The sequence below is a fragment of the Odocoileus virginianus genome, chromosome 29 (assembly GCF_023699985.2).
Source record: "Odocoileus virginianus isolate 20LAN1187 ecotype Illinois chromosome 29, Ovbor_1.2, whole genome shotgun sequence".
In the NCBI taxonomy this organism is placed as follows: Eukaryota; Metazoa; Chordata; class Mammalia; order Artiodactyla; family Cervidae; genus Odocoileus; species Odocoileus virginianus.
Window position 1 is genome coordinate 25,102,067 of NC_069702.1, and position 144,179 is coordinate 25,246,245.

The 144,179-nt window shown below is 42.1% G+C and overlaps 3 protein-coding genes, 1 long non-coding RNA gene and 2 other non-coding genes across 12 annotated transcripts; 4 read left to right on the forward strand and 2 right to left on the reverse strand.

The window, feature by feature from the left end:
* Window positions 1-2,401: 2,401 nt before the first annotated feature.
* NAAA (N-acylethanolamine acid amidase) lies at window positions 2,402-35,817 on the forward strand. 3 transcript variants are annotated; one of them, XM_020904148.2, is made up of 11 exons: window positions 2,402-3,003; window positions 3,572-3,736; window positions 6,670-6,796; window positions 11,740-11,830; window positions 13,422-13,498; window positions 17,515-17,687; window positions 17,843-17,905; window positions 19,103-19,169; window positions 20,501-20,529; window positions 24,087-24,195; window positions 25,025-27,474. In XM_020904148.2, the coding sequence occupies exons 1-10, from the start codon at window positions 2,504-2,506 to the stop codon at window positions 24,160-24,162; spliced, it is 1,368 nt and encodes a 455-aa protein (XP_020759807.2). In that variant the 5' UTR covers window positions 2,402-2,503; the 3' UTR covers window positions 24,163-24,195; window positions 25,025-27,474. The 3 variants fall into 3 exon arrangements, with proteins under 3 accessions (XP_020759807.2, XP_020759808.2, XP_020759809.2); XM_020904149.2 differs by lacking the exon at window positions 25,025-27,474 and adding an exon at window positions 35,741-35,817 and having other exon boundaries at window positions 2,489-3,003; XM_020904150.2 differs by lacking the exon at window positions 25,025-27,474 and adding an exon at window positions 29,011-29,298 and having other exon boundaries at window positions 2,489-3,003.
* PPEF2 (protein phosphatase with EF-hand domain 2) lies at window positions 35,738-80,382 on the forward strand. 3 transcript variants are annotated; one of them, XM_070458283.1, is made up of 18 exons: window positions 35,738-35,819; window positions 36,155-36,594; window positions 46,018-46,151; window positions 51,709-51,836; window positions 51,982-52,039; window positions 52,940-53,115; window positions 54,436-54,550; window positions 55,781-55,827; window positions 56,698-56,864; window positions 57,415-57,451; window positions 57,532-57,681; window positions 66,432-66,818; window positions 68,024-68,209; window positions 70,051-70,193; window positions 71,985-72,091; window positions 73,062-73,225; window positions 73,959-74,046; window positions 76,192-80,382. In XM_070458283.1, the coding sequence occupies exons 3-18, from the start codon at window positions 46,097-46,099 to the stop codon at window positions 76,443-76,445; spliced, it is 2,262 nt and encodes a 753-aa protein (XP_070314384.1). In that variant the 5' UTR covers window positions 35,738-35,819; window positions 36,155-36,594; window positions 46,018-46,096; the 3' UTR covers window positions 76,446-80,382. The 3 variants fall into 3 exon arrangements, with proteins under 3 accessions (XP_070314384.1, XP_020759806.2, XP_070314383.1); XM_020904147.2 differs by lacking the exon at window positions 36,155-36,594 and having other exon boundaries at window positions 35,749-35,819; XM_070458282.1 differs by having other exon boundaries at window positions 35,804-36,594.
* Window positions 36,845-36,917, forward strand: TRNAG-CCC (transfer RNA glycine (anticodon CCC)). Its single transcript has one exon. It is a non-coding gene; the product is annotated as a tRNA-Gly (tRNA).
* LOC139032044 (uncharacterized) lies at window positions 55,631-117,240 on the reverse strand. 3 transcript variants are annotated; one of them, XR_011484589.1, is made up of 4 exons: window positions 116,755-117,240; window positions 114,317-114,436; window positions 66,326-71,435; window positions 55,631-66,034 (listed from the first exon to the last, which is right to left on the reverse strand). It is a non-coding gene; the product is annotated as an uncharacterized lncRNA (long non-coding RNA). The 3 variants fall into 3 exon arrangements; XR_011484590.1 differs by having other exon boundaries at window positions 66,326-66,436; window positions 116,755-117,211; XR_011484591.1 differs by lacking the exon at window positions 66,326-71,435 and having other exon boundaries at window positions 116,755-117,126.
* On the forward strand, window positions 99,604-107,656 carry LOC139032043 (endotoxic shock protective protein U9-ORF-like). Its single transcript, XM_070458281.1, has 6 exons — window positions 99,604-99,679; window positions 101,525-101,592; window positions 103,391-103,441; window positions 104,888-104,935; window positions 105,662-105,697; window positions 107,328-107,656. Exons 2-6 carry the CDS (start codon window positions 101,539-101,541, stop codon window positions 107,475-107,477), a joined length of 339 nt encoding a protein of 112 aa, XP_070314382.1. The 5' UTR covers window positions 99,604-99,679; window positions 101,525-101,538; the 3' UTR covers window positions 107,478-107,656.
* On the reverse strand, window positions 115,937-116,100 carry LOC139032069 (U1 spliceosomal RNA). Its single transcript, XR_011484619.1, has one exon. It is a non-coding gene; the product is annotated as a U1 spliceosomal RNA (small nuclear RNA).
* Window positions 117,241-144,179: the final 26,939 nt, after the last annotated feature.

Consider the following 144,179-nt stretch of genomic DNA (forward strand, 5'->3'; position numbering starts at 1 on the left):
ACCTACCAAACAGAAATAGAGAACAGATATGTGGTCACCAAGGGGGGGCAGGGGGAGGAATGGATCAGAGGGTTGGGGTTAGCAGATGCAAAGTGCTATTTTATATAGAATGGATAAACAGTGAGGTCCTGCTGTTAGCACAGGGAGCTATATTCAATATCCTGTGATAAACCACCATGGAAAAGAATATATACAACGGAGTCACTTTGGTGTAGAGCAGAAATTAACACAGCACTATAAAAATCAGGAGTAGTGAGGGTGTACTCTAGTTGGGAGAGGGGTGGCTGAAAAAAAGCAAACCTTACTGAAAAAAGAAACTTTCCAAATTCTCCCTACACACTTCACAAACAGTGCTAACCATTAAGGAATGTTTCTGTCTTATTAAGTCTAGTGATTTTTCCTAGACTAACATGTTTTGTCTCCCTTACTGGGAACACAAAAAGGTAAAGATGTTTCAAGTCACTGATTATGAGGTGGACGTTGGATTCTGACGGTCTGGCTTTGAGGCTAGTTCACCAGCGATGAGACCTCAGGCAAATTACAAAACATTTCTTATCAGGAAAAAGGGGGTTGAGTCAGTAGAACCTATCTTCTGGCTTGTTTTTTTCTCCCCCAATTTATTTTTTACTGAAGGGTAATTACTTTCCTAAAAGATGATGCTATCAAAGTGCTGCACTCAATATGCCAGCAAATTTGGAAAACTCAATAGTGGCCACAGGACTGGAAAAGGCCAGTTGTCATTCCAATCCCAAAGAAAGGCAATGCCAAACAATGTTCAAACTACTGCACAATTGCACTCATCTCATATGATAGCAAAGTAATGCTCAAAATTCTCCAACTCAGGTTTCAACAGTACGTGAACCAAGAACTTCCAGATGTTCAAGCTGGATTTAGAAAAGGCAGGGGAACCAGAGATCAAATTGTCAACATCTGCTGGATCATCAAAAAAGCAAGAGATTTCCAGAAAAACATCTATTTCTGCTTTATTGACTATGCCAAAGCCTTTGACTGTGTGGATCACAACAAACTGGAAAATTCTGAAAGAGATGGGAATGCCAGATCACCTGACCTGCCTCCTGAGAAATCTGTATGCAGGTCAAGAAGCAATGTTAGAACTAGACATGGAACAACAGACTGGTTCCAAGTCAGGGAAGGAGTACGTCAAGGCTTTATATTATCACCCTACTTATTTAACTTATATGCAGAGTACATCATGAAAAATGCCAGGCTGGATGAAGCACAAGCTGGAATCAAGATTGCTGGGAGAAATATCAATAACCTCAGATATGCAGATGACACCACCCTTATGGCAGAAAGTGAAGAGGAACTGAAGAGCCTCTTGATGAAAGTGAGAGGAGAGTGAAAAAGCTGGCTTAAAACTCAACATTCATAAAACTAAGATCATGGCATCTGGTCCCATCATTTCATGGCAAATAGATGGGGAAACAATGGAAACAGTGGCAGACTTTATTTTTCTGGGCTCCAAAATCACTGCAGACGGTGACTGCAGCCATGAAATTAAAAAACGCTTACTCCTTGGAAGAAAAGCACGCCCAACCTAGACAGCATATTAAAAAGCAGAGGCATTACTTTGCCAACAAAAGTCCGCCTAGTCAGAGCTATGGTTTTTCCAGTAGTCATGTATGGATGTGAGAGTTGGACTATAAAGAAAGCTGAGCGTTGAAGAATTGATGCTTTTGAACTGTGGTGTTGGAGAAGACTCCTGAGAGTTCCTTGGACTGCAAGGAGATCCAACCAGTTCATCCTAAAGGAGATCAGTCCTGAGTATTCATTGGAAGGACTGATGCTGAAGCGAAACTCCAACACTTTGGCACTTGATTCAAATAACTGACTCATTGGGAAAGACCCTGACGCTGGGAAAGATAGAAGGTAGGAGGAGAAGGGGATGACAGAGGATGAGATGGTTGGATGGCATCACCTACTCTATGGACATGAGTTTGAGCATACTCCGGGAGTCGGTGATGGACAGGGAAGCCTGGCGTGCTGCAGTCACCGGATCGCAAAAAGTAGGACACGGCTGAGCTACTGAACTGAGCTGAATTGCTTTACAATGCTGTGGTGGTCTCTGCCGTACATCAACGTCAGTCAGTCATAACTATGTGTATCCCATCCCTCTTGAACGTCCCTCTGCCTCCGTCACCCCCCACCCCCACCCTATTCCATCCCTTGTAGATTGTGATACAGTGTTCTGGCTTGTTTTGATGGTTAGATGAGACAGAAAGGGCAAAAGCACTTGGCACATAGATGTTAGCTAAGTTTTTAGCTTTTTAAAAAAGCAACTGAGAAGTGGGACTGTTGAACTGAAAAAGCTCTCCTTCCCCTTATAAAATCCATATAAACCTTTAAAGAATTTAAAAGCAAGTAAGGTGGGGGTAGGAGGACTCTTCCTACCCCAATAGGACTGTCCCGCTTCAACGCTGAAATCATTTTCTTAAATACCCTCTACGCCGCCGGTTACACGCCCTCTGCCCACCTGGGTGGGATGGGGCGGGGAGCGGCAGCGAGAAGCCGGCGGCCGCATTTAGCGTCCCGGGACCTGGAACCCGGCCGCACACTTGGAGCGGGGATGGGGGCGTGGTCTGGAGGCATCCGGGCGGGAGCCCACAGGCTAGGCTGGGGAGGCGGCTCTACTCGCAGTTCCGGATCCCAGCGATCAGGCGGGCCGAGCGGCGCGCAAGCTCCCCCTCCAGCCCCAGGCTCCGCCTCCTCCTGCTTCCCCAGAGCGCCTCCGGGGCTCAGCTGCTGGCCGCAGGGTCCCAACTGTGGCCGCCCGAGCAATGAGAGCCGCCGGCCAGAGTGCGCGCCGCTGGCGCTGCTGCTGCTGCTGCTGCTGGCCGGAGCCGGGGTGTCGGCCGCCGCCGCGCCCCCTGCCCCGCCGCTCTTCAACGTGAGCCTGGACGCGGCCCCCCAGTTGCGCTGGCTGCCGGTGCTGCAGCATTACGACCGGGACTTCTTGCGCTCCGCCATGGCCCACATCATCGGGTGAGCGCGGACGAGGGGGCGCGGGCGCGGGAGGGAGTGTGGCAAAGTCCAAACACGTGCTGCCCAAACAACTCTCCAGTCCCCGGGCATCTGGACTGGCATTGGCCACTGCTCCGGGCCGGCCGCGTCGGGCTTGGGGGTGACCCGGCGCAGCTGGTTTGACTTTAAAGTCCGGTGTCACCAATGGCACGCCCGTCCACCGGCCGTTGTGGATCAAGGTGGCGAGCGGATTGTGTCACCCGGGCCGTCGCCCCGGCTGCTCAGCTACAGAGTAGGGAACGCACCCCCACGCACTCCTAGCAGGCCTCGAGGGACCCCAGGCTCACCCCTTTGGGAACCACTCTCCGTCGCCCTCCTTCCCGCTCTTGAATGTTCTTTTCTCTCCTGGACTCTGCGTTCGGGTGATGCTGGCTGGATCTGGATTGTCAGCTCTCTGGGTAAGGGAGGCATCTAGAACTCACCCCGAGGACGAAAGCTTTAGGTTACCCCCTCTCCCCAGCACCCCAGTGTACACGCATAGTACCGACCTCCGAGCAGATCAGACACCCTCGTGGTTTTTCCTTTCTAGAGATTTTGTCCCCCAGTGGGTCCTCGCATTGATCAGAAAAGTTGCCCGGGAGCTGGAACTCTTCCTGCCGCAGCCCTTCACCGACGAGATACGCGGCATGTGCGACGCCCTGGACTTCAACCTGGTCGACTGCATTCTTCTCAACCTGGCCTATGAGTTCAGCGCGTGAGTGCGCAGCGCTAGCGCGGATTAACTTGGAATTTAGCGGGGATTCCGGCGACATTTCAGTGGGAGGAGATGTGTTTTCAGTGTGATAAAAAGAGGGTGGTGACCGGGCTCCCCAGAGGCCTGCAGTGCTTCCTCTTTGCTTCTCTGGGTGAGTCTGAGCAGCAGATTATGAGCTTCAAGAAGAAAAGCCCCTTCTCTGACCTCAACACTGAACTGTTGTTCTTGGATCTGAAGCCCCCTTTTTTCCCTTCTTCAATCCGGGTAGCCTCCCACTTTCAAAACTCTGCTAACACGTAGTCTCCCAGGAAAGTTTTGAAACAATCCCCCACTTAAGTTAACCCAGTGACTGTCCAACCTCATCATCATTGCTAGTGATTATGATTCCTCTTTCAAATCAGCCCATTTCTTCCGGGGATGGGAGCACCGGCTACACTGTTCTGGCTAGTATAGCTAGCCAGTATTTGATACCTGCAGTGGGCATGATCGGCCGTGGTGCACATAGGGAAAGGCAATGAAGAGTGTGTGGGTGATCCCAGGCAGAGTCAGGGGGAGCCTCAAGTCTGTGGGCCCAGTAACAGGTCTCGGAAGTAAGATTTAACTTGATTTCTGTCTTCAGGACTTACTGTTTTGCCACCAGACCAGCTTCATCTAGTAACATCTTTTAGATACTTATAACTTCTGCTTGCAAAAGATATTAAAAGAAAACATTTTTTTTCCCTTTGGATAATGAAACTTTACTGCTTCTTGGCATCTCCTGGAATACCTAGGCAGGATAGGTTAAGAAGCACCGTAACTGCCATCCTCTTCAGGGAAATGTTTTAAGACACAAATAGATGCAAATATGTTAAAGTGCTTTTTCAATTGACCCAAGTTAATTTTGTCATTCTTTGTCTCCTACCCCTATCTTTTTGCTATTCTGACATGTGACTTTCTCAATGAAAAAAATCAGTTATTTTCATTTTCCTCTTCTTTTGCTGGAGTCACTGTGTTCAAACCAACTAAAGCAAAAGTTCTAGTAAAAAGATTCTGACTTTTGGATTTGATGTTAAGGTATATACTGAATTGCCTGACAAGGAAAAGCATCTTGCAGTGCTAATGCAGATTCCACCAGCATTAACAAAGGAAATGTTTTGTCCTCATTTCTGGTATAAGATTTTTTGAATAAGATTAAGCAAAACTGTGGTTGTCGTTGTTCAGTCACTAAGTCATGACTCTGTGACTTCATGGACTGTAGCACGCCAGGCTCCTTTGTCCTCCACTATCTTCTGGAGTTTGCTCAGACTTAAGTAAGACTAGCTACCCTTGTGGAGAAGGAAATGGCAACCCACTCCAGTATTCTTGCCTAGAGAATCCCATGGACAGAGGAGCCTGGTGGGCTGCTGTCTATGGGGTCGCACCGAGTTGGACGCGACTGAAGTGACTTAGCAGCAGCAGCTACCCTTTATCGAGCCTAGTAGGTACGAGGCCCTGGAGATGGTATTACATTTTGTCATGTGGAAATCGAGCCTCAAAGGGGACAATTTGCTGAGTCGGGTGCATGTTGAGTCGTCAGAGCTGCTGGTAAAATTACGTGTCCCCGGTGCACTGTGGCGCATCTCCCAGAGCAGAGCCCAGCTCCCTAGATGTCACCTGTGCTTGGGGGCCTCTCATGAAAAAACATTTGGCAGGACACAGAAGAATTGTTGCCTCCCCAATTTTGAAAAATCACCTTTGACAGAACGTCTACAGACTTTATCTACTTCCGGTGTTCTGTCAGTTCCCTTCTTGCCATGAACTCTTTGAAGATCAGAAACCTCGATAGCGGTGGTGATGGTGGTTTAGTTGCTCAGTTGTGTCCGACTCTTTGCGACCCCATGGACTGTAGCCGACCAGGCTCCTCCATCCATGGGATTCTCTCGGCAAGAACACTGGAGTGAGTAGCCATCCCCTTCTCCAGGGGATCTTCCCAACCCAGGGATCAAACCTGCGTCTCTTTTGTCTCCTTCTTGGCTCCACCGCCAAGAGGGTGCCACCAGAAACCTTGGAAAAAATTAAGACCTGACCAAGCTTCCTTTTGTAAACAACAAAAAAGTAAAATTTGTTTTCTCTTAGTTATAAAAGTGCTATGTAATCATTGAAAATTAATAAAGAAAAGAATAAAGAAAATTAACTACAATCTTGTTACTCAGAAATGACCCTCCATCCTTCAGGATATTTCCTCTCAGTTTGTGTGTGTATCTTTCCCCTGCCCTAGAATTGAACATAATATATTTAAAAATTTTTTTATGTAACATTACATATTCTCAGGGAATATGGACATTTAGACATCTTAACAAACCTCTTAAAAAAAAAACAACAACAAACCTCTTCCTCTTTTCCTCAAAATATATCCCTCTGGCTGGTAGTTCTTAAAAGATTCTTTTCTCTTGTTAGCTATCTGCAGGGAGCCCTAAGAAGGACTGGAAAAGTGCCAACCCCCTAAATTGTTCACCCCTTTCTCAAGAAGAGAAAGTGAAACAATTTGTGAGGCAGAATAGTTTGGTGCCATTGTACTCTTTCTGAGAAATTTGGAAGAGAGATGAGCTTCAACCAGCTTTGAATAGCATGTTAAATAGATACATGCTTCCAAGCAGAGGAGCAGGCAAAGTTCAGTGATCTCGCTGAGCCCAGAATAGGTCCATTTCAGATTTAGATTTAGGATGAAATTCTCATTCAGTATGTTTTCAATGTCATGTGTGCTGAGAGCAAAGGTCTAGTAACACTGAAGAAGCACTGGAGCTGTGTCCAGCTGTCTTTTTCATCTTGAATTATGAATCCATAGGATTACATAGCACATGTGTTCTTTATAAAAGGAAAAAAAAAAAACACTTTAAAGACTTATTTTTAAAATGAAAAGCTCATTTCCTTTTTCTTGTTTTTGTTGCTCATGTTGAACTTTTCCCTTTTCCCAGATTCTGCACCAGTATTGTGGCTCAGGACTCCAAAGGCCACATTTACCATGGCCGGAATCTGGATTATCCTTTTGGAAGTCTCTTACGCAACTTGACTGTGGATGTACAGTTCATAAAGAGTGGGCAGGTATAGTCCGTACAGTGTAAGATTCAGAAATCAGAGACTTGCTAACCAGTTGGCCATCACTTAGATGGTCTGCAGCTTAAGTGTGTTATCAATTTAAGATACAAAAAATATCAACCTCCTGGAAAAACAAAACTATGGAGAGATTTACATCAAGTATGCCTGTAGAAATGAGAGTCATGTATTATTATTGAGCACCTGCTTACACAGCTCAATCACTTTTCCCTAGGGAAATCTCTATGGAGGTGTGATCAATCCTCTACTTGGTGTGTTTTTTTTTTTTTTTTTTTGTTTGCTGGACCATTCAGCATGCAGAATCTTAGTTCCCTAAACAGGGATTGAACCTGCACCCCCAGCACTGGAAGGCAAAATTTTAACCACTGGATGGCCAGGGAAGTCCCAATCATCTACTTCTGATACTAAGTCAGCTCTTTGCTTTTCCATGTTCTGGCTGCTGCTAGAATAGGGAGGGGCTGGATAGCACAATGGCTAGGAATACCTACTTTGGGGATCTAACAGGGCTGGGTTTGAATCTTACTTCTGTCACTTCCTTTGTGAACTTGAGAAATTACTTATACCCATTTTGCAGATTACAGCTCAGAGAGGTTAATGACTACTTTATGGAGATAATTATAAAGGTTAAATGAAGTGATCTATGCAAAGCACAAGGTAGATGCTGGATAAATAGTGGCCAAATAATAAATAGTTCTTTACAACTATAATTGACCCATACAACTCTCTTATTTTTCATATTTAAGAAATTATACTTAAATCTTTTTTTTCATCCTAGTTTCTTTAAAAGTACAACCAAATGTGTACTGTTGTCACATTTCTGTGTAAAAATCTAGGGATATAGTAGTAATCAGTGTTTGCTGAAATACCCAAAGCATATCATTGCCATGAAACAGAGCAGACCATCCAAAAGTCAGACCTTGGCTTTGCAGGGGGAACATTGTTTAAGGATTTTATTTCATTTGTTCTTTGCATTTAGAGGTTGAGTCACAAATACTAGAAGCTCATTTACTAAAAACTCATTTGCTTTTACAAACAAAAATTGTCGTAAACATTCAAACAGTACAGAAATTTAAGGTGCAAGTTTCTCCTTTTCCCAATTTCATTCCTTCACTTCAGCACTATTACCAATTTGATTTGTAACTGAAGGTTTACTTCAAAAATAGTTTTAAGTGGTAGCAATGATGGAATATCCATGAAAATACATTCTGAAAGGACATCTGCCAAAATGTTAGTAATTATTACTGAATGAGGGGACACTAATTATTTTCATTTACTACTTTATGCTTTTCTCCATTATTCTACAGTAAGAAAAAATTCTTAAAAATTGACATAAATGCAATAAAAATAATTTCAACCGCTCCCTCTAGACTCACCCTAACCAACAGTTGTTTAATTTGTTTCTGTTACTCCTAGAGCTCCCATGGCAAACAGTCTGTTATTGGTTTGGCTTTTCTCAGTGCTCAGGCTATTATCATCAAATTTAACTGTTTACACTTGCGTATTGTCTTTCTGATGAGGGCTCATGACCAATAAATTGTTTTGCTAAATTAAGAACAGGTTATCTGGTTATCCTGGGACTTCCCTGGTGGTCTAGTGGCTGAGACTCCATGCTCCCAATGCAGGGGGCCAGGTTCCATCTCTGGTCAGGAAACTATATCCTGCATGCTGCAACTGAAAAAAAAAAAAAAAAGATGACACAACTAAAGATCCTGCATGCTGCAACAAAGACCTGGCACAGCCAAATAAATAAATATAAAAAAATAAAAGAACAGATTGTCTGCCCAATAACAAGTTATCCACTGAATAATTAAGCTCTTAAATCCCTTATGACTATACAGTGGAAGTGAGAAATAGATTTAAGGGACTAGATCTGATAGAGAGCCTGATGAACTATGGATGGAGGTTCATGACATTGTACAGGAGGCAGGAATCAAGACCATCCCCAAGAAAAAGAAATGCAAAAAAGCAAAATGGCTGTCTGAGGAGGCCTCACAAATAGCTGTGAAAAGAAGAGAAGTGAAAAGCAAAGGAAAAAAGGAAAGATATACCCATTTGAATGCAGAGTTCCAAAGAATAGCAAGGAGAGATAAGAAAGCCTTCCTCAGTGATCAATGCAAAGAAATAGAGGAAAACAATAGAATGGAAAAGACTAGAGATCTCTTCAAGAAAATTAGAGATACCAAGGGAACATTTCATGCAAAGATAGGCTCAATAAAGGACAGAAATGGTATGGACCTAACAGAAGAAGAAGATATTAAGAAGAGGTGCCAAGAATACACAGAAGAACTGTACAAAAAAGATCTTCACGACCCAGATAATCACGATGGTGTGATCACTCACACTCACCTAGAGCCAGACATCCTGGAATGTGAAGTCAAGTGGGCCTTAGGAAGCATCACTAAGAACAAAGCTAGTGGAGGTGATGGAATTCCAGTTGAGCTATTTCAAATCCTGAAAGATGATGCTGTGAAAGTGCTGCACTCAATATGTCAGCAAATTTGGAAAACTCAACAGTGGCCACAGGACTGGAAAAGGTCACTTTTCATTCCAGTCACAAAGAAAGGCAATGCCAAAGAATGCTCAACCTACTGCACAATTACACTCATCTCACACGCTAGTAAAATGCTCAAAATTCTCCAAGCCAGGCTTCAGCAATACTTGAACTTCCAGATGTTTGTGATGGACAGGGAAGCCTGGCATACTGGGGTTCATGGGGTCGCAAAGAGTCAGACACGACTGAGCGACTGAACTGAACTGAACTAAATTAAGCTTATTCTTATCTAGTAGTCATAGTTTTAAAAGTATTTTCAGATACAGGACTTCCTTTGATCTGCATAGCAGCCCTGTGAAACAGACTCAAATCAATACTTCCATTCTTATCTGCCAGATGAAAGGGCCGGGCCTTAGACAGTGACTTTCTCCAAGCAACAGGAGATGAGGACCAAACCCAGGCCTTCAACCTTCAAGCAGTTTTCTCTGCAAAACTCAGTTTGTAAATTAGTCTCCTGCCCCAGCAAAGAGTTTATACAAAATGACCTGTCACAGACAATTGAAAGCATTCATGCATGTTCAGTCACTAAGTCATCGCTGACTCTTTGCAACCCCATGGACTGCAGCCTGCCAGGCTACCCTGTCTACAGGATTTCCCAGGCAGGAATATTAGAGTGGTTGCCATTTCTTCCTCCAAGGGATCTTCCGGACCCAGGGATTGAAACTGCATCTCCTGCATTGGCAGGTGGTTTCTTCACCACTGAGCCACCTGGGAAGTCCAGTTGAAAGCATAGAAATTTAGAAATAAAAGCAATTTTTCAGAGCTACAAGATACCATATCTTTACAAATTCTATCTTATAGTTATAATTACGTATTCTAAAATATCTGGGAAACTGCAAGTGATTTTTATTTTTATAACTTTAATTTTCTGAACTCTTCAAAAGTGACAAAAGTGAGTGTCAGTGTATCATGAGAATGAAGTGACCATATGATTACTTTTTTCTTCCTATAGTTACATTTTGCAAGGGCTTTAATAATGAGTAGACTTCTTTCCATTTTACCTCCATGAATGGAAATGGGGAGAATTCATGGAAGGCCCTCAGTGTGTCTTGGGTAAGAGGTCATTTAGAAAACTGAGGCCATTGCATTTTCTCTTGTAATTTAGCCACTTTAAATTATTTTACAATTGAACAAGGTGGAAATATATGGCTAAATGAAAGTTACTGGCATAAAATTCAGCTTTTTAGGAAAAAAATGAAGCTATGCCCATTCATTTCTCAAAATACAAAAATATTAGTTCACCTTTATTTAACCATATGAGCTAGGCACTCTTCTAAGTACTTCTTTGAAAATTGAAATCCAGGACTTCCCTGGTGGTCCAGTGGTTAAGACTCTCTGCTTTCAGTGCAAGGAGTGTGAGTTCGATTCCTGGTCTGGGAACTAAGATCCCATATGTTGCATGATGTGGCCCCCCCACAAAGAAAAATGAAATCTGGTGTCTGAAATAGCTGGTAGAGTGTCTTTTTTTTCCTCAGGGATATAGTAATGTCTTGCAGTTATTGGAGTTCATTTCTTTAATTTAAAGTAAGAGCAAAGCAAAAAAAAAAAAAAAAAAGAATAAATAATGTGGGAGTAATCCCTGTAACTCCATGGAATAATCAGGGGATTAAGTGAAAGATGTATGTAAAAAAATTTTTTCATAATTAAACTTTAAATTTGATTATTAGTAAACAGTCTCACTTGTTTCCCTTTACTTTGTGGAGTTTATAAGAGCATGATATTAATTTCTTATAATTAAATCAACACAAGTTTTTAAATGGAAGCCCATTTGCTACTTCTAGTATGGAGCTTTTTTTTCTGTATGGAGCAGTTTGATGAAGCTTATTGACCCCTTCTTAAAATAATGTTTTATAAATACATAAAATAAAACGTACCACATTGTGAAGAAAACCAGTTATGTTGAAATACAGTTATTTCTATATTATACTTTTCTTAATACATTAGCTAGTAAAATTTAACAATGGGTCTAATAACTCCACCATAAATGCAGAATAGTGATAAGTATGAATGGTATTTCAAGATATGTATGTATGATACCATTATGTATGTGAAATACCTGCAATTTCTCCTGGTGATGACCATAGGCACTCTATAACTACATGAGTTCTTGCATTTATTCATTACAGAGGGAGTAAAATTTCCGTTAGAAGTTAGTGAAAATAAAGATGTATCTTTTTTTTTTCCTCATCCAAGGTCACAGATCCACTGACTTCTGTCCCTGGGCCCTCAAAGTTAAATCTAGAAGGCTATTTCAGAGTATTAGGTTGGAACTTAAAAAAAGAAAAAAAAAAAAGAAATCCATGAAATCTGGGGGAAAAACAGGTATTTCAAAGTACTTTTGGTTGGAGTAATGAGATGATGTCTTATCTCTTGATTTCAGATTGCCTACACAGGAACCACCTTTGTTGGCTATGTAGGATTATGGACGGGTCAGAGTCCACACAAGTTTACAGTTTCTGGTGACGAAAGAGGTACTCAGAACAAACTCCCAAGCATTTTCAGCTCTATCCCTGTTCAGTTTTATCCCAGAACATCATTCACTCAGCCAACAGAGACGTGGAACACCGTCCGTGCTCCGTACTTCCATTTTAGTGGGGGAAGGCGGGCAGTGTGCGTGTGAGCAGTGAACAGGATTTCAGCTACTGATAAGTGCTCCCAAGAAAGTAACACAGGAAGATGTGGTAGAGAATGAAGTCGGGCATGGAGCAAGTACTACAGGGATAGGGTCAGGGAAGGCTTGACCTTCCTGTAGAGCAATGTAGACCCCAGGTCTACAGAAGCTGGGGGAGGAATCCCAGAAACAGAGGACTGTGATGTGGCTACAGGATGGAGTAAGGGGGAATATATTAGAGATGGAGAAGGAGGCTGAAGCCAGGGGCAGGGTTGTGAGGAGGAGTTTGGGTTTTAAGCAAAATGGAAGCCCTAGGAAGATTCTAGGGCTTCCCTGGTAGCTCAGTTGATAAATAATCCACCTGCAATGCAGGAGACCCTGATTCAATCCCTGGGTTGGGGAGATCCCCTGGAGAAGGGAAGGGCTACCCACTCCAGTAGTCCATGGGGTCGCAAAGAGTCAGACACCACTGAGCAACTTTCACAGGAAGATTTTAGGCCGGGGTGAACAGATCTGTTTTGCTTTTACATTCTTAACTTTCATTTGGTTGCTCTATAGAGGCTAGATCATGTTGGGTTAAGATGGAAACAAGACTGTCTGGAAACGGTTGCAGTCATCAGAGGATATAATGATGGCATTATACAAGCAACATCTGTAAAGCACTTTACCATTTTCTGTGAAAAATTTTCTCTAAGTTGTCTCATTAGACCCTCCTGTTAGTTAGCCAGTCCTGTTAATTAGGCTGGGCTGATATTATTAACTGAATCTATTATGCAAAACAGGAAACTGAAGTTACAAGGTGAAAGGACAGCTAGTAGATGGGAGAGATGGTTCTCAATTTGATCTCCTGGGTCCTTGCCTCATTGCGCTATTATACAGCCCACCGCCATGGCCCAAGGTTCAGGGGACACCACTCACTTACCCAACATGTGGGAAACCGGGAGAAAACTCGGCTCTGTCCTTGGCCTCTGTCCTCAGGAATTTGCAACTGAATAAAGGAGAAAGACATGTACCAGGAGTCTCTTTATTTCCGTTATTCTTACTTTTTTATATAAGCCTGACAAGTAAGATGCTGGTTGAGGATGTATCCGTGTCCATAATAGTTCTTTATCCTCTTATATTTCTTCATCATTTCCTTAAGTGTCAGCTATGAATGAGACTAATTCTCAACCAGTGGTACCCAAACCACAGCATGACAGTTACTGAAGTTTTACAGAGAATGAACAAAAGGGGCTTTGCTTTCATCACTTTGTGGCTCAGATTGTTTAACTGATCATTATGGTATGAACAGGCTAAAAACACAAAAAACAAACCTCTTTTAAACCTTAACCTAATGAAAACTAGTTCTATGATTAGCTTGCTAAGATTGAGTTAAAATGCCTGAACAATAAAATGTGCCTCTGGGGCAGCAATTCTAGTGTGTGTCAACATTATCATTCCTTCCTTGGCAGATAAAGGCTGGTGGTGGGAGAATATGATCGCGGCCCTTTTTCGGAGACACTCACCGGTCAGCTGGCTTCTCCGCACTGTAAGTATTTTTACTTGTCGAGCTCACTTCACCCTAAGGGCTTCCCTGGTGGTTCAGTGGTAAAGAATCCTGCCTGCCAATGCAGGAGATGCGAGATCCATTCCTGGGTTGGGAAGATCCCCTGGAGAAGGAAATGGCAACACACTCCAGTATTCTTGCCTGGAGAATCCCATGGACGGAGGAGCTTAGAGGGCTACAGTCCATGAGGTTGCAAGAGCTGGACACAACTGAGCAATTGAGCACATAGTGCACACAAAACATGAAGAGGCTGTACTTCAAGGTGTCTGGCTAGAGTTTGGTCAAGAAGGAGAATCTTTGTCATAGGCTCCAGTTTTCCACAATAGCTGATTGCAATAAGAGACCAAGCTTTTCTAAGGATATAGATGTACCCTTCTCTTAGAATCTCCAACTGCAAATGCATTCATCTCCATCAGCAAGGATCTTAATGAGCAAAACAGATGTATTAGAAGATAACTCTATGCACAACAAAAGGAACATCCGGCTTTACGTTACCTATTAGTCAGCAGAGTTCCAAGCCACGTATAAATTGTGGTCTGACCACAGAAAGCACATTTTTCTGGAGCACACCTCTGGTGAAAGGAGCTGGCCTTGCCTCCCTTTTGGGTCTTTTGTTGTCCTGGTATAAGTAATCAAGACTCCCTAGGCTTGAAATTTTCCTAAACTTTTTACTTGAATATTCCCTAAATATGTTGATAAACACTGCACCCTTCACATATTTTTAAGATAATCTCTAAAATATTTCATCAGAAGATTAAAAAGCTGCAAAAATCCACTGTATTGGACATGTTGACATTTATAAATAAAACTATAATTTAAATCTTTCCAGGGGAATCTAAATACCAAGAGTGTGTTTTTTTTTTTCCATTTTATAATTTACATACAATGAAATGCAGAAATATTAAGGGTTTTGTTCAGTGTGTTCTGGCAATTTTACACACTCATTTATCCATCTTTGTAACCACAAAACATACACAAAATATAGACCCTAACAACTAAAATGAAATGTACAATGTAAGAGTTGTGAGTTAAGTTTTATTTGCAGCAGAATGAGGAGTATAGCCAGGGAGTCATCATTTCAGATAGCTCTGAGAAACTGCTCCAAAGAGATGGGGGAAGGTCAGTATAATATATGATTTCAGTGAAGGGGGAGCGGACTGTCAAGCACTTCTTTTGGCAGAGGCTTGCCGCTAGTCATAAGGAGCAGATGTCATCGTTGATGATATTAATGCTTTTCTAGATATGAGGAAATGAAAGAATTGGGCTCATAAAATCTTCTCCTGAAAGTAACTATTCGAAGGCCCTGTTCTGCCGGTTTTTTCCAGAACACAAAATGCCTCATTCCTGATCTCTCCACCTTGAACTCCTTTCAGAGTGTGTTGAAGGTCAGCGACTGCAGTGGCTAGTGACCTGATCTTTGTGGAGGCACACAGTGGGTGACAGTTTTTAGTTGGCAGATGTTTCCAAATGTCCCTGGAAATTTTCCCTAGTGCTCCTTCCTAGTCAACTTCCAACCTTCTCTGACTCTCCACCTCCTTGCCAGGCACCACTCTGACTTCTATCAGTATAAGAAGTTTTGCCTGTTCTAGAATTCGTATACCCAAAATCATAGTATATAGACTGTTTTTCTTTCACTCAGCATGTTTTTCAAACTCATCCTTATTGATATCACTAGTTCTTTCCTTTTTATTATCGAAGAAGATTCAGTTGTACAAGTGTGCCACAATTTATCCATTTTATTGTTAATAAATGGACATTGGGTCATTTCCAGTTTGGGGCTGTTGAGTTGTTTTGTTCTGAACTCAGCAAAATTATATGTGAGGCAATAGGAGGTGATATTGTGATAGAATACATGATGGAATATGTTTTGGTTTATGTTACCTATAGCATCCCACAAGTGCTAGTGAAGAATTCATTGCCTCTAACAGAATTCTGTAAGAACAAAGCCAAAGGAAATCAGTAAGAAAAATCCTGAAAGTTGCTGGACTTTCCTGGTGGTCCAGTGCTTATGAATAAGGCTGTGTATAAATTCTAGTGCCAGTCTTTTTGTAAACTTATATCCAGTTTAGTTGGTTACATAAGTACTTAAGAGTGAAATTGTTGGGTCATAAGGTAGATGTATATTTAACTGAGGTAATGCTGTGTAATTCATACACCATACTATTCATCCATTTAAAAATATACAACTGACTAGTTTTTAGTATAATTCACAGTTATGCAACCATCACTACAGTTTTAGAACATCTTCATTCCCCTGCAGTGGGTGCAGAGAAACCTGCACCCGTTAGCAGTCACTGTCTACTTCCTCTGTTCCCTGAAATAGATACTGTTCCTGTCTTCCCCTCAGTATGTCACTAGGGTGAATAATAGCAGTCACCACTGCCTTCAGGATTTCTTTTTTTCCTTCTTTCTTTTGACTGCACCCTGTGGTGTGTGGGATCTTAGTTCCCTAACCAGGGATCGAACCCATGGCCTCTGAATTGGAAGCATGAAGTCATAAGCACTGGACCACCAGGAAAGTCCAGCTACTTTCAGGATTTCTTACTGATGTTCTTTGGCTTTGTTCTCGCAAAATTCTGTTAGAGGCAATGAATTCTTCGCTAGCACTTGGGGGATGCTATAGGTAACATAATCCAAAAAATATTCCATCACATATTCCATCACAATATCACCTCCTATTGTCTCACATATAATTTTGCTGAGTTCAGAACAAACCAGCTCAAGTCTCACTACCCCAGCCTGACAGCAAGTGACTAATGGTTTATGATGCTGAATGATGGCACCTTTGCAGACACCAGTGTTTTGAATCGTTCTTTTGTTTGCCTTCTCCCTACCCTTGACACTGGGCTTTGGCACTATTCAGGAGGGTGAGATGGCTGTACTTTCTAAAAGTGATGAAATAGCGTTGGTGAAGGTGCAGGTGGGAGGGACTGGCCCTGTAGCCAGGACTCTCTCCAGCAAGATCAGCTTGAGGAGGGAGTACGCATGGAAGCAGAAGATTTGGAAAGTGATCCCCTTAACCATCCGTGCTGTGGACCTGAGGAAGTGTTCAGGAAGTCCAGTTCAGCTTGCCACTCTAACACAACCCGCTGTCTTTCCTCTCCAGCCCTTTGCTAATCTGTTCCATTGAGCTGCGGCTCTTCCCCACCCCCACTCCCAACCCACACAATCACTGCTTTCTCTGGTCTGACTTCTGTTTGTCTCTCTGACCTCAGCTCATGTGACACCTCCCTTGGAGGTCTCCTCAATGTCCTGGGTAAGGACCAGTCCCCTGCTGTGACTTCCGCAGCATCTGCTTCTCTGGTGTTGACACTCATTATGTTGTGTCACTATTGCCTGTTGACTTTACTTTCATCTATGGAAGTTTTGGGGAAAATAAGGACCATCATATTGACAGCTCTGTTGCCACACAGCACAGTGCCTGGCACATAGGATAGGTATTCAAGAAATGCCAGCTGAGCGAACAAATCAGTGAAGAGCATGGGGAGACCTTTGCCAGGGTGATCTGCCTTGAAATCATACAGCCTTTGTTTTGGTGAGCAGGGTCTCTCACCCAAGTGAAGTGAAAGTCGCTCAGTCGTGTCTGACTCTTTGCAGCCCCATGGACTGTACAGTTGATGGAATTCTCCAGGCCAGAATACTGGAGTGGGTAGCCTTTCCCTTCTCCAGGGGATCTTCCCATCCCAGGGATTGAACCCAGGTCTCCTGCATTGCTGGCAGATTCTTTACCAGCTGAGCCACAAGGGAAGCCTTCTCACCACAAAAGAACATGTCAAAGTTCTCTTCTTTTGTGAGAAAAATCCTCCTGCTGTTGCCTTTCCACTGGAGCCTCCTTCATCTCAGGAGCCCTGATGACAAGGGAATGAGGGCAGAGCAGTTCAAGATTATAGCCATGGGTTCATAGAGCAGGAGTATGTGTTTTGGACCAATTGTCCATCACCTGGTGTGGGTAAGTGACAACTATGATGATGCTAATGCAGGTTTGTCTTTCTGTTCAGACTCTGAGTGAATCAGAAAACTTTGAAGCAGCTATTTACAAACTGGCCAAGACTCCACTTATTGCGAATGTTTATTACATTGTTGGCGGCATATCCCCCAAGGAGGGAGTGGTCATCACGAGGAACAGAGGTGGCCCTGCAGACATATGGTCTCTAGATCCTTTAAATGGAGCGTGAGTAGAATTAAAGGCTCTGGTCATTTTGTATCAATAATCTTTTTTTTTTTAATTGATGAGCCTAGAGATATTCTTTATTTTTATATATGCTTTTTTCTTTAGCTGTGTCCCAAATGACCTTGGGTAAGACAAGATGATGTGCTTTGTTGCAGGTGGTTCCGAGTTGAGACAAATTATGACCACTGGAAGCCAGTGCCTAAAGGAGATGACCGAAGGTAGGCTCTGCACGCTGCCTGGTTTGCAGTGTTTTCTTGTGGTCAGGAGAACGTGCCCCTCCTGCTCCAGGAAGTGGAAAGGGCTACAGGTGCTGTCCCCTCTCAGAAGATGTACTTGGGCCCCTGGCCAGGACCTCGGCCAGGATGGGAGAGAGCATGTATGTGGCAGAGAGCATGACAGGAAGCTGGTTGGGAGTTGGGAGGACAAGCTTGATTCTGGCCTTGGGGTCAGGAATCCTAGATTTCCCCACTAGCTCTGCTGATGACTCACTGGGTGTCCTCTTGAGCCTCTGTTGACCCATCTTCCCCCCACCCTTTTTATTTTTTATTTAAAACTTTTTATTTTGCATTGGGGTATAACTGATTAACAATGTTGTGATAGCTTTAGGTGAACAGCGAAGGGACTCAGCTGTATGTATACATGTATCCATTCTCTCCTAAGCTCACTCCTATCCAGGCTGCCACATAACATTAAGCAGAGTTCCTTATGCTATACAAGTAGGTCTTTGCTGGCTACCCATTTTAAACATAGCAGTGTGTACATGTCTGTCCCAAACTCCTGAACTATCCCTTCCTCCCCGGCAACCATAAGTTTGTTCTCTAAGTCTGTGAGTCTCTCTCTGTTGTTGACTCATCTTTAAAAGGAAATGATGGAACAAGATTCATGGTTTTCTATGTAAGACTATTTTTGGAAGGAAAATATTTCCTATACTTAAACTGAGAAATTCCCTGGGGGTCCAGTGGTTAGAACTTGGCACTGAAAGCCTGATCTGAAATCCTGTGTGGGAGCCTGGATTTGATCCCCCTGTTTGGGAAACTAAGATTCTGCACATGGCCAAAAAAGCAAACATACAAACAACAACAATAAATAAATAAAACTGGGTGGTTTAATTCCCCTTCTAATTTTGAAAAACTCTTTCATGGTAATTCAGTATGTCCCCAAAGAGCAAGTAGTCATATACTTTTCCTTGATTTTACTGGCCCGTGTGTTGGATGACAGCTGGTCACAGGGCCAGGCTGTTGAATGACTGTACATGGTCTTCTGAGGCAAGGCAGCACGCATGCGTGGGGCCAGCGTCTGTTTAGAGGAAAGCGAGACACTGAGGCTGGCCTTGGTATTGAGCCTCCCCAAGTGAGAGCTGGAGGGACTCAGGGTTTCCTGAAGTGCCAAGTGACCTTTGATCCTTGTCCTTACAGAACACCCGCCATCAAAGCCCTCAATGCCACAGGCCAGGCAAACCTCAGCCTGGAGACGCTCTTCCAGGTAACTTATGTCAGAGTGTCCAGTTTTTACCCAGGATGTTTGGTGTCTTTCTCAATCATGATTAAAAAAAAAATTCCCTGAAATCAAACATTGTTAAAGTTTTACCTGGTTGAAAACATGTAAAAGCAAAGCCAGATGACATTTTCTGAACTTGTAACCATGGAGATTAAAGTGGCCATCTTAACCTTTCTGCATGTTAAAAAAAAAAGGCATAGTTGTAACCTATGTTCATTTGTTTAAAAAAAAAAAGAGGTTTCAAAATTATCACCCCAAGATAAACCAAAGTTATTTTTTTCCTGTAGATATTCTGCATGTATTTCTCCTACCTTTTAATTGTCATTTATTTATTGGTAGTATTATTTTATTGAAGTATACTGGTGTGCTGTGGTTCATGGGGTCGAAAAGAGTCAGACACGACTGAGCGACTGAACTGAACTGAACTGAAATACTTGCTATAGAATACTATATAAACTTCAGGATACAACATAGTATTCTTGCCTGGAGAATACCCATGGAGAGAGGTGCCTGGTAGGCTACACTCCATGGGGTCGCAAAGAATCGGACACTCCAGAGCAACTCAGCACAGCACAACACAGCATACAACATAGTGTTTTTAAAGGTTATATTCTATTTCTAGTCATTATAACATATTGGCTATATTTCCTGTGGTTTATAATATGTCCTTGAATCTTATTGTATATGTTTGTATGTCTTAATTCCATACCCTTAATTTGCTCCTACTCCTTCTTTCTCCCTGCTAGTCTGTTCTCTTGTCTATAAGTCTGTTTCTGTTTTGCTATATATATTCATTTTTAATTTTTAGATTCAATATATTAGTGATATCATACTATCTTTTTCTTTTTCTCCCTTATTCCACGTAGCATGGTGCCCTCCAAGTCCACCCACATTGTTGCAAATGGCAATATTTCATTCTTTTTTATGGTTAACTATGGTTAACTAGTATTCCATTGCGTATGTGAATATATATATACACACACACTATATATATATATATTCACATAGCAAACCACTCCAGTATTTTTGCCTGGAAAATCCCATGGACAGAGGAGAGGTCCATGAGGTTGCAAAGAATTGGACACGACTAAGCGCACATGTGCACATGCATACACACACACACACACACACACACATATCACATCTTCTTTATTCATTTGTTGATGGACACTTATGTTGCTTCTATATCATGGCAATTGTAAATAATGCTGCCATGAACATTGAAGTGCATGTATCTTTTAAAATTTTTAGTAGTCTTTTTTTAAATTAAATTTATGTATTTTTAACTGTCTTTTAATATGATTTTTCCCATGCAGGTCTTATCAGTGTTTCCAGTTTATAACAAGTAAGTGACTTGTTAAGCATGCATCATGCATCACGGCAGCACGGCAGACTCTCATGCGCTTTCTGGCTCAGCAGGGACCTGAGGGCTAGGTGCTGTGAACACAGCAGTGACAAAGTCTCTGTTCTCCTGGGACCAGCGTTCTACTGGCAGGAGCAGGGAGGAGGCAGGGAGGGGAAGATAAACTCACGTACCATGTCAAGTGGGAAGCCCATGAGAAAACCAAAGGTTAGGAGGATAGAGTGATCTGAAAGAAGAGGGCATGCCATGTTCATCCTAAATCCATCTGCGAGCTGGGGGCCACCCTCCCTGGTTGTGAACTCCTTCATGTCACTCTGAGGGCTAAATTATAGACACCTTTGGCTTTCCTTTATCTCTCTGGGGCGTTTCTGCCACCCTCATCCTCATTTCACAGATGATTCAGCACCCAAGTGAATGATTCTCTTTTAGCCTGCACCCTTGACAGTAGCCTTCTGTGAGCTACGGCTTCTCGGATCTACAGGCTGGGATTTCCCCCACCTCCCTTTCTGAGGTGAATCGCTGGGCCGTGTTGCCGCTGCCACAGGAGGCTCTTAGTTAAACTTTAAGTGTAGCCCCTGCCAGACTTGCACAGGACTCTCTGAAGGCCCGCTGTCTCCATCGTAGCAAGGCTAAATGGGCCAACAGCCCACTCCTCCGGGCCCCGTCCCCCTCCTTGTGATGCCTGATTGCCTTATCAACACCAGAGGCCAGCTCACTGCGGCAGGGCTTAATTTACCAACATAAAAGAGGAAGGAAGTCGATGCAGAGTCCTGTCTCCTTATACTTCCATAAATTCCCAAGCCCAGCATTTCCTACTTTCTCATCATCCTTGCTTCTTTCTCCCAGGAAAGAATATCAAAATGGCATTCTTCAAGAAACAGTCTAGTACAGATAAAATTTGTAAAGTGATTTTTAGTTTCAAATACCCAGTTGATATTTTTTCTTTGAAAGGATCCTGTTTTACACAAATGTAAAACAGCAGTTTTCCTGACGGCCTCTAGAAGAACGTTTGTAGTATTTGGGTGTTCCGAGATTCCTTAGGTACAATGACACTTTTTTCTTTAAAAAAAAAATTGTTGGAGTATAATTGCTTTACAGTATTGTGTTAGTATCTGCAGCAAAGTGAATCAGCTGTATGTTTACAATGACATTTTAAAAGCTGCTGTTACTCTTCTCACTTTGCACCACAACAGGAATATATCTCTTTGCAATTGTTTTTAAGTATGTCCAGATAAAAAGGTAATTGCTAAAAATTTCCTGTAAACATATTCTAACAGCCAAAAACAGAAAAAACAAATTAGTATTTTCCCACTCGAACAAATGAGTTATTTGGGTCACAGATGACCCAGTACTGTACTAGTGAACTAGCTCGTTGAGGGCAGGGAGAGCAAAAACAAAAGACTCTCCTGATTTGTAGCATGTATTGATTTCCGTGGGGTAAATACCTTCCCTGACCTACTTCAGGATTACAGTTGGCTCATAACCTTCCTGAATATTTAACCATTGATTCTCACCAGCCTCCCGGAGTCAGCTCCAACCTGCTTCCACCAGGGCACAATCTTGCCCTTTCAATATTCATTTAAAAAATAGATGAAAACCTATTTTTGTGTTCTTATAGTTTTTAAAAGTTATATAAATGATGTTTCTTTTAAAGATTAATAGTATAATCAAATAGTTTTAATATTTATTTTAATAAAGCAGTTTCCATACTGTAAACAGCCCGTATAATTTTAAATAGTCTCATCATAGACAATCGAATGTAGTATAATTGAGGTAAACATTCTCCAGTTGTTAGTTTTCCCTCATTAAAGCTCTGAAATAAATATTATTAGTACATTATTCCCCTCCCACTCTGCTTTTGTATTATTTTCCTTGGCCTAATTCCCAGAAGTAGGATTACTGAGTTAAAAAGACTACGAATATTTAAATGGCATCTGAAATGCTTTGTCAAAAGAGATTTGTCAGAAATTCTAAAGTTTACCAAGAAGCATTTTCCTCTACTGTGTAATTGAAAACCCAAAAGGAACTACGTTTAAATGATAATGATCCCTGAACCAGAAATAACACAGATCCCTGACTCTCAGGCCCTTTACATGGAATGATTACTATCGACTAAACGCTGGGAGGGATTGGGGGCAGGAGGAGAAGGGGACGACAGAGGATGAGATGGCTGGATGGCATCACCGACTCAATGGACATGAGTTTGAGTAAACTCCTGGAGTTTGTGATGGACAGGGAGGCCTGGTAGTGCTGCGATTCATGGGGTCGCAAAGACTTGGACAGGACTGAGCGACTGAACTGAAGTATTTTATGTGTGAGGGTAATAGAAATGTCTGAACAGAAGCAGTGATCTCTATGCTGCCCCCTTGTGCTGTGCTATGAAATTACATGTCCCTGCAGTAGAACACCATCTTCTGCTGTGGCTATCAGCAGAGGAAGTACTGCAACAGTGATGGGGAAGAGAATTGTGACCAAATCAGTAACTGAGATCCTGTTCTGGGAACCTTCATTACCCTTGGATGAGCTCTGCTTGTGCTCATAGTGCTGTCTTCAGGCCGGTGTACGATTCAGCTGCAGGGTACCAGCTGCTGCTGCTGCTACTAAGTCACTTCAGTCGTGTCCGACTCTGTGCGACCCCATAGACGGCAGCCCACCAGGCTCCCCCATCCCTGGGATTCTCCAGGGAAGAGTACTGGAGTGGGTTGCCATTGCCTTCTCTGGCAGGGTACCAGCACCTATCCCTAAATAGCCTGGCTCCAGATGCTGTGAGCATGCATCCCAGCTAGTGTCTGGGGCAAGAGGTAGATGAAAGGAATGAAGTGAAGTACCTGAGTGTGTGTGTGTGTGTGTGTGTGTGCGCGTGCGCGCACACCCAAGTTATTGAATATCTCACTCTGCAGAATGTTGAATGAGTGACATGGTACTTTTCATCCTTAGATCTAGGCAAGTGGGCCCCTGGTCTTGATTCTTGAGCTCTAGGGGCCCCACTCTGGCCTTCCTCTGACTCTCCCATGATATAAGGAATCCACTCAGAGTCTGACCCAAGTACCTAGGACTCTGGACTTCTTAGCCTGAACAGCCCCAAAGCCATTTCCAGGGCCTGTGTGGTCTGCTTCCTGGTGGTGGTCTCTTGAGGGCAGTGTGCAGCGGTTGTGGATGTCCTGTGTCTGGTGGGGGATGGCTGGGTGTCGCAGTTGAAGCCTGGATATAACAGTGGAGTGTCCACGCATGTGCCGCTTGTAGGCCAGGCAGAGTGAGGCTGAAGGCCAAAGCCAGCTCTCCCTTCTGCCACGGAGGAACTCAGAGGGATCTGAGAATTTTAAATTTAAACTCAGCCTCCCACGGTGTTATCAGAATAGGAAAGAACGCTTTGTGTGGCTGCTTGAATTATAACTTTTAATTATTCTGACATACGTGGATCTCTATTTTTAATCTTGTCCCTGATCCCAAATGTTAGGGGAAAGGTTGGGATTTTTTTTTTCCTCTTTGGATATTAGCGAAAATGATGTGTATATTAAAATTCCTCTCTTTATTTTCAGCTACACAATCTATACTACTGTAATGAGTGCTGCCAGCCCAGACAAGTACATGACTAGGATCAGGAACCCGTGTTAAAAGCAGAAGAGAGAGTTCACCTCTTCTATGAAGGTTTGCTAAAGTTGTTTTTTTTTCCCCAAGGGGTGGGGCTCGGGGCAGGTAGATGTGTGTTGGAATTTCTCCTGGAAGACAGTGGCATCCTCAGCAGTTATACGGACATAATATTTTCTGACAGGTATCTGGTGTATGGTTGTCATTTGTGTCAGGTTAATGTTGCAGTTGGGCTTTCCTGGTGACTCAGATGTTTAAGAATCTGCCTACAATGCGGGAGACCTGGGTTCGATCGCTGGGTTGGGAAGATCCCCTGGAGAAGGAAATGGCAACCCACTCCAGTATTCCTGCCTGGAAAATCCCATGGACAGAGGAGCCTGGTGGGCTGTGGTCCACGGGGTTGCAGAGTTGGACATGACTGAGGTGACAGTACACACTCAATGTCACAATTAGGTATTTATTTGAATTGTTTGAAAGCTAATCATCTGATGCCCAGTGACCTTTGCCTTTTATTAAAACCTGCTTTCAGGGCAAAGTGTTACCTCTTCACTTACACAGAGGGGCAAACAGCTGTAAGACTTCTGTGTCTCCAGAGTAACAGGGAGGCAAGCCCAGTTCCTTTGCAGACAGACCCTGAAAGACCAAGGACACTCAGAATTTGTTGTAGGCATCAGCGAGTCCATAGGTGAGAGGAAAGATGTGAGAAAGAAGCAGGAGTCTTTTCTGCTGTCCCTACAATTGAACCATGTTGGCAGCCACTGATGGACAGGATACCTTTTCTGATTGCAAGGATATTCTGAAGTTTATAAATCTAGCCTGATGTTTGGTCATTCACTTATGAGGATATTAAAATCAGTTTAAATTAAGCCTATTTCTTTTTTCCTTACAGATGATTTTTTTAAATGAAATTTTTGAAGAGCTGCACTTTAAAAAATAAAGTGAAAAGATTATATTTTATGACCAATACAGGCTTCTTCCTCATTAAACTTTTCAACCTTGTGCAATGGGAGCAGGAGGATCCGTGTGGAGCTTGTCATGGTAAAGTGGGTAATAGGCATCCTTTCTTCAAGGTTTGCCTTGACCTCCTCTGAGCTTCTTCTATGCTAGCTTGAACAACTCAAAGATAGTTTATTTTATTTCATAGGGCAAGCCATATCCTTAAGCTTTATTCCCAACTTCTCACCATTATTTATACCTATCTGGTCATATCTCAGCTTATAAAGAAATGAGCAGGCAAGACCTCCTTATTCATTAGGAAGTGCTTCTGGAAGTGTCTGCCAGCCTTAAATAAAATTAACAGCAATTATTTTTAAGCAAAGAGGAATTTATTAGGGAATAGCAGAGGAGTTAACAATTCAAGGCAAGCACACAATGGCAAACCATAGGCAAGTCTAAAAAACAAAGAGGAATTTAGCTTTTATTGGAATCTGGGAGGAAATTGGGGAGCACTGTTTTGAACAAAAGTTCATTAGAAGAGAACAAGAGTTCAAGGTTGTTGCTGTTTCACATTGGTTGCAAGCTATGGTCAGTTTGCTGTTGCTGAGAAATGCAAAAATTCTTTCTTCCTGCTGGCTGTGTAGCCAGAGATAATGATTTTCCTTTCATGGCTTCCCCACTCCATTTAAAATCAAGTATGCTTTATCTGGGCTTCTCAGGTGACACTAATGTAAAGAACCTGTCTGCCAGTGCAAGAGACATAAGAGATGCGCGCTTGATCCTGGGTTGGGAAGATACCTTGGAGGAGGAAGTGGCAACCCACTCCAGGATCTTTGCCTGGAGAATCCTAAGGACAGAGGAGCCTTGTGGGCTACAGTCCGTGGGGTTGCAAAGAGTCAGACACGACTGAAGCGATCTTAGCATGCTTGCATGCTTTATCTGTTTTCACATTTCTCCCTTTTGATCAAGACCTTTCTCTGAAAGCATCACTGATGCAGCATCAGGTTGTTCTGGTTGAAATATTTTTGTCTGTGTCCCTCAGTGCCGGGAAGGACCTTTCCTCAGAGTTGTGTTGGGTGGAAAGAGCAAATAGCATTTGGAAACCACAGGGGCCACATTTGAGCAACAAGGAAGGTAAAGAGGAGCTCTCAGGCATCTCCCGTTCTTAAGTTACGTCTTGTCAAGCTTGTAAGCCTTGGAATCTGAAAGCGAAGTGTTGAGCTGACATCATACTGTTTGGTGCATCATTCCTGCAGATATTTGCCAGCCAACAGGTACAAAGTCTTAAAATGGTTATGCAAGTCAAAATTAAAAGTAGAATGACAAATCCAGTTTGCATCATTGTCCTAAAGATGGAAGGACCATGGGGAATCAGGTGAAACTTGTTGTAACCAGTGTTCTTGTTCCCTGATTTTATGTAATTGAGTTTCCCAGAGAAATGTATCCATGAGCAGCAAGCACTGGTTGTTCTGCTAGGAGGTAGCCAAGGGAAGTTTGGTTAGCTAACACCACCTTAGCTAAGGAATTGCAGAATTAAGGAAACCTCAGCTAAAACTGGAGCAGAGACAGACCTGTAGGGGAACTGCTCCCAACCAATGCATCACTGATTACAGTAAGTCCCCTATATATGAACCTTCAATTCTCAAAGAGGCAAACATGCATCTTGTTCCAGCAAGGAACCAGAACCTGTGGCATCAGTGTCAGACATGAGTGAAATTGCAGCTTGCCCTCCATCTCCTATTGCTGACCATCCTTCAGCTCTAACATCTCCCAACTCCTCTCCTTCCTGCAATCAGTAACTTTCCTTGCCTGTTCACTTGATGCCAGCCCCTATATGCAAGCTGTTGTATTACTGTACTTTCCAAGGTACTGTAAGATTTAAAATGTTTTCTTTCTTTCTTCTGTTTGTTTTTATGTATTATTTGTGTGTAAAGAATTATAAACCTATTACAGTACAGTACTATATAGCTGATTGTATTAGTTGGGTACCTAGGCTAACTTTGTTGGACATACGAACAAATTGGACTTACAAATACACTCTTGGAATGGAACTCATTTGTATGTGGGGACTGTACTCCAGACAGGAAGAGATATATGCCTACATCTCAGACAGGAAGGTGTTGCCTACTCTACTATCCAGCAGGAAGAAGAAAGCTCTGATGACAGCCCAGCCAATCAGACTGTAGCTGCCAACCAATGAGAAGTCTCCATACTTTGGACTGCTAGCTTCCTCCAGTAAACTCTTTCATGATTACACTGCCTCCCAACCTGCTTCGTTTCCCTGTAAAAACAAACTCCTCTTTCTTGTTCTCTGGATTTACCTATGGTCTGCCATAGTCTACACATCCCAAATTGTATTCCTGTGGCTATTCCCAAATAAACTTGCTCTTGCTGACAAAATAACTGGCTCTCCTGTTACTAAAGTTGGCAGAAATCTAAACCTGTTGTTGGGAAGCTATTGCTCTGGCAGTGAAGAGTCAGCTGTGTTACTTAGGGTAATGGATAGATTTCTAATCATGTGCTCACTAATGTATACTCCAAACCAAGAAAGGAGGAAAGATCTCCCGATGAGGCAAACCCAGAGTCTTGGACCCTGCCAGGCAGTTAACTTTAGGTTCTTTGATGTAGGCTGAAGGGGTTGGTCCAGTTTCAGATCAGTTATAAATGGACAGTGGAACAACTAGATGTCCTACTGAGCATTGTCCTCCCATTCTCCAACTATCCTGACATTTATAAACCCGGGGATGATAGCATCCTTCCCAAACAAAGATGAAACCAGATGAGCACAAAGGACTCCAGCTCAAGTGTCACTGTTTATTAATGAATTTGTGGGAATGGTGCTATTGACATTAATCAACCAGGGGTCAGTGATGTTTTGAGAGCATTCTGGAAGGATTCCTCCAAGCCAAAAAGACCATTCTCTAACATGACAGCACAAGGTACTTGAGTTTAAGTTGTTTTTTTGGACAAACAATAAAAAAGTAGGGGCTTGAGTGGGGCAGTTGCTGTAGTGCCATAATTTTAAGTTTATCTAGGATGGTGTTATTATCGCTGTCATCAGTGTGGTGGTCAGGAGGAAACAGCAGGGAGGGAATGTTGACAGCAGTTTCACTGTAGCTAATGTTGAGGGGCAGTTGAGTGAAATTAGTGCCATCAAGGATAAATGAAAAGTTGGTCACAGAACAGACTAAAGAGTCACTGCTGTCGTGTACAGACTGGAGTTTCTGATGGCAAAGCCAACCATCAGAGGTTTCCCTCATAAGCAGCGGGTTGAGAAGTGCATATAAGAGCATTGTCTTCCCAAGGAAGGGAGAAAAGGTAAGAAACAGGGGGGAAAAGGTATCCTGGCCTGGTCTGGTCATCTTGGGAAAGCTGTCTCCTTCAGCTGTCATCTGTTTCAACTCCTGGAAATCTTTACTTCTAGTTACCAGTTGCTGTGCAGGTCCAATCAGAGTTTGGTGCTTTCTTTAGATGTGATAGATATGGATCCAAGGGTTTGTTCCCTGGATCTCAGCAGTATGCGGACTGGTTAACAACAGTTGGTAAGGGCCCTTCCAGCAAGATTAGAATTAAATTAAAATTTTTAAAAATTATTTTACTTTTTGGCTGTGCCACATAGTATGTGGGGTGTTAGTTCCCTGACCAGATATCAAAGTGAAGGGAAAGTAAAAGTCTCTCAGTTGTATCTGACTCTTTGTGACCTCATGGGCTATACAGTACATGGAATTCTCCAGGCCAAAATAACTAGAGTGGGTAGTCTTTCCCTTTGCCAGGGGATCTTCCCAACCCAGAGATTGAACCCAGGTCTCCGGCATTGCAGGTGGATTCTTTACCAGCTGAGGCACAAGGGAAGCCCAAGAATACTGGAGTGGGTAGCCTATACCTTCTCCAGCGGATCTTCCGGACCCAGGAATCAAAACAGGGTCTTCTGCATTGCAGGTGGATTCTTTACCAACTGAGCTCTCAGGGAAGCACAACCAGGGATCAAACCTCCACCCACTGCATTGGAAGCACAGTCTTAACTACTGGATCACCAAGGAGGCCCCTAAGGGATGTCTTTGAAGATGTCTCTTCTAAGAGATGAAATCTCTGGGTTGTAAGAGACAATACTGAAGACCTTTGTCTCCAGGGAGCATGCTGTGAAAAAGATTGTTCTACTAAGTCATAGTTATTTTCAACAGGAAAAATTAGGTCTTTAAAATAATAAAGTATATGCCTATGTGCTCAGTTGTGTCCGACTCTTTGCAACCCCATGGACTGTAGGCCACCAAGTTCCTCTGTCCTTGGAATTTTCCAGGTGAGAATACTGGAGTGGGTTGCCATTTCCTACTCCAGGGTATCTTCCCAACCCAAGGATCAAACCCGAGTCTCTTGTGTCTCCTGCACCAGCGGGCAAATTCTTTACCACTGCACCATCTAGAAGTCCCTAAAATCATCGAGGATTTTAATATCCTCTTATTAGCTATAGATCAAAAGAAGCAGGAGCTAGGCACATTGGGCATCCTGTGATTATCTCAAAGGGTGAGAGTTTATGGGTTGCAGAAGGGATACATAGACCTAAGGTTTAGAAGGACCAATGACCGTGACTTTGGGCAGGATATTTGAAGAGTCTCTACAGATTTTTGCCTGTAGAGTTAATGGTGCCGTTCATGCATTTGGCCCTGGGGATTTTGGCTGCTAAGCACAGTGAAAGTGTTGTAAAATTGGCCAGACATCACAGACTTGTCCAAGCACCTGGCTGAAGTGAATTCCCTGGTCATTATGAAGTTCAAGGTGGGGTTTGCTAGATGAAAGTGAAAGTGTTAGTAGTTCAGTTGTGTCTAACTCTATGTGACCCCCATGGACTGTAGCTCACCAGGCTCCTCTGTTCATGGAATTCTCCAGGCAAGAATACTGGAGTGGGTAGCCATTCCCTTCTTCAGGGGATCTTCCTGACCCAGGGATCGAACCCAGGTCTCCTGCATTGCTGGCAGGTTCTTTACTGTCTGAGCCACCAGGGAAGGCTTTTCTACTAGAATCTTAGCCCCAGAAGAGATAGTGGCCTATCTACAAGGGAAGGCTTCAGTTCAGTGAGAAAACATACAACTGTTGCCAAAACCTATTTATATCCTTGAGTTGAGGAAGCTGGAGGAAATCCGTCTGCCAAAGCTCAAACAGTCTACTGGGAAATTTAAAATGTTCTAGGTGGCATGGATAGGTTTTCCAGGTTTGTGTTTTGGGTGGGTGTGGCCAATAAAGTAGATACTTTTAGTGGGTTTATTAATATTTTCCCAATATTGACTCATAAAATTTATAATTTTATCAGTAGATCAATGATTCAATGCATATACAGTATGGTTGACCCTTGAGCAATGCAGGGGTTAGGACACCGGATCCCCCCGCAGATGTATAACTTACAGTCAGCCCTCTGTATTCAAGATTCTACATCAGCCAACTACAGATCATGTAGTACAGTAGTATGTATTTACTGAAAAAAAAAAACCCAGTATAAGTGGACACTTGCAGTTCAAGGATTGTGTTGTTCAAGGGTCAACTGTAGTCAGTAATGGGAATTTTATAGTCTCTGGCAGGACTGGATCATTTGGTCCAAACCAGAGCTTTTTCTTTTTACCAAATGAACAGTAACTAGAGTTCCAATGTTGTCTTTCCTTTTCTGGGGCCAGTTGTTGAGTATCTCTAGATAATCTGTCTAGCTTATCATTTGGGGGAATATCTTTTTGGACCATGATAGAGGTTTGGTTCTTGGTTTCTGTGAGAGCAGAGAATTTTTAGTGGAGATATCAGTGGGGTGGTTCCCTTTAGCTCCCAGAGAGTCAAGTTTAAAATGCTCAGAAGTTTAGTAGTAGCCAGAGTGGCTGGTAGAAGCATAGCATCTAATAAATCTTGAATATATGGGACATTTTAAATTTTATCCCCATTAGATGTAAGGAACTTTCATTACTTCCATAACATTCCAAAGTCATGGGCTACTCCAAAGGAGTATCTACTGTCTATATAAATATTAATATATATGGTTTATCCCATGGCTGAAATATAGGATTGAGTAAGCATGTCATTCAGTCTGTAGTACTGAGGTAACCAAAGGCAAAGATATTGTCTCGATAACTTCAAAAGAGGTTACAATTGCATACCCAGCACAATATTAACCATTTTCATCTTTTAAATAAGAACCATCAGTAAGTCATGAAAAGTCTACATTTGTTAAAGGGGTTTCTTGCAAGTCATATGGGGAGTCAAGAAATGGTCTATTAAAGGACTTCCCTGGTGCTCCAGTGGTTGAGACTTCACACTTCAGTGAAGGGGGCGTGGGTTTGATCCCTGGTCAGTCAACTGAGATCCCACATGCCATGTGGCATGGCCAAAAAGAGAGAGACAGATGATCTGTCGAAGTTAAACAGTCGCGAGGAGTTTTGTACATAGAGGATGAAGAAAGGGTGGCAAGGTTAGGCTTATTACAGTGAGCCAGAGTAATATTGGGTGTGGGCAACAGGAGAATTTCATAGGGAATAAGATGTCTTGCTGACAGATATTGGGTATGGTTGGAATTCAGAAGGGCTTTCAACAGTGTGAGGAACAAAGACACAGGGAGGAACCCATGACTCTTTCTTGGTGGCCTTTACTGAAAGGGCAGTGGTAGGAATGACTCAGAGGCAAGGGGTACCACAGGGTCTGTGATTGACTGTGATACCCTATTGGTGGCGGCCATCTCCATGTTTCTAAATAAGTACTCTGAGGACATTTCCTTCCTTTTCATAGACTTTGAGGAAAAAGAGTTGATATTTAGAGTGTCCAAGGGCAGAGAGATTCATTAAGCTTTCTATTAATGTTTTAAAACCTAGATCATCCTGATCTTCCCAAATAATAGGATCAGGATGGAAACACTGGCAGACTTTATTTTCTTGGTTCTCCAAAATGTGATTGCAGCCATGAAATTAAAAGACGCTTGTTTCTTGGAAGAAAAGCAATGACAAACCTAGACAGCACATTAAAAAGCAGAGACATTACTTTGCCGACAAAGGCCCATATAGTCAAAGCTATGGTTTATCCAGTGGTCATGTACGGATGTAAGAGTTAGACATTAAAAAAGGCTGAGCGCCAAAGAACTAATACCTTTAAAGTATGGTGCTGGAGAAGACTCTTGAGAGTCCCTTGGACAGCAAGAGGTCAAACTAGTCAATCCTAAAGGAAATCAGCACTGAATATTCATTGCAAGGACTGATGCTGAAGCCCCAATACTTTGGCCACCTAATGCAAAGAACTGACTTATTGGAAAAGACCCAGATGCTGGGAAAGGTTAAAGGCAGGAGGAGGTGGGGACAAAAGAGGATGAGATGGTTGGATGGCATCTCCAACTCAAATGAACATGAGTTTGAGCAAGTTCCGGGAGATGGTGTGGAGAAGGCAATGGCACCCACTCCAGTACTCTCACCTGGAAAATCCCATGGACGAAGGAGCCTGGTGGGCTGTGGTCCACGGGGTCCCTAAGAGCCGGACATGACTGAGCGACTTCACTTTCACTTTTCACTTTCACGCATTGGAGAAGGAAATGGCAACCCACTCCAGTGTTCTTGCCTGGAGAATCCCAAGGATGGCGGAGCCTGGTGGGCTGCTGTCTGTGGGGTCACACAGAGTTGGACATGACTGAAGTGACTTAGCAGCAGTAGCAGCAGCAGCTGGGAGATGGTGATGGACAGGGAAGCCTGGTGTGCTGCAGTCCATGGGGTCACAAAGAGTTGAACACAACTGAGCAATTGAACTGTAGTGTTTTTCAACAAGATTTATATAGATAGATAGATAGATAGATAGGCTGAACCATGAGAGAAAAATTTGAAACCCTGTTATGACAGTAGCCAGCTAACCCAAGAAAGCTTCACAATTGAGATTTAGCTTGGGGATTGAGGAGATGCAGGATGCCATGGAGTTTTTCTGGATCTTTGTGTAGTCCTTGCTCTGAGATCAGATGTCTGAAAAGCAAATGTTTAAGAATATTATTTAATTGGCTGCATCAGGTCTTAGTTGCAGCATGTGGGATCTTCTGTTGCAGCGCACAGACTCTCTAGTTGCGGCTCCCAGGCTTCAGGAGTTGCATCATGCGGGCTCTCTAATTGTGACACAAGGGCTCCAGAATGTGCAGTCTCAGTAGTTGAGGTGTGGGGGCTTAGTTGCTCTGCGGCATCTTAGTTCTCCCACCAGGGATCAAACCTACATCCCCAGCATGCAAGGTGAGTTCTTAACCACAGGACCCCAGGGAAGTCCCCTAAAAAAGCAAACTTGAGTTAGAACAAACTGCAACTTCTCCTTGGAGACCCTGTGTCTCTTTGAGACTAAAGGCTTTCACAGGTGGATGCTGTCTTTCTATGAGGAGTCCTGTAAGGGGAGCAGCGAAACATGTCATGTACATGTTACAATAGATTAGAGCCTCTAGAGAACAGTACATCATCTAACTAAAAATAAGCCTTTAGGATTTGTGAGAAATCAGGACTTTTAGGTAAACCTTAAATTACTGTTCAGATATATTGTTGTCATTTCCAGTTAAAGGCAAAGAGATATTGATGGGCCTTATCCCTAGGGATGCTAAAAAAGATCAGAAAGACTGATGCTGAAGCTCCAGTGCTTTGGCCACCTGACTCAAGAAGTTGACTCATTGGAAAAGACCCTGATGCTGGGAAAGATTGAGGGCAGGAGGAGAAGTGGGTGACAGAGGATGAGATGGTTGGATGGCATCATCAACTCAATGGACATGAGTTTGAGCAAACACTGGGAGATAATGAAGGACAGGCAAGCCTGGCATGCTGGAGTCCGTGGGGTTGCAAAGAGCCGGACATCACAGCAACTTAACAACAAACGATAACAACAAAACTCACTCACAGTGAAAAGCTTGCTTTCAGTAGGAATGGGAGCTGATAAGGTGTGAGGGCTGAGAACAGGTGACGAGGGATAACAATATCGTTAACAGTATGGAGGTCTTGCACATATCTCTATCCACGGCCACTGGGTTTCCCAATGGGTAACTAATTGCAGGACTAATACAAGGGATTATAACCCCCTGGGCTTTATAATCCTCTGTGGTTGGTCTGATTCCCTGTAAGCCCTCCTTATTTGTAGGGTATTGATTAATTCTGGGGTGAGGCTTTGAGGAATCCTTTTGGATTTTTTCAGTCATCCCTTTATTTTATTTTTTAAGTATAGTTGATTTACAACATTATATGAGTTTTAGGTGTACAACGTAGTGATTCACAATTTTAAAAATTTCCATGTTATTTGTAGTTATTATAAAATATTGGCTACATTCTCCATGTTGTATTAATACAGTATTTGTGTTTGTGCTCCATTGCTGACTCTTTATGACCCCATGGACTGTAGCCCACCAGGCTCCCCTGTCCATGAAATTTTCTAGGCAAGAATACTGGAATGGATTGCCATTTCCTTCTCCAGGGGGTCTTTTGGACCCAGGAATCAAACCGGTGTCTCTGGCATCTCCTGCATTGGCAGGTGGATTCTTTACCACTGCGCCACCTGGACAACCCCTATACAATATTTCTTTGTAACTTATTTTATACAGTGTGTGGGGAGGTTAGCTGATTTACTAAATTAACCAACTCCAGTATGAACATAGTTTCTCATTTTATTCTAGTTCTCTTTGCCAAAAGACAGAGGTCTCAGTTTAGTTCATTAATAAACCTAGAGTTAAAGGCCACATGTGTGGACTCAACATCCATGGGGAGACCAGAATTTTCCTTAAACATAATCTGGAATCAACAATAATATTCATGTACAGGTTCATTGCTATCTCAGGCATCAGCTAACCCTGGGAGAGGCAATCCCTGTCTGGTCAGCAAAGCCCCAAGATGCCAAAGTATCAATTACAGAAACTAGAAAATGTTTCAATATACAATTTTTTTTCTTCTTGCAAATTGAGGTTATATTATATATATATAGAATGTTGTATTTTCCATATAACATGAACTATGAACATCTTTTCATGACAGGGGATATTGATCTACATTTTTTAAATGACTACATAGTATTCTCCTGTATATACAATAACTTTAACCATTCTACAATTTGTGAACTTGTAAATTGTTTCCAGTTTTTCATGATCAAGAACAATATGGTAACAAAAATCTTTATCACTTTTTATGTGGCATGTGGCTTTATGAGATACTTCAGAGTGGGATTTCTGGACCAAAAGTTTACAGTTTACAAATTTGTAATTTAATAAGTTAAATACATAATTTAATAAATCTCAACTAAAATTTAATCTAGTTTAATTTCAAAAAGTGAAACAATTTATATTTCCACCATTATTGTAATGGAGAGGGCTCTTTATCTCATACTCTCAATAATATAGTATTTAACCCCTTTTAACTTTAAGTCAATCTAGGGAAACTAACTGTCAACCACTAACGAAAAGTGAACCTATGTGAAAATACTAGACATAAGAGAATTCGAGGCAGAAAGGATTTGAAAGAGTAGAGTGATATTTTATTTTGATAAGTTACCTTCTACTAAGAAAATAGCCATAAACCTTTAGTATTACATAATTTCCAATGTCAATGTCGTATGGTTCAAACTAATATTTAATTGTAGCGTTTCAAAACATATAATGCAAAGATAAATTTCTCAACCTGTACTTATCATAGAAATCTTTAAAATATTTCTTTCAAAGATGCACAGATCAGGAAGAGTAAATAAGGATAAAGAGGATTTGAACAACATAATTAACAAGCTTGACCTACTAAATACAGGTAAGTAAACAGAGTATAATTTTTCTTTCTTTTACAAATTCCCATGGAATATTTAGTGCCTATTAGCACACACAGAAGCATCTTAGATTTATTGAAAAAGTAAGTTTTCTGGGAATAATTATTGATATTTTAACATATGAATAGTTTAGGTTATAACCTTTGGGGAAAGGTAGGAATAAGCAAAAAAAGACAGGATATTCCAGTAAGGTTTTGCAAACAGAGAAAAGCCAGCTCCAAGGAAGAAAGCCTTGGCCTCCTGCGTGGCTCCAGCTGGGACGTCTTGAGCTCTGGAGCCCCCAGGCCCATCTGTCTTGTCAGCACTCTTCTGTTTCTAGGTTAAGGAGCTCAGCCTTCTCAGATGTGGCTTGAGAAACATAGCCTCCTAATCCAGGATTTAAGAAAACTTAGGAATGAGGAGGAGGCAGGAGTGAGCAGTCTTCAGGGGTTGGCCCTGGGTGTGAGCGAGACACCCCAGCTAAGCAGCCTCCTCCTTCAAATCCTCCCACAGGCCTGACCTGACCGAGATCAAGGGCCGCCTATTGCCAGGAGGCAGGGAGCCCCGGATGCTTGGCCAGGACTGTGAATGTCTTCTCTTGCTTTCTGGGGGCAGGCATGCCGGACTAGGTCTGCACCTGATTTATTGGACTCTAGATCTGGAAGAAGTCCAATCAGCCTGGGATCCCTGAGCCAACTTTGAAGATAAGATGGGGACCATATCTTTGTGTTAAAGAGGTTTCTGCCTCGTTGTGACTGGTAGTAAAAAATACCAAAGAAGGTAAGAGCTTTCTTTCTAGCCTGATGTACAGAAATGGTTGAGACCATGAGGGCAACAAACTTCCATTTCACATGGGAAATAGGTGCAGGTTTGGCCTGGGGAGAGAGTCAGAGCAGGCCCCTTTGTTTGCTATGTGTGTTTCGAGGTCTTCAAGTCCTGGATGATGAATCTTCCATTTCTTGGGTTTACTTAGTGGGCAGATAAACAATCACCTACATTTCAGGGGGAAAAAAAAGATAATGTTGGGACTTCCCTGGTGGTCCAGTGGTTAAGACTTTGCACTCCCATTGCAGAGGGCACAGGTTCAATCCCTGGTCAGGGAACCAAGATCCCACATGGTGTGGCAAAAAAAAAAAAAGATAATGTCAGCCATAGATGATACTAAGTTAGATCCTAGAAGGCAGGGACTCTCACCCATGCAGTGTAAATATGCCAGTTACCTGAGAAGGTGGCTCATCTGGGGAATCACCAGAGAGGCATCTTTTAGTCATTACTGAATGATGCTGCTTCAACAGTCTGAGGCCATATCAAGCTCATTTTTCATCTTTGATCTTACACAGTTTTCACTGTTTCAGTTTTTGCCCTGAGAATTATTTTACTTCTTTTGATTGTGTGCACTTCCAAAACCCAAACATTTTAGTATATAGCATGGCTCTATAGGCAAGTTACCAATGGTCAGAGCAAGCTGTGACTCATTGGTGGAGTCAGTCATTATTGAAGTCCCTTCCAGCTCTAGAACTACAGGTATCTAGGTTTATTTCGGTTGGTTTGGTCATAATGGCTTCTCACTTTACCTCATACTCAGAATCTGCTTTCATGACATCCCTTATATCTGGGAACCATTTTGAAGATTAAAAAAATACACTGCTTTTTTCCTTTATTTCTTTATTGTTAACCAACATAAGCTAGGAGAACCTTTCATTTTGATATGCAAGGGGTAAAGATAACTCTTTGACCATCCTTGATATAATAACCTTCAAAAATAAAGTTGAGTGGGATAAAAGTAAGGGAGGGGAGAAATATAGAAGTGGAATCCACTCTTGATATTTAGTCAGTACATCTCACAATGCTTCCTGAAGAAGAGCTAGAGAAAGATTCATCTATGTGGCGTAAAAATAAATCTGGCATAAAGTTTATTCAATGACTTTTTAATGACTCTCCACCCTGTGTCAGGTACTGTGCTAAGTCCTGGAGATAAAAATGATGAATTTGTTAACATACAGTCTTTGCTCTCAAGGAACTCACAGTCTAATGGTAAAGAGACACAAAATAGAAAACTATAATATGGTGTTACAGTGATGAAAATGTTGACAAAAATTCAATTACTTATTAAGAAGAAAAAAAAAGTCTTTTTTTTTTTTTTTTTGAGCCAAAGTGAGGATTACAACCCAGGAAGCAGATTCTCAGAAAACTCTGAGTACTGTTCTGTCTCTTGAAGGCACAGTCATATATATTTTGGAGGCAAAGGATCATACATACATCAAAATGGCTAATTGGATTCTTGGCAAGGACTGATAGTCAATTCTAGGTTGTCTAATAGGACTTTGACAATTTTACTCTGTATGTACATTGTGCATGCCCATTGTTTAACGCTGAACTATAAATATAATCAATAGTTTCAAGTCATTTAAACATCATTGATTTAGGTGGACTTTTGAATATATATTGAGAGGCACAAGTGATTATTACTCTATAAATGACACAGAGCCCAATCAATATAGAAAGCCAACAGCAATAGCAAAGTCAGAAGCAAAAATTTAAGCGGTGAATCCTCAGGGCTTACTCATTTACCCAGAATTTCATTTAGACTAGAAAGGGGATTGTTCAATGAAGAAATCCTATTTTATGTGTGAGTCAGTAGATAGTTAAATTGGCAGACTAATCTGGTATGAAAGCACAATTTCAGTCTGAATTATAGAACAAGTTTCCCATTTCAAAACAGTTTTAAAAATCAAGAGCCATTTGATTTCGCAGCATCACTTTCCCATTATAGAAACTTCAGAATTGAGTAAATTAATCAAATGTAGTAAACAAATATGGTATATGCTAAAAGGGAAACATTTTATAGATTAGAGGAACATCTGAAGTCAGTGACGAGAATTATGAGGGGCCTGTTGTTGTCGTTTGGTCACTAAGTTGTATCCAACTCTTTGCAACCCCATTGACTGCAGCATGCCAAAAATTAAAAAAAAAATTTTTTTTTCTATCAGCCTTTTATTGACCAAGGAATTTGATGATAGATCCAACCATTGGTTAAATTGTCTTCAGTGACTATACTTTGTGACAACTTTTAAGAATTTTCCTTCCATTTGGATAGGAAGGATAGGATTTCCTTCCATCTCATCTTTTCCTTCCAAAAGGATAGCTAGAAATAAAACAGTAACTTTAACTTTTAGTCGAGAGTTAGATATTTGGTAAACAGTCAGCTGAACTAGTAAGATGGGTCTTACAAGCCTGGTCCAGATGCTTGGGTTAACTGTTTGCTACTGTTATCATCTTCTTCTCATCCTAGGCTTGGTGATTCTTGAATTAGTTGAAGTCAGGGGGTAGAAATAGGCTTGAAGTCCATTTGAGTGGAGGGGCCTTTTAAAAATGAGAGATGTGAAGGAATTCCCTAACCTTCCAGTGGTTAAGATTCAGTGCTTTCCCTTAAATTGTGCAAAACATACTGTTGCTATGATGTAACTGCATTTGGCCTAACCACTGCGAAAATTCATTCCACTGTAATGTCTTCACAATATTTAAAAGCAGAAGCACGTCAGTTAGGATTTTCTTCTGCATAAGGTTTTTTTGTAGTGTAATGTCTTAATCATAGTCTACCATCAAATATTTTAGGAGTATCTTTAATGTTTAGATAGTATATTAGCAGCATGCAATAATTACATCATAAGTTCTCAAGCAGAGGCAGTCTATTGCAAGGACCTTCTTTGCTGCCAGTTATCATAGGCTGTTTTAAGTTAGAAAACTGAATAGCAACACTGAATACTGTAGAAATGCACTTTGCTCAGTAATACTTGAGTTGTTGCAATATTTGATTATCCATTTGGTTGTTACAGAAAAATTCTTAACTGTAATTGATGGTTGTTGCCGTAATAGTATATTGCCTGTATTTCTACCTCTAGTAATGGGCTTTATGTGCTAGATTTTAATATCCTTGAGCCTGGGCAAGTGCACAAGTCTTTTTAAAAGAAACATGGTTTACTTGCACAAAACTGATCAGTTTTGAGAGATCGTAAATGCCCTTGAAGTGGTCTTTGTGGGTGTGAAACAAATGGTGAAAATTTGAATTGGTCCCTCTTATTATAGTATTGAAATTAAGTCTACTTAATTTATCAAGTCATGTTCATGCCCTGATTTTATATACTTGTATCTATCAATAAACATTGTGATACTTGAAAAAAAAAAAAAAGATTCAGTGCTTTCACTGCTGGGGCATGGGTTCGATCCCTGGTTGGAGAACTAAGATCCTGCAAGCCACACAGTGCAACCAAAGAAAATAAATAAAATGAGAGCTGTGAATCCATTAATGTCTTTCAGTCTAGCTGCATATGGATTAATTAATAATACCTGAAAAGGTTCTTGCCATCATGGCTACAAAGAATCTTTAATTTGGTGTCCTTTTCAATAAACAAAACCTTTGTATTGTAATCCATGATCCTTGAGGTTTTCATAACCTAGAAGCTTGCTGTAAAAAGAGTTGGTTACTATTTTTTAAGTGTCTCAATAAGGCTCTGTAAATAATGCAATAATATTCCTTTTGAACAGCTATGGGTGAAAGTTTCCAAAAATACTGTTTTTTCCGTAAAACCATTTTCTCGGATGCCCAATGGGATAAAAAATGTACATATTGGAGTAATGGCAAATGTGCTTCAATAGACATTATAAGGTTTTTTTGGGGAGGGGCATTTTATCAGGCCTAAACCATATTTGTGTGATGGAGTTAAAATTTTCCCTTTTTGTTGCTATACGGTATCTGTTTCTTTTCTTTCTTGGTGGATTCCTGAGCCTGTAGGAAGAAATCTTATTTCCTTTGCAGGGTTAATGGAGAGCAGTGAACATTCTCGAGGCTGGGCAGACCTGGTGTTTAAAGTTGCTTCTTTGACTGTAGTATCAGCGAACTGATTTGCTTTAGCTTCCACAGTGTCAGATTTGGAATGCCCTGGTGTTTTCATAATAGCTCACTGTTTTGGCAGTTGTATAAGAATGAAGAACTCTGCGACCTGTTTTCCATTTTTGGGGGGGAGTTGTGGGTTAAGCTTGGATGAAGGCAATTAGTTCAGCTTGTTGTGCTGACTTGCTGGTCAATAAGAGCTCTTTAGTTATGTCCCTTGTGGGCGATATTGCATAACCAGCTCAGTCCTGTCCTGTTCACCCCTTAAGTAGGATCCATTTGTAAATCAAGAAGATCAGCCTATCAATAGAAGCAGAAAGATAACCTGTTAACAAAACGCAGTTTGGTTGTTTTCTTCCTGTAGTACTGGAAACAAAACTGTAAGGTTAAGGTTATTATATAGAATCAAGATAGTATTAGGTACAGAAAACAACAGTACTTTGTAAGAAGTTAGGTGGCATACAAGAATGGTGCTAAATGTGGTGAGAGTTTAGAAGAGACTCAACTGAGGGTGCCACATCACTCGTTAAAGGAGGCCCCATTACCATTTCTCCAGTATCCTTATATAAGAGAGCCCTTGCTGAAATAGCTCACATTACAAGGCAGAAGTCCTTTTACTACTGAGTCTAAGTTTTGGAGCGTTAAAGCAAGTCATCTACAAGCATTTTTGTAGAAGTATCAGAGTGGGACAGTAGCTATCTGTAAATGACAAAAGACTTAAAAAGCATCATTAAAGACCTGATTATAATGTAGTCTTCAAGGAAATTTGGCTGTTTCTGTGACATGTGAAATGTTAAGATAATCACTCGAATTATGACTGACAACATACCAGGACACTTTGAATTTTAGGAACTTCCTATAATTTCTAGAACATTTATATTAATAATGTTTACCCATAGAATATAACTTAAGAAGGTTTATTGTTACTCATTTGACAATGTTTTCCATGTAATTTAGCAGACCAAATAAACTTGATTAGTTTAATACCTCTCTGAGATATTCAGGGGGTCCTTTGAAAGATCCCAAAGTCAGTTAGAGGTCAAAAAAACTTCCTTTAGAATTTGAGAAAGTTTGTCAAAGATATCAAAAGGTTTTAAATGTTTGGCAAGTAGGATCATAAGTTACTATGGACAATGTTTATTCATTTAACCAAAATAACCATAAAAGATTTCAAAGGCAAGTGCAGAAAGTTACTGGTAAAGAAATTTCACAATCTGTTATTAAAACCAGATTAACATTCAAGAAAACCTAGAGAAGAAACAAATTCTAGTTTTATCCTATTAAAAATAATCTAGAGAAAAAATGATCTAGACATTCATTGAATTTTCATCATTTAACTTATCAGACCTCTGAAGTTTCAAGTTGCCAAAAATATGGAGAAACTATCTTTAGGTAGACATACCATAAAACATAATTGTTCTTAAATAGTTTACTCAGAAATGTTTAATCTCATCTATCTCTTTCATTATTTGTGAAAATATCATCAGGCCATTAATTTTCTTGTTGACAATTTTATAACATAGATAAATAAGCTTATTGACTTTCAGTAAACCTATGTACAATGAAAGTATTGTATTTAAAGTTGTTGTACTTAACTTTACAGTGAAAGCCGCTCAGTCGCGTCCCACTCTTTACGACCCCATGGACTATACAGTCCATGGAATTCTCCAGGCCAGAATACTGGAGTGGGTAGCCTTTTCCTTCTCCAGGGGATCTTCCCAACCCAGGGATAAAACCTAGGTCTCCCATGTTGCAGGTAGATTCTTTACCAGCTGAGCCACAAGGGAAGCCCACTCAACTCTAAAAACATGTCTATATTAATTAAACTATCAGTTTAAACTTGCTTTTTTTTCCATCAAAGATCAATCCTAGATCACGTGATCCTTTAAAATTCTGAGTAATTCTAAGTTACATTTAGAAATATTTGATTTGTAAGCACACTTCTAAATCAATTAAATAAAGTTCTTTTACAAATTAACTTTAATAGCCCCATCCAGAGGTAGGGTTGTATTGTATTTATAACATATACACAATCATACATATATCCAGATAGACACAGACAGAGTCTGAGAGCTTTTTCGCTTGATTTTTAAAAAGCTTCCCACGCTCTTTTTTCCCCTTTGAGTTTTAAATTCTACATATTGAGCCAAGGCTGTGGTTTTAGGCAATGTGGGCTGTCTTTACATTTCAAGGACATGATAAGAGTTATAACTTTAAGCTTTCTCCTAGGATTAATTTTGTTCTCTTAGGGTCAGAATTTTGAAAAGATGTTTCATCAAGGAGGCTTTCTCTATAGTTTTGGAATGTTGGAGAGTCCCATCCTGGCCATTTAAGAGTTAAGTGCTTGCAAGCAGTGACTTTGTTCTAACTGTCCATGAAGCCAGCTGGGATTCTAGGAGTGACTGCCCATGGGAAGCTGCTTAGCCTTTGAAGGATGGTTTCTCACTATTCATTTGATAGCCTATTTCAGATATAATCTGAACAACTGAGGGCAATGTGATGGATCGAACGTGTGCTGCTTCCGACTCCCTAAGGAGTTACCCTTGGGTCCGTTCGACTCTCTTACAAGTCTGGGTTTCTCCCTCCAGCAGTCTGAAACTGCTGTGGGTGCTCAGAGCACTGGGTGATCAGCCTTATTGTGCCCTTGGTGAGCAGAATTTCCTTGATGATTCTAGTGGGATGCCCTGTAGGACCAGTATGCGTCACGAGAGTTGATTCTCAGACACTTCTGCCAGCTTCTCAGTCACCTGAAGACACATTATGGCTAGAAGAAGCAAAGTCCCTTTTCTTCAGAGCTGAGCAGATTCAGTTTCTCATTTCACCAGCAAACAATTTGTTCAGACCACATGAACATACTCTTTCCAATTTAAGCCAAAATTTTTAAAGAGGACAGCCAGCCCAGTTTACTCCAAAGTTCCTCCTAGGTGCCTGCCTAGGAATTTCCACTTAGGCCCCTGCCTAGGAAATAGACCGGTATCCCCTTAGGATTCCAAGTCCCAAGAGAAACAGCTTGAACAAAATTCAGGATGTCATTTAAAGCAATGATGTCTGGCTATCAGGAGAATTCACCAAAACACTTGAGGAATACTAAGAAATGGACAAGGCTTCATGGGCCCATGCTGGTACCAAGCGCTGGTTCAGGGTAGACTCTAGATGATGTCAGCTGCTGGGTGTCTCTGAAGCTTGCTAGCTACCCCAAGAAAATGTCAAGGAAAATTCAGTTATCAAGTTAAGATGGAAAAAAAATCATTTTATTTGAGCCAAACAGGATTATAAACCAGGAAGCAGCTTTTCCAAAAGCTCTAAGGACTTGCTCCACTTGTTAGAAGTCAAAGGCATGGTTATATCCATTTTAGAAACAAAGAATCATACATCAAAATGACATATTGATATTTTACATAAAGTTCAGCAAGGATACATAGTCCAGGTAAGCACATGATGCAAAGCAAGCTGGGAAAGAGTACTATTGATTTAAGAAGTTACACTGTACTAAGAAGACAGAAAAAGTATTGCTCTTGAAGGTTTAGCGGGCACGCCCACCTTTGAAGAGGTCTGGTTCTTGTGGAGGCACACTCCACAGCAGGGAGGAGAGGAGGAGACCCAAACCAACACAGAGAGAAGTTTGTATTCAGTTTTTCTTGTCCTGTCTTGAAATGTAAATTATATTTCATCAGAGATGTAACTGGGACATGCAGCAGTTCAGAGGAAGGGCATGTCAAACTGGCTTCTTTAAGGAAGATGATGCCTGAAGTGCATCTTTCCTCATTACGTAAGGAACGAGTAAAGTTAGTGAAGGGTCAGCCAGGAAGAACATACTCAGTAAAGGCAAAAACATCCTAGGGGGACTTCCCTGATGGTCCAGTGGCTAAGACTTTTCTCTCTCAATGCAGGGACACTGGATTCGATCCTGGTCAGGGAACTAGATGCCATGTGTCACAATTAAAGAACCTGCTTGCCACAATTTTTAAATAAAAGCTTCTTCAAAAAAAAAAAAATTGTAGGTAAGAACTGTGTTGAAGAAAGGAGAAAAGAAGGCTTTTGGGAAGATGAGTTGTATTTGCATTGCATGGAGTCTGAGGCACCCCAAAGTTTAGCAGGAAGCTGGGTTTGCAGGGCTGAAGTTTAGACTTAGTCTGAGATGGAGATGGAGATTTAAGAGGGAGGGAGTAATATTTGAAAATGTGAGTTGATTCAGTTATGTAGGAAGCATATACAGAGTGAGAGAGCAGACATTTGAGAGCAGAATACAAATAAAATTGACATTTAAGGGATGGATAGAGGAGCTCAAGAAGGAGAGAAAATAAATAACAATGAAATAAAATTCATATTTTATGGCAAGACAAGAGAAATTTCAACTAAAAAATTTTCCCTGCCCTTGACTTCCTCTCTCCCCACCCTGTGCATTGTATATCCGCAGTATGCATCAGCCAGACTTCCTCCATTAACAGGAATGCCTGCTCAACCAAAAGAGCAGCATTCTTCTAGCACCAACAAGACAACTCCTTAAAGATAATATTCCTTCATGAATCTGTAAGGGGCCACATGCCCAACCACTCTACACCTGCAGAGCTAGATTGTGTAAACTGTCTATAATATATCATTTGATGCACAGCCCTCTGTCTCAAAAAAACATGTAACAGTGCCTTGATTTCTCACCAGTGGAACAGTTTTCAGAGCTTTCTAAGTTTCCCTTCCCTGATTATAATCCTCAAATTTGGCTCAAATAAAATTTTCCAATTCTTTCTTAGAGTGACTGATTAATTTTTTGTCAACATACAAAAGAGTAGACTCATGGAGACCCATGGAGTAAAATTTAAATCAAGGCATGACTTATGAGATGATGGCCTTGCTATTCTGGCAAGGTCAGGGCTGAAAAGATGAAGCATTGGAGACATCAGCATAAAAAGTTTTGATCAATAGTGAGGGTGAAAAAGATGATGTTAAGAGGAATTAAGGAGAAGATAAGTGGTCTGCTCGGGAGAAGTCTGGATGAAAAGAAAAGAGAGGTCGGGATATAGCTTGAGGGATAGGGGAGGTCAAAGGATGGTGATGATGAACTGCTCTGAGATGAGACTTCGGTATGTTTTTAGACTGAAAAAGAGAAGCTAGTAGGAAGGATGAAGACATGGGAGAGATCTGAGATGACACACGGAAGGAGTTTTCAGGGGAAGGGCATCTCATGTGCCAGGGAGGTGGGGAGGAGGGTGCTATCCCATGACAGCTTGATATATGTTTTTATGATGTGGGAGACAAGGCTCATAGATAGTTTGTTCTACCTGAACTAATGTTCTACCCAAATCTCCCTGTTGCAGGTTCCCTCTTTTGTCAGCAAACAATTCACTCTCCCTTGGACCTGCTATCTGCGTCCTGCAGAAACATCGCACTTAAATTATGGGAAGCGGCATCTCAACCCAACACCATTTTGCTTTCCAGAATGCAGAGAAAGGTATGTGCTTCCTACCTTCAGACTAACTGTGGGGACCTCAGTGGAAGCCCTCATTGCACAGGGAGAGGCTTCTCAGGGTGGACAGGGAATCATTATATTGCTCCTCATGCTGACTCTTGAAAATCAGCTTCTCCTGGTGACCTGACCACAGGCTACTCAGCTGAATATCTTAGGGCTTGATGAACTATATTTAATAGAATTAAAATTTACTCAAGGAGTCAGTGTTACCCATTGGGGTTTACCCCAAACTCCACCTTTACAAGTGAAAGAAATAAGATTGGGCAGAAAGGGGATGAAAGAGCATTTCAGGTAGAGGGTACCAGGGTCATGACGTAGTGAGAAGAAAGGCATATTCAAGGAACAGAACGGTTGACATGAATGAGACAGAGGATGGTATGGCATGAGGCTGTGGAGGTGAGCAGAGCCCAGAAGATCACCCAGGAGCAGGTAGGATTTAAACTTTATTCTAAAGGCTTGACAAACCATTCAAAACATACATAAAAGATTTACATACATACAAGACTCTTCTGGCTTCCATGAAGAAGGGATTGTGGCAGGGATTGAAGTGGGTGGTATAAGAGTAGAAGGAAGAACAATTTAAAAGCTAAAGGTCCGTATAGTCAAAGCTGTGGTTTTTCCAATAGTCATATATGGATGTGAGAGTTGAACCATAAAGAAGGATGAGCACCAAAGAATTGATGCTTTCAAACTGTGGTGCCAGAGAAGACTCTTGAGAGTGCAAGGAAATCAAGCCAATCAATCCTAAAGGAAATCAACCCTGAATATTCATTGGAAGGACTGATGCTGAAGCTGAAGCTCCAGTAGTCTGGCCACCTGATGCGAAGAACTGACTCATTGGAAAAGACCCTGATGCCGGGAAAGATAGAAGGCGGGAGGAGAAGGGAACAACAGAGGATGAGATGGTGGGATGGCATCACCGACTCAGTGGACATGAGTTTGAGCAAGCTCCAGGATATGGTGAAGGAGAGAGAAGCCTGCTATACTGCAGTCCACGGGGTCACAAAGAGTTGGACACAACTAAGTGACTGAACAATAACAACAAAAGTCATCTAAGCAAGAGATGATATTGCCATGGCCCAGAGCTGGTGGCTATAGAGATGGGAGAGAAGAGGATGAATTCTCACAATACTCAGGAGGTGGAACGGACAGGATCCACCTGATTACATGTGTGGGGTTGGGGAGAAGGATGAATCAAGAGTGATGTCCGAGGTACTTCCTGGTAGTCCAGTGATTAAGAATCCCCCTGCCAATGCAGCCTGGAGAAGGGAATGGCAACCTACTCCAGTAATCTTGCCTGAAGAATCCCATGGACAGAGGAACTTGGAGGGCTACAGTCCATGGGGTCACAAAGAGTTGGACGCGACTGAGCAACTACATTTTTTTCTTCTTTCTTTCTTCTTTCTGCCAATGCAGGGGATGCAGCTTTGATCCCTGATTGAGGAACTAGGATTCCACATGCTACAGGGCAGCTAAGCCTGTGCACTGCAATGAAGATCCAGCACAGCAGTCAAAAAAACAAACAAGCAAAAAAAAAAATCAATTTGAGGAACAAAATAAAGTATTAGCAAAGAAAAGATTGACATTCAGGTTTCTAGATAGCATACCTGTGCTGTGCTTAGTCATGTCCAATTCTTTGCAGACCATGGACTGTGGCCTACCAGGCTCCCATGTCCATGGAATTTTCCAGGCAAGAATACTGGAGTGAGTTGCCATTTCCTTCTCCAGGGATCAAAACCACGTCTCTTTATCTTGGGATTCTTGCATTGGCAGGTGGATCCTTTACCACTGAGCTACCTGGGAAATCCAGTTTACCTGGGTAGGTGATAATGCCAATTTCTGACATAAAATTAATGGAGAACAACCAAGATCAGGTAGAATGAAAGTGATGATTTATACACATTGAGTTTGCAGTGCCCATGTAACATGTAGGTGGAAGTGCTGAGCAGACAGTTGCATATTCAGATCTGGTTTTTGGAGAGATCAGTGGAGATCCATGCCTTTGGAAGACGTCAGAGTATGGGTGATTGTTGAAGCCGTGGGGGTCACTGAAGTAGCCTAGAGTGGGAATAAAGACAGAGCAATGAAGGATTCTAGTACTTAAGCATCAGGTTGAAGAGAATGAGGCAACCAGAGATGTAGACGGAAGCAAGGGAAATAATGATAGCATCTTGTTTCTACGGGGCTTCCCAGGTGGTTCAGCTGGTAATAAATCTGCCTGCAATGTGGGAGACCTGGGTTCAATCCCTGGGTCAGGAAGATCCCCTGGAGAAGGGAATGGCTACCCACTCCAGTATTCTGGCCTGAAGAATTCCATGGACTGTATGCTCCATGGGGTCACAAAGAGTCAGACACAACTGAGCACCTTTCACTTTCACTTGTTACTGTGAGCTTAAGTATCTTTGTAAACTCATGGCCTCCTTTCTAGTTTGGCAACACATCCCAGGCTCATCTTGCACATTTTTGTCTCCAGATTAGAAATCACTATTTCTCCAGGGTTTGGGGTGTTCGCTACCAGGTTGGCCATTACTTCCTATGCTTTTTCAATGAACAGATCTGGAAAATATGCATTATTTTAATGGACAATTTATACTTAGGATCACAATACTTTGACCTAACAGCTTTGATATTCTATCTCCTTTCTCTTTATTAAAAATCTTTTCCCCCTAATGATACCAGTATGGTATTATTTACTTTGTCCTACAGTATATAAATCAGTATCAGAAATACAAGAACAGTACTATTACAACAATATGATTACTGAAAACTCCTTAAGACTTCTTTGCCTCAAAAAGACTTCTCCTTTTTGCCCTTTGAGTATATCCACTTAGGCATATATAATTCCTGAATTTTCAAGTCATTTGAAAGAACTTTCTACATGGTTATGCCATCAGTGCATACAAGGTTAGATTCGCTTGTTTAACATTTGCTTTTTAAACATTGATTTTTTTTTTGTTTTGATTTAAATTTGTTTTATAATTTTATAAAACATTTATACATTTCGCATTCCAATTATCTGGTGCTGCATAATCAACGGCCTCGAAACTTAGTGTCTTAAGACAACCATTTTATTCTGCTCGTGATTCTGTGGGTCAGGAATTTGCCAAGGGCCCAGCTTGATGGTTTGCCTGTGATCCTCAGGACAGCTGCAGCTGGAGGTTCAGCTTCCAGGATGGTTCTTCACCTGGACCTCTGTCTCCCCATGTGGATGCCTGGTCCTCAGTGTGGAATTTTCGCGGCCAGGTGTGTCTGTAACTTTTCCCATAGGATGTACTCTGCCCAAGGCTGAGGAAGGGAAACCCGAGCATCTTCTATTGCACTGTAGGGAACGGAAGATGGAGTAGAGGTCCTTAAACTATGCTATACCTCATGGCGGCCATCTCAATGAAAGGTAACCTGGGTTCTAGATGGAGGCTTGGGAGAGAAGACAGAGAGACACAGAGGTACTGCCCGCTTTCCCTGCCCCGAGCAGCCGAAGCGGAGCTGAGGTTCTGTCTAGTCGGCAGCGTTTGTCTTAAAATGCCTGAGGCAAGGAGTTAGCAAACATTTTCACGGAAACTTGGTGGCCGTGATGTTCCTCAGTGTTGCTCACACGTCAGCACAAGAGAGGATGATGCATGGAGCTTGTTAAACCTGCAGATTCCTGGGTTCCATGTAAGAGCCATAGTGAGGAGCACATGTCTGTGTGTTTGCCCTGAATTCCTAGAGTTACTTTAGGTAAGGACCACTTATTCTGGATGTTGCATTCACTATTCTGAATGGGGATTTACATAATTTAGTCTTTGTCACTTATTATTTTGTGAGTGCCTTTGGAACGTACTTAGTGTATGACTTTTTTTTTTCCTCGCGGAAGATCACATTCAGCTTTGCTTAAGTTCCTCTCAAGTTCTCTTTTCCCACTCACTATTGGATCTCCTCTTAGGGATATCAGCAAGAACTCCACAAGCTCTCTAATGCCAGCTAAATATATTAAATCAATCGGTCTGCTTTTCACGAGGTTGACCTGAATGAACCTGCCAGGTTTCCTTTGTAATCCAGCTTTATCCACAAAGGCTCCATTCATCCCCCCTGGGCACTTTCAGGCCCCGGAGTTTAAGGAGAGTCTAGTTACTCCTGTGGACAGCTGTCCTCTTCTCTGGCACAGTAGTTGACTGCAGTTCCTAAAGCTCAAAGAAAGAATGAAACCTCCTCAAGCCATCCTGCAGTACATGAGCACCCAGTACAGGTCTTAAGTCCACAGACTGCCCTTCAGATTAGATAGTCAGCACCATCCTGGATGTGAGGTGATGGGGATAGAAGCCACAGGGATAGAGTGAATATGGGGACAGCAACCACTGACTCCCACCTGACATGATAGTGTGTAGTGATGCGTGTGTGTATGTCTATTCCCCCCACTCATCATCTAGTTCATCTCCTTTTCCAGATGAGGACTCTGAGGCCCAGAAAGTTGACTGGACTGAGGCTACATAGCTGGTCAGGGCATTTCCAGGCTCAGAACCAGACTCCTGACATCCTGTCTATTGTTATGTTAGTCGCTCAGTCGTGTCCGACTCTGCAATCCCACAGACTGTAGCCCACCAGGCTCCTCTGTCCATGGAATTCTCCAGGCAAGAATATTGGAGTGGGTGACCATGCCCTTCTCCAGGGGATCTTCCCAACCCAAGGGTCAATCCCGGGTCTCCTGCATTGCAGGCAGATTCTTTACCATCTGAGCCAGCTGGTATCAAAATATCCTCCCCACCCTGTGACCCCTGCATTATCCCACTCCATTTTTTTTTTTTACATTTGAATGTATTTATTTTTTTATTTGGTTTTCAATGGTGAATTTCCATTTACAGTTGTTATAGAATATTGGCTATATTCCCTGTGTTGTACAATATATCCTTGTAGCTTATTATATACCAAATAGTTTGTACCTCATATTCCCCACCTCTATATTGCCCTTCCCCACTTACATCTCCCACTGGCAACCACTAGTTTGTTCTCTAGATCTGCAAGTTTGCTTCCTTTTTGTTATATTCCCTAGTTTGTTGTATTCTTTAGATTCCACATATGTGATATCATACAGTATCTGCCTGTCTCTGAATTATTGCACTTAGCATAATGCCCTCCAAGTTCATCCAGGTTACACACACACATACACACACACACGTGACAAAACTTCATTCTCTGTTAATGGCTGATCAACACTTGCATCTTCCCACTCTTCAAGTGTACGGCAACCATGCAGCCTCCCCATTTTACATGTCCTTCTCAGAATCCAAGCTTTCCACCTCTACATGTATAAATGTTTTCATCAAACAAACAGTGGGAATTCCAATAACCCTCCAGTGATATGAGTATAACTAACAGTTAAGACTGAAGGAGGGATGGGGGCCGGAAGGGGGAATCGGGCTCCCTGGCCATCAATGGGACAAATCCTTCCTATTTGATGGCAAAATGTAGTGCTTTTCCCCCATCTTGCCCCCTGCCACCCTCAGCTCCCCACTAGGCCCCAGGAGCCCCATCTCACCAACTGGCTTTTCCATCTGTGTCACAGCCTTCAAGGCAGCGGCCCTGATCCAGAGGTGGTACCGACGCTACATGGCCCGCCTGGAGATGAGGCGGCACTGCACCTGGAGCATCTTCCAGTCCATCGAGTACGCCGGGCAGCAGGACCAGGTCAAGGTGCGCCGGGGTGTGGGATGGGACCACCTCCAGCTCTGCCTCTCAGCCCCCGGGGCAGCACGCCCCAAGGGGCCTGGAAGGCTGTGGATCACTCCTGGGGTCCCCTTCTGTCTCTAAAGCCACATCTGCTTGGGTTTCTCTGCAGCTCCACAATTTCTTCAGCTACCTTGTGGATCACGTCACCCCCAGCAGTCACAACGAGAGTGAGTGTGAACTGCCACCGGCAGGTCCTCCGGGCTGAGGTCAGAGACATCGGGGGAGGTGGGGGGCGAGCGGGGAGTGAAAATGTGAATCTAGTGAGGGCCAGGGAATGAGCGAGGCGGTTCTCCCGGAAGTACACGAGTTTGAGAAGGAGGCGAGTCTGAGCACAGGGAGTGTATTTGGTAAATAGAGGAAACACCGGGAGGTGGAGGAGGGGCTCAGAAAAGGGGAGGTAGGCGGTAAAGGAGTGGCTAACTAAACCGGCAGTTTGTCAGGGAAATAATGCAAAACGCAGCCCAGGAGGCCTCCAACCTGAAGGCAGTGGGAGCTGGAGTCTGTGTCAACTCCTGAAAGTCACTGGTGGGAGCTGCTGGGAGGGGCGGATGGGAAGGATCATTGACGTGCATCCGGCCTCTCTGCTGATCCAGGGGAAGCCCTCAGGCAGTGATGCTAGGGCGGCCTTTGGAAATCAATTGCCCAAGAGTCTGAGGCATCTGCCGTACTAAGTACCCCAGAAATGCCTGTGAACGTCCACTTAAAATTTTAAGAAAATTAAATGTGCATTAATTTTTTTCAATACCATCCTTGTAGAGAAGGGGGACAAAAAGAAGCAAATGTGGAAAAACATGGGAAACCTATTGAAAATATGTTCATTTCCCCAGTACCCCTTTCCTTCTGCTTACCAACCTAAGCCCCTAAATCTCTGTACTTTCTAAGTCAGTCAGTCTTTTAAAATAAAAGTAAAATGGATTTGACATGATGAAACCTTTCTCCTGCCCATCCTAGTTTCTCACGATCTTGCCTTCTCCTTTCCCCTTCAAGTGCAGTCCAGGGAACGGACTCTGTATTTCCCGAGCCTGCGGGTCTGCTCTAAGCCAGCCCACTCTTTCTCTCCTGCTTAGGGGACTTCCTGACCCGCATGCTCACTGAGCAGCGATCCCCCCAGGACTCCGAGATGGAGAACCGCAGTGACTATGAGTCCATCGAGGTACCGGACAGCTACACAGGGCCACGGCTCTCCTTCCCGCTCCTTCCTGACCACGCAACTGCCCTGGTGGAAGCTTTCAGACGGAAACAGGTAAGCCCACACCAGGATCCTGGGTCACCAGCAATCCCACGGAAAGGGTAGCAGCAGAGTGGACACAATGCAAAAGGAATGGCCCTGGATTTAGGGTGTTCGTGTCAGGGGTCCACCAGAGAGATCCACTCGCCGTTTTCTTAGCCAGGACCTTGTGGGTGATCAGCCAGTTTTTATATATTGAAAACCCCTCCCCCTAATCGTGTAATCTCTTTGTTCATTCATCTCACAGATACTGAGCACTGCTATGGGCAGGCACTGTTCCGGATACTACACTGAACAGTGAACAAAACAGACACAAATCTCTGCCCGCAGAGGGCTGACATTTTAGTGGGGAGACACAATAAATAACAAATTAGTAATATATATATATAATATGTAATATATACATTTCATATATATATATGTAATATGTAATATATTAGGTGGTAGAGCTATGTCAGAGCATAAACTGAGTTCCCAGTGGGAGAAATGGCAATTTTACAGAGTGATCTGGGAAGGCATTACTGAAAAGGTGGTTTCTGAGCAAGGGTCGAATGTGGCGAGGGAGTGTGCCACGTGTATGTCTGCAGAAAGAGTTCTAGACAGAGGGAATAGATGGCAAGGCCCTGGGCAGGACCTCGCCTGGACTGCTCCAGGACATCAGCAAGGCCACTGGGGCTGGAGATGAGGGAACCAGGAGACAACTGTCAGGAGATGGAGATAGAGGGGTAAGTAGGGTAGACGCGATCTTCTGAAGGAGATGGGGAAACCATGAGCACAGAAATGATATAATCCAGCTTTCTTTTTAAAATAATCATACTGTTTGCTGAATAGAGTGTAGGGAGCCAGGGCTGAAATAGGGAGGTGGGTCAAGAGACTACTGCAATATAGTCCAAGCTTGAAACCCAGGCATAGAGGTAGTGAGAAGTGGCCAGAGTCTGGCTCTTAGGCCAGATTCCAATCCTTCCCCTGATTTCACACGAAGATAACTCACTACAGAAGCTGGGATGATTTTCCCAGTAATGTCAGGATCACTGATACCATCAGCGTAGAGGCACTTATTCATAAAACAATCTTATGTTTCTCCCTAGCTAACGGCAAAGAAGGGTTACACAGAGTAGGTAGGAAGAGGACATTGGTTCAGTATTTAAAGGATGATGAAAAACATGAAGAAAGGCAGAAGATGAGTGAAAAAGAAACAATCTGTGCATAGGTCCCAGGAGCAGTTTACTAGGGTCACTTAATGCGGTCTTGGGGTCATTCAGTGGTAAACATGTGACCCGTCTTCCCTCACGAATATGTGTTGTTTTGTCCCCTCCCCGCTCTCCCTCCTAGTAGAGGCTCCATGCTCGCTATGTCTTGAATCTTTTGCACGAAGCCAGGAAACATCTGGTACAACTGCCAAACATCAACCGGGTCTCCACTTGTTACAGCGAGGAAGTCACAGTATGTGGTAAGAGCCGGTCAAAAGTGGCTTTATGCACTGGACACGAGCCAGAAAATTCTGCCTGTTGTCGGGGAGAGAGGGGAGGCCTAGGGGGGTCCTGATGGCCAGGTGGGCAGGCCAGCGTCATGCCTTCACACTGAATATATTTACATATTTATTCCACAGTTACTTAAATGGGGTGGGGAGGGCCAGCGCCTTGAAGAACTGTGGGCCAGAGGGCCCAGCCTCTTCTTGATTTTTCCAAGAGATTCAGATTTGGCCCCAAACTCATGCTGTCCATTTAGAACAGAATCCCAGCAAATAACTAGTCCTTCGCTTGTTAGAAGACAGTTTATTTATTGTACCTGAACAGGTCTAAATGCCTAGCAAATGATTCCTTCCGTCTACATTTACTCTTAAAGAGAAATCCCGTTGATGACAACTTTCTCCATCTCCTTCTATGATCAGTGATGTCTTAATATCCATTACAGGGGAAACTATAACACACAGGGGCTGTAAACTAGCACTTCCAGGGCCACACGCAGCCTGCAATATGTCTTGTCTGCTTCAAAATGTTCTTAAATTTATAGTTTCCAACATTTGAAAGTTGGGAGGATTTCATGTTAAAATGTAGATTTCCAACTTCTTGAAAAATGTTATAATACTGACCCACATCAGTGAGTATCAGCTTCTTACTTTAAGATGGGGCAAAAATCTCTCCAGTTCTCATCTAGGCTTTTAGCCCTACACCATTCTGTCCCATTTACTGTTTGTGATAATCATACAGAAGAAATATCATGCTTTCTGCTTTCAATATTAACTAACCTTGCAACAGGGAAGACATTAACACCAAGACATTAAGTCATGTCTGACTCTTTCTGACCCATGGGACTATATAGCCCACCAGGCTATATTTCCTCTGTACATGAAATTTCCCAGGCAAGAATACTTGAGTGGGTAGCCATTCGCTTCTCCAGGGGATCTTCCTGACCCGGGATTGAACCCACATCTCCTGCATTGGCAGATAGATTCTTTACCACTTAACCACCTAGGAAGCAGCTAGTTATTTGTCCCTGTCTTATATATGGAAAAATGAGTGACCATAAGTTTATCAGGTTTTCCTGGATATTTTTATTTAAATTGAGTTACAGCTGACATAATATTGCATTAGTTTTAGGAATACAATGAGTATTTTTTATAGTAAAACTTAGAAACAATGGTGAAGATCAATCAAAACTGATATTTTTTCTTTGTTAGGAGATTTACATGGCCAGTTGGATGACTTAATATTTATATTTTATAAGGTATGAACCCTCAAATTATGTTTCTGTCTTGTTCTGAGGTTTAATCACATACAGTATCTATTACAAAATGCTTAAGTAGTACTTGTATTTTAAAATATTTTAGAGTGATATTTGCTACTATGTAGCAAATGCAGAATGTAAAAATGATTATTGCATTATATTGTAGTGTATTTTTGTAGACTGTTTATTTTTTTATTTTTTTCATTTATTTTTATTAGTTAGAGGCTAGTTACTTTACAGTATTGTAGTGGTTTTTGCCATACATTGACATGAATCAGCCATGGATTTACATGTGTTCCCCATTGTAGACTGTTTAAAAAAGAGAAAATCTATGGTTAATAAAATCATTATTTGAAAAAAAGAAAATCAAGTACTAAATAGAGAAAATTATTTATTATCAAAGCAACGAAAAGCTATTATCATACCTATTTTTAGTTACCAAATGCTCTGCATAGTGATAAATATTCCACTAATGTAATTAACACAAAGCATTTTCTGATGTATTGTCTTGTTAAATTCTGAGAAATGTATGGCAGCTAGTATTATTGCCAGTTAGAGACAGAGTGGCCAGAACTTAAACGAGCCTTGGAATTACAAACCACCTGGCAACACTGTGCATTTGGATAATGAACACATTTATTTTGGTGAGCATGTCATAACCTTAGCCTTGCTAGAAAGGAAATATGAGACCAACAGAAAGTATCTCCAATATTTCCATCTTTTACCGACATTTCCCGTTTGGAAAAGAGCCAGACAGCACAGCACTGGCTTTCGGGCCTGATGTGACTGTCAGAGGCACAATGGCTTGACCCGATTTCCTATTTCCTTCCTCCCGCTGTTTCTGCTTGGACTTGACTCCTCGTTGGGAAGAACGGCCTCCCATCACCAGAGCGGGCCTATGTGTTCAATGGCGACTTTGTGGACCGAGGGAAGGATTCAGTCGAGATCCTAATGGTTCTCTTTGCCTTCATGTTGGTTTACCCAAAAGAGTTCCATCTTAACCGAGGAAACCATGAGGACCATATGGTGAACTTACGGTATAAGCCAAAACATGCTGGGGGATTTGGTCTTTACTGGTTGCAGCTGTGAAGTTATTTTTCCAGAGCTTCTTATTTGTTAGATGCATTTTCAAATCAGTCTTCAAGTTTATAAAGTGGAATACACAATATATACCATTTTAAAAGATATTCTTAAAAGTTTACACGTTATCCTACTATTCTAGTAAAACTATTACATTTGTTTTCACATGGCCAAACACTTTAATTATACAAACAGTAAGGGTTCACTATAGAAAAAGTACAAAATATAGATAAGCAAAAGAAAATTAAAGTATCCCATATTTCTACCCACAGATAATGTAATTTTAAACAGTTGGCAATTATTTTCAATGTTTTTTCTATATATATATATTTTTTTAATTTATTTTTGATTGGAGGATAATTGCTTTACTATGTTTTGTTGGTTCCTGCTATACATCAATATGAGTCAGCCATAGGTATACATATACAATATGCATTTTGATAAAAATGCAATTGTGCCATACATAATATCACTAAATTTAATATCTGTTTCTGCTTCTGACTCTAGATATGGTTTTACCAAGGAAGTGATGCATAAATATAAGGTATGCAGCTCTTAAAAGCATGTTTCCCCCAGTGCAGATAAATCAAGTGAATTATTTAAAACTTAGTATCATGTTTTCAGATCCACGGCAAGAAAATACTAAAACTACTGCAAGATGTGTTCTGCTGGCTTCCACTGGCCACTCTGGTTGATGAGAAAGTCCTGATTCTTCATGGTGGAGTGTCAGACAGGACTGACTTGGAGCTCTTGGCTAAACTAGACAGGCACAAGGTACTGACTGAGCACTAAAATAATGTGGATTTCTGTATAATGCCAGGCGTCACTGCCAACAAATGTAAAACAGATGTCATCTTGACTCCATGCTGACTCCAGCTGACTAATAAGGGCTGTTAAGAGAATCCATTAAATCTTTGAACAGAGGATTGGGAATCCACCGCTGGAGCAGGTGTACTGTGATTCATTAATGCTTGCCATGGATGATGGTGGGGAATGGCAGCTAGTGCCACTGTTGAAAGCCTCGAGTCCTAACCACTGGACCTGCCAGGGAACTCCCTAGAACCTTTGCTTTCTAATTTTCCACTTCCAAAATGAAATAGAAAAAATAGAAACTATTGGGGTGTAAGATATTCTGTTGTTTACACGCCCCCTCCTCCTGCTTGTTTTTGTTAAGTTCCTTTAGGACAAGTATTAATACCTTCTCTGCTTATTTTGAATTTCTGATATCACTTTCTTTGCATACAGTAAGCACTTAAAACATGGTTGTTGAGTTTAACTGCAGGAATTGAGACCCTGCAAGCTGTGCAGTGCAGCCAAAAAAAGAAGCAAAGATTCTGTTTTCTTTTAATCATAGACTCTTACCCTTGAATTGTATATTATAGCCTCTCTCCTCCAGCTGCCTATCTACCCAGGAATGAATCCCTGCTATGACATCCTTGAGCAGTTCCAAATACAAAGAACTCATCCCACATAAGCCAGTCTACTTTGGGCAACTCTAACTGAGGTACAGTAAGTCCTGTACATACGAATGAATGTGGTTGCAAGAACACATTCATAAGTCCAGTTTGTTCGTGAATCCCAAGTTAGCGTAGGTTCCCAACATAATTAGCTATATAGTGCTGTACTGTAATAGGTTTATAGTACTTTTCACACAAATAATAGATACATAAAAAACAGACACAAAAAAACACTTTAACTCTTACAGGACAGTGCCTTGAAAAGTACAGTAGTACAGTATGACAGCTGGCATACAGGGCTGGCATGCATGTCTTTGAAAGTTTGCAACCTGGAGGTTCATATATACAGAGACTTACTGTAGAAGGCTATGCTGCTGTTGTTCAGTTGCCAAATGGTGTCCGACTCTTTGCAACCCCATGAACTGCACCACACCAGGCCTCTCTGTCTCTCCCCATCTCCCAGAGTTTGCCCAAATTCATGTCCACTGAGTCGGTGATACCATCCAACCATCTCATCCTCTGTCACCCTCTTCTCCTTCTGTTATGAGACATAAATGAAAGAGGGTGGCCTTAAAATCAGACAGACCTGAGTCAGAATCTGGAAGCAAGCACTTCTTGGCTGGTTTGGCAGCGTCGTGTACTAGGCTGTCCAGGCGCCGAGGCTTCTTATGTCTTGTTACTCTGCCATCCTTAGACTGTCATCCCCATGCCCTCATGTGCATAGCTCAAAATAGCCTGCCACCACATCTGCGTTCCAAGCAATACAGTAGAGGAATGAAGGGAAGAAGAATATCCTACCCTTTAAAGACATAGTGAAGATGTTACAAACATCTCTTCTGCCCTCATCCCACTGGTCAGAACATAGTGCATTCCTGTAGACAGGATGTGGTGGCTCCTTTGATCTCTGTGGGACCATCTCAACTCCAGTGTGATGGATCCATGGCTTAATTCCCTTCAGCTTCACCAGGGAAATGGGTTATGAGTATCACCTCATAAGGTCCAGTCCAGCAAGGTGATACCACAGAAATGCATGGTATGTGCTAAACATAATAACACCTTCCATAAGTTGTTCAGGTACAAGGACCTTGCCATGTCCATTACAGACCCACACTTCCTAGAGTCAGCATTCTGAGAATGGTTAGGACTCCAGTCTGATCCCCATTCATTGGCCTTAAGTCTTCAGGAAAATACTTTGTACAGCATTTTATGAGATGCCAACGAGCAATCAGGGCCAGCACTTGGGCTAGTCTTCTGGATGTTTATTCTCCCAAGATTCCCACAGGATCCAGTCTCCAGGACAGCAGTGGCACAAGCGAACATCTGTGGGAAACATTAATCTGCTAGAAGTAAATGTACATAGAGCAGTGAAAGTAGCTTCCAACGATTCTATATACCTGACAGTATCTATGTTCCTTAATTGAATTCCTTCTGGATCGCAAACTATTTCTGAAACAACGGGAAGGTCTCTAGAACAACATCTCATAGTTTCTTAACTGGCACCTGCTTCTAAGGCCTGGGCTTCTCTCGTGGTTCAGCTGGTAAAGAATCCGCTTGCAATGTGGGAGACCTGGGTTCAAGCCCTGGGTTGGAAAGATCCCCTGGAGAAGGGAGCGGGCTACCCACTCCAGTATTCTGGCCTGGAGAATTCCATGGACTGTATAATCCGTGGGGGTCGCAAAGAGTCAGACACAATTGAGCAACTTTCACTTCTAAGTTCAGTTCAGTTCAGTCGTGTCTGACTCTTTGCAACTCCACGAATCGCAGCACGCCAGGCCTCCCTGTCCATCACCAACTCCCGGAGTCTACCCAAACCCATGTCCATTGAGTTGGTGATGCCATCCAGCCATCTCATCCTCTGTCATCCCCTTCTCCTCCTGCCCCCAATCCCTCTCAGCATCAGGGTCTTTTCAAATGAGTCAGCTCCTCGCATCAGGTGGGCCAAAGTATTGGAGTTTCAGCTTCAACATCAATCCTTCCAATGAACACCCAGGACTGATCTCCTTTAGGATGGACTGGTTGGATCTCCTTGCAGTCCAAGGGACTCTCAAGAGTCTTCTCCAACACCACAGTTCAAAAGCATCAATTCTTCTGCACTCAGCTTTCTTTATAGTCCAACTCTCACATCCATACATGGCCACTGGAAAAACCACAGCCTTGACTAGTCAGACCTTTATTGACAAAGTAATGTCTCTTGCTTTTTAATAATGCTGTCTAGATTGGTCATAACTTTCCTTCCAAGGAGTAAGCATCTTTTAATTTCATGGCCGCAATCACCATCTGCAGTGATTTTGGAGCCCAGAAAAATAAAGTCAGCCACTGTTTCCCCATCTATTTGCCATGAAGTGATGGGACCAGATGCCATGATCTTAGTTTTCTGAATGTTGAGCTTTAAGCCAACTTTTTCGCTCTCCTCTTTCACTTTGATCAAGAGGCTCTTTAGTTCTTCTTCACTTTCTGCCATAAGGGTGGTGTCATCTGCATATCTGAGGTTATTGATATTTCTCCCGGCTATCTCACTTCTAAGGGCTACCTTCAACTGGAAGTAGGGCAACCAGTGAGGCTTTATTACAGGTTAAAGTAATCTCCTGACATATTTTAGCCATAGTCTTTTTAAGAGTGTGATTCCTCTTCCATTTTGCCAGTAGATTGGAGTTGTCAAGAAGCATGTAATTTCCAAAGAAGGTTTAAAGCTTTTACTTCTTGAGATATTCTTGCTATAAAAGCCCCTTTATTGTCACTCAAAATGGACCTAAGTAACCCAAACCTAGGAATTATTTCTTTTAGGAGAGCTTTAACAACCTCATGCTTTTTCAGGCCAGTAAGGAAATTCTTCTATCCAACCAGTAAAAGTGTTCACAGATGACTAATAAAGTTTCACAGATGCCTAAGGTTTCCAGTGACTATTGGCATCACAGTGAAGTCACTAATCTTCTCCCAGTCCAGCACCTGGGGTCTGAACTCCTTTGATAAAAGGCAGTGACCCAGTTTTAGGAATATTTTTAGCACACACTATGCATTTCTGGATAAGCTTTTGAATTGTCCTTTGTATGTTTGGTCCTGTGTTAAGTTAGCGAATCCACTAGAGGGTGCTGTCTCTCCCACAGTGGATACTCCAGTGTACATCATGTTACACCTTCTGTAAGGTGTTCAGGTACAAGGACCTTACTATATCTATTATAAACCCAGCCTTCCTAGAGTCAGCATCCTGAGAATGACCAAGACTCCAATCAGATCCCCATTCATTGGCCTTAAATTTTAGGAAAATAGATAGCATCTTACCAGATCTACATCGGCGACCAGAGCCAACTCTGGGGACCTAGGTGTTCCTGGCTGCTGGCTTTGCTGTTTGATCTGCTAGATTATTCCTTCCATCAGTCACACAGTCTGCCTTCTGATGTCCTGAACAGTGGACATTCATTCTTTTGGCTCCATGATAGTTTCTAATAAGGTTAAAATTTCTTCAGCAGGTTAAGTTCCTTATTCCCTGCAATTAACAGTCCTCTCTCCAAGTGGCCCTATGAGCATGGGCCACCAAGAAAGCATACTTTAGGATCAGTGAAGACAGTTGCTCTCTTATCCTTGCATAGATGGAGGGCTCTCATCAGGGCTGTGAGCTCTCCCTTTCGTGCAGAGATTCCTGGGGGAAGGGCTTCTGCTTCCAGGGTATTTTGGTGAGTTACCACCACATACCCAGCTTTGCATTCTTCCTGGTCCATAAAGTTGCCTCCCTCTGTGAACATCTCAAGGTCTGGGTTCCCCAGTGGCTGGTCCGTCAGGTCGGGATGGCTGGAATAGACTGGTTCAATTATCTGAATGCAACCATGCATAAGCTCTTCAGTATTATTTGGGAGCAGAGTGGCAGGATGCAAGATGGAGGCTGCTTTCAGAGTAACATTAGGATTATCCAATAATATAGCCTGATACTTTGCACATCTTCCTAAAGTTAAACCAATATCCTCCCCCTCTGTTCTAGGAGGAGAAATAAACAGTGAGGGGTATGCACTGTGGCAGGTTGTCCTAATATAAATTTCTCCGCTTCTGGTAAAAGATCACAGGTCACTGCTACAGCCCAAAGACAAATTGGCCATCCCTTAGTAACTGTATCTAATTGCTTTAAGAAATACTCAGCAGGCTCCTTATTCTACCCAGGTTCCAAGTCAGGACTCCAAGGCTGATTCTTTGTCTCTCATGACAATAAGTCAAAGGGCTTTCTGATATCTGGAGGACCTAAAGCCAGGGCAGTTATTTTTTTCTTTGATAACCTGGAATGCACTATAGCATTTCCCTAGTTGAGTCTAGAGATTCATGTCTCCTCCTTTAGAGTGAAAGTGTTAGTCACTCAGTCATGTCGAACTCTTTGTGACCCCATGGACTGTAGCCCACCAGGCTTCTCTGTCCATGGGATTCTCCAGGCAAGATTTCTGGAGTGGGTTGCCATTCCCTTCTCCAGGGGATCTTCCCAAAAAAGGGGTTGAACCTGGGTCTCCTGCATTGCAGGCAGATTCTTTACCATCTGAGCCACCAGGGAAATCTCCTTTAAAAGAGCTTCCTAAAAGGGTTTTGCAGTGAGTCCAAAACTGGGGATCCAGATGAGGCAGAACCTGGCCATCCCTAGGAATCCCTGAAGTTTATTTATTTATTTATGTATTGACTGTGCTGCATGGCATGTGGGGTCTTAATTCCCCCGCCAGGGATTGAACTCACGCCACCTATAGTGGAAGTTCGGGTATCAACCACTTGACAGCCAGGGAAGTCCCCCTGTGGTTCTCTTGGTATAAGAATGGCAATCCCGGCTAGAGCTTCCTCTGTCAAAGAGCAAGTTTGTATCCGTGAGAGTTCAGAACCCAAATATTTTGCAGAGGGCAGAAAAGTATGACTTTTTTCTTGAACACCTTATAGCCTCGTTCAACCAAAAAGTTCAAGGTCAAAACTGTGTGCTGGTCTGAGATGCCCTTTGTCTTACAAGCAATCAGAATATCATCCACAAACTGGATCAAGGCTGCCTCGATTAGCTGAGGGTCTCTCAAATCTTTTGCCAGGATTTCTCCAAATATTGTGGGAGTATTTTAAAAATTCCTGTGGGACTACTATCCAGCAATATTCTTGCTGAACTTCTGTATCTAGATCTTACTACTCAAATCTAAAGACTCTTAGGATTCAAAACTCATGGGTATACAAAAAAAGGGAATCCAAGTCTAATGCAGTAAGCCAACACAAATCTCCAGAAAAAGTAGTGAGCAGAGTGTATGAGTTAGGGACTCCTGGATGAATATCTTCTACAGTTTGATTAATATCCCTCAAGGCGTGCATAAATTGATATTCATCTGTGCCTGGTGTCCAGACAGTAAAACTGAAGTATTATCAGGTGACAGCAGGGATGTAGTAAATCATGTTCCAGGGTTTCCAGGATGAATTGAATCAATTTTTCCCCCTTTTGAATGGACTAAACTTCCAGGTGGTTGCAGAAAACAAATTTTTCCAAGGGTCCCTGTTACTGTCACCAATAAGTTGAATCCCCAATTGCCAGTCATTAACTTAATCAGATACAGATGGACATGGACAAGACCAAAATGAAACCAAAGCCCAGATGGGCTCCGGGCTTCTAACTCAGGTATGGAGGTCAGAACTGCCAATCAGTCTAGGTTCAAGTGAATTTCTTGAACAGGGTTACTCATCCAAAAGACGTCTTCTCACCCCAAGACGTCTTCCAACCCCAAATCCCCCAAATCACCTCCTTGCTACAAAACTAAGCACTGAATGTTGGCTGCGCCTTGCCAGGAAACCCAGGGAATCCTCCCTGGAACAGACGGACAAGGGGGCTATTTGGACTCACCCACAGGCTTTTAATACCGGCAACAGGCTGACCAACCATGGGCAGCAGGTCCGTCTGGATTTATCTCCTGGCTGGTGTGCCGTATTTGTTACTGAACCAGGTTCCCTCTGCCCTAGCTTTGCAGCCAAAATGCTCAGATGCCAAAGTTTACAGCAGAGAGAGAGTTTATTCACAAGGCAGCCAAGTGAGGAGGCTGAAGAACAACTCTCAAACCCTCTTCCCTGAAGGCAGGGGTTCAGGGTATTTATGGGAGAAAGAAGCAGAGCATCTGAGCTGTGAGAGGGGTCGGGGGGAGAGGATAAGGAAATGCTGCGGTAATCATGGCTCTGAGCAGGCGTAACCAGGCTACAGACTCTGCGCCTTCAAAAGGGCACTGCTGGGACCCTCGAGCATGCCTGGTTGAAGGGTCAGTGGTCCCATCCAGGCTTAATCAGCTCAGCTGGAACTAGACACAGCTGATTCCAAGTTCCCAGAAAACAACTCGGGCAAACATCTTATTTAGACCACGTGCTGCTTGGAGGACATGCATGTCTTCCATAGTGACAAAGGCCTTGATCAGTGAAGATAGGTTACAGGTGAAATGGATTTCACTAATGTTTACCCACTGTTTTAGAAACTTAGAGAAGCAGGGGGCCTAGAGTCAGCTATCCAGATTCCATCCCAGTGCAGTCTTAGTATCCCTGTGCCTTGGGTTCTTACTTGTACTCTAAGTGAGGGCTTCCCACGTGGCACAGTGGTAAAGAACCCACCTGCCAATGCAGGACACGCGAGAGACACGTGGGATCCCTGGGTCAGGAAGATCCCCTAGAGAAAGAAATGGGAGCCCACTAGGGTATTCTTGCCTGGAGAATCCCGCAGAGGAGCCTGGTGGGCTGCAGACTCTGTGGGATCACAGAGTCAGACATGATTGAGTGAGCCTTCACACTATTAAGTGAGAATGCTATTGCAAAGGGGTGTTCAGCCTAATCAGTGTATTCATAAAAGGGCCCTGGATAGCACCTATTTGGAAGAGGCTTGATACACATTAACACTATTATCCTTAAGAATAAAAGTCAGGGACACCTCTTGAAGCAGATACCATCCTTATAAAGTTACCTGAGGACTGGAAAGGGGCGGGACTGGTGCACTAGCCCTGACTGTGAGGTGGCAGCAGGGAGGGGAGGAGGTGGTTAGGAGTCTGTTCACACTGTGGACTTGCACTCTCTTCGCCCAGGGCCAGAACTGCCTAGGAAGTAATTAACCCTTGTCCAGTGTTACAGAATAACCTCTGTTCTCGTCTCTTCCATTGGGATCCCTCTTCAAATGTCAGTTGGGTACTGCCGAACCACGTCAAGTGCCTCTCTCTGTTCCTGCCCGCAGTCCGTCCACACCGGGACATGGCTTTCTTGTACTGCAGTCCTTAGATCTATTTGAAGAAAGTTCTTGCTCCCTGATTACACACCTGAAGAGTTTTCCTTTGTGAACCTGATGTCCATTGATATCCCCGTGGATGCTGTGGCACTCAGGCATGCTGGGAATAGCCGCTCTTGCCTTTGGCTGGATGCCCCAGGTCTGCTCCATGGCCTGAACCAACTCTTTCTCATGATCAGAATTCTTCCTGCTTGTCAGCTTGGTCCCAGTACCATGATGACTCTGAGGGAGGGAGAGGGACCACACCCGGTCCCTTTGGCAAGAAGAGCATCTTCCCGATTAGGTCCAGGTTGAAGTGGGATGCTCCCGTTCCCTCCCGGGTCCTTCCTCAGCAGGCCCTTCCTGTGAATGGCCAGTTAGAGCAGGTGTCAGGTTTTTCCCATTCCAGCCATCAGTCAAGGCTGCATTTCCTCCCCTGTGTTCGCATCTGTGGAACAAGAGAGTCAGTAAGGGCACGCCTTCTGAGAGGTGCTCTCTAAAAATCACTAGGTTCCTAGAAACAGGTTAGCATTTCTCCAATTATTTGTGGTGGAGGACCAGGTATCATAAATTTTTAACTTGTCACAGACCAGTACTGTTGTAAAATAGGATAGATGTGAATTACTAGAAAAATGAAATGCAAACCAAAAGTATAAGCCCACTGATCACGTGTTTGAATGGCAGCAATATCAAATTGCAATAAAAGCTTGGAAAGGCTTAGCCTCAGTTCTGTGCTGACCTTGTCACCGTCGGGACAATCCACAGGGCCCAACTGACTTGATGCCAAAGCGCTGCTGTCAAAGATGTTTCACTGAAGCATCTGCATCTTTTCTGACCACTTTTAGATTGTCTCCACCATGAGGTACAAAACGAGAAAGGAGAAAAAGAAACAGGCGGAGGAGAAGGGAAAGGCCAACCAGACGGGTTCTGCCGAGAGACCCTCCCCGTGGTTTCTGCCCCAAAGCCGCTCTCTGCCCTCCTCGCCCCACCGCCCCAGCACCCACAAGGCCCCCAGGGCCGGGCGCTCCTCCAGCGTCCCCTGCGGCGTCCCCCCGGACCCCAAGGAGCTCTCCCACCGGGTGCGGCACTCCGTGGACCTGGAGCTGGAGAGGTGCCGGCAGCAAGCAGGCTTCCCGGCGATCAGAGAGAGGGAGGAGCCCTCGGCCTCGGAGTCAGAAGTGGACTCAGATGCCGAGGAGCAGCCGGAACCCACGCCGGAGGAGTGGAGGCAGGTGGGTGTGGCCCGCGCCGCTCTCTGCAAAGAGCAAGGATTTCACAAAACCCAGCAAATCTCCTCCTGGCTCTTTCCGTCTTTCTTTCTCTCTCCCTGAGGTCAGAGCACCCAAACTGGTATTTGCTTGTGTGCTAAGTCGCTTCAGTCGTGTCTGACTCTTTGCTACCCTGCGGACTGCACTGTATGTAGCTCGCCAGGCTCCTCCGTCTATGGGATTCTCCAGGCAAGAATACTGGAGTGGGTTGCCATGCCCTCCTCCAGGGGATCTTCCCGACCCAGGGATCGTACCCTTGTCTCTTGGGTCTTCTGTATTGGCAGGCGGGTATCTTTACCACTAGTGCCACCTGGGAAGCCCGGTATTTACCTAGTGATGCCTATAGTCTGGAGTTTTATAAAGCTGGGAGATGGGCCAGGTGGGCTCTATTGTCTGAGTAAGCTTGGTTTAGTGACTCGGCATCACTGGGGGGAGAAGGTAAGCCACAGTTCATCGGATGCTGTTTTATGCATAGCTGACATCAGATGGCTGCTGCAGCTCAAGGCCAAAAGTGGCATAGCAGCAGCTCCTGTCCTCTTTGCAGGCAACTAGAGCCTTTTCCAGAATCTTCAGAACTGCATCCCATGGCCAGCCCAAGCGGCAAGGGGGAGTGGAAAAGCACGTATTTAGCCAAGCACAGTGCCATGCCAAATACCCCAGTCTAAGAGTTCTGTCAGCAAGGAAGAGGGAGGAGAATGTATACTAAGGAGGAATGCACAGTGCTTGCCAAAACAGATGACTTTGGCAGCCAAATGGGGGCTGTTTCACCAGGGCAAGACTGTGGCAGGGAGACTGTGATCTAGGTGGGAGATGCTGCTGCTGGTGATCTGTTGTGGTAGAATTAATGGGACTACTTGAACTCGTTTTGTTCAACCACTTTTGACCTACAAAAATGGCAGCTTCTTATGCTTCCTTGAATAAAGAAAAGAAAAGGAGAGAATCCGGAATTACTTAAGAGTCAAAATTAGCAGAACTTGCTGGTTGACTGGATGGAGGGTGGTGAGAAAGAGGAGGACCTGCAGGTGATTCTGAGGCTAGAAACCTCCAAGAAAAAGATGGTCAGTTTGGGTGACACTGAGTTATCAATCGGGACCTCAACATCCACTTAGAAATGAAACTTTAAAATGCAAGTCTCTCCTTTCGCAAAACATACCTTTTTTTCTCTCCAGGTGGTGGATATACTGTGGAGTGACCCCATGGCTCAGGAGGGCTGCAGGGCCAACACTGTTCGAGGAGGCGGCTGTTATTTTGGGCCGAATGTGACAGAGCGGTTGCTACAGAAGTACAACCTGCAGCTCCTGATCCGCTCGCATGAGTGCAAACCTGAAGGCTATGAATTCTGCCACGGTCGCAAGGTGGGTAGGCATTTGCTACAGCACACCAGTGGTCCTATTCCCCCTCCAGGGCATGAAGGAGCTAAGGCCCTGGCTCCTCACAAACAGCCGAGCCTGGTATTTGTTACCCACTTGCTCAAAGCAACAAGGCCCTTTACTGTCATTTATCCTTGGCATTTGTAGCCTCTTTAAAACTCAAAATTTGACTGAGGCCACCACCTATCAGTACATACCCTGAGAGGAAAGTAAAGAGCAGATATAGCCCCATTTCATGGATGGAAACATGGCTGGATATTTTCCCCAGCCACCTCACTATTCTTGTCACAATGCCCACTGTCACAGGTCTCCAATTAGACGACAGGGTCACAGGATCTCTGCACTGCACCCCAGGCAGGAATTCAGGATTGTTTGTCTTCTCGGGAGCATAATTAACATCCTGTCTAAATCTCTGGGCATCTCCAAATCCTTCAGTGTTTGATGGTCTAATGCCACTAAGATAAGACTATTCCCAGGAATACTAACCCTGCAGGAGAATTACATGTTTCTATGCAGAAAACAAAGCTTGAGGTCAACTAATGTAAACAGTGTTTAACAGGAATGTTAAACAGTTGTATGCATTTCTTTTTTTTAAGGTTTTTAAAATAACATTTATTTCTTAAAAGTTAACATGTGCATAATAAGAAACCAAAAAACACAAGAAGCAAAAGACAAAATCATTCATAATCACAAGCAGTTTACCGTGTGACATGTCCTTCTAGGTCTCATTTGTGTATTTTCACAACTAAGTATCCATTTTAATGTAATTAAGATCATACAGTTATATATCCTGCTGTTTCACACATAATGAATATTTACCATTTCAAAGTCTCAAAGCTCTGAGTATTTTGATAACCAAGAATACACTACACCAACTCAATCTGGAAGGAAAAAAAATGCAATCTTGCCTTTCTTGGCGAAAAAAATTTCAAAGACAAAAATGGCAACAGGCCTCTAGATAAACATATTGGCAGAGCTATGATTAAAATACTACATTCCCTTAATGTTCAATTAAAAGTGAGACATAAAGCAAGAGAGAACACAAAGTATAATTCTTCTAAGAGGATTCATTATCTGATCTAAACTAAATAGTTGTATACATTTCTATATTGCAGAACTTCTCAGAGCCTTTAATTTCCTATATTCACTATGAATCCCGAAGAAGAGATACAGTGTCCAGCATTTCCCAGTGTATCAACAACAGAAACTTTTTTTCACAGGGCATCTCAGGAGGCTCAACACTCCACAGTAAACTCTGCTCTGAGGCTTAACGCCAGTGATAATAGCTGATATGCCTACTAGCTGTAATGCCCATCCCAGTTTATCAGACCTCTGAATCGGACCAAATAAAGTGTTATCTATGACTGTTGCTATTTTTTATTGGGATAAAAATGTAAAGAAAACATGTTGTGGATGTCCTGTCAGAATTCAAGTCTTTATTACTTGAGTCACAACTCCTGCCCTGCTAGCATTAGTGATTTAACATAAATAAACTGGGCTTCTCTGGTGGCTCAGTGGTAAAGAACCTGCCTGCCAATGCAAGAGACCAGGGTTTGTTTCTATTTCCCCTGGAGAAGGAAATAGCAACTCACTCTAGTATTCTTGCATGGGAAATCCCATGGACGGAGGAGCCTGGCGGCTGCAGTTCATAGGATCACAAAAGAGTCAGACATGACTTAGCAACTCAACAACAACAACAACATAGATGAAATCAAGAAGGAATAGAAGGAACAACCACCCCCCAAATTGGGTTGGGCCCTATGGGATTGAGGATGAACTGTTCTTCAGTGAACCTGAATGCCCATCTCTCTTCTGTTTTGATTTAGGTGTTAACCATCTTTTCTGCCTCCAACTACTATGAAGTTGGCAGCAACAGAGGAGCCTATGTCAAACTGGGGCCAGACTTGACCCCACACATCATGCAGTTTCAAGCTAACAAGGCAACCCACACGCTTACCATGAGGCAAAGGCAAGACTTTTCAATGAATGATTTTCAGAAAGAGAATTATAGTGTTTGTGGAAACTGTGAAGCGCAAATGTTGTTAAATTTATCCAGATGCTAAGTCAAAATTTAGCTATGTCAGCACTAGGACCTAGAAGAGACTTTAAAACAGGGGCTCTTCTTTTCCTCCAATACACTCTGCCTACCCATCATTAATGGAAGTGACGTGTGTATTTCCTGCAGAAATTATTCTCAGTGGGTATGTCTTAGGTGAAATCCATATGACAGGCCACTAAATCATTCCAGGATCACTCTTCCTTTCTCTTTCATTCTTAAAGTGTTTGCCATACCTAGTCAACCACAGACAAACCTTCCTTCACTGTCTGGGGGTTTGGCAGATGGACTCTCATCTGCACACATTTGTTACCAATGCTTCTTTCTTCCTGGGAAGGGAGCATATAATATTATTTAAATGGCTTCTGTTGAGATGATCCTGAGTTCTAATGTTAGTTGAGAGCTTACTATTGAATATACACTGAGTGTTATTACAAAGAACTTATATATTGTTTTTCAGTGAGCTTATAAAACTTGTATATTGTTTCTCAATGAGCTTATTGTTTCAGTTTTATAGATGAGATCATTACGGAACAGAGGTGAAATCAGTGGTCTTGGGTCACACAGCCAGTAAGTGGTGAAAGTAAGCCTTGACCCAGACAATCTTATTTCAGAACCCACATACATAACAGCTCTACAGTGCTGCTGCCCCCTGAGAAGCTGGCCCTGAAGTGTATAAGCTGCTGAAAGATACAGTTGTAATGCTGCTGAACAAGCTTCTTTAATTATCAGACAAACTAAGTTAGAAATCAAAGTCAGCATAAATCTAGTGGAAAAAGAACACATGCGTGCTGGATCTTAGTTCCTGGACCAGGGATCAAAACTGCACCCTCTGCAGTGGAAGCTCAGAGTCTTAACTGCTGAACTACCAGGGAATCCCCAGCATCTATTTACTTTTGGTTTAAATCCATGCTTCATAGCTTAGCCAGCCTGGAGTCCACCTATCAAGACTGATTCCTGCCTCCCTACTTGTTAGCTATGTGACTTTGGGCTAGCTGCTTATACTGTGCTGGGCAGAAGAGTTGTACCTACCTCAGTGGGTGTTGGAGGATTAATCAGATGATCCATGCAGAGCTCAGTATGTGCTGCCTGACGCAGGGAACAGAGAGACTTGTGTGTCCAGACAGCCTTCAAGGTCATTGCTATATGCCGTCCCTGAATGAGAGCCATCAATGAGTAAGATCTACCAGAAATAGTTTAAATGCTTTGCATTTAAAATAGTTTAAATGCTCTTAAACTTTTAGGGGCTCTCATACTTTTTTTAGCCTCTGATAAAACAAAATATTCTCCAGATAAAGTACATACACTCACATACCCATGAAATTTGAGATGAATTTTTTAGGCAACTCACACTTTTCTGAGGGTGTATGGAGACTATTATGTGAAGTACCTTAAACTTCAAGGAAGACTTTCATCAAACATGATTTTGGGTTTTTTTTTTTTTTAGCACTTCTAAAGATAGATTATCTGGTCACCATTTATAGAATGGCTGCTTCTTCAATGAGACAGGACAGTTGGATGGCATCACCAACTCAATGGCCATGAGTCTGAGCAAACTCCAGGAGATAGTGAAGGACAGGGAAGCCTGGCGTGCTGCAGTCCATGGGGTCACAAAGAATCAGACACGACTGAGGGACTGAGCAGATTTCTTCAATAGTAATTCTTTTTTTTTTTTTTCATGTTCCCTGTCATCCCTTGTACCAGGATTAGCAGAGTGGAGGAGTCAGCTTTGAGAGCCCTACGGGAGAAGTTATTTGCCCATTCCTCAGATATTCTTGTTGAATTTAAGAAGCATGATAAAGATGAAACTGGTAAGACTAATCAAGTAAAATATTCACAGAGGAAGAAAATTGGTCAAAAACCCTGTCTCACAGTAATTAGCAAATAAATATTGGCTTAAGGATTAAATGACCAGAAGACTTCTTTGACTACTTCCTCCATTTTATTCAACTTGATGTCCTAGCTATCTTTTCTAAATTTTTTGATTCTAAGCTTTTAACAAAATGTAAACTTGGCTAAATATAAACAAAGATGGTGAAAAGAAATGGAGTCAAGGGAAGGGTGATAAAGCCAGAACTAGGCAAAAAGCAATGGGGGACAGGTTACAAGGGTGGATCCAAGACCAAAAAGACTAATAATTTGGTTTCTCATCAATAAGTGTGTGATCACCTGTTCTGTGTTCTATTTACCCAAGCTGGAAATTTTGTCTTTTCTCAACTCAGTGGAATGTCTAATGGACTCTGACTACATGTAGCTCAGTTCAAAAAATAGCAGTTAAAAAAAAAAAATAGCAGTAACATATATAATAATGTAATATTATTATATAAATAAATATATATTATATTAATATATACACACATATGTTTGTATGTGAGTGTATATGTGTATATATATGACATTTTATATATATATATATAAAATATTATTTACAAGACTTGTGTGACTTCCAGGAGTATTGCCAAATAGATTTGGCAAATGAAAACAAAATACCTAATTACATTTGAATTATAGACAACAAATAGTTTTTTTTTTTTTTTAACGAATAGGTTTTAAATATATGTGTATCCCATGCAATATATGGGACATACTTATATTCTGTAGTCTGAGAATCGGATCTACTGGGCACCCTGTATTTTATTTGGCAACCCTACTTTCCAGCCAGCTCTTCCATAACCAACAAGAACAGTGATAGTACTCATCACTACTGTTACCTACAGATAGTAAGAATGTCAGGATAGAAGATTTATAGGTGATGAGTCAACCAGTCAGCTCTTTCCTAAGGTCTAATCACCCTGAGCGACTGGGCTGCAGCCGTGGAGTCTGTGCTGCACCTGGGACTGCCCTGGCGGATGCTGAGGCCACAGCTGGTGAGCAGCTTGACGGATAACAAGCTGGCGTACAAGTCCTGGCTGGAGAACTTGGCCAAAGAAAAACTAAGCCAACAGGTAAGGGTGTAAAAATGGTTGATGAAAGCATATCGTGGACAATGAAGCCCCTTGTGGAGAACTTTGAATCAGTAACAGCCAAATATTGAGAACCCCAAAGGGAAGATGAATGGAAACAACCATCTGTTGAGTTCCTATGTGTCAGACTTTGTGTTAAGTGATCTATATATGTTGCCTCACAGTTTATTCTCAAAATCATCTCCAGGAGGTAGATATAATTAGCACCAACATACCCAAGAGAACACTGGGGTTAGATAATCTGCCTGGGATAACTTTGAACAGAGTTTCTAAGTTATAGAACTGAAACTCAAACCCAGGTCTATCCCCCATTTAAAAAGTTATTTGTTCAGTAAATACTTACATGTTAAAAAAAAACTTACATGTATGTGAGGCCTTGGGCTATGTACTTTAAAAAAAAAAAAGCTTTATTGCAATATAATTCATGTATCATGCAGTTCATCCATTTAAAGTGTAGAGTTCAGTGGTTTTTAGTATATTTGCAGCTATGTGCAACCATCACCATCATGGTAAATTTTACATTTTTTTATCATGGGTAGGTGCTTCTTAAGCCATCAGATTATTAGTAGGCTGGAAGGGGTTAGGGTGGAGGGATCATAAAATACCTTCAGGTTCTTTCAGGAGTCTTGCTGTCAGGGTTGATGGTGTGGTAATTATGTATTAGGAGAAATGTAAACATAAGAGACAGAGGAAATTGAGATTTTTTTTCTTGTAGAACATACAGTCAAGTTTGCTGGAAACACTGTATCGCAACCGATCCAACCTGGAGACCATTTTTAGGATCATAGACAGTGATCACTCAGGTAAAGGCACACACTGTCCTGTTACTTCTGACACACAGCAAGTATTTTACCCCCACCCTTGCATCTTTTGGAGTAAAATTAGTGGCAGTGCTAAAAACAGAAACTAGAATAGTATTTGAACCACATGAGCTGTGCCTGCAGATGAGGGGTTAGGCAAAAAAAGAATGAAGACAAACTGAATGAGACCATCTTACAGGAAGAATTATATTAGCTGTAATATCCTTTATAGGTCTATCGGAGATTGCCACAAAGGGATGAAGAGTGTCTAGAACAGAAAAGCTTTGGCACTCACTCCTAAAGTATTATTTAAATTTTTAAATAATTACAGGTTAACAAGGAGTTTACAAAAAACTGTACAAGGAAGTCTTTTATACCCTCACCCTATTTCCTCATTGTTCCAAAGGCCTTTTCAAATATTATTACTTTTTTGGAGATATAATTCACATACCATATCATTTACTCATTTACAATGTGCTTCTTTAGTATATACACAAGCTTGTGTAACTATCATTCTAAAGACAAACCCTTTCCCATTAATAGTCACTCCCCATTCCCTGTTCTTTCTCCCTGAAAATCATTAGTTTCCTTTCTGTATATCTATGCATTTGCCTATTCTGGACATTCCATATAAATAGACTCATGACACATGGCCTTTGGTGTCCAGCTTCTTTCACTTAGCATGTTTTCAAGGATCACCCATGTTGCAGCATGTATCAGCTTCTTTCTTTTTATACCTGAATAATATTCCATTGTATGAACATATCACATTTTGTTTATCCATTCATCTGCTGATAGACAGTTGGATTGTTTCCACTTTTTGGCTATTACGAATAATATTGTTATGAACAGTCATACACAACTTGGTGTGTGAACATATGTTTTCAGTTCGCTTGGATGTATTCCCAGGAGTGCAATTGTTGGACCATATGGTAAAACTGTGTTTAACTTTTTGGGGAATTGCCAAACTGTTTTTCCACAGTGGCTATACCATTTTACATTCCTACTGACAACATATGAGGGTTCTAATTTCTCTATATCCTCACCATTTTTTTCATTAAAAAATTTTTTTTCATAGCCATCCTTCTGGGTGTGAAATATCTCATTATGGTTTTGCTTTGCATTTCCTTCATAACTAACAATGTTGAACACTTTTTCATGTGCTTATTGGAAATTTGTATATCTTCTGTGGAGAAATGTCTGTTCAAATCCTTTGCCCATTTTTTAATTGGGTTATCTTTTTACTGTTGAGTTGTAAGAATTCTTTAGATATTCTGGATATTCGCCCATTATCAGATGTAAGATTTGCAAATATTTTCTCTGATTTTATGGTTTATCTTTTCACTTTTTTGGTAGTGTCTTTTGGTGTACAAAGGTTTTAATTTTTTAAAAGTCCAATTTATCCTTTTTCTTTTGCTGTTTGTATTTTTTTGGTATCATATCTAAGAAAATGTTATGTAACTGAAGGTCGCAAAGATTTGTACCTAGGTATTCCTCCAAGAGTCTTACAGTTTTAGCTTTTACAATGGGATCTTTGATCAATTTGAATTAATTTTTGTTTGTAGTGCAAGGTGGGGGTCTAATTTCATTGTTTGCATGTGGATATCCAATTGTCCTTTACCATCTGTTGAAAAAGTTATTTTTCCCCTGTTGAATGGTTTTGAAACTCTAGTAAAATATTAACTGACCATAGATGTGTAGATCCATAGGCTTTTTATAAGCAGAATAAATTAGCATATGTTTAAGATGATTTAATGCAGGGTTTCTCAGCATGGCACTACTTACATTTGGGCTTGAGTAATTCTTTGTTTTGGGGCCTACCCTGTACATTTTAGGATGTTTAGTAACATCCCTGGCCTTTACCTATTAGATACCAGTAACACCCTACCCCCACTACAGTCATGACCATCAAAAGTGTCTCAAAACATTTCCAAACGTCCCTATAAGGAGAGCAGCAAAATGGCTTCCAGCTAAGAACCAATGATCAAGTGGTTTAGTGCGATCCTCTTGGGATCGTTTAAAGTGGATGGCAGGCCTTGGGTGTCTTTGTTGTAACAGTAGAGAATAGGCGTCCTTGAAAGAATATCAGAGGAAATGAGCACTGAAAACCAGACTGACTCACTAAAGTGACTTGCTCTCTCTGGTAAGGGTCCATCTCACTGGACGAGTTCAGGCATACTTGGAAGCTATTCAGCTCTCATATGAACATTGACATCACAGACGACTGCATCTGTGACCTTGCCCGGAGCATTGACTTCAACAAGGATGGCCACATTGACATCAATGAGTTCCTGGAGGCCTTCCGTCTCGTGGAGCAATCCTGCTCAGGGGGTGACGTCTCAGATTGCCCACAAGCCACAGACAGTAGTAACAGTGGCTGCAGCAGCCCCGGTGCACACTAAGGCCAGCTCTGTCCCCGTCACCCAAGGTGCCTCAGAAGCAATGCCGAGCTTGTTGCTGGAATGTCCTCCTTATTCTCCATAAATTCAGGGAACTTTATGCTGAGAATTTGCCTACCAATATGCAACAGAATCACCTGTGTATTCAGGCGAATTCTACCAAAGAACTTTTACCAATCTTTCTCAAACTTTTCCAAAAGACTGAAGAGGGAACACTCTTAAAGATAATTCTATGAAACCACCATCACCCTGATACCAAAATTAGACAGATACCACCAAAAAAGAAAACCACAGGCCAATATCTTTAATAAGTATAGATATTTGTATTTATAATGCAAAATTTTTCAACAAAATATTATCAAACTGAATACAACAACACATAAAAATGATCATACGCCATGACCAAGTAAGATTCATCCCAAGTTCACAAGGATGGTTCAACATAAGCAAAATCAATGGGAAACACCACATCAACAAAAGAAAAGACAAAAACCACATGATCATCTCAGAAGATGCAGGAAAAGCATTTCACAATTCAACATCCATTCATGATAAAAACTCTTATCAGATTGGGTTGGGGGAACATATTTCAACATAATAAAACCTATTTATGACAAACCCACAGCCAATATAACACTCAACAGTGAAAAGCTGAAAGCCTTCCCACTAAGACCTGGAACAAGACAAGGGTACCCACTCTCACCACTTCTATTGAACATCATATTGGAAGTCCGAGCAGCAGCAATCAGACAATAAAAAGAAATAAATGGTATTCAAATTGGAAGAGGAGAGGTAAAACTGTCATTATATGCAGACAACGTGATATTATATAGAGAAAACCCTAAAGATTCCACACAAATGCTAGAACTGATAAATGAATCTGGTGAGGTAGCAGGATACAAAATTAACATACAGAAATCAGTTGCATTTTGTACTAACAGTGAAATATCAAAAAGGGAATATAAGAAAAAACAATACCTTTAAAATTTATACCAAAAAATCCCAAAATATTTAGGAATAAACCTGACCAAGGCAGTGAAAGATTTATATGCTGAGAACTATAAAACATTAATAGAGAAAATTAAAGCTGATTCAAAGAAATGAAAACATATCTCATGCTCTTGGACTGGAAGGATTAATAGTGTTAAAATGGCAATACTGCCCAACACAATCTACAGATTTAATGTGATCCCTATCAAATTACCCATAACATTTTTCATAGGACTACAACAAATAATCCTAAAAATTTATATGGAACCATAAAAGATGCAGAATTGCTAAAGCAATCCTAAAGAAAAAGAACAAAGCAAGAGGTATAATTCTCTCAGACTACAGACAATACTACAGAGCTACCATAATCAAAACAGTGTGAGCTTGGCACAAAAACAGACACACAGATCAATGGAAGAGAATAGAGACCAGAAATAAACCCTCACACCTATGGCCAATTAATCATCAACAGAGGAGCAAGAATATAAAATGGGAAAAAGATAATCTCTTCAATAAGTGGTGCTGGGAAAGTTGGAGAGTTGCATATAAATCAATGAAGTTTGAATACACCCTCACACTATGCACAAAAATAAACTCAAAATGCCTTAAAGACTTAAACCTAAGAAATGACACCAGAAAACTCCTAGGAGCAATCATAAGCATTCTCCGACATAAATTGTACCAGTGTTTTCTTAGATCAGTCTCTCAAGGCAACAGAAATAAAAATGAAAATAAACAAATGGGACCTAATCAAACTTACAAGCTTTTGTACAGCAAAGGAAACCATAAACAAAATGAAAAGACACTGTGTAAAATGGGAGGAAAATCTGCAAATGATATGACCCACAAAGGTTTACTTTCCAAAATACACAAACTCATAAAACTCAACAACAACAAAAAAAACCCAATCAAAAATGGGCAGAAGACTTAAATAGACATTTTTCCAAAGAAGACAGACAGATGGCCAATAGGCACATGAAAAAATGCTCAACATTGCTAATTATTAGAGAAATGCAAATCAAAACTATAATAAGGTACCACCTCACACCTGTCAGAATGACCATCATTAAGAAGTCTACAAATAACAAATGCTAGAGAGTGTGTAGAGAAAAGGGAACCCTCCTCTACTGTTGGTGGGAATGTAAGTTGGTGCAGCCACTATGGAAAACTGTATGGACATTCCTCAGTAAGCTAAAAATAGAATTACCATATGATCCAGCAATCCTACTCCTGGGCATATATCCAGACAAAACTATAATTCAGAAAGATACATGCACCCCTATGTTCACAGGAGCCCTATTTGCAATAGTGAAGACATGGAAACAATCTAAATGCCCACCAACAGATGAATATATAGAGAAGATGCAGTGTATATACACAGTGGAGTATTACGCCCATAAATTCCACTCCCAGTGGAATACTACAGTCATAGAAAAGAACAAAATAATGCCATTTGCAGCAACATGGGTGGACCTAGAGATTATCACACTAAGTAAATAAGTCAGAAAGAGAAAGACAAATGCTATGTGCTATCACTTATATGTAGAATCTAAATGAATCTACCTACAAGACTGAAATAGACTCACAGATAGAGCAGACTTGTGGTTGCGAAGGTGGGTAGACCAGGGAGTGATGGACTGGGAATTTGGAGTTAGTAGATGCAAACTATGACATATAGAATGGATAAACAACAAGGTCCTACTGTATAGCACAGGGAACTATATACAATATCCTATAATAAGCCATAATGGAAAAGAATAGTAAAAAGAATGTATATATACAACCAAGTCACTCTGCTGTACTGCAGAAATGAACACAACATTGTAAATCAACTCTGCTTCAGTGAAAAAAAGTATCATCTGTGTATTGGGTATGGAGGATGAGATTATTTTTAAATATATAGGTCCCCAGCTCCATCTCAGGATTTTCACAAGGTAGCACCCAGGTGTAAGTATTCTGAAACTCTGAGGTCTATCCCAGTTAAGAACCACTAATAATTCAACCCCTTCATTGTTTTCATTGTATACCTTTTATTTATTGTTTTTATAATGTTTTATTGGAGAGGGAGGTGGGAGGGGGGATTGGGATGGGGAACACATGTAAATCCATGGCTGATTCATGTCAGTGTATGGCAAAAACCACTATAATATTGTAAAGTAATTAGCCTCCAACTAATAAAAATAAATGGAAAAAAAATAATGTTTTATTGGTAAAGTTATAAGAAATTGTATAATCCCACGACCAAAACATATGTATCCTTTTCCTTATTTACTTTTTCTTGTTATAACTATAATGTTTATGTATGTAACTTAATGTTGTTTGTGTTTTATAAATTTACATTTGTGTTGCTACATAGTCTTCATGATTCTTTATTTAATGGCTGCATAATTTCACATAGATGTAATATAATCTATTCAGTCATTCTCCAATTGTTAAACATGTATTTCCAGTTTGTCATTATTATAAATAACACTGGTTCAAAACTTTATGCATATGGCTTGTTTCATAAAAATCTTTCAAATTATACATCTTCTTAGGCTAGATTCCCAGGCAAGAGATTATTTTGCCAGGTGTTGAATTAGTCTATAAGAAGGTTTACTGTGAGGCTCACATGATTATGGAAGCCAAGAAGTCCCAAAATCTTCAGTCAGCAAACTGGAGACCCCAGAGAGTTGATGATGTGGTTCCACATTGGTTCCAAAATGTGGTTTTCAGCTGATGGGTACAAAAAGCCAGGACCTTCCCTCATACAAGGAAATAAATTTTGTGAACAACCTGACTTAACTTGGAAGCAGATTCTTCCAGAGGTAGTTGAGCCTCCTGGCAAGAAGTCAGCCTGGTCAACACCTTGACTGCAGACTTGTAAGACCCTGAGCTGAGGACCCAGTAAAGCTGTACCTGAATTCTTGAACCAAAGAAACTTTGAGATAATAAATGTATGTTGTGTTAATCGACTGTTTGTGGTTAGTTTCTGAGCATAGGGAAGCAACACACTGTGCTTCCTGGGAAACTTTCTGTTTTCTTATTCCATCACTCCAGAAGAGTCTGGATTTCCATCAGTGAGTACAATCTGGAGAAGAGTTCAAATATTTTAAGTGAATACTTATGACCCACGTGTTTGCCTTGCCTGTTTCACTAACTGGTAGACCAAGCATACTGATGAATTCACATTTATATCTGACCTATCTCGTGAAAACAGTTCAAACTCAACAAATAAAGCATGTGTTATTTCCACAACAACCTCCCCCCCCACACTGTTCTTTATGATTAAAGGTAAACAAGGACTCTGAGGCTCCAAGATAACTCAAGAGAGGATAAGTAGAGCCCTGGGCGGTATGTATGGGAATATACTGCTGAGAGCAGCCCATGAAGACCATCTCTGCTACCAAGAGCAAGGGTGGGGCTTACAAAGGCAAAAGCCACAGAGCTTCACCAGATCAAATGATGGGTCAGCATGAACAAGGTCTTGGCTTGTCAGTTCAGGATGGAGCTGTTTGTAGTGGAGCTTGGAGGGCTGAACGCTAAACTCTGGGTTCCTTTCTTGAGTCTCGATAGCATAGTCACAGGCTCGAGCCTGCTCACCGTAACCAGTTTTCTGGGAAGTTCCTGCTCTGGTTCCTTTTTCAGGGGCCTCACTCTTTGCTAGTTACACCCTTTGGACTCTGTGTCCTGTGGTAGGCAAGTCCTGTTTGCACACTCTAGGTTTAGAGAAAACTTCCTTTATCAATTAGCATTCAAAATTAATAGAGATTGGCTTTAAGGGAGTTTTTATTTAAAAGGAACATTTAGATTGTGCTAGGAATAAATAGGAAAATCATGCCTCTAATCCAGTGATTTAGCCTTAGCTGCTCATTAAAATCATCTGGGGAGTTTTTAAAACATAAAATGCCTGGGGCCCTACTCCAGACCACGTAAATCAAAATCTGAGTAAGAGGCCACACTATCAAGATGTTTTAAACACTCCCCAGGTAATCCTCAAGTGCAGCCAGGCTCCAATACTGTTTATCTAGCTGGTTTACCCTGCAATAGAGAAGGATGATTATTTGGTAAGACATTAACTGCTGTTTGCGGTGGCATAACTAAGTATAAGAGGCCAATTCAGAAACCTAATATTTTTATTTATTTATTTATTTTTATGACCAACCTAGACAGCTTTTATTTTATTTTATTTTTCCATTTATTTTTATTAGTTGGAGGCTAATTACTTTACAACATTGCAGTGTTTTTTTGTCATACATTGAAATGAATTAGCCATGGATATACATGTATTCCCCATCCCAGTCCCCCCTCCCACCTCCCTCTCCACCCGATCCCTCTGGGTCTTCCCAGTGCACCAGGCCCGAGCACTTGTCTCATGCATCCAACCTGGGCTGGTGATCTGTTTCACCCTAGATAATATACATGTTTCGATGCTGCAGAAACCTAATATTTTTAGATTTAGAAGAGGAAACTGCCAGCCTCCCCCAGTGGTGACATCTTAACCACAGTATATTATCAAAACCAAACTGACAAAACAACTGGGACCTACTAAACTCAAAAGCTTTTGCACAGCAAAGGAAACAATAAACAAAACAGAAAAGACAACCCATAGACCGGGAGAAAATATTTGCAAGTGATGTGACTGATAAGGGATTAGTCTCCAGAGTTTACAAACAGCTCATGACACATGCAGCAACCAAGACCCAGCCCAGCCTGAAACAAAACAAACAAACTGACCATCATATTAAAAAAAAGAATATACTAACAGTATTTTTCTATTTCAGGATTTTTGACATATCAAATTATAAATATTTTAGAGGCTTTTTAAAGCAATTATTAATACTACTGCTGCTGGACATAGAATTCACACACAATTATAATTAGGGTTCCTTAAATCTCTTAACAATCATTGTTTTAAAACTGAATGTTTATTTCTGTAGAAGTCAAAACCTTTTATCTATATTTTAATGATTCAAACAAGGTTGTAAGTTTTTTAATCTCTGAGTGAGCGTCTTGAAATATTTCCAAAGACACAGACTTTAGACGCTAACCTACAATCTCAACACCACTTTACAGACAGGTATGTGCTGGAACGGGCTTCCCAGGTGGTGCTAGTAAAGAACCCACCCTGCCCATGCAGTTTAGACATAAGAGATGTGGGTTTGATCCCTGGGTCAGGAGGATCCCCTGGAGGAGGGCACAGCAACCCACTCTAGTATTCTTGCCTGGAGAATCCCATGGACAGAGCATAGGGTCACAAGGAGTCGGACACGACTGAAATGACTTAGCACATGTGCTGGAATGCTCCAGGCAGGAGGTCCCTGCTCCTAGAGGCAGCTTAGTCCTGTTTTCGGAGAGCTAATATGTGTTAGTAAGTTTTCCTTTCGTCAAGCATCAGCCTTGTATAAGGATCTGGAGCCAGAAGACACTAGATTTTGATTCCCAGCTGTGGAACTTAGGTGGTCATCTGAAATCCCTGCTCCTGCTCTTTACGAGGTAGGTGTTGGCGGGGGGGGGGCACGTCTTACATACCCACAGGTGTGTTGAGATCTGGGGTTAATTAACACAAAATCAGAAACAGAGCTGTCTTGACAGAACCCTCATCTTGGTCTGAAACTACAGGACACAGAGCAGAACCTCTTCACTATAAATCTTTATTTTCCCAGATGAAGATAATTTTAGGTGTGCACTTTTTAAACATTAGATTCGTTATTATATGTATTGTAATATTAAACTATGTCAAAGGTACTCACTTGGATTTTTTCTTTTTTTTCCTTTTTTACCAAAGTTGTTTCTATGGTATCTTACATTTATGGCAAAGGATATTGATTTTTCAATTAGAGCATTGGGGTAATGTTTTTTTTTTTTTAAATAGAGTCCAGAGTTTGAGAAACACAAGACTCTCAAAGTACAAAATCTGTTACCCAGCCTATGCCAATCTCTGTAGTCTCAAATCTGAGCTGCTTCCCAAACTCTTTCTAGCCACTTAGATCTCATCCCCCAGTTATACCCTACTATTCACATACTGGTTTCCTGAACCACCCAACCCTCCCCACCTGTTGGCCTGGCCTCATTTTTCAAGACCCAGCTCAATGCCTTCTCTGTGAGTCCTTCCAGGGACTCACAGAGTCCCTGTGAAAATCACACGTTCACAGATGTTCTTGGCAGCATTGTTTGTAATAGCAAAAAAAATTTAGAATCGACCCCAAAGTTCATCGATGAGGAATAGGGTGAAAAAAAATTTATGAAATACTATGCAGCTATTAAAGAGAACTATCAACCATTAGCTGTGGCTACTTCCAGGGATGTGGGTTTTGTGGGACTTCCACTTTCTATTCACACAGTGCACGAGGAAAGTTTTGAGTGAAATTCTGAAAACAAATCTAATTGCCAAGGCTACTTACTATTCAGTATCCTTTAAGATTTTTCTTCTGATCATGAGATACTTTTGTAATTAAAAAATACATAATTGAAAACCAAACTACAGTTTGATGTTCCTTCAATAAAGGGCCTCTAGGACTTACCTGGCAGTCCAATAGTTAACACTCAGTGTTTCCACTGTGGGGAGTGGGAGATGGGGCCGGGCGGAGGACTAAGATCCCGCTGGCAGCAGTGTAGTCTAGAGAAAAAGAGGGGAGTGCCCTACACCTCAATAAATTATATATTTAAAGCCACTAGATGTCACTCTGAGCAAATGTTCTGTGTCATACAAAACTAGCTGTAGAAAAAGCTGGTCCCTCTGATGATCCCAGCTAGCTAGAAATACAGATGCCACCTGATCTCAGGGAAACGTTGACTTGGGCAAGAGCCCCCACCGAATTGCAGATGCCACACATTGTGCCAAGTGTCGACAATCAGGAAAGGAGAGGCACAATTGCCCAGGTAGAGGCAGGATGTCTGAGTGAGGCAGGACTGCGCCTGGACCCTGAGCTGAGACAGGGATCCTCCTGGCAGGGACCGGTCACACCGTGGCCACAGACAGGCAGCGCCCATCTTCCTCCTGGGCCATGAATTTATGTGTATTGGCTGCCTGGCCTTCACTATTGATTTTGCTTCCAAAATTTCTACCTTCAGGCGGTACTCTTCCAGCACTTAGGAAGGTGTTTTTTTTGGTGGGGGGGAGGGGTGGGAATCCAACCCCAATCTGATCAAACTTCTGGATCTACCTACTAAATTATAGGTGCTACAGCACCCAAAGGACAGTATGAAATACAAGAGCAATTTACAGTCAGCAAAACCCAGACAACTGGGGGTGGTATGTAACATATGACCTGGTTTCTTCAACAAATAAATTATAAGGAGACAAACAAAAAGAGATGAAGGGAAAACCCTCAGATTAAAAGAGACTTAAGAGCCATATCAAACAACTGCAACATATAGAACTTATTTAGACCCCTAATCAGAAAAACTGCTGGGGGAAAAAAAAAGACAATCAGATGTGTGAATACTGACTGGATCGTGCTTTTACTCGGCCTCTAAGTTGTGTCCAACTCTTTGCGACCCCATGGACTGTCTCCTGCCAGGGTCCTCTGTCCATGGGATTCTCCAGGCAAGAATACTGGAGTAGGTTGCCATTTCCTTCTCCAGGGGATCTTCCCGACCCAGGGATCAAACCCACGGCTCCTGTTTGGCAGGTGGATTCTTTACACTGAGCCTTCAGGGAAGCCCCACTGACTGGATATTTGATGATATTTAGGTATTACTGTTAACTTTTTAGGTATGATAATGACACTGAGGTTATTTTAAGTCCTTAGAGAAACACACTGGAATATTTACTGGTATTTGTTTCAAAAGAGAGGGCAGTGTGTGGGGGTGTAGATAAAATCACATTGACCCTAAGTTGATTCTTGTTGAAGCTGGCTGATTACATGAGTTAGTTATACTTTTTTTATATATGTTTCTGTTTGAATTTTACTTTAAAGCATAAAGTTAGACATCAGTGTTAAGGTGGGAGGAATAAACAACGTATTTGACAAAGCAAACAGAGAAACTTTCTCAAGGCACTCCTAGAGCCAAATGAGAACCACAGCAGTCATGAAATTTCCCAGCGGATGAACGTTAAACAGTTTATCAGTTTTGTGGGATTTGGGAGGGGAAACCACCTAATCTCATTGAACCTCTGTCCTCAAGTGTAAATGGGCATCACATCAGTATTTTCCAGGGGAGTCACAAGACTTAAATGAAAGGAACATATAAAAGAGTATTTTGAAACCCAAGACATACTACCAAGTGCTATAATAGTTTATGTGATAACACTAATTCATTGAGGGCTTCCCTGGTGGCTCAGATGGTAAAAAATCTCCCGGTCCTTCGGTCAGGACGATCCCCTGGAGAAGGAAATGGCTACCCATTCCAGCATTCATGCCTGGAGAATCTCATGGACAGAGGAACCTGGTGGGATACAATCCATGAGGTTGCAAAGAGTTGGACACGACTGGCCCAGTATTTTCCAGGGGAGTCAGAAGACTTAAATGAAAGAAGCCTATATGAAACACCCGAAGACACATGTTAATCAAATTAACAAAGATCAAACACAAAGAACAAATATTAAAAGCAGCAAGGGAGAAACAACAAATAACACACAAAGGGATTCCCATAAGGATAACAGCTGATCTATCAATAGAAACTCTCCAGACCAGAAGGGAATGGCAGGACATACTTAGAGTAATGAAAGAGAATAACATACAACCTAGATTACTGTACCCAGCAAGGATCTCATTCAGATATGAAGGAGAATTCAAAAGCTTTACAGACAAGCAAAAGCTGAGAGAATTCAGCACCACCAAACCAGCTCTTCAACAAATACTAAAGGATCATCTCTAGACAGGAAACACAGAAAGGTGGTATAAACGTGAACCCAAAACAACAAAGTAAATGGCAACGGGACCACACCTATCAATAATTACCTTAAATGTAAATGGGTTGAATGCCCCAACCAAAAGACAAAGGCTGGCTGAATGGATACAAAAACAAGACCCCTATATATGCTGTCTACAAGAGACCCACCTCAAAACAAGAGACACATACAGACTAAAAGTGAAGGGCTAGAAAAAAATATTTCACGCAAACGGAGAACAAAAGAAAGCAGGAGTCGCAGTACTCATATCAGATAAAATAGACTTTCAAATAAAGGCTGTGAAAAGAGACAAAGAAGGACACTACATAATGATCAAAGGATCAATCCAAGAAGAAGATATAGCAATTATAAATATATATGCACCCAACATAGGAGCACTACAATATGTAAGGCAAATGCTAATGAGTATGAAAGAGGAAATTAATAGCAACACAATAATAGTGGGAGACTTTAATACCCCACTCACAACTATGGATAGATCAACTAAACAGAAAATTAACAAGGAAACACAAACCTTAAATGACACAATGGACCAGCTAGACCTAATTGATATCTATAGGACATTTCACCCCAAAACGATCAACTTCACCTTTTTCTCAAGTGCACACGGAACCTTCTCCAGAATAGATCACATCCTGGGCCATAAATCTAGTCCTGGAAAATTCAAAAAAATTGAAATCATTCCAGCCATCTTTTCTGACCACAGTGCAGTAAGATTAGATCTCAATTACAGGAAAAAAATTGTTAAAAATTCAAACATATGGAGGCTAAATAACATGCTTCTGAATAACCAACAAATCACAGAAGAAATAAAAAAAGAAATCAAAATATGCATAGAAATGAATGAAAATGAAAACACAACAACCCAAAACCTATAGGACACTGTAAAACAGTGCTAAGGGGAAGGTTCATAGCATTACAGGCTTACCTCAAGAAACAAAAAAAAGTCAAATAAATAACCTAACTCTACACCTAAAGCAATTAGAGAAGGAAGAAATGAAGAACCCCAGGGTTAGTAGAAGGAAAGAAATCTTAAAAATTAGGGCAGAAATAAATGCAAAAGAAACTAGGGACCATAACAAAAATCAACAAAGCTAAAAGCTGTTTTTTTAAAAAAAATAAACAAAATTGACAAACCATTAGCAAGACTCATTAAGAAACAAAGAGAGAAGAACCAAATTAACAAAATTAGAAATGAAAATGGAGACATCACAACAGACAACACTGAAATAAAAAGGATCATAAGAGACTACTACCAGCAGCTCTATGCCAATAAAATGGGCAACTTGGAAGAAATGGACAAATTCTTAGAAAAGTATAACTTTCCAAAACTGAACCAGGAAGAAATAGAAGATCTTAACAGACCCATCACAAGCAAGGAAATCGAAACTGTAATCAGAAATCTTCTAGCAAACAAAAGCCCAGGACCAGATGGCTTCACAGCTGAATTCTACCAAAAATTTAGAGAAGAGCTAACACCTATCTTACTCAAACTCTTCCAGAAAATTGCAGAAGAAGGTAAACTTCCAAACTCATTCTATGAAGCCACCACCACTCTAATTCCAAAACCAGACAAAGATGCCACAAAAAAAGAAAACTACAGGCCAATATCACTGATGAACATAGATGCAAAAATCCTTGACAAAATTCTAGCAAACAGAATCCAACAATATATTAAAAAAATCATACACCATGACCAAGTAGGCTTTATCCCAGGAATGCAAGGATTCTTTAATATCTGCAAATCAATCAATGTAATACACCACATTAACAAATTGAAAGATACAAACCATATGATTATCTCAATAGCTGCAGAGAAAGCCTTTGACAAAATTCAACACCCATTTATGATTAAAACTCTCCAGAAAGCAGGAATAGAAGGAACATACCTCAACATAATAAAAGCTATATATGACAAACCCACAGCAAAAATTACCCTCAGTGGTGAAAAATTGAAAGCATTTCCCCTGAAATCAGGAACAAGACAAGGGTGCCCACTCTCACCACTACTATTCAACATAGTTTTGGAAGTGTTGGCCACAGCAATCAGAGCAGAAAAAGAAGTAAAAGGAATCCAGATAGGAAAAGAAGAAGTGAAACTCTCTCTGTTTGCAGATGACATGATCCTCTACACAGAAAACCCTAAAGACTCTACCAGAAAATTACTAGAGCTAATCAACGAATATAGTAAAGTTGCAGGATATAAAATTAACACACAGAAATCCCTTGCATTCCTATACACTAACAATGAGAAAACAGAAAGAGAAATTAAGGAAACAATACCATTCACCATTGCAACAAAAAGAATAAAATACTTAGGAGTATATCTACCTAAAGAAACAAAAGACCTATACATAGAAAACTATAAAACACTGATGAAAGAAATCAAAGAGGAGACAGACAGATGGAGAAATATACCGTGTTCATGGACTGGAAGAATCAATATTGTCAAAATGGCTATACTACCCAAAGCAATCTATAGATTCAGTGCAATCCCTATTAAGCTACCAACAGTATTTTTCACAGAACTAGAACAAATAATTTCACAATTTGTATGGAAATACAAAAAACCTCAAACAACCAAAGTAATTTTGAGAAAGAAGAATGGAACTGGAGGAATCAATCTGCCTGACTTCAGACTCTACTACAAAGCCACAGTCATCAAGACAGTATGGTACTGGCACAAAGACAGAAATATAGATCAATGGAACAGAATAGAAAGCCCAGAGATAAATCCATGAACCTATGGTCACCTTATCTTCGACAAAGGAGGCAAGTATATACAATGGAACAAAGACAACCTCTTTAACAGGTGGTGCTGGGAAAACTGGTCAACCACCTGTAAAAGAATGAAACTAGAACACTTTCTAACACCATACACAAAAATAAACTCAAAATGGATTAAAGATCTAAATGTAAGACCAGAAACTATAAAACTCCTAGAGGAGAACATAGGCAAAACACTCTCCGACATAAATCACAGCAGGATCCTCTATGACCCACATCCAAGAATTTTAGAAACAAAGGCAAAAATAAACAAATGGGACCTAATGAAACTTAAAAGCTTTTGCACAACAAAGGAAACTATAAGCAAGGTGAAAAGACAGCCCTCAGATTGGGAGAAAATAATAGCAAACGAAGCAACAGACAAAGGATTAATCTCAAAAATATACAAGCAACTCCTCCAGCTCAACTCCAGAAAAATAAATGACCCAATCAAAAAATGGGCCAAAGAACTAGACAGACATTTCTCCAAGGAAGACATACAGATGGCAAAAAAACACATGAAAAGATGCTCAACATCACTCATTATCAGAGAAATGCAAATCAAAACCACAATGAGGTACCATTACATGCCAGTCAGGATGGCTGCTATCCAAAAGTCTACAAGCAATAAATGCTGGAGAGGGTGTGGAGAAAAGGGAACCCTCTTACACTATTGGTGGGAATGCAAACTAGTACAGCCACTATGGAGAACAGTGTGGAGATTTCTTAAAAAAACTGGAAATAGAACTCCTATATGACCCAGCAATCCCACTTCTGGACATACACACAGAGGAAACCAGATTTGAAAGAGACACATGCACCCCAATGTTCATTGCATCACTGTTTATAATGGCCAGAACATGGAAGCAACCTAGATGCCCATCAGCAGACAAATGGATAAGGAAGCTGTGGTACATATACACAATGGAATATTACTCAGCCATTAAAAAGAATTCATTTGAATCAGTTCTAATGAGATGGATGAAACTGGAGCCCATTATACAGAGTGAAGTAAGCCAGAAAGATAAAGAACATTACAGCATACTGACACATATATATGGAATTTAGAAAGATGGTAATGATAACCCTATATACAAAACAGAAAAAGAGACACAGATGTACAGAACAGACTTTTGGACTCTGTGGGAGAAGGTGAGGGTGGGATGTTTTGAGAGAACAGCATGTATATTATCAAGGGTGAAACAGATCACCAGCCCAGGTGGGATGCATGAGACAAGTGCTTGGGCCTGGTGCACTGGGAAGACCCAGAGGAATCGGGTGGAAAGGGAGGTAGGAGGGGGGATCGGGATGGGGAATACATGTAACCCCATGGCTGATTCATGTCAATGTATGACAAAACCCACTACAATATTGTAAAGTAATTAGCCTCCAACTAATAAAAATAAAAAATAAATGAAATGAAAGAAGCCTATAAAAGTATTTTTAAACCCATGACATACTACTTGATATACTATTAGTAGTTCATGTGATAACACTAATTCATTTATTCACACAGACATTCCATAGACATTTATGAAGAGCCAGATACTGTGAATACAAAAGTGGAACATTAGCCTTGCTTTGTCTAATTCCATGTTTATCAACCTTGGGTACACATTAAAAACACCAGTGCCTGGGCATCCACCCAGACCAATTAAGTCATAGTCTCTGGGTGTGGGTGTTGGTTATAGGGATTTGCTTGTTTGTTTGTTTAGAGCTTCACAAGTGACTGATTCAACTTCCAGGGTTGAGAACCAGTCTTCTCATCAATTTCGATGAGTAGTTCTAAGCAATCTTTTACAAGCCTGGGTCTTAAAAAAAAAAAAAAAAAAGGTACAAATGAATCTGTTTACAAAATGGAAGTAGAGCTAGAGATGTAGAAAAACTTGTTTGTGGGGAAAGGTGGGGAGAAGGATTAACTAGGAGACTGGAGTTGACATACACACATTGCTAATATATAAAATAGATAACTAAAAACAGCGTATTGTATAGCACAAGGAAGTCTAATCAATACTCTGTAATGATCTACATGGGAAAAGAATTTAAAAATAAGTGGATCTATGTATCTGTTGTTGCTTAGTCACTAAGTCATGCCGGACTCTTTTGTGACCCCATGGACTGTAGCCCACCAGGCTCCTCTGATGTATAACCAATTCACTTTGCTCTACAGCATGAACTAAGGAAATATTTTAAATCAGTTACATTCCAATAAAACAATAATAATAAAAAAAAAGAAACCTGTGTCTTGGTTTATGTAATTTTCAAGCAACTTTTAATGACTAGAGACACCCTCTAGCTGTTCGATCTCTGAAAGGACAAGGACTTGTCCAGCCGTGCACCAAATGGCCATCTGGCCATACCCGACTCCCCAGTGGTCAACAAAGTCATGCAATTTCACGTGTTTCCATTGGAATTTTTCATTGTGTTTTTCTTCCGTAGAGAGGGGATTTATCTTTTCTGATTATAAGAGGTTTTGCTGTTGTTATTCAGTCGCTAAGTCATGTCCAACTCTTTGCAGCCCCATGGACTGCAGCATACCAGGCTTCTCTGTCCTTCCCTGTCTCCCAGAGTTTGCTCAAATTCATGTCTCTTCAGTCGGTGATAAAAAGTTTGAGATTGTGCAAGTTTCCCAGTTTCAGGTATGAACAATGGAGACTGACCAGTGTTCTGACTCACAGTCCAGAGTCTGTACTTCTGAATCACGCTGAGCCCTGAAACCGCAGGGTGTGAAGGAGGAGAGCAGTGAACCTGGCCACACCAATCTACCCCACACGGAATTCCCCACAAACACTTCCTGTTTGACCTTCCAGTTTGTTCCAGAAGGTTCTGGAAAGAGAGAAATAAGATCCACTGAAATGCTTAAGAAAGGAAAGAAAATCAGGTTAAGAATAAAATTTCTGGAGAAACAAGTAAAATAATGCTCTGAAAGCACAGTCCCAGATTATCCAAGTCTCATTGCTGGATGCATGAGTTATGTAAAACCACAGAAATATGGATTTACTTGCAGGAGATTTTATTTTACTTCTTCTCTCCACATATCCAGGTATCTTTTCTTCCTCAACACATATCCTCAAATGCAAGCACCTGGGTGGGATCTTTCTGGGCACAGAGCAAGTCCAGAAGGAAGACAATATATGCTCTGAAACTACAGTTACCAAGTGACACCCTAGCTCCACCCCTTACCCACTGTGTGACCTTGAATAAAATGCTTAAAGTTTCTGTCTCAGTAAAGTGGGGCTCATGATAGATAATACCTACTTCAGTAAAGTTACTGGGAAGATTAAATGAGATTACGCGTAAATGAGATTGACATAAAGGATGCTTAGCACAGCATCCGCTGCATAGTAAACTATGATTAAGTTGAACACACACTCTACCGCCAGAAATCCCCCAGACCAGTGCTTCTTAAACTTGGTGCATATAATTATCTGGACACTTTGCATATTCAGGGTACAAGTTTCAGTTTGGGAAGATGAAAAAGTTCTGGAGATGGATAGTAAGGTTGCACAACAGTGTGAATTACCTAATGCCACTGAACAGTACTTTTTTTTTTTTTGTATTTAATTAATTTATTTGTGTGGTTAGATTGACAGTGACTAAATTCCTTTGAGATTTAGATATGTAAGTATTTTTAAAAATTAATAAACCCTTCATCACAAATAATAAAAATGTTAATTTCATCAAATCCCCCAAAACCCCAACAAATTGATCATATAATCTTATTGCTAACAAAATTTACATTTATATAAACAAATCCTGCATAATCACTACTTTTTAAAGCTTTATAGACAGTGAAGAGTCTGTATTATTCTATATAAATAATTTCTGCAGTTTAAGAGTTATTGTTTAAATATTGAAAGACTATAGAACTGAGAGTAGGAAAAACTCTGGTTCTAATTGTTATAAATCTATTAAAATATGTATAGTCTGGAGCTTGTCAGTTTACCTCTCTGAGCTACAATTCATTCCACAGTACAATTAGTAAGTTTTTCTTTCATGTTCTAAAGGTATGAGTTAGGGAAAGTGCTTTTCTGTTGCAATGCATTCTTTATTATATTTTTATCTGTCCTTGAATTTTTGTTAAGCAAACCAAAATTAAGCCTCAAAAATAGTGAGAAGGGTAGTAGATTTTGAACTGTACTTTTAAAAATGGTTAAAATGGCAAATTTTCTTCTGTACATTTTTTGCCATAATTTCAAAGCACTTTCAGGGGCTTTGTGGTGGCTCAGTGGTAAAGAATCCACCTGCCAATGCAGGAGACATGGGTTCAATCCCTGATCTGGGAAGGCCCCACACACCTGGGAACAACAGCCCTGCATCACAACTATTGAGCCTGTGCTCTAGCACTTGGGAGCAGCAACTACCGAGCCCACGTGCCTCAACTACTGAAGCCCTCACACCCTAGAGCCTGTGCGCTGCTACAGAGAGCAATCCCCGCACGCTGCAACTAGACAGGAGCCCTCATAGTCGCGTCCGACTCTTTGCAACCCCATGAACTGTAGCCCGCCAGGCTCCTCTGTCCATGGAATTCTCCAGGCCAGAATACCGGAGTGGGTAGCCATTTCCTGCTCCAGGGGATCCCAGGAATCAAACCCGCATCACAGGCAGATTCTTCACCATCTGAGCCACCAGGGCTGCCCAGGGGAGACCCAGCACAGCCTAAATAAATAAACAAATAGAACACACTTTCAGTAGCACTTCAATTTAGCTCCTAGGTGAGGCTGATGAAGATAGTTTGCGGACCACACTTTGAGTAGCAAGGTCCTCTGAGTATTGAACCACCACCATCAAGTTGATACTACACTTTACAGTTAACATAAGGCATTTCTACATCCCTTGTCTCTGTGATCCCCACAGTAACAACACATGATACTGTATTCAGAGAGAATGCAATTCTTCCTCTCCTGCAAGCAAAGCCTTGATCTTGGGTCGTAGCCCTCTTACATCAAATCAGGGCTGTTTCTCTCTGTAAGCAGACAGGATCTTACTTGAGGGCCTCTTCATTTCCCCCCCTGTATTGGCTACTCTTTTTAGGGAAATCTCTCAAGCAAATGCTTCCCCTATCACCTTACGCTTTCCTTCCCCATTTACATTTATGGTTGGGGTAAAGACAGGTTCTCCAGCCTATATGGGGCTTCCCAGGTGGCGCTAGTGGTAAAGAATCGACATGCCAATGCAGGAGATGCTTTGGGTTCCATCCCCAGGTCAGGAAGATCCCCTGGAGGAGGGCATCGCAACCTACTCTAGTATCCTCGCCTGGAGAATCCCATGGACAGAGGAGCCTGGCAGGTTACAGTCCATGGGGTCACAAAGAGTCGGACACAGCCGAGAGACTGAGCACCAGCCTAAACAGGGAGGATCTGCTTAACCCACTGTATGCTGGTCTTCCTCCCAGTCTGACCGGGGGCAAGTCAAACATCTCCTCTGTATTTACCATCTTACTGACAGGACACGTGGAAAACTGCTTTGTCATGGCTGTTGAGCGGGGACCTGACAGCATTCACTAGAATTCTAGTTTTTGTTCAGTCATCACTGCTGCGTATCAGCAAGTAAAAACAGAACTGGATATGCTCGGCTACACTCTGTGCCTGGCATGACTGGCAGCCCAAAACAACAATTCTCCAAAGGTGCCTGCGTAAGCGAGTGCGAGCATGTTTCCCTGGAGAGCTGCGAACGGAGCTCTAATTAGTGCGTTTGCTCATAGCTGCTTCTTGTACCAGAGGTTCACACAGCCTCAGACTGTGGGCTGTTAACTACTGCCCATCTCTCTGTGGAGTGGTCTGCAGGAATCCTGCAGTAATGGGTCCATTTCCTCAGCCACTGGCAACAGGATCAAGGTCGCTGGGCACAAGAAGAAGGTCACCGGGCATCCTTAATCCCACTTGAAAAAGCTATCTTGTCCACAATCTAACCCAAGAAGAAGCTGTGCTGTAGAAGCCGAAGTGCCTGCCGCCAGCCCCTCCAACAGTAGGACTCCCTCCAACCAGCAGCAGGAACTCTCGGGTCTCCAGTCTCAAAAAGACAAGAGGTAGGACAGATACCCCAGGGTTCAAGTCCCTGAGAACCTGGTTCTCCACATTAGAATCATCTGGGGAGGCAACCATTTATTGATGCCTGAGCTCCATTCCAGATTTACATTAATATAATCAGAATGTCTTTTAATTTCATGGCTGCAATCACCATCTGCAGTGATTTTGGAGCTCCCCAAAAATAAAGTCTGACACTATTTCCACTGTTTCCCCATCTATTTCCCATGAAGTGATGGGACCAGATGCCATGATCTTAGTTTTCTGAATGTTGAGCTTTAAGCCAACTTTTTCACTCTCCTCTTTCACTTTGATCAAGAGGCTTTTTAGTTCCTCTTCACTCTCTGCCATAAGGGTGGTGTCATCTGCATATCTGAGGTTATTGATATTTCTCCCGGCGATCTTGACTCCAGCTTGTGCTTCTTCCAGCCCAGTGTTTCTCATGATGTACTCTGCATCGACTCAATGGACATGAGTTTGAGTAAACTCCAGGAGTTGTTGATGGACAGGGAGGCCTGGTGTGCTGCGATTCATGGGGTCACAAAGAGTCAGACATGACTGAGTGACTGAACTGAACTGAACTGAATCAGAATCTCTGGGGGTAGAAACTGGGAACCGACAACTATTATAAAAAGTCAGTCTAGGGTTTCCCTGGTGGCCCAGTAGTAAAGAGTCCACCTGCCAATGCAGGAGACATGGGTTTGATCCCTGGTTTGGGAAGATCCCACATGCCATGGAGCAACTAAGCCCACATGCCACAACTACTGAGCCATGCCCTAGAGCCTGGGAGCCACAACCCTGAGCCCACACACCATGACGCCCGTGTGTCCTAGAGCCTGTGCCCCGCAACAAGAGAAGCCAGCGCAATGAGAAGCCTGCACACCGCAACTCGGGAGCAGCCCCTGTTCGCCGCGACTAGAGAAAAGCCCGAGCAGCAGTGAAGACCCAGTACAGCCAAAAATAAATAAACAAATAATTCTTTAAAAAGTCAGTCTAATGTGTGGCCATATTGAAAACCGCTACCTTAGGGGGTTTCTGTTTTGTTCAGACTTTAGAGCAAAAAATATGATGACAAACAGGCAGGGGCCTCTCATTACAAAACATAAGATTCTAACATCTTTAATGACACAGTGGGAACACTGTCTGGGCACAGCCGTTGTTTGGGTGAACTGTCATCATGGTGTAAGTGTGTTTACTCCAGGGTGAGGATAATTCACTCTTCAGTGAGAGCACAGAACTAGCTCCCACCTTGGGAAGCCCTGGCCTGCCGACCCGGCCCCCGAGGCGAGGACCTGCAGGGAAGAGGCTTTGGTGTGCCTCACTCACAGGAAATGCTCACCAAATACTGGCTGGATGCATTGAATTTTGAAATAAAAGACATTGTAAACTATAAAAGAATTCCAAAAATTAATCTCTTTATCTGAGAGGCAAGTTTGGAATTAATCATTCCATGAAGTAGACAGCAAACACAGCAGAACTTGGAAAACTACAAACACATTCACCAAATTCACTTAAAATGAATATGGATTAATTGATTTCTGAGTTTCCTGGCTACTTTCACATACTCCCCTCTATCAGGAAGAGTATTTGGTTGAACATGCTTTAGAAAAATGAGATCTTCAAAGATAAAAGTTTTATCTACAAAATTATCATTCTAATTTTTGAGATTTTCGGAGAAGGCAATGGCACCCCACTCCAGTACTCTTGCCTGGAAAATCCCATGGATGGAGGAGCCTGGTAGGCTGCGGTCCATGGGGTCGCGAAGAGTCAGACGACTGAGCGACTTCACTTTCACTTTTCACTTTCACACATTGGAGAAGGAAATGGCAACCCACTCCAGTGTTCTTGCCTGGAGAATCCCAGGGACGGGGGAGCCTGGTGGGCTGCCGTCTATGGGGTCACATGGAGTCGGACACGACTGAAGTGACTTAGCAGCAGCAGCAATATATGAAGAAACTGAGTCATCTAATACATGACACTTTCCTTTTGATATCATTAACGACTGAAGTTTCCTCTTTCCTAAGGGAGAATGAGGACCTGGTAACTTCTGCTTATCTCTTTTGGCTTCTGAATCACTCAACTAGTCAGGATTCCTAAAACACCACAGTGCACGCAGACACTCCTACCACTTCCTGCTTCCTCATCCTTTAAGAAGACTGAACTACCTGTGGATCCACCAATCCACCATGTTCTTCTCACTTCCATGTTTCTGCTCACACTGTCCCCTTTTCCTGGAATGTCTTTTCTGTCCTTCCCATTAACCCTGGGTGAAATTTTGCCATTTGCAACAACATGGGTGGACCTGGAGGGTATCATGCTTACTGAAATAACAGAAAGAAAGACAAATACTATTTCACTTATATGTGCCATCTAAAACATAAAACAAATGAATGAATGTAACAAAACAGGAATAGACACAGATACAGAAAACAAATGAATAGTTACCAGTGGGGAGAGGGAAGAGCAAGATAGGGGTAGGGGATTAAAGTAGTACAAACTGCTTTGTATAAAATAAGATACAAGGATTTACTGGGGAAGGAAATGGCTACCCACTCCAGTATTCTTGTCCGGAGAATCCCATGGACAGAGGAGCCTGGTGGGCTACAGTCTATGGGGTTGCAAGAGTCGGATATGACTGAGTGACTAAACCACCACCACCCACAAGGAATATAGCCAATATTTTATAATAACTTTAAATGGAGTATTATCTATAAAATATTGAATCACTATGTTGTATACTTTCAATGAATATATAAATCAACTAAAAAAAAAAAAGAACAAAAGGCTTCCTGAGAAAATGTGTCACATTCTACTCTAGGTGGTAGTCTGTGCTTCTTAGTGCTGAGGGCTTGTGAGTCTTCAAAAGGAAAGCACACACTCTTTTGGGATGCCACACCTCAGAAAGCCACCCCCCCAAATTTATTCCTGAAGGACCGAACTTTTGATCCCCACTGTTGAGAAGCCAAGAGTTAGTGCCTCAATTTTAGGAGACGCAGACAGGTTAACAAGCAAGGTTTTCTTGTCGGTCAGCCACCCTTTTGCAAAGGCAGGAGGAACAAGCAGGGTCTTCTGACAACTGTAATCCTGAGGAAGCAGATTGGAAAAGGTGAAACCTGTATCTTTCAAGACTGGTTGCTTCCTGGAAATGGCTGCTCTTCCTTGGAGGCTGCTAGGTTTTGTGATCCTGGCATTTGCAGGCCATGATGGCTGTTAATTTGCCCCTCAAGGGAGTGGTGCCACATCTCTCGTGTTCTGTCTTTATCCACATTTTCTGTTCTGACACCACACCACACCTTTCTTTTTTGACCCCGGATGTAAAATTTCCTTAAGGTTTAAAAACAAACAAGGTTCTCATATGGCTCCCAGACTATCCTGTTTGCTGCTGCTTAGTAGGGTGGTTGGGTCCCCATGATGATAGATCCAGAGGTTTCTTTGACTTTTCTCACTTATCACTATCTCTGTTCCAGATAAGATGAAAGAGAAGAGGGGATACTGCTTTAAAAGGGCTCAATCTGTTTCATCAAACTAGAGAATAAAAGTGAATTCTGGGTTACAGGCAATTACACTATTCACATAGTTTTGCAGCTAGAACATGGGAGGTCTCTGAGGCAAAGTTGTGAAGCTTGCATTTTATTTCACTTTGCATTTGAGCTTAAAAGTACTAGAAACTTTTCACAGAACTAGGTTACATAGCCCAACAAAGGGCTGCTCATTAGAAAGAAATACTGTGAAAGGAATTGGGTTTGGCAAAGTGATGCCTTAGCTAAGCTGTTAGTGTCCCACAGGTGATGTTATCTAAGACTAAATAACCAAGATTTTCATTAAAAAAAAATTACTGCAGACCAATTTACCTGGACCACAGAAGTAAAACCTATAGACATGGAGAGTACAGGACTTCTCCAAAAGGAACTAAATATTTATCCTACCAAACATACAGAGCAAGAGATGAGTGAGCTTTTGTCAGAGGAGGAAAGAATGTCTTTCCTCTGGTACTGAGTTAGCAGCGACCTGGACTCTGAGATAAGCAGAGCCCTGGAGTGTTCTCGGTGGGAAATCAAACTGACCTTTGCCAGGTAACGCCAGCACAGGCAGAGCTGAGCTTGGACCCAGGGGCTAGTGCTCCCTCCGCTTATCCAGCTCATAGCCTCTTGTCCCCCCGCTGAATGAGATGGCAGAACAAGGCTTTCTCTGTCAAGGAAATGACTCATGCAAATGTCAATGGATTTATGTTAAGTCTTTTAACCTGAAATTCTCAAGGCGTATCTTTCAGCCAAGCTACTAATACAGTTTGGTACTTTTCTAGTTGTTGCAATTATTTGTCCTGATTGTTCATTACCAAAACCCTAGGTCTCCTGAATTATTCCTGTCTCAAGAAAAACCACAAAAATGTATTCTGATCAGAGACAAGGGTCTTGGCCCTGCCAAGAATGAAGTATTGGCCCCTGTCCTAGTCCTACGCAAATGATGGTCAGGAGGACTCATTTTTTTTTAATGTGCTGATACTACACGTCATTAGAACCCACATAAATAAATACCTTCCAGTTGTCCAGATCATCTGGAAACGAGGCAACAAGGAAATCTCAACCATCTTGAACATTCTGTTTTTCCTGGAGTACAAGGTAATAAATATCCTTTCAATTATAAATTTTATTATCTTATTAAAAATATGGACAACTGGAAAGGCTGAGAATTAAAGAATTTACTTTAATTTGTTGACAATAACATTTTAATACTCCTTTATAGTCATGTGGCCTATGTTTTTAATTCTTTAAATATTGTCCCATGGACTCACATTTTATTTATTTTCAAATATGTTACTCTGATGCTTTTTCTGGGTTGTATTAGGGTTTTAAAATAGTGAGTGAAAACAAATTATAGAAAAAGAGCTGTGACAAAAATCCTACATAGGTAGAATTTTAGAAGTTATCCCTATTTCCCTCCTCCATATTTAGAGTAATGAATATATGGAAAAATAAGAGGAGCATCAATCAGCAGTTATAAGAGGGAAACATAAGGATGCAAGCCTTCCAGTAGATAATAATAGTTACATGAATTTGGTGTTGATATCATCCTCTTGAAGGTTCTCTCCCCATTTCAAATACTGTTTAACCTCAAAGATGGATTTTTTACATCAATCATTGGGAGCTTGGTTCAAGACATATTCTCTTATGGCATTTTACAGATCTAAGATTATTGGATATGTGTTGTCATTTTCTGTCTTGATTTATTTTAAAATTATAGCTCCCTTTGTAAAAAGTATTTCAAATGGCAGAATTAATTTTTATAATAAACATTTACCAAGTGATCCTTCTTACAAAAATGAATCAATTAATATACCATTGTTAAAAATTATAGCATTCTTATGGAGAAGGAAAGCAATTATATTTATCTTCAGAATGCCTCACCTCTCTTCTCGTCCCAAAAAACAACAATAAAGGGCATTTTATATATCATTTAAAAGACATTCTAATAACAGTATAGATTTTTTGTTTTCAAGAAAAATTAAACTGATTGAAATAAAAGTTACCATGATAGAGCAGAAAACAGAAAACCATGAATCTATTAGAATTTACTGTCACATCAAACAAACCATCTATATCATAATATAGGAATATAGATAAGACAAATACTTCTAAGTGGATATCATACTAATGACATCTACCTATTAAAGTCACTGTAAGAATCAAATGAAGTAATAACTGTATTTCAAAAACTGTTTTTATAAACAGCTAATAGACCAATATTCTTTTAAACTCACTAGGTAAATATTCCTAATAAGTATGAAATCTGCCTGCAATGCAGGAGACCCCAGTTTGATTCCTGGGTCAGGAAGACCCACTGGAGAAGGGATCAGCTACCCACTCCAGTATTCTTGGGCTTCCCTGCTGGCTCAGGCAGTAAAGAATCTGCCTGCAATGTGGGAGACCTGGGTTTGATCCCTGGGTTGGGAAGACCCCATGCAGAAGGAAATGGCAACTAACTCCAGTATTCTGGCCTGGAGAATTCCATGGACAGAGGAGCCTGGTGGGCTATAGTCCATGGAGTCACAAAGTGTCACACACAACTGAGCAACTTTCCCTTTATGAAATGTTTTATACTATACCTGAATGTGTGTGTGTATGATGTAGATCTTGAATTAGAGCCACACACCATTTATAAGGCATGTGAATCATAATCTATATTCCAATTGTTTAACAGACTTAGCAACTACACAACAACAACAAAATTATCTTCCAGAATCTCTAATCTATACATCCTTTGGTTCCTAATAGCATAATCTTCACTCAAGTTTCTTAAGAACGTGCTTGATCCAGGGTCAGGCTACATAAGCAGGAAAGGGTTACACATTTTCTAAGTTACACCCTTGGCGGATTCAAGTCAATATATGGCAAAACCAATACAATACTGTAAAGTAAAACAAATAAATTTAAAAAAAAGAATTAATACTCTTGTTTTACTTACAGATAAGAGTCAAAAGATGAAAGTGGTATTTCTGATCGCTTTCCTTTTGGTCATGGCTCACTGTGCACCAGTAAGTAACCTCTTCATGTCTATTTCTGCAAATCAGCCTTGGTTCAGCATTCTAATCTAAACTTTAATATTCAATCTTCAAAAAAATACCTATCATTGGGGTCAAAGTCACAGTCTCCATTTTAAGTTTCTTTGGAGCTAAAAGTAGCTCTTTCAAGATATTTCTAAAACCCTGTTAGAGGGCTTTCCTGCAGGCCCAGTGGCTAAGATTCCAAGCTCCCCAGGCAGGGGGCCCGGGTTTAATCCCTGGTCAGGGAACCAGATCCCACATGCTGCAACTAAGACTCACAGGAGCCAAAAAAAAAAAATAAAAATAAATATTAAAGGAAAAAAAAAGATCCTGTTAGAAAAACAAAAGAAGACTGTCAGAAAAGCAACAGATTTGAGTCAAAACGTAGCAGGGAACCTCGCCTGGCCTCAGAGCACAGCTGTGGTTCTCAATCTTGGCTGCACTTTGGAATTGCTTGGGAAACTTTACAAAGTCCTAAGGCCTGGGTCCTGCCCTCCCTAGCCTGACTTAATTGGCCTGGGGCATGATGCAGGCATCAAGATTTTTATCATCTTCCCAGGTGACTGTTCCACTGGGCAGCCAAGGTTGAGAAGTGCTGGTGGAGAGGGTGTCGTGGAGTGCTTCTCCACGACTGCTCTGGAGAAGCCCTTAATGAACTGAGACAATCAGAAGCCCTGTGGGAGTAGGTTTAGGAAGACTGCAGCTCAGGTTGTTACTGGGAACAAATCAGAGAGCGAACATGATGAGACAATTACAGGCATACCTTGGCAATATATCGAGTTCAGTTCCAGACCACAACAATAAAGCAAATATCTCAAGAAAGCAGGTCATATGAATTTTTTTGCTTCCCAGTGCATATAAAAGTTATGTCTATATTATAACCTATTATGTATGTATGAAGGACTGATGTTGAAGCTGAAACTCCAATACTTTGGCCACCTGATGTGAAGAGCTGACTCATTTGAAAAGACACTGATGCTGGGAAAGATTGAGGGCAAGAGGAGAAGGGGACGACAGAGGATGAGATGGTTGGACAGCATCACCGACTTAACGGGCATGAGTTTGAGTAAACTCTGGGAGTTGGTGATGAACAGGGAGGCCTGGCGTGCTGCAGTCCATGGGGTCACAAAGAGTCGGACACGACTGAGCGACTGAACTGAACTGATGTATGTATGCAGCAGCGTTAGGTCTACAAAACAATGTGCAACTTAATTTTGTTTAAAGTTTTCCTTTTCTAAAATTTGTTTTTAAACCATGTGCACCTTTATTGAAAAATAATTTATTGCTAAAAAATAGTAACCATCATCTGAGCCTTTAGCAAGTCAGAGTAGTAACATTAAAGATGACTGAGCACAGATCACCATGACAAATATAATAACGAAAAAGCTTGAAATACTGTTGAGAATTACCAAAATGTGACTCAAGAGACATGAAGTGAGCGAGTGCTGGTGGAAAAATGGACAGTAGACCTGCTCATCACAGGGTTGCCACAAACCTTCAATTTGTTTTAAAAAATATGCACTATCTGTGGAGCACAATAAAACTAGGTGTGCTTATATTTGAGATAATATTTTTGGTATTAAAACAGATTAGTGACTGATATTAACAGATACAACATTCATTCGCTTATTCTAAAAACAAATGCTTCTTGAGATGGGTGATCATGCAAGGTGCCAAAACACAGTCCCTGCCTTTTGGGAACTCAAAGTCCAAGTCTCCTAGTCAATTACTATTATTCTCATTACATCTATTTCCTCAGTCTCCATACTCTGTCTCTCAATTTTCACAGGTACGAGAATTTAATCCTGGAATTCGCCATGATTACTTCTTAAACTGGCAGGTAATTGTGTGTTTAAAAAAAAAAAATGCCTAAATTAGGAATATTTGTGGCCTCCTAGGAAAATGTGATTTAAAGAGAAAATATGTGAGACATTTTCAAGAAGTAATATTTTCAGGAGCATAAAGTATGATCACAAGATTTTCTCTTAGAAAAGAGAACCCTCCTACACTGTTGATGGGAATGTAAATTAGTGCAGCCACTATGGAGAACAGTATGGAGGTCCCTCAGAAAAATAAAAATAGAACTGCCATATGATCCAGCAATCCCACTCCTGGGCATATATGCAGACAAAGCTGTAATTTGAAAAGATATGTGCACCTCTATGTTTACAGCAGCACTATTTACAACAGCCAGGACATGGAAGCAATCTAAATGTTCACTGATAGATGAATGGCTAAAGAAGATGTAGTATATATACAATGGAGTATTAGTCATAAGAAAGAGTGAAATATTAATAATGCCATTTGTAGCAACACAGATGAAGCTAGAGATTATCATACCAAGTGAAGTAAGTCAGAGAAAGACAAATATAACATGATATCACTTATGTGTGGAGTCTAAAATACGACACAAATGAACTTATCTACAAAACAGAAATAGACTCATAGACATAAAGAACAGGCTTGTAGTTGCCAAGGGAAAGTGGGATGGAGGAGAGGTGGATCGTGAGCTTGGGATTAGCAGATGCAAACTATGATGTATAGAACGTGTGTGTGAGCCACTCAGTCGTGTCCAGCTCTTTACGACCCCATGGACTGTAGCCCACCAGGCTCCTCTGTCCATGGACTTCTCCAGGCAAGAATACTGGAGTGGGTAGCCATTCTCTTCTCCAGGGGACCTTCCCAATCCAGGGATCAAAGTCAGGTCTCCCACACGGCAGGTAGATGCTTGACAGTCTGAGCTACTAGGGAAGCCTGCATATAGAATGGATAACAACAAAGTTCTACTATATAGCACAGGGGACTACATTCAATATCCTATATTGAAAAGAATATGAAAAAGAATATATATGCATAACTGAGTTGGTGTGCCGTGCAGCAGAAATTAATACTGTAAATCAACTATACTTGAAAAACATTAAAAAAAAATTTCTCCAAGGTAGAAATGAAAAAAATCTAAGGTGGGAAGCATAGGAACCAGCCTCACTGGCATGGCTAGGAATTCTGTGGACAGTTCCTGCCAGTTGGGAAAATCATCTCCAGAGAAACAGACCTCTCCAGGCCTGTGAAAATCCGAACACCAGCCCTGAGTTATCTCTTGTCAGAGTGAACACCCCCGCTATCAGTGTGCAACTCGTTTGATTCTTCTCTTTTGCAAATAATGGGACAATGTAAGTCATGAAACTGCTTTTACAAATTTAGCGTAATCTGACTTCAATAATCTAGAGCCCAGAAATCACCAGAATATTTTGTTTTTACAACTTCATATTATGTCTTTACTTTTCAGAGGATCCATCACAGAATGAGCTCATATCAACTATTCTTGTATCACAAGGTAAACTCATTCAATCTAATATCTAAAAGTCCTCATTAAAAAGTTACATGTGTGATTAATTCCTTTTAGAAGACTTTATCTCAACTGACAAAGGTCTTTGTCTTTTGTTTTTTTTTTGCTAAGCAAGCTCAGAGATCAGTTTATACTTATTTTCAGGAATTATGTTTCATATAGACTTTGATCTGTTGGTGGCGGCTTCTTAGTATAATGCTTGCTTCTTCACATCTCCCTGAAGATGCTTGGAGCATCTTTGAAAGCTCAGGTTTCTGCTCAGAGAGAACTGTCAAAGCACACAGCTCTTTGTTCCTCACCTTGGTACTTGACTGTCCTTTCTTTTCATAGGCAGGGATGAATTTCCATGTTTCTATGGATCCTTGTTGCTTTTTTTTTTTTTTTTTTTAGTGAGGCTGCTAATCTCTGGAAAATTTTTGTACCAGTACTCTGCTCGGCTAACTCCTAACTCCATTCTCTTCATATGTTTTGTTGTCCAATTAACATTATAACAAGCGTAAAGTAATTAGCCTCCAACTAATAAAAATAAATGGAAAAAAAAAAAAACATTACAACAAGCCCCTTTATTATTCACAGACCTTAAAGTAATTTTTGTAATTTCTTCTTCGAAGTAATTTTTTTTGAGAACTTAAAAAAATGTGTTTGAACTGAAACAAAATTTCCTAACAATTAAGTGTCAGATAACTGTTTTGGTTTTTCTTTTCCCCCTTGCAGTACCTTCAGAGGCTTTATGAACTCTGCAATGCCTTTGTAAGTTTTCATTCTTGATTTTTCTATCATTATCAGCACTTGAGAGAAGAACGAAGGCTCAGGAAAATAAAGGAAAAGACATAGGAAATGTGAAATCATGTTTGAGGGTTTGTCATCATAATACTGGCTAATTTCCCATTTATATCTTGTTTTTAATACAACTTTAAGTCACTTATTATGAATTAAGAATGTTCCACAAACTAACAAAATTACTAATTAATGGAAGAACTAATACTTGTGAATTTGTTTGAAAAGCCTTAGAATTTTTTGAAAATGTTGAAAACAGTTATTAAGCCAAAGTCCTCTCAAATTTTCATTACATGTATCCTACTAATAATATCTGAGAAGGAACTTCAATTTTTAAAAAAATACATATATTCATATATATAAATATGTGAAACCATTTAAGAAATCATAATTTCCTTCCCTCCGCTTTTCAGTTCTAAAATGTCCATTTTATATCAAAGACACCATCTTACCTTTTAATCCCTTGAGCATTTTAATCATAGCTATTTTAAAGTCGGTGTCTAGTAATTACAACTATTTGTATCTCCTGAGGGTCTGCCTCTCTGATCTAATTGTTTTTCCATTGTCAGTCTAATCTTGTCCCTCCCACTCCCTCTGATACTTTTTTTAAACCTGGTTGTTTCTGATAGAGCAGTTAACATTGTTTTTGAAAACTGTAGACAAGCTGAGGTTCTAGATGAAGTTGCCTTCCTCCAGACAGAAAGTATTTTTTTTCCTAGACTGTATAGACTATGGGCACAACATTCACAGACCACCTTGATCCATATGGAGATTGAGTTGATTAGAACAAGTGCCCCTGGTTCCTCCTTACTCCCAGGGTGAGGTCTTTGGAGTTCCAGCCATAAGACTGGTTGCTCAAGTCTCCTTCTCCCTGCGTGCTAAGTCGCTTCAGTCGTGTCCGACTCTTCACAACCCCAGGAACATGTAGCCTCCCAGGCTCCTCTGTCATGGGATTCTCCCGGCAAGAATGCTGGAGTGTGCTGCCGTGCCCTTCACTCCTTCTCCCCGGCAGACCCTGAACTTGAACTTTCGTCCCCTAGCCCTGTGGGTTTGTTAAAAGTCCTGCTCATCACTTCTTGGCCTTTTGGCTAAGATCAAGTGTTAAAAGTCCCGCTCAGCTTCCAGCCTTTCAGCCACTACTTTGGGGATTGCCAATTGCCTCAAAAGTAAAGTCATATGTCTCCCCGGGATTTTTGCCTCCCCACAATCTCGAGTCCATAAAACCTCACTTTCTTATAACTCTGCTACCTTCAGAAGCATGCTTAAACATTTGCGGGGGGTGGGGGCGGGGGTGGTGTCCAACTCTTCCAGTTGTTCCTCCCAAAGGGATTGGCTGGAACAACAGGTTGGAAAGAAAGTAGTTGATTTTCTTTTCAGTGATCAAATACAAACAATGTGAAATTTCGTTAACTGTCCTACGCATACAGAGAACTAGAAGAAGCTGATAATTTTAATAAAACTAAAGAAGAAAATGGTAATGGTTGAAAATTCTCTTATCTATAATAAACTTAACAATGTTTTATTATTCAAGTAATGGCTATGTAATATTTGTATATTGAGTATTTATAGATGCATTCTTGTGTCTTGATTTTTGTCTTATCAGAGGAAACCACCAGTGAACAGAGGGACTACCATAGACTCCATGCTATCATTCTCACCAGTGACAGAAACTGCTCCACCTCTGACTTCTACTCCATCAGGCCTCTTTACCCCATCAGGCCCCTCTACCCCTGACAGACGGGGAGACATGTGATTCATGAAGTCCCACAGTGACTTCCTAGCCAAACACAGCATTCTTCCTCCTGCATTGTTTATCACCACAACTGATGATCAAAGACATCATCTCTCTGCTCCCTGGACCACAGCGCACCCTTTTCAGTATCCTGGATAAAATGGCAATGCTTCATTAAAAAAATGCTTTTATCACTCCTATTATTCCCGAGTGGAATGTCATTTTCCATCATTATCAACATTTAATGATAGATCAGGAAAATGAGCAGAGGAATCTCGGAAACAGGATCTCTTTCTCTGGGAAGTCACAAGCCTATAGTTAAGAACCAGAGATTCTATGACAAAGGAAGGAAGGAAAAAGAATTTTGGGGAGGGGTATGCAGCCTGCAGTCTCTGCCAAACATGGGGAGGTGAGAGGTGACAGGACCATCCCCAGCCTACATCCAAGCCCTTGAGAGACTTCTGGGATGCTTTCCAGCAAGAGGAGATGGCATTTTGACCCTTTTAACTGGGAGGGAAACTGATAAAGCCATGAAGAAATGCTCTTAAAATTTCTTTTTGTCTTATTTGAGAGGCAAAGTTACAAGTTTCTCCCTGATCTGTTTATACAGATGTACAAAGCAAAAAGGAAGAAAGATTTTGTGGCTATGACTCATTCTCCATCTCTACAAATACTAGGTCCACTTTTCACGAGAGAGAATGGTAACCTTGGCACCTCTGAATTAAGAACAATGATCACAGTCTATTAGTCCGTTCTGTGCTTCCACAGTGAAAAACCACTACATGGCATTCATAGGGGGCTTTGGTTTTGTTTGGGAAGTTTCCCAAAGGTCTCTCCTTACACCGGGTTGCAACAGGCTATACCTAGAAATCAAAGGAAACGAAGTCTGCATACAAAAGGTGTGTGTGCATGCTACATCTCTAAGTCGTGTCCGACTCTTTGCGACCCTATGTACTGTAGCCCGCCAGGCTCCTCTGTCCGTGGGATTCTCCAGACAAGAGTACTGGAGTGGGTTGTCATGCCCTCCTCCTGGGGATCTTCCCGACACAGGGATCGAACCTTCATCTCTTAGGTCTCCTGCACTGGTAGGTGGGTCTTTCCCAGCACCTCCTGGAAAGCCCATAGGAGAGGACACACAATCAACTTCATAGAAGTCAAAGTCTCAGACTTGAAAAGAACCTTAGAGGCCACAGAGTCGACATCACCTGGGGGCTTGTTAGAAATGCAGGCGAGATCAGGCTCCACTGGGGACCAACCCAAGCAGTATCTGCATTTAATCAGGACCCCCTGATTAAGTGCTCCTCCACATCACTGACATATAGACAGCTGCCAGAATACCTCAGTCTATGCAAGAGAGCCATTCCATAGTCCTCTCTTGGCTAACTTTGATCTTGGAAAAAGTCATTCTTTGTATGGAATTAAAATTTGGTTCTAACCCAACTCTGTAGTCATATCGGATAAATCCAGTCTGTTTTCTCAATGTTAACCTTTCAAATAAATAAAAATAATTTCCACAGTCCTGCATTCCTCCAAGCAAAACTTGCCCAGTCCTCCAACTATTCCCTCTGTGACCCGGTTTGATTTTTCCCCACATCCTGGAAGTCTTTGCCAAATATTCTCTAGTTTTTATATTGTCTCCACCCTCAATAGTGGTTTTCAGAACTGCACATAATACCACAGTTGTGATCTGGAAAAGGACAAAAATGGGATGATTGTCTCTGACGTTCCAGATCCTACACCTGTTAATATGATACAGGGCTGTCCCTGTCTTTCTGGGTAACCACAAAGTCCTTCCCAAGTCTTGCTAAAAACATGGCAGATGTCTTCTGTGCCTGAACCCTTGGACTGAAGGATGGGGCCTCACTCACATTTACTCCTGTTATCACTTACATGATTAGACCCAGATCAGCATTCTCACACACAAATATTTCTAATCTCGTTATTTAAATGTATTCTCTAGCCTTTAAATGTAATACTCTAGCCTTTAAATGTATTCAAGTTCACAAATCAATGTTATGCTGTTAGGCAGCCTGGATAGGAGAGTTTTGGGGGAGAATGGATCCATGTATATGTGTGGCTGAGTCCCTTCACTGTCCACCTGAAACTATCACAACATGGTTAGTTTTGTTTTGGTATACAAAAAAAAAAAAAAAAAAACAGTAAAAAATAAAAAGTTTAAAGTTTGAAAAAAATTTTTTAAAGGTAAGTATTTTTTTAAAAAGCAATAAATAAATTCAAGATCAGTAGTTCAATATATGGTCTTAACTCTGTTTGTTCACCTATCCATCCAAAAATTTTAAGTATCTCCTCAGTTTCAGGGGAAACAGATGAGAATAGGAGAGTCTGGGCTTCTGTTCCTCATCTCTTTTTTTTTCATTTATTTTTATTAGTTGGAGGCTAATTACTTTACAGTATTGTAGTGGTTTTTGCCATACATTGACATGAATCAGCCATGGATTTACATGTGTTCCCCAACCTGATCCCGGCTCCCTTCTATCCTCATCTGATTCTCACTGCTTTGAAGCAGTATTTTCTATTCCTGGGAAAGTGAAAGTCGCTCAGTTGTGTCTGACTCTTTGCGACCCCATGGGCTGTAGCCCACCGGGCTCCTCCATCCATGGGATTCTCCAGGCAAGAACACTGGAGTGGGTTTCCATTTCCTTCTCCAGGGGATCTTCCCGACCCAGGGATCGAACCCGGGTCTCCCGCATTGCAGGCAGACGTTTTACCATCTGAGCCACCAGGGAAGTCCTCAGAATTCCTGGGAGGGTGCTGGTAAATATAATAAAATATATTTGATGGCATAGCAGATACCCTAAGGGCTGTAAATTACAGTTTCATGAGCACTGAGAATGAACAGAGGAAGGACTTAGTAAAGCAAATATTTACATGGCTAATAAAGGGAATGTGACATGCATCTTGACAGCTAGGTCCTGTACGCAAATGCTTATCCAGAACTACCCAGCCCTGGCTCCACTTTAGAATTATCTGGGGACTTTAAATACACCAAAGTCCAAGCCTACTGAATTGACCCTTTGTGGTTGTGGAAGGAACTAGAGCATCATTATTTTTTAGTTGCCTGGGGTGGTCCTAACGTGTAGTGGGGTTTGAGACCTACAACTCTACACGGATTCTCGGAAGAACAGAGGTCTCTCTGCTCTCAGGGATTGGTTCCAGGACCCTCCACAGATACTAAGACCTGGGAGTACTGAAGTTCCTTACATAAAATGGCCTAGTATTTGCATACGACCTATACACATCCTTCCTCCCTGTATACTTTAAATCATTTCTAGATTACTTATAATACATGGTAGGTACTCAGTTCCTCAGTCCTGTCTGACCCTTTGGGACCACATGCACTGTAGCCCATCAGGCTTCTCTGTCCATGGATTTCTCCAGCCAAGAATACTGGAGCAGGTTGCCATTTCCTTCTCCAGGGGATCTTCCCCACCCAGGGATCCAACCCCGATCACCTGCATTGGCAGGTGGATTCTTTACTACTGAGCCACCAGGGAAGACCACTTATAACACCTAATACAACATAAGTACTATGTAAATAGCTTTTACATTATATTTTTTAGGAAATAATGATTTGAAAAAAAGAAGTCTGCCTGTGTTCAGTACAGACACAACCATCATTGCCCTAACTACATAGTACAGGTAAAAAACAACCTAATATTTTCTTTCAACATTTAGATTGCTTTTGTTTAATGACCTCAAAGAGAACTACAGAGAATAAAACAATATTTAAAACACAAGTACACAGAGGAAAATATAAAGAAACTATAAATTCATTCTCTCTGTCTTGCACACACACACATAAGCTGTTAACACTCACCAAAACTCTGGTTCTTCTCACCTGATAACCCTAGATAACCATGTTGATGATGCTGAGGACAACTGCCTGTATGGTGCCTACAGAGCCCATGGGGATGTGTGGCACTGAGATTTCAGGCTAAGCTGAACTTTGGACTGAACACCAGAAGGATCATCTCAGTGGGAGGAACTGGGTCCTGATTATAGATTATGGATGCTTCAGAGAAGGTTCTCCAGTGGACCACATTCTGTCAGACCCTCCACCATGACCCATCCATCTTGGGTGGCCCCACACGGCATGGCTTAGTTTCATTGAGTAAGACAAGGCTGTGGTCCGTGGGATCAGATTGGCTAGTTGTCTGTGATTGTGGTTTCAGTTTGTCTGCCCTTGGACTGCAAGGAGATCCAACCAGTCCATCCTAAAGGAGATCAATCCTGGGCGTTCGTTGGAAGGACTGATGTTAAAGCTGAAACTCCAATACTTTGGCCACGTGATGCGAAGACCTGACTCATTTGAAAAGACCCTGATGCTGGGAAAGATTGAGGGCAGGAGGAGAAGGGGACAACAGAGGATGAGATGGTTGGATGGCATCACCGACTCAATGGACATGGTTTGGGTGGACTCCGGGAGTTGGTGATGGACAGAGAAGCCTGGCGTGCTGAGATTCATGGGTCGCAAAGAGTCAGACATGACTGAGCGACTGAACTGAACTGAACTGAACAGAGGAGGCTCAGTAACAGCTAGGATCTGATATATAATAGAAAAGTGTTCCCTTTGGAAGTGTCACTAACCACACACTCCTTGAAAATCAAAAGCCTCAACACTTGCACCTGTTGGAAAGCTGTCACAAACTTCTCAACTATCCAAACCAAGAAAACCCACTGTAACAATTCTATCCAAGGCAAACCATTCAATATCACGGTAATCCAAGTCTATGCCCCGACTGGTAATGCTGAAAAGCGGAAGTTGAACAGTTCTATGAAGACCTACAAGACCTTCTAGAACTAACACCCAAAAAAGACATCCTTTTCATTGCAGGGGACCGGAGTACAAAAGTAGGAAGTCAAGAAATACCTAGAGTAACAGGCAAATTTGGCCTTGGAGCACAGAATGAAGCAGGGCAAAGGCTAGTAGAGTTTTGCCAAAAGAACGCACTGGTCATAGCAAACACCTTCTTCCAACAACATAAGAGAAGACTCTACACATGGACATCACCAGATGGCCAACACCAAATCAGACTGATTATATTCTTTGCAGCCAAAGATGGAGAAGCTCTATACAGTCAGCAAAAACAAGACCGGGAGCTGACTCAGATCATGAAGTCCTTATTGCCAAATTCAGACTTAAATTGAAGAAAGTAGGGAAAACCACTAGACCATTCAGGTATGACATAAATAAAATCCCTTATGATTACACAGTGGGAGTGAGAAATAGATTTAAGGGACTAGATCTGATAGACAGACTGCCTGATGAACTATGGACAGAGGTTCATGACACTGTACAGGAGACAGGGATCAAGACCATCCCCAAGAAAAAGAAATGCAAAAAAGCAAAATGGCTGTCTGAGGAGGCCTAACAAATAGCTGTGAAAAGAACAGAAGCAGAAAGCAAAGAAGAAAAGGAAAGATATACCCATGTGAATGCAGAGTTTCAAAGAGTAACAAGGAGAGATAAGAAAGCCTTCCTCAGAGATCAAAGCAAAGAAATAGAGGAAAACAATAGAATGGGAATACTAGAGATCTCTTCAAGAAAATTAAGAGATATCAAGGGAACATTTCATGCAAAGATGGGTTCGATAAAGGACAGAAATGGTATGGACCTAACAGAAGCAGAAGATATTAAGAAGAGGTGGCAAGAATACACAGAAGAACTGTACAAAAAAGATCTCCATGACCCAGATAATCATGATAGTGTGATCACTCACCTAGAACCAGACATCCTGGAATGTGAAGTCAAGTGGGCCTTAGGAAGCATCACTATGAACAAACCTAATGGAGGTGATGGAATTCCAGCTGAGCTCTTTCAAATCCTAAAAGATAATGCTGTGAAAGTGCTGCATTCTATATGCCAGCAAATTTGAAAACTCGGCAGTGGCCATGGGACTGGAAAAGGTCAGTTTTCATTCCAATCCCAAAGAAAGGCAATGCCAAAGAATGGTCAAACTACTGCACAATTGCACTCATCTCATGCTAGTAAAGTAATGCTCAAAATTCTCCAGGCCAGTCTTCAACAATACATGAACCATGAACTTCCAGATGTTCATGCTGGTTTAGAAAAGGCAGAGGAACCAGAGATCAAACTGCCAACATCCTCTGGATCATCGAAAAAGCAAAAGAGTTCCATAAAAAGATATGGTTCTTCTTTATTGACTATGCCAAAGCCTTTGACTGTGTGGATCACATAAACTGGAAAATTCTGAAAGAGATGGGAATACCAGACCACCTGACCTGCCTCTTGAGAAATCTGTATGCAGGTCAGGAAGCAACAGTTAGAACTGGACATGGAACAACAGACTGGTTCCAAATAAGAAAAGGTCCATCTAGTCAAGGCTACGGCTTTTCCAGGAGTCATGTATGAATGTGAGAATTGGACTATAAAGAAAGCTGAGGGCTGAAAAATTGATGACTGTGGTGTTGGAGAAGACTCTTGAGAGTCACTTGGACTGCAAGGAGATCCAACCAGTCCATCCTAAACGAAATCAGTCCTGAATATTTACTGGAAGGACTGATGTTCAAACTGAAACTCCAATACTCATTTGAAAAGACCCTGATGCTGAGAAAGATTGAAGGTGGGAGGAGAAGGGGACGACAGAGGATGAGATGGTTGGATGGCATCACCGACTCAATGGACATGAAATGAGTAAACTCTGGGAGTTGATGTTGGACAGTTCCCGCCTGGTGTGCTGCAGTCACGGGGTCGCAAAGAGTTGGACACGACTGATGGACTGAACTGAACAGTTCTGTCTCATCATCGAGCTCTCAGTGGTTCACCTCGTACCCCTCTCCAAACACCTGAAGATGAAAGTGCCCCCGTCACCGCTTACCTTCAGATTACGAACACTCCGAATACATTCTCTTCATGCAAGCTCTAGTCCATCATTTACAAAAGAAAGACATCTCCGAACGACAGAAGTCAGGCAATAATATTTTGGATCCCAGAGTATCTGCGAAAATCATAAATATGCGTACAATGTGAACAAGGCCAGAAGACACTCCGCAAATTTACATGCTCCACACCCCTTTTAAGTGACATCATTCTCTAGCTCTTGAGAATGACGAAAAAATCCGCAGGTTTTATGAAGGTGGAAGGCTGAATGACAGCCCACCAAAACTGTCCACATCCCAATCTCTGGAACCTGCTAATATGTTCAGTTCAGACACTCAATTGTGTCCGACTCTCTGCGACCCCATGAACCGCAGCACGCCAGGCCTCCCTGTCTATCACCAACTCCCAGAGCCCACCCAAACCCATGTCCATCGAGTGGGTGATGCCGTTCAACCATCTCATCCTCTGTCGTCCCCTTCTCCTCCTGTCCTCAATCTTTCCCAGCATCAGGGTCTTTTCAAATGAGTCAGCTCTTTGCATCACGTGGCCAAAGTATTGGAGTTTCAACTTCAACATCAGTCCTTCCAATGAACCCCAGGACTGATCTCCTTTAGGATGGACTGGTTGCATCTCCTTGCAGTCCAAGGGACTCTCAAGAATCTTCCCCAACACCACAGTTGAAAAGCATCAATCCTGCGGCACTCAGCTTTCTTTATAGTCCAACTCTCACATCCACACATGATTACTGGAAAACCCATAGCCTTGACTAGAAGGACCTTTGTTGGCGAAGTAATGTCTCTGCTTTTTAATATGCTGTCTAGGTTGGTCATAACTTTCCTTCCAAGAAATAAGCGTCTTTTAATTTCATGGCTGCAATCACCATCTGCAGTGATTTTGGAGCCCAGAAAAAATAAAGTCAGCCACTATTTCCTAATATGTTACTTTCATACAAAAAAGAAATTTTGGCAGATATGATTAAGGATTTGACCCGGAGAGCAGTATTGAAAACTACCAAGACGGCCTTTTAATAGGAAAGGCTAGAGAAAATGTCAGCAGACACAAGATGCTAACAAAGATGCTTCAAAATTAAAGAAAGGCCAACAGCATCTAATTCACAGAGGTGGCAAAAGAGGAAAGTGGAAATTCTTTCCTAGGAAAGAAAGGGAGCGCCTGCATTTCGACGTTCGGCCTGTAAAATCTGACTTTTCTGAATACTTTCAAGCTCGCGGTTAACGTACTACAGCCTCAGAATGTAGTACCTCAAAGATCAGAAACCGAAACCTGCGGCGGCCCTGTGATCCGACACCCGTCTCTGCTCACACCCACAAGAAGGCGGGGCTAATGACGCGCTTTTACGCTGGCAGTACTGAGGCGAGAAAATGATTCAAGGTTTTGAAAAGGATAGAAAGCGAAAGAAAAAACTAAACAACAAAAAGGGAGATTTTCGGGTAGTATTTGTAACTCAGCAAACCGTGAACTTAAGTTCCAGGAAATAGTTAACGACAAGGAAAGCTAGATGTGCTAGAAACAACCACTCCTTAGAAAAAAATGTTAAAGATCGCTTAAGTTTCACTGAGTAATAGAAAGTCAGAAGTTCTGTTTTTAAACAAAGAAACATCAGGGGAAAGCGCGAACGCAGTCCCCCACTACCACAAATTATGCAGTCGAGTTTCCCACATTTGGGGAAATCGCAGGGGTCAGCACATCCGGAGTGCAATGGATAAGCCTCGCCCTGGGAAAACCACCTTCGTGATCATGGTATCTCCCCTGCCAGGTAAGTATGAGTTGATAGCGCTGCTTGGTACCACACCATCAGATTCAAATCACTCTATACGTAGGACGACTTTTCTTACGCGGTCTATACCATTCCCTTTCTGAGGTATAAAGAGTTTCCAAGAGGTAATTACCGCCAGCAGCATTTGACTTCTGGAAATTGTCTAAACTCTTAGGGAATATATATGTAGTTTAAGCACGACCAGCAGTCACTGCGCGTATCTACATATTCCACACCCCTTTCGTGATCTCCTTTAGCGCGCGTCCTGTTCCTAGCATTGTTAGTGGCGCAGTTCCAATAAAACTTGTAAAGACGCTGCACAAACTTAGACAATGTAAATTAGCTTCTATCTTGAAAGCCTTGGGACAAGTGACGTCGATGTTGACATCTGGTGCGGTTCAACAAGCCGCTGTCCACGTAACTGAAACAGCAAGTCAGGAAAGAGGAAACTTGACCAAAAACAAAAAAAACCTACGTTTGATGGGCCAGTCCTTGGGTCGATAAAAGTAGGTTGTCAGTTTAAAGCTTCAAGCCCAAGGACAAAGCGTGCTTTCTTTCATACAAGCAGCAAACGATCGCCCTTAACCTGAAAGGTCAGTTGCGTAAACACTCCCTTTGACTCTGGCAAACTAGACGGACAAGCTCACACAAGCGCCCCCTACCTCATATCTGCGAAGTCTCCGGAGTCTGTACAGCCGCCGCGATCACACTCCGCCAGTGGGAACCAGCTTCGTGGTCAGTGTCTTCCTTTCCCAAACAAGAATAAACTGTGTTTCCTAGTATTCTTAAACCCTCCCGTGCTCAACGGTACAAGCACAGGGTCATCTGTTTCCTTTTTCACAGACCTTTGAAATCCAGAACAAGACTGCAGGAGAATCCATCTTGCAAGGGAGAAACTTCTGAGCCCTCCTACACTCACATTAGACTTCCAAAAGAGCAAATCCTGTCTCAGACAGCAGTTAGTAATTCACATTTCCACGTTCACGAAATAAATATCAGTGTCCCCAGTCCTCTCCCTCCCTCTGTTAGGAAACAGAGGTCTTGGCCTTCCCCAATCAATAGAAATTGACTAGCAGCCCGCGCGGCAGCGGGAGAAGGGGAGAATAAACAACAGGTCCCCTTGATTGCTGGTTCCCCAGAGTAGGAGAGAAGCTTATTATTACGGCTAAGAGGAGACTCTGCCTTGGGCCCACTGGTGTAATAAACTGCACTCCACTATCTGCATTGTCTTTCTGAGTGAGTTTGTTTCCCGGAACACGTGGCTACGACAGCACCAGTACTCTTTTGGTATTCTCCCTTTGGCCAAAATAAATTAGCCAGAGTTTTGTATCTTTAAAACAGGAAAAAAACAATGCTATTTCTAAAAATCTTAATAAACATGAACCAGAATAATTGAGAACACAGAGGTGTCTGAGGTGGGTGGAGACACAAATATCAGAGCAAGAAAGAAGTGAGCTCTGTTGTTGAAGGGAAAAGCCAATTCTGACTCCATGTTGGAACTGTTCTTTGACTCGTGTTACTTCACTTTTATTATTATAATCATACGTAATGGCCTGCCTCCTGCCCTCTCAGCCTGACTATTAAACTAAAGTGCCGGGAGCAGGGATCGGGATGGAGAACACATGTAAATCCATGGCTGATTCATGTCAATGTATGGCAAAACCCACTACAATATTTTAAAGTAATTAGCCTCCAACTAATAAAAATAAATGAAAAAAGAATTTTTTAAAATAAACCAAAGTGCCTTTGTTCAGGACCCTGTACACCTGCTGGATGGCAAGAAGGAAGAAATTAACACATCCCCTGCCTGAGGCTTGCCATTCTAGAACATATTAGAAAGGATTAATGACCTTTTTACTTTGTTTCCTCACCTCCCCCCATCTCTGTTCAGTGAAAGAACCTGGCACTCAGAGGACCTCCCCCCCCACCGCAGAAGACGGTAATTTTGAAACACTAGTTTGATATCTTGTAAGTGGGAAGCTTTCTGAGCTTTCCCAATAAAGTCATATTCCTTGCCTCAACACTTCCTTGCTCAGATTCATTGGCCTGTCTTGCTGGGACCAGAGCCAGCTTGGACTTGGTAATAATGCGAGCTGCAATTATTCCTGAAATCTGACCTTTAGACAGGCTACTAGTTTGATTTTTTACAGACTATCTCCTCCAAAGTATTATGTAATATAGACATACATATGATAGATACATACACCCACATAAACATATACATAGATAAAATCTATATATATTTTGTTTTGTGACATTTAAGATACTTGGAACTCTGGTTTGGGAAACACCCATGTAAGGGGAATAAGTGGTGCTTGACTGGGCTTCCCAGGTGGTGCTGTGGTAAAGAACTCTCTTGCCCGTACAGGTAGACTTAAGAGATGTGAAAAAAAAAAAAAGAGAGATGTGGGTTCAATCCCTGGGTTGGGAAGATCCCCTGGAGGAGGCCATGGCAACCCACTCTGTTATTCTTGCCAGGAGACTCCCATGGACAGAGGAGCCTGGCAGGCTATGGTCCATTGGATCACACAGCGCTGGAAACCACTGAGCGACTAACACCCTATACTAAACCAGTAGTCTAGTGTATGTGTTCGTGTATGCTAAGTTGCTTCAGTTGTGTTCAACTGCGTGCAGCCCTATGTACTGTAGTCCACCAGGCTTCTCTGTCCATGGATTCTCCAGGCAAGAATACCGAAGTGGGTTGCCAATCCCTTATCTAGGGGATCTTCCTGACCCAGGGTTCAAACCTGTGTCTCCTGCATTACAGGCAGATTCTTTACCAACTGAGCCACCAGATTACTGTTACCATCAAACAAATTTTAAATGCAAAATGCCGTTTTCATATTTGCGACTAATAGTGATTTCTTAAATAATAGAGCTGTTCAAGAGCCCATAGTCTTTCAAGACTAGTCTCAATATTTTACAAAAAAATTCAGGGGCTTCCCTGGTGGTCCAGGGGTTAAGAATCCACCTGTCAATGCAGGAGACAGAGGTTCAATCCCTGGTCAGAAAACTAAGATCCCACATATCATGGAACAACTAAGCCCATGCACCACAAGTACTGAAGCTTGTGCACCATTACTCCTGAAGCATCTTAAAGCTGGTGCTCTGCAACAAAAGAAGTCACCACAATTTGAAGCCCGGGCACCACAATGAAGAGCCCCTGCTCACCGCAATTAGGGAAAGCCCACATGTAGCAATGAAGAGCCAGTGCAACCAAAAATAAATAATTTAAATTAAAAAATTTTTAAGAAATTCATTGATTTTGGCCTAGTAATCAAAATATTTGTCTAAGACAGTCTGCCTCAGGGCAAGAAGGTCCCCCACTCCCTGGTAGCTCAAGCAGGTTAATTAAAGCATTAGCGTTATAATCCTCACAGAAGCCCTGAAGATCTGGATATCCTTTGAGGAGAGTTGTATTTGATTAGAAAAACATAAGGAAATACACATTGTGTTAAATACTAACATAAGTTAGCATAGAGAAAGCTTCTTTAGTCATTTTACAAAGGTTGAAAACCTCTTGCCAAAACCAAAGTAGACATAATAATCTCATAGATAAATCTCATCTATGAACAAAAATGTAAAACTCTTCACTAAACCTATAAAATCTTTATGCACTGAAGCTAGTATATGCAATAACTAAATGGGTTTCACACCAGGAACATAGGCCTGAAGTACACATAAGTATACTGTACATATATGCAGGATACAAATTCACTCTCTAGAAATCTCTGTTGGAGAACTCCCCTTGCAGGTTGTGGATGTGTACATTTTCTGGTAATTTCTATGTGCCCACCAAGGGTAACACTGGAGCAAAGGCCAGCACAAGAGATGTGATGTAATTTGCTGCTGTTGCTCACTCAGGTCAGTTGTGTCTGACTCTGCGCAACCCGATGGACTGTAGCCTGCCAGACTCCTCTGGCCATGGGATTCTCTAGGCAAGAGCACTAGAGTGGGTTGCCATGCCCTTCATCAGGGGATCTTCCTGACCCAGGGATCGAACCTGGGTCTTCAGCACTGCAGGTAGATTCTTTACTGCTGAACCATCAGAGAAGCCCTGTGATATGACTTAGGTTCACTCAATTAGAATTTGACATCTGCCTTGTAGTTTCCTCTGACAACAGCGGTAGTTTTCACTTGGAAAAAAATAAAAACTGACACATAAAGCATTTCAAATGTTACTTGTCTGCAGGATTTGGTTTTGTTTCTTTGATGGATTCTCTGCTGGCTAGGAATTCATTGTCGGTTCGTGTACGGTACACCCGGGCCTCACCCAGCTTCTGACGTGCACGGTCCCCTCCGGCCTTGGTATAATTATGTGAAATCAGGGATGTGTGGTTGGCTGCAAAGCCAGGGGTAAGCAGTTCTCTTAAAAGCAAATCCTGAAAACAGACTGTCACTGCCCATCTGACATCATGTTTTGTAAGGCTTCCTGTCTAGAGAGCACACAACACCACGGGCATTTTGTGGGGTTAAGAGAAGGCCTGATCCGTCTTACTCCCGGTGGAGCTTCCTGTCTATCTCACAAAGCTCCAGCGGCAGCAGGTGAGTCTTGAGGAGTTGGGAGGGAAACACCTACCCTCAGATTTATTGATTTATGGACCTGAGGCTTACTGAACTTTATGGTGTCAGCTAGAGGGGAACTCTTTCTGGTGGATGTGGCAACAGGAGATGGTCACTGGAATAGAGTGGAGTGTTTGTATCCTGGGGGTGGGCAACAGACCCACTGGGGAAGGAAAACATTTTAAGATTTTTATAAATTCCATACTTTTAAATGTGTCTTTCAGTGATTTCTATAATGTACATAGTAAATATGCAGTAGAACATGCTTAAAGATGGATACGTAATTAAATGATATCTATATCTATACAGTTATATATATATATAGTGCATGCTCAAAATTTTTTACTGATGAAATGTATGATAAAAAACAACAAGAAACCAGACTGTGGTGGTAGAAGGCTGTGAGGCAAGCAAGCCTGTTGATTTGCCTGCAAGGTTTCCAGTTCCTTCTCCCTTAAGTTCTCCCCCAGCAGTTTTGCTGAAGGGAAAAGGCAGAAATGGAATCAGCCAAGTTTGTGGCTGCGAAAGATTTCTCCGTACATTTCTTTGTTATTCAAACTTGAAACGGTAAGACTAGGTCATTGTATGTTTTCCCCTTTCCCAAACCTGTAGAGGAGGGTATAGTTTAGTAGAAGTGCTGAAGGAAACAAAGCGACCCCATACCTACAAGACATTTTAAAAATTAGATCTACTGGATAAAAAGGACATTCTACTTTGACTGTTTACTTTCCTAATGTCATTCCAGCCATGCTTTAAAAACAAAATTTAGCAGAGCAGGTAATTTAAACATGTATTGGTTATTTTGTAGCTTGTGTGTGAGTACCTAGTCGCTCAGTTGTGCCCAACTCTTGGGACCCCACAGACTGTAGCCTGCCAGGCTCCTCTGCCCATGGGATTCTCCAGGCAAGGATAATGGGATGGGTTGCCATTTCCTGCTCCAGGGGATCTTCCCGACCCAGGAAAGAAACCCAGGTCTCCTGTATTGCAGGCAGTCTCTTTACCAACCGAACTGTGAAGGAAGCCCCTTGTAGCTTGTTGGGAAGGTCAAACAGCACAGTGCCTGGGCTGTAATGAGAGCTTAGTGAGGGTTAGTTTTATTATGATTGGTTTCTTAATTATTATTGAAAATTTTTTATCATTATGACAGAACTCCCACTTGGCCTAACTTTCTTGAGGTGGTTCTCTAGATTTCTGGAAGCTATTTGGGACCCTGAGAAATGTATTCCCTGACTACATTCTCTGAGAAATGTATTCCCTTTCTCCAGGCAGTTCTGGCTTCACTTCTCATTGTCCCTGACCAAACATGAGTGCTTAATTCTCCTCTGACATGGAGCGTTCTTAATAAGCAGATTGGGCCAGGTTGCTTTTCCTTCATAAGGGTCCAGTATAACTGACAGACCTGACAAGCCTTCAGTAAAAAGATACTAACTTTCATCTCTTTATCCCTGTCACCTTGCACAGTAAATGTTTGTTGCATTGAACCGAATATTAGGAGAGGCAGTAACTTAAGTCAAAGGAATGATTATTTAAAGGTGGAATATCAGATGATATCATAGGGAGGGACAGAGAGCTCATCTCTGTGGGTTAATATTCCTCAGACAGAGAATCAGCTTAATCAGCCTCCATAAAGTCAGTCCAGCTGGGCTTCGTTAATACAGAAGGCTGAGTGGTGGGTGGGGAATGGCCCACTCTGGGGAGTGCTGGTCCGGGGTGTGTTAGGGGAAGACCCTAGATGCATGGGAAGAGAAAAGCAGACAGTATCACTGTGCATGACAGGCAGGTGGCTCCCAGGTGCAGAGGTATCCCCGCACCTGGAACTGTACCGCACTAGAACCAAGGGGCTTGAAGAGCGAGTCTTGGGAGCAGTAGAGTGGGCTTGTGTCTTAGCTTGGGCTCCTGTTACAAAACACCATAGACTGGGCAGACTGAGAATCAGGCATTTGTTTATCACCGTTCTGGAGGCTAAGGATGGTCAGGTGCCACCAGGTCAGGTTCTGGGGAGCCCTTGCCTCTTAGCTGGCAGGCAGCCCCCTTCTTACTGTGTCTTCACATGACAGAGACACAAGGAAAGAGAAGCATGCAATCTCTCTGAGCTCTTCTTAAGGACCCGAATCATACCAAGGGCTTCCCCTGGTGGCTCAGGCTGTAAAGAACCTGCCTACAGAGACCTGGGTTTGATCCCTGGATCGGGAAGATCCCCTGAGAAGAAGGAAATTGCTACCCACTCCAGTATTCTTGCCTGGGAAACTCCGTGGACAGAGGAGCCTGGCAGGGTACAGTCCATGGGGTCGCAAAGAGTTGGACAGGACTGAAGGAATAACACTCATCTTATCTTGAGGATCCCAGCTCTGTGACTTCATCTAAACTTACTTTTCTCCCAAGGCCAACCTGTAGCTATTATCACAGAACACAACGTTTGTCAGCTCCGTGGCTTCCAGGCAGACTGCCATGATTACAATAGGCTCTTGCAAATGCAAGTGGCAGGCCACTGGTACTGCAGTTTTCCAAAATGATGGATGACCCCCTGGGAAAATTCCAAATAAAGTTCAATTTTGCCTGGATCTACCTGAGAACCACAGCTTTAGGCTGTCTTGAGAAAACAGTTGTGTAAATGGTAAGATATTCAGGCATGCCCATTACCCTGTCCAACTCCAAAGAACCAAGTAAGAAACAGGCATGGAGATCAGAAAAAATCAGCTGGAATCAGACAGACATTCAAACCCTGCTGTACCACCTCCTTTGGTGTGACCTTGGAGAACTTATTCACCTTTCTAACCTTGACTTCCTCTTGTACAAAATGTGCATATAAAATACCCTCCTGATGCAGTCACGGAAAGGATCAAATGAAATAATATGTGAAAAGCACACTACATGGGACCTGGAGTATAGAAAGTTCTCAAGAAAGGATTTTTGGGGTGGGACTTCCCTGGTGGCTCAGTGGATAAGAATCTGCCGGCCAATGCAGGGGACACGAGTTCGATCCCTGATCAGGGAAGATTCCACATGTTGCAGAGCAACTAAACATGCACACCACAACTACTGAAGCCCTTGTGCCCAGGGCCTGTGCTCCAGGAACAAGAGAAGGCACTGCAAGAAGAAGCCCTCCCACCGCAACTAGAGAGTAGCCCCCTTGCAGAAACTAGAGAAAGCCACACGTAGCAAAAAGACCCAGTGCACCCAAAAATAAATAAATAAAAAGGATTTTGGGGTGACAGGTAGTCAGGAAATAGGGAAGGGAAAAAAATCCATTTTCCTTTACTCATTTTAGGATCTCCAGTTGCATCCCTGGCAGACTGACAAAGACATATAAACAAGAGCAAAACATGCAGAAGTTTGTTAACATGGGCATTGCACATGTGCACAAGGGAGCACCCAGAGATGAGAAACCTAAAAGGTGTTGTTAGAACTTGAGCTCATAGCCTATCTTGTGCTAAAACAAAGGAAAGTGATTTGGGGCTTCTGAGTGGGAGGGGACAAGTTCTGTGTGTCAAGAAGCAGCCAGGATCTCGGCAGTGTCCAATGCTTAACCAGAACCTGATTTTCTAGGACCCATGCGGCCATTAGGTTGCTTTAATTATTTTTCAGTTTTGAAAGATTCATCTTCTGATCTAGACAGCTGTGCAAGGTGCTGTTCAGGTCAAACTCACTCTGAGCTGCATCCAGTTTATGGATCCTCTTTATCCCATTTTCCTAGTGGCTCAGACAGTTAAGAATCTGCCTGCATGAAGGAAGACCCTGGTTCCATCCCTGGGTCAGGAAGATCCCCTGGAGAAGGGAATGGCAACCCACTCCAGTATTCTTGCCTGGAAAATTTCACAGACAGAGGAGCCTGGCAGGCTCCAGGCCGTGGGGTTGTTGTAGGAAGGGGGCGCCCCTCTCCAGGGCCCCAAGAGCAGACTCTTGTCTAACATTCGGAAAAGAATTGTCCAAGGAGACACGTGCTGACAAAGCAAGAGACTTTATTGGAAGAAGGCACGGGGGCAGAGAGCAAGAGGGTAAGGGGACCCAGGAGAGCTGCCCGGCCATGTGGCTTGAAGTCTCGGGTTTTATGGGGATGGGATTAGTTTCCGGGTTGTCTTTGGCCAATCATTCTGACTCAGCATCCTTCCTGGTGGCGTACGCATCGTTTATTAGTTCTGTATTCCTTACCAGGACCTCCTGTTATAAAATGACTCATGTGAATGGTTACTAGGGAGCCTGGCCAGGGTGGGCAGTTTCAGTCCGGGAGCTTCCCCTAACAGGGTCACAAAGAGTCAGACGTGACTGAGCAACTAACCCAAGGGATAAAGCTGTAAGCAATGGAGGCAGAAATCCGCTCCTTTTATTTCGTCTCTTTAACAGACTAAAAATTCTACACAGCCAGGCCTCTATTTTATTTATCTATCTCTCTGTTTGCTGCCCAGCTCAGAGCATGGTAATAATAATAAAAGCTAAAAACATATAGAGGGCTGCCGTGTCCCTGTGCTATTTTAAATGCATCATACGAACTTCCTCATTTGAATTTCATAATCACCCTTGAAATAGCTTTTAATATTATCTCTGTTTTATAGATGAGAATAATAAGGCACAAAGAGGTTAAATAATTTGTCCCAGGTCTCACAGCTAGCAAGTGTTTCAAAGTGAGGATTTCACACCCCACCTGCTCTAGTACCTTGTGCTCACGGTACATGGTCACTGTTAAATAAAGACTGATCAAGACATCATCTGTGTATATACACAGTTGTGTTCATTTACATGAATAAAAAAGTTTCCCTTGTGCTTTCAGCCACTCAGCATGGCGCAGCATGTGAGTCTTCTGGTCTTTCTCCATGGAGTTCTCACATTTCAGATGGTGAGTAGCCACTGATGTCTTCACATTTCTTTCCCTCCCAGGTCATCTAGATTTACCTATAGGAACACAAAGGCACGTGAGACCTAGATTTCTCAGGCTCTGGACATAAGAGTGACTATATCAATTCTGCCCCCCCGCCCCCCATTCTCCACCCTTTTATATCCATTCTCTCTTTCAAAAAAGGATCTAAATTCATTTATGCTAAATTAAAAGCAACTAAGGGTAACTTGCATGTGTGCTCAGCTGCTTCAGTCATGTCCAACTCTGTGCGACCCCATGGACTGTATGTAGCCTGCCAGGCCCCTCTGTCCATGGGATTCTCTAGGCAAGAAAACTGGAGTGGGTTGCCATGCCTTCCACCAGGAAATCTTTCTGACCCAGGGATTGAATCTGTGTCTCCTGCATCTCCTGCAATGCAGGTGGATTCTTTACTGCCGAGTCACCAGGGAAGCCCCAAGAGTCATTTAGGTATCCATATGATGGAAGTTGGAGAAGGAAATGGCAACCCACTCCAGTGGTCTTGCCTGGAGAATCCCGGGGACGGGAGACTGGTGGGCTTCCGTCTCCGGGGTCGCACAGAGTCGGACACGACTGACAAGACTTAGCAGTAGTAGCATGATGAAAGTGAAAGAGGAATGTGAAAAGTTGGCTTAAAGCTCAAGATTCAGAAAATTAAGATCATGGCATCTGGTCCCATCGCTTCATGGCAAATAGATGGGGAAACAGTGGGAACAGTGGCTGGCTTTATTTTTTTGGGCTCCAAAATCACTGCAGATGGTGATGTCAGCCATGAAATTAAAAGATACTTACTCCTTGGAAGGAAAGTTATGACCAACCTAGACAGCATATTAAAAAGCAAGAGACATTACTTTGCCAACAAAGGTCCATCTAGTCAAGGCTATGGTTTTTCCAGTAGTCATGTATGGATATGAGAGTTGGACTATAAAGAAAGCTGAGTGCCAAAGAATTGATGATGCTTTTGAACTGTGGTGTTGGAGAAGACTCTTGAGAGTCCCTTGGACTGTAAGGAGGTGCAACCAGTCCATCCTAAAGGAGATCAGTCCTGGGTGTTCATTGGAAGGACTGATGTTGAAGTTGAAACTCCAAAACTTTGGCTACCTGATGCGAAGAGCTGACTCATTTGAAAAGACCTTGATGCTGGGAGGGATTGGGGGCAGGAGGAGAAGGGGATGACAGAGGATGAGATGGTTGGATGGCATCACTGACTCAATGGGTATGAGTTTGGGTGAACACCGGGAGTTGGTGATGGACAGGGAGGCCTGGTGTGCTGCAGTTCATGGGGTTGCAGAGTCGGACACGATTGAGCGAATGAACTGAGCTGAACTGAAATGTTCAGAAGTGATGTTTAAGTTACTGACTCTAAGGCATGAAGCGAGACTAACTTGGATAAAGGGAAGGACTTTCTGCTCAAGAATAGCTCCACAACACATTCTACCTAAAAAATATTTAAGTTTAGGTTTTTGTTGAAGACTCAGAGAAGAGCCCATAGGCACAGAGGCAGAAGAAAAAGGAGCGCAACAGAGAGCTGACTCCGTCTCCACTGTTGCTGCTTACTTCCTCTGAAATATTCTTTCCCTTCAACCTGCCCCAGAGTCGCCCTCCTCCCCATCCCCAAACCCTTAACTGCTAGTCATCCCTGGGAGTGTGGTTTGAACAGCACTTCCCTGATCCTCCCTCCCCATCCCCAGTCTAGTCAAATCACCCCAGGCTCACTTGCACTCCCTGCAGTTTTTGTAGCACTTCTAACAGTCCTGACTGAATAATCCATGTTGTACTTAGTTGTTTGATGTGTGTCTTCCCTACTATAATTTATGTTCCCAAGGATGGGGACTCTGTCTTGCTCAATACTGTGACCCCCGTGCCTGGCAACATAGTGGGTGCTCAATAAAGGTGTGAGTCATGAGTGTTGAATGAGCCTGCCAGTATTGATGGTGGTGTCCAGGAACTTGGTGAGCAAGTGTGAATCTTCTTCCTGTGCCTCTGTCTGCCTTCGGTAGGACCTGTCCCGGAAGCACCAGTCTTGTAAGGTATGTGAGCATGGCAGGAAGTAGACACCATTTGAAGCCAGGATGGGGTTCAAGTCCCCACTGCATCACTCCCCAGGAAACTGGGCAAACCTCCCAGTTTCATCGTTTTTGAAATGAACTGCCTTGAAAATCAAACACGATCACACACATGTGTGCCATAAGGCACCTTGTAAACATTGCCCTCTGTGGGGATTCGTTTATGTTGTGTGGCGTGAAGCCAGGTCTGCTCAAAGACTAAAGGTCCTCATGTGGAATTCCAGGTACCCTACAGGCAGGTAGGTAGAGTCAGGTGATAAGAAAGTGTCTTCTCAGTGCCCCAAATCATACTGAATTGGTGGCCACTAACATAAAGCTTGTCGAGAAGAAAACATCCTAAGAATAAAGGCAGAGTAAGGAACAATCTGGCTAGTGCGTTTATTCCAGTTATTGTCACGTTGCCTTTGACTTTTATTTTTTTAATTTTATTTATTAATTTTTGGCTGTGCAGGGTCTTTGTTGCTGCATGGGCTTTTCTCTAGTTGCAATGAGTGGGGCTTAACTCTTTGTTGCGGAGCACAGGCTCTTGGGTGCAGGAATGTCAGCAGTTGCAGCATGTGGGCTCAGAAGTTACGATGCCTGGGCTCTAGAGCACAGGTCACTAGTTCTGGCGCAGGGGCTCACTTGCTCTGAGGCATGTGGGATCTTCAAGGACTGGGGATAGAACCCTTGTCTCCTGCAACAGCAGGTGGATTCTTTACCACTGAGCCACCAAGGGAGCCCTGCCTTTGACTGTTTTAGACCACTGGAGAAAGAGAAGTTAACTTGCACAAACCTGATAGTAATGTAATTAAATCCTGTGCATAGAAATGAGAACTGTCTGGTAGGACACAATTGATTATTGCCTGTGGATATTGACCAGTTGGGCCCATTTTGCACTATCTGTAAATTCATTTCAGTTTCCCTTATCTGAACAGAAATGTGTGGTATTGAGCTCTCTTTTAAACTGTTGTAACAGCTTGCCAGTACCCCCATTAATTAATGAATTAAATATAATCCTTGACACTTGTTCCTTTTATGTTTGTGTAAGAATCATGGCTACATTCTCTTTTTTTAGTAAAAGTGAAAGTCACTCGGTTGTGTCTGACTCTTTGTGACCCATGGACTATACAGTTTGATCCCTGGGTCCAGAAGATCCCCTGGGGAAGGAAATGGCTTCTCCTACTTTAGTGGGAAGGAGAGACCCACTCCAGTATTTTTGCGTGGAGAATTCCACGGACAGAGGAGCCTGGTAGGCTATAGTCCACGGGGTTACAAAGAGTTGGACATGACTAAAACGACTTAGCACACACACACACAAACTCTCTCACACAACACTCTGGACTTCCCTGGCAGTCCAGTGGTTAAAACTCCATGCATCCAATGCAGGGGGTACGGGTTTGATCCCTGGTTGGGGAACTAAAACCCCACGTGCTGCGTGTTGCTGCCAAAAAGTAAAAATTATTTAAAAAGAAAGAAAACTACCATGTGAATCCATTATAATGTTTACAAAGTCAGAACATTAAAGATCATCTCAGCATCTTAAACACTGCTTATTCTGATTTTGTTTTCTAATCAATTCTCTTTCATCAGCCATGTATAAAATGCTTTTTCCTTTTCTAGCATCTTGTGGATCATTTTCAAAGTTTTAAAATATATGTATCTTTAAAATATTTGGAAAGGAAGCCACAGACCAAAAGAACAAAAGGGGTTTTAAGACAACTGCATTTTTCTGTTTATAGAAAGGGGTGCTTGGTTTGTCCGAAGAGAGCAGTGACAGCAATCCTGGATACAGAAAAAGCTACTATATAGTTCCAGTGCTGGTAAGTCAGGGGCATTTATGTTTCCTAAAAGAATTAAGTTACTTTGGATCAGTGTGTCTCAACAGCAGCACTTTTGGGGCTGGATAATTCTTTGTTGCTGGGTTGTGCTGTGCATTGTAAGATGTTTAGCCAGCATCCCTAACCTGTCCCTTCCAGATGCCACTACCACCCTTATCCTCTATATGGGACAATCAACAATGTCTCCAGACATTGTCAAATGTCCCCTGGAGGGAAGAATTTCTCCCAGGCTAGAATCCTTGTTTAAGATCACTTACAAGAGAAGCCCGTAGCTGAATTGTAGAAACAGCACACTGCTAATATCTGAGGAAATGGTAAAATATGAAGGTGTTTAAATTTTTCAAACTTCTTGTGTACTGAACCCAGATAGAGATGTTTTAGATTCAGAGAGAACAGATTTTTTTTTTTTTTCTTATCATATTCTTCTATCATATCAGAAAAATTCTGTACTGGGGGTTTTAGTTTAGAAGATATAAAGTTGAAACTATTTCAATTCCAGTATCATCCTGAAGGAAATCCTAAGTCTACAATAACAGCTACATCAGGAAAATATTTAATCATTTAGGACATAATGACTAGGATGTTTGTAGGCCACCTAAAAAACTCTGTGGCTCCCTCAGCAAGAAAGACTCAACAGAACTTGGGCTCAGTAAAAACTATGTGAGAGTTCCCTGGTGGTCTGTGGTTGAGAATCAGCCTTCCAATGCAGGGGACGTGGGTTTGTTTCCTTATGGGGAACTAAGATCCCACATGCCATGGAGTAACTAAGACATGGAATACAACTGCAGAAAGCCCACACGCTGCAGTGAAGACCCAGTGGAGCCAAAATACAAAAAGAAAGAAAAGGTTTGACCTATTTGTATTCTTCTTGTGGCACTTTACCATTCTAATAGGAAACTGGTAACAAAAAATAGGTCAATGGAGAAGAGACAAGAAAGACACAAAATATTAGACCAAATTAAAGGACACCGATTGGTGAAGGGGTTTGTAGAATATAACACAGTAGTGCCAAAAGGATGTCTTTGTTGAAAATGTCCTACTGTTTTGATACACTAATAATAAAGGGGAGAGAAAAAATTGAAAAAAATAATAAAGGGGAGAGAAAATGAAAGGACAGAAAATATCTGGCCCATTGTAACTGTTTGGTCAAAGCACCAGCATGGACCTGACTTGGGCCATGGATGGCAGACCAGGCTACAGCAGGGATCTAAGGACACTTTAGAACCTTTCTCCTTGGGGACGTTGACATGGACCTGTCCTCAGGACTTGCTTCCTTAGGCTCAATGTTTGTATCTCTGGGGACAGATGGCATTCAAAACCTAGGCAAATCAGGCAAAAGTCAAACCAGTTTCCCAGTTTAGCCCAACTTCAACCACACCTGCCTGTTGCAAGTCACCCCAGTCTCAGACGCCCTCTTCATCTCCTGCAGAAGCCATACATGCACTGTGTGTGTTTTAGCCACCAAGTCGTGTCTGACTCTTTGTGAGCCCATGGACTGTAGCCCTCCAGGCTCCTCTCTCCATGGGATTTTCCAGGCAAGAATACTGGAGTGGGTAGCCATTCCCTTCTTCAGGGGATCTTCCTGACCCAGGGATCAAACCCGGGTCTCCTTTATTGTAGGCAGATTCTTTGCCACTGAGCCAATTCTTGTGCACTTCTTCCAAAAAAAAAAGAAGTTCTTTTAGGCCAAAACGGTCAATTAGCACAGAGCAGCCTGTATATTCCAGCCAGGAAGTGTCTTATCTAATTTGGTCTCTCCGTCCTTCTTACAGCCAATTCAAAGACTGATGGAGCGACCAGAGTTTGCTTACAACAGGGAGGCAGCGCCCTTGCTAGCTTTGTGGCCATCCAGTATTTTTGGAGCGCCAGATGGAATTAGGCCCAGAGTCAGCACGGTGGCACGCGTCCAGCTTCAGCCAGTGCCCGTCATTTCCAGACCCGTCGCGTCCACCCGGGCCCCTTCCTCGTCTGGGAGCACAGCTGTGAGCGGCCCTGTCCTCATACCCTCCGCCCAGCCCAAGACCTCGGAGGGGAACAGAGAGGCCTCTGCACCTGGGAACCTGGGGACCTACTGTGGCATGTCAACCAGGTTTTCCCCGATACCCCAAGTTCTGACAACTCCAGGTCTCCCCACAGAGGGTGCACGTCACAGCACCAGCTCCCCCACCTCCCCTCCAACTAAGGAGCCCCGAGGAGACATGTAAGCTGAAGTCTGGGAGGAGGCCGGGCCCCACGTCTGCAGGGGCTGCTATCTGTGTGTGGAAGCTACTTTCAAGGGAAGTGGGTAAAGCTCAGGCGGTCCCGGTCACAGCCAGTCACCCCCGGGGATGTATCCTGTGAACCTATTTTTATTACAGGATTCACCTCAATCACCAACTCCTGTAGAAACCAAGTTCCAGAAGGAAGCTCCATAGAACCAGGAAAGCAGCATAGTCTTTGAGGCAATTTCTCAGTTACCTAGAAATAAAACAGCACAACTTTTAAACCATCTCTGAGCTATTTTATTTATTTATTTATTTTTTAAAAGTCAATTACAGGCAAAAGTGGGAAGCCATAGGAATTTGCCATCTGCCACCCTGTCCTATCTCTATCTTTTTGCTTCTTTTTCCTGCCTGAGGGATTGGAATCTCCTGTTCTCAGATTGTCTCTACCGCATCTGGAAATATTCTGATGTTGATAATTTACAATTTTAATTCCTACAGTACTCTTTAGATTATTGAGATGATCTTGATGTCATTTTTTCCCAACATTTGAAATCTGGCCTCCAAAGAAAAGGAGAAAGCCCCGGATGATAACAAATGGAATAATTCTAAATTGCAGAATTCTTAAAAGCCTCAGAAAACTACGTACGGTTCTGGCAGGAAATTTTTAAAAAATACGTTAGTTTTCTTCTCAGTTAAATCAGAGTCTCCTTCGAGTGGAAATAGCTGTGTTGGCGAAGTATCTTCAGAGAGCGAACTGGGGGACTTCCCTGGTGTTCCAGTGGCTAAGATCCCACACTACCAATGCAGGGGGCCCGGGTTGGATCCCCGGTCCAGGAACTCGATCCCGTGCATGCTCAGTCGCTCAGTCGTGTCTGACTCTGCAACCCCATGGACTGCAGTAGCCTGCCAGGCTCTTCTGTCTGTGAGATTTTCCAGGCAAGAATATGGAGTGGGTTGTCATTTCCTTCTCCAGGGGATCTTCCTGACTCAGGGATCAAACCTGCATCTCCTGCACTGGCAGGAGGATTTTTTTTTTTACTGCTGAGCCACATGGGAAGCCCTCGAGATTAGGAAATCTACCTAGATCCCACATACCACAACTAAAGATCACGCATGCAATGAAGACTGAAGATCCCAAGGGCCACAACTGAGACCCAGTGCAGCCATATAAATAAGTAAATATTTTTTAAAAAAACTACTGTATTTAAAAAACAGAGGGAGAGAGTGAATTGGTAGAGATGGTAAAGGAATAGTGAACTTGAGTTAGAAACTAAACTATGCCAACTGTGCTGCTGCTGCTGCTAAGTCGCTTCAGTCGTGTCCGACTCTGTGCGACCCCAAAGACGGCAGCCCACCAGGCTCTCCCGTCCCTGGGATTCTCCAGGAAAGAGCCCTGGAGTGGGCTGCCATTTCTTTCTCCAGTGCATGAAAGTGAAAAGTGAAAGTGAAGTCGCTCAGTCGTCTGACTCTTAGCGACCCCATGGACTGCAGCCTACCAGGCTCCTTTGTCCATGGGATTTTCCAGGCAAGAGTACTGGAGTGGGGTGCCATTGCCTTCTCCAATGCCAACTGTGCAGATGACTGTAATTGAAAAGCTGCAACAACTACTACAATTTGATTACGGTACAACTGACAGAGACTCACTCAAAGATTTTAGCGATGCTTGTGTGCAACAAATGAAATGAAAAACTTAAGAGCTGACTCAAAGGAAGAAGCTCACCTAGTCAATGAGACAGACGTTGATCTTCTGTTAGCCAACTTCTGTTGTCTAAACCAAAGATAAACTTATCCTGTTTGGCCAAGGTTGAAAGGACAAAGCATATGACTTGGTAGAAACCTTCCTATGAACTGATTGCACAAATCTGGAAACTGGAAGAAAGAAAAATGATGTTAAACCCATCAAAAGTGAGGATTTGGTCATTAAAAGTTAATAAATGATCAAGCAGCTTTTTGTAGGCTTAGAGCAGTGGTGTGCTGGCAGATGTTTAACAACTGGCTTTATGGGGGGATTAAACTCCAAATTGTGTTTTTTAACCTGATATCACTAAACACAGAGTTGGAAAGAGGTGGGCAGTTGCACACCATATACAGTGCTGCCTCCATACAGATAGATGTATGTGAGTGCCTGCTCAGTCACTTCAGCTGTGTCCGACTCTTTGCAACCACATGGACCACAGCCCACCAGGTTCCTCTGTCCATGGAATTCTCCAGGTAAGAATACCAGAGTGGGTTGCCATGCCCCCTCCAGAGGATCTTCCTGGCCCAGGGATTGAACCTGGGTCTCCTGCATTGCAGGTGGATTCTTTACCACTGAGCCACAGGGGAAGTCCCATACAGATAGATAGAATCAGCATAAACATCCTCAAGAGCACAGATAATAGTATAGTAAAATAATTAGGAAGTGTTGGGTTGAGTTTGGAGTACTTATTACCTATGTTTTTAGCATAATTTATTTAATTGTAAGTTTATATAAGTCAATTTTTACTGATCAGTTCAGTTCAGTCGCTGTCATGTCCGACTCTTTGCGACCCCATGAATCGCAGCACACCAGGCCTCCCTGTCCATCACAAACTCCCGGAGTTTACGCAAACTCATGCCCATCGAGTCGGTGATGCCATCCAGCCATCTCATCCTCTGTCGTCCCTTTCTTCTCCTGCCCCTAGTCCCTCCCAGCATCAGGGTCTTTTCCAATGAGTCAATTCTTCGCATGAGGTGGCCAAAGTATTGGAGTTTCAGCTTCAGCATCAGTCCTTCCAATGAACACCCAGGACTGATCTCCTTTAGGATGGACTGATTGGATCTCCTTGCAGCCCAAGGGACTGTCAAGAGTCTTCTCCAACACCACAGTTCAAAAGCATCAGAGGGAAACCTACCTTTCTGGCACATTGATCTTAGATTTCCTGGCTTCAAGAAATGAAACAAGAAAATTCTGTTGCTTATGCAACCTAGTCTGTGGTATTTTGTTTTGGTAACCTGAGCTGATGGAGAAGGAAATGGCAACCCCCTCCAGTATTCTTGCCTGGAGAATCTCAGGGACAGAGGAGCCTGGTGGGCTGCTGTCTGTGGGGTCGCATGGAGTTGGACACGACTGCCACCACTTAGCAGCAGCAGCAACCTGAGCTGATGAAGACACGCAGACACTTTTGCATCAAAATTATAGATGCAAGGGTTTGGACTTAAGTCTGCCTATTCTTTATATTCCTTCAAGTATCAAATCTGTTTGCTCACCTACATTACACCTGTAGGATAAATGGGAAAACAAGTTGACACTAGTGCCCACCAGCTGTGCAATACAATGTTTCTAATGAACTCATTCTGCAGGTGAATTATTGCTTGCTAAGAAAGAACTGTCATGGAAGGGGAAATCTCCACCACTCTGTACCCCCATTGTGTTCTTGCTGCTAGACCAGTAATAAAATAGACACAGGACAGATTAAGAGGAGAAAAAATTTTTTTTAATTTGTACAGAAAGAGGTCATAGACATGGTACCAAAGGAAGTGGCCAGAGTCGGCAACTTTTATACTTTTTAGACAAAAACTACAAATTTGTGAGGAATTGCAGGACAAAGAAATTGAGGTTTGGGATGCTCAATTAGCAAAGGATCTAAACAGAATTTGGGCTTAAGGTAGTAAACTGAAGAAGTAACGTATTTGTAACACAGGCCTCTCAGCCCTCATTTCCTGTCTCTGACTATTAGGGGGTGTCCTTCTACTTCCAGATGTGGGGTGGGGGTCAGAGGGCACCTTTCACAGGAGAGATTTAATTCCTGTTTCAGGGAGACAGAGAACGTCTCCCATGGTACCCTCCTTATGTTGACCATTTCTTAAATAACTTTAATTCAAAATAAGCAATATCCCATTGAGGCCCATGTTGGTGATCTACCCCGAGCCCCAACAAAACCAATGAGTAAAAAAGTAAATTTAGGAAGATAACTGAAGTACTGTAATGAATTTTTCAACTAATCTTCAGACATTAGTAACTTTACAGCACTTTATGCATGACAGTCACAAAAAAATACGTTAAATAGAGATAATTTGATAGGCTTAGCATTCAAAATATTTTTAAAGCCGTAAGATATGGATTTCATATAAGTCTGACCATTATATGAAACAATGGGAAGAGTGGGTTTGGTGCTTGAGTTACGTATCTGGCGTGTGATATAATTCATGCCTAACATGAAATAGTCAACTTTTCAGTAGGATTTTTGACACTAATCCCCATCTCAGCAAACAGCTACAGAGATCTGAGAGAAAATTCAGTTTTACCCCGATAGCGCTTATGTCTTAAATACACACAGCAGAGGTAACGGATTGCCTACCCGGTCTCCTTTCACTGCCAGCCCTTGGTACCTGCCCTTCCTTCTTGTTAACATAACCTTTGTTTTGTTCAGTATGTCCCACACATACAAAGCTGTGGGCTTTCAGGAGCGTTCCCCACTTAGCCACACACCCCAGGGTGAGTTGCAATTAGTCCATGCAATCACTGTGGTCTCATTTCCTTTGCTGTTAATTGGTTTGCTGGTAAATGGGTCTGAGAGCCAATTCTGGCCATGACACAGGAAGACACAAATCGAGCTAAGGATTCAAATGCCAATCCTGTTCAAATGCCATGCTTTCCCATATCAGCAGTAGCTTGGGTTTTGACTGTCAATCAAACTCACACAGTAGACTTTATTCTAATACTTCATTTTTTTTAACTTAGCAGAGAGATGAAGAGAGGAGTAGTGAGTGCACAGTACCTTCATGCCATCCACAAGTTCAGGGACCACCAGCACACACAGCCTCTTGGCCCCTAGAACCTACCCGGGTCACGTATGGGAAGTTCCAGGTGCATGGATTCATTTGATTGGCTTCTCACCAGTTTCTCTCTGGATGGCAGTTTAGAGCTCTCCCTCGTGCATTCCACAGACCAGGGATCTCACAGAAAACAGGCAGATAGCTTCCAGCACAAAGCATTCCTCTCCAGCTTAACATGACAGTTGCCAAGGAAACAGTGCTGTGAGAAGGAAGATCCCCGGTAGATCTAAATCTCTGTGGAGCTCCAGGCCTGATGTTAATTCTTACTCATAGGCAATTGGCTGGGAGCTTCAAGGAAATGCTTCCAGGCTCTTAAGAAGGGACAAAGAAGATAGTCTTATTCCTCCTCACGTTTTTGTGTCTGAAACTGATGCCTAGAACTACATTTTCCTGATTCATTGAATTCCCCAGCTCCACTCTAAGATATCTGTTTTCACAGCTTCTCCACTTTCTTCAAACCTCTTTTCCCAGTTCTTACTTCCAACTGATATCTTGCTTTCCTACCTAATGGAGAAAATAAAAGCAGTTAGAGGAGAGCTTCCATGCACGCCCACCACCACCACATACCAAAAGGTCTGCACATCCTCCACCTGCCCCCTGTCGCTGAAGACGTACTGTTCACCTTCACTCTAAGGCCACCGTCCACTCGTGCTTTAGCTCCTGACCCCACTCATCTATTCAAGGACATCACTTGAGCAACTGTAAACCCTTCTCTTCTCTAGTTGGTCATTCCCTTCTGCAAACAGTCGTTAGTATTTCCTATATGGAAAATCTTTTACACTGGACCCCACTAGTCCAACTGTGGACTACTTCTCCGCTCCCCATTAGAGCAAAACATCTCTGTGTCTGTTATCCCCAATTCTTTTAGTATTATTTTTTGTAACTCAAGTTGCCTTAAATATTCCTGCGTGAACTCAATAATTTTTTCCATTGAATACTGTAGTTACTATGACTCAAGGTTATTAAGTTGTGAGAAAGAGTGCTTCAGTATGAGAAATCCATCACCGCATCGTAGCGTATTGGATTAACTTTCGAATAGGACCAAACAAATTAAAGAAATGCTCATGTCCAAACTTGAACAAGGAAGTTACTTCTTTGAATTGCTCAGTCATGTCCAACTCTTTGCGACCCCATGGACTGTAGCTGCCAGGCTCCTCTGTCCATAGAATTCTCCAGGCAAGAATACTGAAGTGGGTTGCCATTCCCCTCTTCAGGACATCTTCCCGATCCAGGGGTTGAACCTGGGTATCCTGCATTGCAGGATGATTCATTACCATCTAAGCCACCAGGAAGCCTTTGAATCTTATATCCACATATTTTTTCATAACTGATTTATTGCCGTGGCCTAATATGGGAGTATTTGAGAGATGATGATTGAGAGGAAAGTATAGTATTATCTTAGCAACCCAATTATATGCTTTGTCATTTTTTTGAGCACAAGATGCTTTTTAACCGTTTATCATTAAGAAAAATGTTAATTACACAAGATTAGAAAATTTAAGTTATTTGACATGTCCTGTATAAACTCTGTGTGCATGTTTAGTCGCTTCAGTCGTGTCCAACTCTTTGTGATCCTTTAGAATGTAGTCCACCAGATTTCTCTGTCCATGGGATTCTCCAGGCAAGAACACTGGGATGGGTTGCCATGCACTCCTGCAGGGGATCTTCCTGACCAAGAAGCTGTGTCTCCTGTCTCTCTTGCGTTGCAGGCAGATTCTTTACTCGCTGAGACATCAGGGAAGCCCATTTATTAACTGAGGTAGTTTAAAATGAGCTTCAAAATTCTGTTATCTTTATCACATATCTATTAAATATCTTTAGGAGCTATCTTACCAGCTGCTTTAATCCATGAGTGATGTCAGTTATGTCATATGTTTATAATATTTCTTTAAAAATTATTTGGCCGTGCTATATAGCGTGTGAGACCTTAGCTCCCTGACCAGGGAGCCTGCATTTGGAAGCATAGAGTCTTGACTACTAGACTTCCAGGAAAGTCTTAAACAAACTTGAAATTTTCTGTTTTCCCTTGTGTGAGTATATTCAATTGTGGCAATAACCTGGTAAAGTCAATGACAGAGTCAGTCGCTCAGTTGTGTTTGACTCTTTGCGACCCCATAGACTACAGCCCACCAGGCTCCCCTGTCCTTGGAAATCTCCAGGCAAGAATACAGGAGTGGGTAGCCATTCCCTCCCTGGTGGCTCAGAAGGTAAAGAATTCGCCTGCAATGCAGGAGATCCGGGTTTGATCCTTGGGTTGGAAAGATCCCCTGGAGAAGGTGAAGTCAGCAGAGCAAAACAATTCTTCAATTTTTTAAAAAAATATGGCTAAAATAAAGTGCTTATGATAAAAACCAGGATATGATAAACATCCAAAAAGGCTTCAGAAATGCAGGGGGACCACACGTAAGTCTAAATTTAAGCACGTATAAAAGATCTTATCCTTTGGAGGCCAAAGAACAACTACACAAGTACAGAATGGCTGAACCACAGCATTGATGGAAAACAGGCAGTGCAATGAGCCTGTGATTACATTGTGTCTGCAGTTGTATTTCAAAACTCTACCAAAATCTTAGATTGAGTTGAAAACAGGATGTTTTGTGTTTGGCCTACATTTACTGAGCATTGTACTGGCCTTGCTTTACAAGGAATAAGCAGCTATCACACAAGGAGTAATCAGAACATGGAGGTGATTGTTTTTTCCACTCAATTTGGGCACTACGTAGATAGACACAATTTCTCCCAGGAACCACTAAAGAACACCTGAAGGAGCAGGGATGATTTCTTGGAGTGCAGCCTCAGGGATACCTGTTTGCTGTTGAAGTCTGCGTGACCCTAAAGAGTCAAGCTATGATCAATGAACAGGGCCACGGGAAAACAGAGTTCATCCCACTACATACGGCAGAAATTTGGGATGGTAAAAAGCACCAAAATAGAAAGGAGACTTGAGAAAAGAAAGGGAACCAGTACTAAGTACCATACAACATGGATGAGCTCTTTATTGCTGCATCATAAAGTATCCCAAAACTCAGTGGCTTAAAACAGCATACACTTATCTCCCATGGTCTGCAGGTCAGGCTTTGGGCCATGGCTTTGATGGGCCTTTTCCTACAGGGTCTCTCAGAAGGCTGCAATCGGTGGCAGCCAGAGACGGGGACATCTCAAGATTCAGCTGGGGCAAGAAGTGCTTCCCAGTTCACTTTGTGGTTGTTAGGCAGGACTAAGTTCTTTCTGGGCTACTGGACCAAAGTCCTTAGTTGGCTGTTGGTTGGAGGCTGCCCTTGGTTTCTTGCTAGGGTAGCTTCTTCTTCATCAGAGCAAATGCTTGGGAAAAGCCAGGGAAAGTACAGACTTCTCAGGTGGTGCTAGTGGTAAAGAACCTGCCTGCCAACACAGGAGACATAAGAGACATGGATATGATCCCTGGATCAGGAAGATCTCCTGGAGTGGCAACACACTCCAGTATTCCTGCCTGGAGAATCCCTGGATGGAGGAGCCTGGCGGGCTCTGGTCCATAGGGTAGCAAAGAGTCAGACACAACTAAAGTGACTTAGCACAGGACACACACACAGGGTACCCTCAAAATGGAAGAAAATAGAAACGAGAACTTCTTAGTGACTGAAATCAAAGTTGAGAGGTAGGTATTAAGGTTGGTATTAAGGATGAAATTTCTTGTTTGTGCAACTGGAAACAAACAGAAATAAGCATACAAGAGGACCAGGCTTAGGGAGGGAAGGAACATAAATTTGGTTTTTAACATGTATCTGAGATAGGTTTGTGATACCAGCTGGAGACAATGAAGTGGACAGCAGCTCTGAGAAGAGAACTGGCCTGAAGATAAAAATGTGTGATAGTATGTCTAGATGGTAGTTGATAGTTTTACACTCTTATACTTATTACCGACCACTGTTACAGTTACTCTGACTTTTTAATCATCCGTTTGCAGGGATCCCATCCTGGAATAAGGTTAAGAGATCAGTCAGTTCAGTTGCTCAGTCGTCTCCGACTCTTTGCAACCACATGAACTGCAGCATGCAGGCTTCCCAATTCCCGAAGCTTGCTCAAACTCAGGTCCATCCAGTCGGTGATGCCATCCAACCATCTCATCCTCTGTCGTCCCCTTCTCCTCCTGCCATCGATCTTTCCCAGCATCAGATCTTCTCCAGTGGGTTAGTTGTTCGCATCAGGTGGCCAAAGTATTGGAGTTTCAGCTTCAACATCAGTCCTTCCAACGAAGATTCAGGACTGATTTCCTTTAGGATGGACTGGTTGGATCTCCTTACAGTCCGAGGGACTCTCAAGAGTCTTCTCCAACACCACAGTTCAAAAGCATCAATTCTTTGGTGCTCAGCTTTCTTTATAGTTCAACTCTCACATCCATACATGACTACTGGAAAAACCATAAGCTATCACTAGATGGACCTTTGTCAGCAAAGTAGTGTCTCTGATTTTTAACATGCTGTCTAGGTTGGTCATAGTTTTTCTTCCAAGGAGCAAGTGTCTTTTAATTTCATGGCTGCAGTCACCACCTGCAGTGATTTTGAAGCCCAAGAAAATAGTCTCACACTGTTTCCATTGTTTCCCCATCTATTTGCCATGAAGTGATGGAACTGGATCTTAGTTTTTGGAATGTTAAGTTTTAAGGCCACAGGACTGGAAGAGGTCAGTTTTAATTCCAATCCCAAACAAAGGCAATGCCAAAGAACGTTCAAACTATTGCACAATTGTACTCATCACACCCCCATGTGGCTCAGCTGGTAAAGAATTCTCCAGCAATGCAGGAGATCTGGGTTCGATCCCTGGGTTTGGAAGATCCCCTGGAGAAGGGAAAGGCTACCCACTCCAATATTCTGGCCTGGAGAATTCCAAGGCGGTCGCAAAGAGTCGGAGACGACTGAGCGACTTTCACTTTCACACGATAGCAAAGTGATGCTCAAAATTCTCCAAGCCATGCTTCAACAGTACATGAGCTGTGAACTTCCAGATGTTCAAGCTGGATTTAGAAAAGGCAGGGGAACCAGAGATCAAATTGCCAATATCTGTTGGATCATCGAAAAAGCAAGAGTTCCGGAAAAACATCTACTGCTTTATTGACTACGCCAAAGCCTTTGACTGTGTAGATCACAACAAACTGTGGAAAATTCTAAAGAAATGGGAATATCAGACCACCTGACCTGCCCCCTAAGAAATCTGTATGCAGGTCAAGAAGCAACAGTTAGAACAGGTCATGGAACAACAGATTGGTTCCAAATTGTAAAAGGAGTACATCAAGGCTGTATATTGTCACCCTGCTTATTTAAATTATACACAGTACGTCATGTAAAATGCTGGACTGGATGAAGCACAAGCTGAAATCAAGATTGCTGGGAGAAATTACCAAGAACCTCAGATACGCAGATGACACTACCCTTATGGCAGAAAGCAAAGAACTAAAGAGCCTCTTGATGAAAGTGAGAGGAGAGTGGAAAAAGTAGGCTTAAAACTCAACATTCAGAAGTTAAGAGATACTTGCTATCAAATTTATTACCTCCTTCCAACTGCACTCATCATGTCCCCCACCCTCAGCACCTTGTTTTGAAGAGCTAAGTTTCAATAAAATAAAAGCATGCAGAAGCCCATGATCTCCACATCCTGGTCATGTGTTGTTGGTCAGTCGTGTCTGACTCTTTGTGACCCCACGGACTGTAGCCTACGAGGCTCCTCTGTCCATGGGATTTCCCAGGCAAGAATACTGGAGTGGGTTGCCATTTCCTTCTCCAGGGGATCTTCCCGACCCAGTGATTGAACCTGTGTCTCCTGCATTGCAGGCAGACGCTTTACCCTCTAAGCCACTGTAATCCTTCCCAAGAGTGGGCAGGATCTGACTTGCTTCTAGCCAATCAGCTATGGCAAGGTGGTGGATGCCACTCCTGTGATATTATTTTATATAAGACTCAAGTATGCTCTGGCTAGACCTTCCCCTTATTGTCTTGATGAAGTCAGCAAGCATGCTGAGGGAGCCCATGAGGCAAGCAACTAGGGGTGACCACTAGTAACCGAGAACAGGCTTCAGCTGACTACCAGGAAGAAACCGAAGCCCTAGCTCTATGACTGTAAGGACATGAATTCTACCAACAACTGAATGAACTTTGGAAGCCGAGTCTCCTCTAGTTGAGCCTACAGGTGAGAATACAGCCTTGCTGCCACCTTGGTGGCAGCCTTGGGACAAAAGCAGAGGATCTAGTTAAGCTGTGCCCTGACTCATGACCCAGTGACTGTGGAGATACTAAGGGTTAAGTCACTAAATTTGTGGTTAATTTGTAATGCAGAATAGAAACCTAGGTAACATTTAAGCTTTTATTCAGCTCATCCTACTTTTAAACATGTTAACAATTTTCGTTGCATAACACTTGCCTGCTTTTTTTGTTTCACAGGCTTTATTTATGCAATCTCATTTTGGATCTAGAGCACAAGGGTGAAAAAAGGATCAGAAAGCCCACATCATGTCCACCACGGCAACTAATTTACATCGCACCTTTTCCCTGATAGTTATTACTATTTCAGGGTATTTCAGGGTTATTTCAGGGTATTAGCAACATGAAACCATAGAGAGGTGACAGAGCTTGTTAAGAGTCACAAAATGGTGAGCTTTACCCCTACAGATATCCCACTAGATTCAATACATTTAAATAAATCTAGAATTAAAAGCCAGAGCTAAAAAACGACTAGCAAAGCAATTAATAGAACTCCTGTTTACATTCTCATAGGTAGAATAATGTAATTACAAAGTGGTCTCATGTTTTTGTAGTAAGCAAAAATCAAAGGTAATGTATAATTGTAGCAAGGTTGCTGTGTAAAACTTTTTCAAACTAAGACTAGTCACAACTGCTTAGAGTGAATATGGAAAAACTTACATCAAGACAAAAATGAGTTTATTCAAAGGAAGGGAAACCACATTTAAGATAGGTATGTGTCATACCTTAATGTTTTTCCCTCTGCAAACAGTTATTTTCATTTTGAAGGGTTATAGAAAACCCTAAAGCTTCTGAGTTGTAGACATAGAAGAACTGCAAGAATAATTTTAGAGTTTCTGGAAGGGAAAGAAGTCACTAATCCACAAAAAGGACAAAAGGATATTATTTTCTTTAGATATATATCTTCTATTTGGTTAGCAGGGCAGATTCTTAACAAAAGAAAACAGAGTTTGACTAGGTTCACTAGTAAAGAATTAGTCTACATTGATGATGTCTTTCATTAAAGCTGCTGGAAAAGGCTTTTTTCATTTTTCAGAATTGCAGTAAGAAACCAGTTTGAAGGTCACAGCTTGCTGTTTTCCCCTTAATTCCAAGGCTTAATTCCACATTTGCTCTGGGTAAGATGATTTCATTGTTCATTTAATATATCTTAAGGTCCTTCCTCAGGACTCAAGGCTGAGTCATCCAAACGTTGAGTTCTTGACTGTCTTCTTTCTATACTCACTCTCTGTAAGAACTTACCCTGATGGGAGGGCTTAAATTGCATCTGTACATTTTTTCCAGCCCTAATTAGCTCCAAACAGCCTACCAAATATCTATTTGCGGAAACATATCTACTTGGGTTTCAGATTTAGCAAGCCTAACACACAACTTTAGATCCCACACCAAACCTGCTCCTCCCACCTTCCCCCAGGAGTTATTCTTGTCTTGCTCCTCTACTCCCCAGACACGTGCAATGCACCAACCAGTCTTCTTGGGTCTACCTGTAAAATGTATCCCAAATCCCACCATTTTAGACCTTACCACGCCTACAGTGTAGTCTGAACTATATCTGTTT

Coding starts and splice junctions, on each gene's coding strand:
- LOC139032043 (XM_070458281.1), top strand. CDS start 101,539: ATGAAAGTGGTATTTCTGATCGCTTTCCTTTTGGTCATGGCTCACTGT. Junction 103,442..104,887: donor ATTACTTCTTAAACTGGCAG/GTAATTGTGTGT, acceptor TTTACTTTTCAG/AGGATCCATCACAGAATGAG. Junction 105,698..107,327: donor ATGAACTCTGCAATGCCTTT/GTAAGTTTTCAT, acceptor TTGTCTTATCAG/AGGAAACCACCAGTGAACAG.
- PPEF2 (XM_070458283.1), top strand. CDS start 46,097: ATGGGAAGCGGCATCTCAACCCAACACCATTTTGCTTTCCAGAATGCA. Junction 52,040..52,939: donor CCCCAGCAGTCACAACGAGA/GTGAGTGTGAAC, acceptor TCTCCTGCTTAG/GGGACTTCCTGACCCGCATG. Junction 68,210..70,050: donor AATTCTGCCACGGTCGCAAG/GTGGGTAGGCAT, acceptor GTTTTGATTTAG/GTGTTAACCATCTTTTCTGC.
- NAAA (XM_020904148.2), top strand. CDS start 2,504: ATGGGGCGGGGAGCGGCAGCGAGAAGCCGGCGGCCGCATTTAGCGTCC. Junction 19,170..20,500: donor GCCTGGAGACGCTCTTCCAG/GTAACTTATGTC, acceptor TTTCCCATGCAG/GTCTTATCAGTGTTTCCAGT. Junction 20,530..24,086: donor GTGTTTCCAGTTTATAACAA/GTAAGTGACTTG, acceptor CTTTATTTTCAG/CTACACAATCTATACTACTG.